Source organism: Glandiceps talaboti, chromosome 20 (assembly GCF_964340395.1).
Source record: "Glandiceps talaboti chromosome 20, keGlaTala1.1, whole genome shotgun sequence".
In the NCBI taxonomy this organism is placed as follows: Eukaryota; Metazoa; Hemichordata; class Enteropneusta; family Spengelidae; genus Glandiceps; species Glandiceps talaboti.
Genome location: NC_135568.1, coordinates 9,487,914 through 9,590,090, shown reverse-complemented (window position 1 = coordinate 9,590,090; position 102,177 = coordinate 9,487,914). Strand labels below are relative to the sequence as shown.

Here is a 102,177-nt window from a genome sequence, read left to right as displayed (position 1 = left end):
TGTTTATATTTTTTAAATGTAATTCGTAACAAAAAATGTTGTCAGACGTAAAGATATTGTGCTGCCTACTGAAAGTCTAAAGTCTCTCTAGTTTGGTAGTAAAACTCCATGTACCTCATTTTATCAAATTTACAACATCGTCATTCAAAGCAATACATAGGTGTATTGCTGTATAAGGGAACCTTCAGCAATTACAGGTGGGGGTTCAAGTGTCGTCTGTCACATAAAATCTGAAACTCCCCATTTCCTTTTTCCAATTGCAAATCCTAGCTCTTCCCCAATTTCCTTTCTCTAAAACATGACCCTTTCCCAGGTTCATCTAAAAAATAGCATTAAATGCCGTTGAGACTCCTCAATACTAACTGGTGCTCCAGTTGCTGACATTGTCTGGATCACGATCAACGTCCCCACTCCAACTCCAATATCTTATAACACTATTCTCCCTTCACTCCTGTGATGCCAACACTTCTCCTAAACTACAACTTACAATCACCGATTCATCACATGGTAAATAAGCACTTTCACTGATATGTTCTGATACAATGGTGGCAGTGGTTAGATGTAGCTGTGGTGTCAATGAATGACTGCCATAACAAAGCAGTGCAAATTTAGCTAATGAAATTATTCATAATGAAAGGTAACTCTATCTAACTTAATTTTTTTAATATGGCCGCCTCAAGACCAACTTGTAAAATCTGACCCATCGGCCAATTCCCTGACCCTCCCCACTTGTAATTACTGAAGGCTCCCTAAATTGTATTTGTAAAATTACTGTTGTATCATTGTATGATCCTCGCTGCTTTAGAAATAACCAATTTTGCGATCCCAGGGAAAAAGTTCACGTGAATCAATTTGATCCTTACGGTTAGCGGCTAAAGGTTAATGAGTTGGTTTCTCATTTGCCAATGGAAAGAAATATGCATATCACGACGAGGCGTATAATCTATCAGTTGATGCATTAGCTTAGCTAAAGGTTAAGCAGTTGCCTTCTCATATTGCACAGGTAACCATCAACATAATGATTACAATTCTAGTTCACAAACATGGGAATACAACTACACTCTCTATTATTTTACATCAGCTCTATGGGTACAACACCCTTCATATTCACGCCTACCCTATGGGTACAACACCCTCCATATTCACACCTAACATATGGGTACAACACCCTTCATATCCATATCTGCCCTAAGGGTACAACATCCTTCATATTCCTATCTACCCTAAGGGTACAACACCCTCCATATTCACACCTACACTATGGTACAACACCCTTCATATTCATATCTGCCCAAAGGGGACAATATGCCATCCATATTCACACCTACACTATGGTACAACACCCTTCATATTCACACCCAACCTATGGGTACAACACCCTCCATATTCACACCTACACTATGGTACAACACCCTTCATATTCACACCTAACATATGGGTACAACACCCTTCATATTCATATCTACCCTAAGGGTACAACACCCTCCATATTCACACCTACACTATGGTACAACACCCTTCATATTCATATCTGCCCAAAGGGGACAATATGCCATCCATATTCACACCTACACTATGGTACAATACCCTTCATATTCACACCTAACCTATGGGTACAACACCCTCCAGATTCACACCTACACTGTGGTACAACATCCTTCATATTCACACCTAACATATGGGTACAGCACCCTTCATATTCACACCTAAGCTATGGGTACAACACCCTCCATATTCACACCTAACCTATGGGTACAACACCCACCATATTCACACCTATAATATGGGTACAACACCCTTCATATGCACACCTAACCTATGGGTACAACACCCTTCATATTCACACCTAACCTATGGGTACAACACCCTTCATATTCCTATCTACCCTAAGGGTATAACACCCTCCATATTCACACCTAACCTATGGGTACAACACCCTCCACATTCACGCCTATAATATGGGTACAACACCCTTCATATTCACACCTAACCTATGGGTACAGCACCCTTCATATTCACACCTAACCTATGGGTACAACACCCTTCATATTCCTATCTACCCTATGGGCACAACACCCTCCATATTCACACCTACACTATGGTACAACTCTTTCCATATTCACTCTTAATCTTTTGAGAGCAATTTTTTTAAATATTGACTCATACTGTATTGTACATATTCCTCCATATTCTCCCCTTAACTATAGTACAACACCCTCGATATTGACACCTACCCTGTGGTTTAACAGTCTTTGTATTCACACCTACCTTGTAGGTACAAAAAACCCTCCCGAGTCTCACATATCCCATGATGCAACATCCTCTAACCTAATATGGAACGATGTATTGGAACTCATATCATTATTACACAACCACAATCTGAATTACAAATCTTCCACAAGTTAGGTGAACTAGGTGAGTTATTGTGTTCAGCTTTGATGTTTCTGGATTTAATGATACTCCATGATGGACCTTGTATTAATATATTTCCCGCGGTTGTAAAATGGCGATATCTAATTGCAAGGAAATAGTTCACACCTATACTATAGGGCTTAGAACCACTAGGCAATGTTTACTTTTTAACACATACAATGTTCAAAGAGTTGATTTTAAGCCAATCTGATTAAAATCGATGTAGATGTCGGCTAATCGTTCATTGTTATTTTACTTCGGTATTTTTGCTTGAATTGACCTTCGTAATACATGTTTACGTTTTCGTCTTGATTGCCTGACGAAAACGTAAACATGTATCGCGAAGGTCATATGATTTTAATCAGATTGATTTTAAGCGTACTATGCCCACATGTTTACGATTACCATCTTAAAAAGATTATTTCAAAATGTTGATGTAGTTCTCCGTGTGTGTGTGTGTGTGTGTGTGTGTGTGTGTGTGTGTGTGTGTGTGTGTGTGTGTGTGTGTGTGTGTGTGTGTGCGTGCGCTCGTATGCATTCGTATGCGCATGATTATCGCAGGTGTAGCTGTCAGAAAATTCATTTATACCAATAATAGCAGTGAGATTGTTCAGATATATAACCTACCTTTGGTTCTGCTACCAGTTGCCTAGGTATTGATAAAGATGAACATCACAGAGGAAAATTAAGACAGTTACATATAAGAACAGGGGAGATCAAATAACAGATAAAATCGTTCTATCAGTGAAAAGAAGATGTAACCGAATCACCTCTGAAACTTAATCTTGTAGAGTCCTTGTCAACCAAGCTGGCCGTTACATGTTTGTTTCTTTATTTTCAGACAAAAAATATCCATATGCAGAATGCTACACCGTTGTGTAATTTGTCTTTGCAAAAATATTTGTTTTAAGTGGACCCTATATGACCTAGTGCGCAGCAGATCCATATATGAATGTGTGCTGTCCCCACAATTTATCTTTGCCTAGTAGATAATTTAATTAACTGAAAAAAGGGAGAGTATTAAACGAGACGGGCAGCAATCTTTATTACATACAAATATTCATAGTTAAGATCTAGAAAAACCTCACAAATCTCAGCTTCGAGCAGACAAGTAAATATAAAACGCATTGAAATTGTCTTTCGTTTTAATTTCCGTTCTCTAACACACACTGCATTTAGCCTCAAACCACTGATATCGCCACGGGTTGCTGCGGTTTTGTTTTCGCGAAACAGGGACGTACACAAGAGATATCCAAACAATGTGCCTCTGAAGACAGCCGATAATTTTGAAGTCGTCAAAATACACGTGCACATCATTCATGTGTGTATACCATGAAGTGTTTGTCTTTCTCTTATTGATGTATGTTCTAATCTGATACGTCTAACTTCGACCTCGGCCATGCGTTATGCTACATTAGTCATACCGTCTTTACGTTTAACGCCCTCAGTCGGCTGAGTAAAAATCTTATAATCATCGAATTGCCATACACGATACAGCCATTAGAACGATGACTCGGATAAAATGAAGTTCATACAATTTCATGGCAGAAATCAAAGGAATTTTATGAAAGTGATGAAGTTTCAATTCCTGTCTCATATAATTGAGTTTGAAACAGTGACCTTCACCCCCCCCCCCACCTCACCAAAAATCTAAAACATGTCAATAATTTAATTAAAAAACCCATCCATTTTAAGAATTCACGCACCGTTGATCCGCCATCTATCCATCGCAAGCATGCTTTGAGTTGGACTGTGGGCAGAAATATAGTTATCGCCCCTGACATGTCTGTCTGTCCCCCCCCCCTACCCCCCCTCCCATGCATCAAGGTATTTCCCGGGAAATAAAAATGACAATATATTGTACAGCAAGTCTACATATTCATTCTACTTGGTACCTACCTTGTTACATAATCAAGCCACACATGTTGAGGCTGGCAAGTCATCATGAATGATAACTAAGGGACAAAAGTTCTGCGATGTTGGTATTAAAAATCCGACCCTGTTTTTCATTGCAGTGCGGTATGTGCGCCCTCTCAGCCGACATATGAAATCGAAGCATTTTTCAGCTGTTCTAGAATTACAACATTCACATTTGAATCCCTAATGGAAGTCTACCAGTGTCAGTGTGGTCAAATTGTATCCACTTGTTACAGCACTCCACAATACACGAGTGGAAATAATCCTTGTGCAATACAATGGTTCATACTCGAGCCCAAGGCCGTAGCCTGACCAAATTGCCGGGGGGGGGGGGGGGCAGAACTTTGTCTTGTGCAATCATGCATTTAAAATTTAGAAAGGTGGGTAATTTACATAAATTTGCATGCAGTTTACATAATATCTATTTTATTAATTAAATATCATATGTAAGGCCAGAAAAAATAAAAACGCTGGTCAACGGGCAACCTAACCCATCACATTGGGTAGGTAGGTTCATTTTCATTTTTTCTCAATGCTTGACGAGGGTAAAATTAAACAAACCATATATAATGATAGCAAAATATTTCAGGTCAAGTTTATTCAGTCACCTTGATACTATCTCTTGCAATTTGTCTGCATAGCTACAGTTAGGAAATGTACACAATTTACGATTAAACAAATGTTGTAGCTTCTCTCACCCTCTCTTCTCAAAAAATGTTAAGCCCCACCAAATGAAACTCAAGCATTATTTTAGCCACCCATTCAGTCACCTACACTACAGTGGAGATATACAATTATATGGTACAATGATGCATTAAAATAATAGTGATAGCCAACTACAATAATACTCCGAACGAGATTACTTTACACAGGATGTGGATTTCACATGCATAAGGAGATGTCTCTAATTAGCTATAACCTTTACATGGAGGTACTTAGCCAGCCACCTTCCATCTTCTTGTCTTAGGAGAAAGACAATTATCACCTTGATTACTACTGGTTGGGAGGCGACAACTCCAAAGGTGAAAAAGAATTGAAAATAAGAGTGTAGGAGGCCATTTAGAGGTATAAAATATCAAACCATAGACATAATTTTAATTGACTGTCTTACAATGCTTGAATATGGTAATAAAATACCAGAATTGAAACAATTATGCTATGTATTACATATTATCTGGAAGTGTATTTTGTTGCGGTAAAGCTAAAAGATATTTTGCGGATGTGCACTTGGTAAATGATTTCTCCTGAAGTTTAATTTGGTTCCAAACAATTCCGAATTAAGAGCGAAACATTTCAAGACTTTCATACTTTTGATGACCCAATGACTGCTCAGCCCACTCCCATGGTCGTAAACCTTTTAGTGCACATTGGATTTGCAACAATCTCAATTCATGCTTAGTCATCAGCGCCAAGTAAACCACTGTATAAGATATTATATGATTTGGAATAGACTCAAATGTATATTGTTACATGTACTATTCAGGAAATATGAAGAAATATCCTTAATTGTGAAACAAAATGTGCATTTTATTGACATGCGAAGCCCGCATAAGGATATATTGGCCATCACCAAAAAATATATATGGGTAGGTTGAACAGTTTTTTATTTTTTCTGGCCTAATGACGTACAGTACTGGTGATAGTCGACAGCGTAAAGTGTGCCTGCCGTAAAAGAAGGTGTGGTTTACGACGATACACTATCACCCACTAGTACTCTTGCAATCTACCATGTACGGTCCCACTTAGACCACGCGATTTTGTGAGGGACATCGTTAGCACACAGGCTATGACGAGCGTCGTCAACAGGTGAATAAAACTCAACAGCGTTGTGAAAAAAATCATTGCTGATGGTTGTAATAGACATCAGTAAACAAAAACTACACTGTTCTTGTCTTATTAACCAACATTTACTGGTATTTACTCACACTATCTGACTAATTGTCAGTGTCTGTGGGTATAAATGCAAAAATATTATGTCCCCCAAATTATGGCAAAATAAATAAAAACGACTAGACTAGATATACACAAACACTTGTAATGTCGGGTGTTTCACATTCAATGACTTTTATTTATCTGATTGTTTATCATTTGCCGACAAGAAACATTACAATACCGCCGTGACGCGTCGACGGCATCCAGGGGACGCATGGCATATTTTAGCCCACTCATACTCGCTAAATGTCGCCTTTTGAACGACGTATTTAGCAACAAAGTAAACGTATTTCATCTCGAATGAATACATTAGCTATTAGAATACCCATGGGAAACTTCAAGAAAGCGTATCAGGACATGCACTACCACGATATATGTGTTGGTCCCATAATACACTAACTGATTCGATTTGCTCCAAGCATATGAAAGCACGCTCCGATTCGTTTGCATGTAAATACCACTGTGTACCACTCAAAAAGCCGAGGTTCATTTAAGTTACTTGTTAGATTTCGATGAAAATTTGAAGAAGGTTTATTAACAAATTGTAAAGAATTACGAAAGTTAATGGTTTCCCTTGTCGAGATATCACTTTATCGTTAGAAGAATTTTGTAACGAATCGTTTGTGCATGTGTGGTGTACGTACTCGGGGGCGGTGGCCACTCGGGAGAAAGTCATATTTTGAATGCTTGTGGGCTTGTTTGAATCTTTTATAATTTTAGTGACAGTCTTGACCACTTTGTCTTAATACAATACAGAGTAATTCAAATTTTCAAAAGGGGTGGGTGGCCAGAGTTCTAAACATCTATATATAAGATACCGGCAAGCTGTGTAATGCGCATGCACACAGAATCAAGTCCAATCCAGACTTCCTCCGTCCGAAAACAAGACTAGCTTGTAAGCTACGGATAGACAATATGCTAAGGCCCAAAAAAATAATAGTGTGTTTCCGATGACATGGTCTCAGAGAATAGGGTAGGTAGGGCGGGATTTTCTATTACTTTACTATCTGTTTAATTGTTTTTGTTTTGGAAAAATATTGCTTCGACCCAAGACCAAACGAAATATTGGTCAGAATACCCCTTCTGTGATAGTTTGATGAAATATGTACAAACATCGCTGGGGAAAGAAAAGAGACGTGCATGCAGGTCGGGAAGACAAACGAAGGTGTGCAAAATTTGGAAGTGGTCATTGAAAGGTGGAAAAAATATAGATGTTGAAATGGAACAAAGTAAGTTGCCATGGAAATGTGTTAAAAATATATATGTTAATATGTTAATTAAAATTGGAACAAAGAGGTTGGCATTGAAAAGTACTTTTAAAAATATGAAAATGGGACAAAGGAACTGAACATTAAATGGTGGAAAATGTATAGATATAGATGTTAAAATGGAACAAAGGAAGGAGCTAAGGGAAGGTGCTAAAATATATATGTTAAAATGGAATGAACAAGTTGCCTTGAAAGATGTTGAAAAATATGGAAACGGAACAAAGGAAGTGTCCTTCGGAAAGGTAGAAAAACATACCGTTGTTGAAATGGAACAAAGGAAGTGAACATGGAAAGGTGTAAACCAAGCCGTCATGATGCACGTAAACATGTACTGTATTAGGAACAGCTAGCGTAGACATTGGTACTGATATACTACGAGTAACACTGATGAAGTAAAGCACTTTCTCTATAACATACACTCAGGTATAGCATTCACATTGAGTGTAAAAGTATATTGTTTCAATTGGTTTATTTACAAGCTTAGCATGTTTCCTTTCTAATGTGGTCAATTAATAAATGAAACAGTATACTTTTACAGATATAAATGCTATAAATGATTGTAGTACACACAGAAAACACTTAACTTTAGTGTTATGGGTTGTACTTGATATGGATGCTCTAAACAAATGTAGTACATACGGAAAACGCTTTACTTTGGTGTTATGAGTTGTACAAGTATCTTAAACTACAAAAAAGGTTATCTATATGCTAGCTGTGAATACACATTTAGAAAGGTGATTCAAAATGCTCACATTCACTATTGCTATCTTGCTAGACGACATGTTTGTGAAACGCATTCTGGTTTTAAAACTTTTTTTTTTTTTTTTTTTTTTTTTTTTAAAGCGTCTGCAAACACCTTAAAATGATCTTTTTTCAGTCAGTTCCCTTCGGATATACTTCGAGAGTTTTCAGGTGTTTCCGGTCCCACTTAGACCACGCGATTTTGTGAGGGACATCGTTAGCACACAGGCTATGACGAGCGTCGTCAACAGGTGAATAAAACTCAACAGCGTTGTGAAAAAAATCATTGCTGATGGTTGTAATAGACATCAGTAAACAAAAACTACACTGTTCTTGTCTTATTAACCAACATTTACTGGTATTTACTCACACTATCTGACTAATTGTCAGTGTCTGTGGGTATAAATGCAAAAATATTATGTCCCCCAAATTATGGCAAAATAAATAAAAACGACTAGACTAGATATACACAAACACTTGTAATGTCGGGTGTTTCACGTTCAATGACTTTTATTTATCTGATTGTTTATCATTTGCCGACAAGAAGCATTACAATACCGCCGTGACGCGTCGACGGCATCCAGGGGACGCATGGCATATTTTAGCCCACTCATACTCGCTAAATGTCGCCTTTTGAACGACGTATTTAGCAACAAAGTAAACGTATTTCATCTCGAATAAATACACTAGCTATTAGAATACCCATGGGAAACTTCAAGAAAGCGTATCAGGACATGCACTACCACGATATATGTGTTGGTCCCATAATACACTAATTGATTCGATTTGTTCCGAGCATATGGAAGCACGCTCCGATTCGTTTGCATATAAGTAGCACTGTGTACCACTCAAAAAGCCGAGGTTCATTTAAGTTACTTGTTAGATTTCGATGAAAATTTGAAGAAGGTTTATTAACAAATTGTAAAGAATTACGAAAGTTAATGGGTTTCATTTTGTCATTTAATGACTTTAGCAACTCGTCTGGAAGAAAACTTGTATGGTTTCCCTTGTTGCGATATCACTTTATCATTAGAAGAATTTTGTAACGAATCGTTTGTGCATGTGTGGTACGTACTCGGGGGCGGTGGCCACTCAGGAGAAAGTCATATTTTGAATGCTTGTGGGCGTGTTTGAATCTTTTATAATTTTAGTGACAGTCTTGACCACTTTGCCTTTAATACAGTACAGAATTATCAGAGAGTTCATATTTTCAAACGGGGTGGGCGGCCCGAGTTTTAAACATCTATCTATACATGTATAAGATACAGGCAAGCTATGTAATGCGCATGCACACACAATCAAGTCCAGTCCAGTCTTCCTCCGTCCGAAAACAAGACTAGATTGTAAGCTACGGATAGACAATATGCTAAGGCCAAAAAAATAATACGTGTGTTTCCGATAACAAGGTCTCAGAGAATAGGGTAGGTAGGGCGGGATTTTATATTATTTTACTTTATCTTTTTAATTTTTTTTTAATTTTTGAAAAATATTGCTTCGACCCAAGACCAAACGAAATATTGGTCAGAATACCCCTTCTGTGATAGTTTGATGAAATATGTTCAAACATCGCTGGGGAAAGAAAACAGACGTGCATGCAGGTCAGGAAGACAAAGGAAGGTGTGGAAAATTTGGAAGTGGTCATTGAAAGGTGGAAAAAATATAGATGTTGAAATGGAACAAAGTAAGTTGCCATGGAAATGTGTTAAAAATATATATGTTAATATGTTAATTAAAATTGGAACAAAGAAGTTGGCATTGAAAAGTACTTTTAAAAATATGAAAATGGGACAAAGGAACTATACATTAAATGGTGGAAAATGTATAGATATAGATGTTAAAATGGGACAAAGGAAGGAGCTAAGGGAAGGTGCTAAAATATATATGTTAAAATGGAATGAACAGGTTGCCTTGAAAGATGTTGAAAAATATGGAAACGGAACAAAGGAAGTGTCCTTTGAAAGGTAGAAAAACATACCGTTGTTGAAATGGAACAAAGGAAGTGAACATGGAAAGGTGTAAACCAAGCCGTCATGATGCACGTATACATGTACTGTGTTTGGAACAGCTAGCGTAGACATTGGTACTGATATACTACGAGTAACACTGATGAAGTAAAGCACTTTCTCTATAACATACACTCAGTTATAGCATTCATATCAAGTGTAAAAGTATACTGTTTCAATTTGTTTATTTACAAGCTTAGCATGTTCCCTTTCTAATGTGGTCAATTAATAAATGAAACAGTAAATGTGTACACTTGATATGGATGCTATATTGAAACGATTGTGGTATATACAGCAATGCTGTACCTGGGTGTTATGGGTTGTACTTGATATGGATGCTATAAACAATTGTGATACATTGTATAGAAATACATATTTTAAGGAACAACTATATTATTGTTTCATTACTTTTCACATCATTTCTTTCTTGACTGCAACCATAGACCGTGGTGAGAATGAATTATACACTTATTGCCCAGCTTTGAAAACACTCAGATGTCTTTTACCCTGAGGGCTGTTATACAACTATTTCTACAACCCATAACACCAAAGTAAACCATTTTCTGTATGTACCATAATCATTTATAGCATCCATATCAAGTACAACCCATAATACCAAAGTAAAGCGTTTTGTGTATGTACTACAATCGTTTATAGCATCTATATCAAGTACAACCCATAACACCAAAGTAAAGCGTTTTGTGTATGTACCACAATCATTTATAGCATCCATATCAAGTGTAAAAGTATACTGTTTCATTTGGTAATGGACCACATGAGAAAGGCCACAAGCTAGGCTTGTAAATAAACCAATTGAAACAGTATACTTTTACACTTGATATGGATGCTATAAACGAGTGTAGCACCTAGAGAAAGTGCTTTATTTCATCAGTGTTACTCTTTGTAAAATAGTCGGCTATCTTTGATGATATTCAAAAAATACCGTCACTGGCGTCTGCATCGGACTAGAGTAAATATTCGTAAATACCTATAATAACGTCATTATTTTGTATTATGGATATCCTAGAATAGAAGTATTAGCTCACAAGTGCCTGTGGTGATTCTGACGAGATACTCTAGTGGCCATTTAGATGGACCTTGCGGAGTTCTAGTTTCTATATACCGGGAGCATAGGGGCGCTTAATATTACTTGAATTGTTGTTTTCCTTGTCTACAAGCTAAAATATAACAGCTTTTTGACTTGAAGAGTCTCCCTACTTTTACGGAAATAACACAATATTTTATAAAAGAATACCCCACGAATCCTGCTACTACGAATGTATCAATATGTCATGATACACTCTTAAAGTACTCGAAGATAAAAACGTGTTCTTTTCATAAATAGATTCAAGTCAAAACGTTGTTAGCATAGCCTATAGACAAGGAAAACAACAATCTAAGAAATATTAAGCGCCTGTATCTCGCGAGAGTTCGGATTTGGCACCACCATGTGTCCACCAAATTTCATGCATGGATTTGGGTTTCTCTCAGACCACTATAAAGAATAGATTAGTGGTTCCAGGAACCGTGTGACAAACAAAACAAAAAAACACAAAAAAAAGCAAAACAAAACAAAACAAAACAAACAGACAGACAGACAGATAGACAGACAAACAAACAAACAAACAAACAAACAAACAAACAAACAAACAAAGAGACAAACAGACAAATAAATAAATAAACTGTCAAATAAATGACAAATTAACAAGCAAATGAACGACAAGTATAGGGATAAATAAAATAATTAAATAAACCAGCAAATAAACAGATATACCTAGATACGTTTTTTGTACCCATCACTATACAAAAACGTATCTAGGTATACCCCCACGAGTATCTGTTTATTTGCTGGTTTATTTAATTATTTTATTTGTCCCTTTACTTGTCGTTCGTTCGTTTGCTTGTTAATTTGTCATTTATTTGATAGTTTATTTATTTATTTTGTTTTATTTTGTTCTGTTTTGTTTGTCACACGTTCCTGGGTGCCCTGTGATATGTACAGTCAGTTTACGCGGTGCGCGTGCGCGAGATCGTTTCTTAGCGTGGTCACATGACCTGTCAGCTGATGAGGGGTATTCCCCGAAAAGACGCTAGAGCCAGGTAGCGTCAGGTAGCGTGTGGAAGTTTTGTACGTTTTTCAAACAACGAAGGTCAAAATACATGTACACAGCCGAGGAATTTACTGATATAAGGTGAGATTTTTGTTATATGATGTTGACTTACAATCCTAGTCCTGCCTTCAGACGGTAGAAATCGGGACTCCGGCCCACTTCAGAGAAGTCAGACCCAAGTCCACACTCACTCACATCATGCTAGCTCCGTCTGTTATAGCTGTAATAATTGTAGCGTTTTGCTGCGATTTTGAGGGTTTTTCGTCTGTTTTGGCGACTTTTTAAGTTTTGGTGTTTACTTGAACCGTACCTTAGGTGCGGGTTAAACACCAATACTTAAAAAGTCGCCAAAACAGACAAAAAAACCCCTCAAAATTGCAACTACGTCTGGCAGTGGTAGTCCTGCTTGTATACGGAGTAAGGTGTTGAGCGAAACGCGTGCACCGTCTGCAAGCAGGGCTACTAGTCCGGATGCCAACAGTGTGAGTGTGAAGGTATAAATCGTAACGATACTGTATAGGAACTAGACTATCCGTCTGCAAGCAGAACGACGCCATATATCATTACGATGACAAGTTGTTAACTGTGGGTGCTTGAATTTACTAGCACTGGAAATATGTGTTCTTCAACTAGAACTCTAATACGGTCACGATCACGTCTCCGTTCACCCCAGGAGTTCTCGAAGTGCAAGTTTACGGTTTTTACCGTTTCTGATAGCACTTCAAGTATAGACAGTGGCGTTTCCCCCGGACTGTCTATATAATGCTTTGACAATCAATCAATCCGAGTGTATTATATTGAAAGTTTACAATGAAAAGTAAATTCATGCACATGCGCAGTACAGGGCTTACGCTTACATTAACATACTAAACGATGATGTCATACCAAAGAGGTCAATACTGAGGTCATCCCTAGACAGACGGCAATTACAATAAATGACACATTTACACCCTATTATATTCAACATATGAATCTACTAGATTGAGAGTATGGTACGGCACACTTCATGAAAAGACCATGTAAAATACAAGACCCACAATTGAGCAACATACAATACAAGCAATTTCCATCAGCTCCCTGGGGGGGGGGGGGGGGGGGGGCTACCCGCCTTATTTGAGTATACGTTATATGTGCCGCCCTTTGGGGTGTGTTTTCTAGTCTTTTAGTCTAAGGGGTCTGTTTTTTATCGAGCTGAAGAGTCTAAAATGGGGTCCACTTTGCATTATTTTCGATTTCGCTTGGTCTAAAATGTGGTCCATGGCCCGGTCCTTTACTAAATCATAACTGCCATTAATTGCCCCAAAATGTTGCCTCCTGAGGAAAGTGCATTAATAGGGCTTAACTTTAATCTTTTAAAAATCTGAAATGGTCTAAAATGAGGTATTGATTTCTGGTCGAAGTGAGTATAAAATGGGTCCTGGGGTTTCCAGCGCAATGCCAGACACTCCTACCAGAGCTGGCCACTGGTATACCACCCCCGGGTCTGCTGCATGAAGCTTAGCTGGAGGGTACAGCACAAGTGATAAAGATGTGAAACGCCTCACCCACCTTGTTACCACTGTAAATGATTAACTCAAAATTTAAAAACTAACATCTTGATATCATAAAATATATCAAAGTAACTTTCTTTCAGATAACAAACTGTAGTAGTGTTGGAGTGTATGTACTGGTGACGAATGATGGGAAAATCTTAAAAAGTTACAAGGTAGCCTGAATTGGATGTAGCACGTCCTCCAGAATCGTAGACGCTGTTTGCAACCATGGAAGAATTCAACCCATTTGTACCATACTTGATGGACTTGGCAGATGATATTGGCAAAGGTAATAACCATTTCAATCCTGTTATACTCAACTTGTAGGGTTTTTTGCACAAAAAAATAACCCCCCCCCCCCCCCCCCACACACACACATCAAGTTGATCATGTGATTTATATGGCATCTTTGCTGTGGGCCATTGCATGGTAGGGGTCAGAAATAATATAATCTTGTTTGCACAATGAATATTCATGAGAAATGTTTCACACTGAAGGGAATAACCATAATCCCATAGTCCTTTGCATCTGCAGAGTATATGCTTGGTCTGGATTGTAAGTTCCCTATTTTAAGGTAAAAATGAAGTTGTCTCACTTCAACTCATGTGAAGTGACATTTTTTGCAACACCTAGACAATTACAAATGCAGAATAAACAATTTATACAGGTGCTGTGCAAAGTGGAATGTAGAAGCAAACAAGTAACCATGCTGATTATCAGTAGGAACGTCCAATTGTTACCTTTTCACCAGAAGCATGTTTCTGCTGTTCATATAGCTAAAATGATGTAGGCTTGGTGTTTCACTCATGGAACATTACATGTTTGACACAGAGGTAGACATATTTCAACTCTAGACTGACAATCACAGAGAAACGACAAACACAGCAGGATCCATTGCCCGATCACATTGAACAGTGATAAACATTGCTATTCTTTCACAGTGCAGTAAAAACAGGTTTCTAATGAAAACATTACACATTAATTAACCCTAATCCTGCCACAGCCATTGTCTTTTACATGGACCTGACCTGAAGAGGGATATGGGATAATGCTGTACTGTGTGTGGTGTCTTTGTTATTGTTAATGTGGAATTCTCGCTATCTGCAATACAATTCTATGCATCGCTAAGGAGTCAAATGGAACGCAGTCTCGCGACCGCGCTTGCATTTGTCAACACCTACACTTCTGGTCGCCTATGTCAATACACGTGAATGTTTCTTCCAAACAGTTTAATTTGTAACAAATAAGATAAACGCAAGTTTTAAGCTCATATAATTATGGAGGTGGGAAATTTAAATATGTACAGTATCTTTCCAGAGCAAAATTACAAGAGATGTCTACAACTGAAAATGGGAAAGAAACATTCCTATGTATTAGCATAGCCGACCGGAAGTGTAGTTGTCGACATTAGAACGCGTTGTCGTGCGACTTCATTCCATTTGACTCCACAGTGATGTGTAGAATTGTATTGCAGGTAGCGAGAATTGAAATGCATCTACATGTATGTTTATACAAAAAACATTGCGTCCCATGAGTTAAGTGCCAAGGCAACTTGAATTTCCCTGTAGTTCACAACGCATTCAATCCAATACTATATACGAATCATACATGACGTTTACTCTTTCTTATAATTTGTTCTTACAGATGAGTGTGCAAAATTGATTCAATTATCTGCTGCACTGCCTTATCCAAGCATTCCAAAACGAGTCAGAAATGAATTGATGAAAGACAAGAATGCCTACGATCTGTTCATGGTGTTAAAAGAAGCCGGCCATCTATCCAAATATAAGGACGATAGTCTCTATGATCTTCTCACAAAAGCCAAGCTACTTGAATTAGCAGAACAAGTTAAACTTCGCTTTAAGATAGGTTTCAATATCGAATATTCATATGTAAAACTCAAGGAAGAAGTTCAGTTGAAGTTTCAAAATGCAAACAAGGCTCATGCACTTGCACTGCAGACAGCTCCACAGCACCAGCAGCAGCAGCAACATCAAAATCAACAAACACAACGAGGAGAAGCAAAGGACAAAGTTCAAATACAAACACCAGCAGCTCAAGAAGATGGTAAGACTGTATTAAATTAATATCCATATTGAAGGCACTTAATCATGTTAATGATGGGCAATGTTGTAATTTGACATATGATGTTCTATAAATTATTTGAAAATCAGAAATAGTTGCTCTACAGTTTTACACGCCAAAGTAGTGATATAGTAATTTACATTGATTTAATTGTCACTGTCTGCAATATCATTTCACCCAGTGTTTTTGCTACAGTTTGGGAACCCTGGTAACAAAAAGGGAGAAAGGGGTAAAAATGGCAGTGTTTGCCCATAGAGTCTATGGTACTAATTTTGTTTGGGAACTCAGGTAAAATGACATGGGAACCCTGGTAGATTTTACCTACTAACCGCCATTAGCAAAAACACTGTCACCACATACTAGAGGGTCAAAATAGAACAAGGAGGTTGACTTATTCTCATGCATGCCTACAGTAATGCATGTATAGCACTTGGAGCAGAAGTTATGATGTGAATAAGAAATTGAATAGTCATTATTACTCCCAGTTGGTAGAATTCTACTGCAGGTACTTAGGATAATACATTCACAATAGTGTGTCATTTCTGATGGCAAGTTTTCCTTGCACATTCAACCCATTCAGCGTTTATATATTCTTTATTACATGGTGATTATATCTATGTAACCAAGGCAATGCTGTCACCCACTTTTGGCTAATCTATCACATACATGTACAACAACAGAAGTTTGTATTTTTCTTAGTAAGCTGATAACACAATGTCCATAGTACATGTACCAGTATATATGTTGTATGAAACTACATTTTAAATAAAATATTTATTCCATTCAAGGTCCAGCTGGTTTAATTGTGAACAGTAAATGGTCTGACGATGTCAACAGACTTCAAGTCATCAACAAAATAGTCGCATCGGAACTGACACACGCTGGTTTGTCGATCTACATAACAGCACTGGGAGTGTCTGATGAGGATTTTGTTCATGATGACACAGGTGTTAAAATTATATATGCTGACAAAAGTCAAATAGACCAACTGATCAACAAAACGCCAACACTTGATTGGATAACCTCTCACACCAGCAACTATCCATATTTGCAGAAACTGAAAGGTATTCTTGATGTTGTGGTCGGACACATAACGATGGAGGAAGATGGAAGACTGGCTGCTATTGGTTTGCATATTAAGAAGGACATCGCACCTGAATCACTGATGGTATTCTTCATTCATGACATTCCAGAACATTTAGGAAATAACGATTATGAGAGGCAAATCTTAGACTTTGCCAAAGCTGCCGATGTCGTCTTTTCCGTTGGTCCATACGTTTATCATCATTTTATTACGAAATTTGGTGGTATTCCAGAACACCAAAGACCAGAACATGTGTGTTACTATCCACCCCCAATTAAGCCATTCACAGACATGACTCCATCCCCTCAATTTGGTAAACGACAGATTCTTACCATTTGTAATGTGCAAACCGAAGATGATTTTCCCCAATATGACGTCATTGCAGTTGCTATCGGAAAGGTCATCAAGAAGTTTACGGATACGTTTGAAAAGATTCTTCCGGTATGGAATCTGTACGGCGTTAATACAGCAATAGGGGAAAACTTCAAAAGATATCTTGAAAACAAAGCAGAGTCTGGAGATCTTCAAATAAACATAGCAAAATCATTTTGTGTTAATGACATGGAAACTTGGATGCAACAGAGTGTGTTACTTGTGGCCCCTGAGAAGCAAAATCCTTTCAATTTTGCAGCATACTTTGCAATTCAGGCAGGATTTCCAGTACTGGTGCCAAGTTGTTCCGGGATTGCACACTTCCTTACAAGTCTATTCCCAGATGATGACTATCATTTCCATTGTACTGTTGATACAGCGGTCACATCAGAAAGCACGGAGGCTGACAGTGAGGAGTGGATGAAACGCATCTTGCAGAAACTAATTAAAGACAAAATTAACACAGCTTTCACAATAGCAAGTAATCTCAGAAGAGATTTGGACACCCATGCACAATTGAAGCAGTCTCAAGATGATCTTGTACGCTTGTGTGCTGTTCGCTATGCATCAAGAGGTAAGAAGCAACCTGGAAGGCCTTGAGACTTGGCTCTCTGACTTGAGAACATTCTTCAGAATGAAGCAGTTCTGTCAATAGCCAAGAATCCAGTCATATTGGGATTTTTGCCTCTCACCTTTCTCCTACCACGCCTGATATTTTTCGAGTAGCTGTTATGTCCAAAGCCATAGCTCAGACATGCTTGAACGGGTCCCCTGGTCCCCCCCCCCCCCCGACACATCCTCTATTGTTGAATGGTTTATTCCATGACATCATCTCGAAGAGTAGGCATGTCCCATGTCCAACAAGGAGACACAACATGAGTAGTGATGTTCCATGTCCAATGAACAGACACAACATATCTGTTTGATTTAGGTTCACAAGTGTTGTTGTGTGATCAGAGTAGTCATATCAAAAACAACCATATGAGGCCACACAACATTAACCAGGTTTGAAAATGACAACATAAACTGCCAGTTCCTTAAAACCCAATCATAGCGGGGACTATGTCATTTTCAATGACTTGTTCAAACCTAAAATTAGATTATGATTTCTTGCAGTAACATTCAACCCCCCCTCCCCCCATTGAATATGGTAATTACCGGCATTGTACAACTGAACCCTCCAAGTTCATTCTAATCAGGTGGGGAGACTATTGATTTCTGGCCTAACATTCATTAAAGTAAGTGGCTGCTAGCAAAATGTCAGGCATGGTAGGGGAAAGGTAAGCGCCAAAAATCCCCACAGGTCTGATTCTAGGTTAATATTCACCCAGACTCTTCAATCAGATAGCTAATTCTGTTAATTGGCTCCAATCATTGCTAGTATTAGAAACTGACATTGTACGTAGCCGGAAAAAAAATAATTGTGTGTTTCCGATAACATGGCCTCAGAAAATAGGGTAGGTAGAGTGGAAATTTATTTTATTTTATTTTATCTTTTAAACTTTTTGTTCTTGAAAAATATTGCTTCAACCCAAAAACAAACAAATATGTGGGTCAGAATACCCCTTCTGTGATACATTGTAGTGTTGGCCAGGTCATGAGAACATGGCTTTAAGTTTAAAGCCAATCTATTCTTATCAACACATATGAGTCAAATCACAAGAGTGATACTTTCATTTGGGGAAAAAATATGTAGAGATTATATACGTTGCAGTACTGGCCAATGAAAAATACAAATGATTTCTTATTGCATATTCTATTTATTGAGCATACAAAAGTTTTCAATGCCAGATACAGAAATGAAATTTCCCTGTAGAAAGCGACAATGTTGAGGTTCCTATGGACATTGACTGTGAAGTAGATGGCAACATGGAAGATGTACATACAGTGGCACCAGAAGACCATATGGACATTGGTCCAGTACCTGTACTACCCAATCAGTTACCCAGTACACCTGGTGAGTCAGGGAACACTTCGGGTGAAACACCTGTAAGTACATGTGGTCAATCACTAATCCTATCAAGTTAGTAGACATATACCATACCAACATGTAGACAGTACGTCATTTGGAAATGACAACACATGCAAATGGTATATCTGGCATGAGATTTAAAAGAACTGAAAAATAATTGAGTTATTCATGATTGAAAAAATCAGTACTGTAAATTTGAGGACTTGTTTATGTTGTTATTTGAATTAATTGATATGTATATCTTCACATCACAATTGTTAGGTATGAATTAGTCTACAACATACATGACTTACATATACATGTGTGTGTGTGTGCGTGCGTGCATGCCCATATGTATGCATGTATGTATGTATGTATGTACATATGTATGAAATACATATCTGTGTTGTACTATGTGTCTGTGTACAGAGTTAGCCTTTGGAGTTTTAGTACAATACTTGTACTAAATCAACACACTTTATTCCTCCACATGTATGTCTTATGTAGGCATCCCTCAGTTCTCCAAGTTGGAAGTCAAGGCATGGAGTCTGGCGTGAAAAGTTGACAAATTTGATGGCCTTACCAGACGACCAATGTAGACAAGTTGGAAACATCAGATTATGTGAAACTGATGATGAATATAGTATAGCTACTGGGTAAGAGTGTGCTGCTGTTAGAATTTGTGAAATTAGTGACATTCAATGATTATTTACGTGTACATAATGTATGCTCTCTCTATACTGTACATTCTACCAATTTAAAATAGAGAGGGTATAGAGTTTCTGTTAGGTTGCACAATGTTTTTAATGGATCACACAACATTTGTTGTCAGTATTTTGTTGTATGTAATGTTTAACTTTAAACCTTATGCGAGATATAAAAAAGTCATTGTGAAACTCGGTAGTCTCCTTAGTTTGGTAGTACCACAGAGACTGCCAATGTGTTGTCCTTAACGAACAAGAACAAAAAACATTGTGGAGCCTCATTGAAACTCTGTAGTGTCCCTTGTTTGGTAGTATCACAGAGACTGCCAATGTGTTGTCCTTATGAACAAGAACAAAAAGCATTGTGTAGCCTCATTGAAACTCTGTAGTCTCCTTAGTTTGGTAGTATCACAGAGACTGCCAATCTGTTTACAGCAATATATGCAGTGAGCCACATCCACAATAAAAACTCTTTTTACAGAGATCTATGCAGTGAGTCACAACCACAATAAAACTCTCTTTTACAGCAATATATGCAGTGAACCACAAGGACAGGTTTTGCCATTCACTTTATGTCCTTCGTTGCTTCTACACTATGTTGTAGATTCACAATAGTGGCATTACTTTGTATACTTATCAACGCCTTCAATGTATCCAAAACAGATGCACAGTCATGATTCTAGACAACATACTTGGCTATTCGGTTTGACAATATCTGTCATAATAAAGCAGTACATGTCAAGCCATACAGGGAAGTCTCCTGGAATACTAAGTCTGTGTACCAAATTACTGTGAGCAGATAACCTACAACAGTATTTGGTTAAGCCCTTTTCAGTTTACAGTTTACTGTATTTGCAGCAAATTTAGCATGAAAATGGAATCACTTTCATAGATAAATTCTTAGAATTCTTTTAACATTTGTACATTTTCAGATGTGAAGGAACCAAGGTGTTGCTTGGTATTGACTTGTCAAGTGGACAAGAAGTGGCTGTTAAAAGAATCTTCAAAAGTGACAAAACATCACCTTTCATCCACAAAGAACTAGAAATCGTCAATAACCCTTCTCTTGCGTCTGATAATATTGTGAAATATCATGTAAGTTGTATTCATAATTATTGTAAATTATAAAGGAGAGGAATTACAACACTGGATATAAATGTATATTCATGGTTGCACATTGACTATTCATGAGAGATGTTTTACACTATAGGGAGTGAGCACTCAGGAGTCATGAATATTCAATGTGCAACAATGACTTATGTTATTTCTGCTGACTCCCATGATGCAATAGCTCACAGCAACGATACCCTATAAAGGCACAAGGTCAACTTGATGTTTCTCTGAAATTGCAAGTAATTGTAGGTGATGTAAAATGATTCTCCAGAAGCCATTGTTTATCAAAATGTCTGTATTTGCTGGAGTGGTGTTTCCCTTTAAAGTTATCTTATCAGTGGCGCCTTACGATTACATACAATGTTGTTCTGTGCCAACTTTTTGTACAGCTCTCTTCCCAACAACTGTGTTTCTCTCCAAAATGATAATTCTAATGTTAATTCTAATCCTTAAAAACCATCAACAAAGCTAGTAATTCATGTTTGTCATAAAAGAAGCTTCAAAATATTCAAAAAGCATGAAGTTGAAAGTTATAAGAATTATCAATATTGTATTTCTTATTTTGGTTGTAGGATGTAGTTGAACATAGTGAGTATGTGTACATCATAATGGAACTATGTGAGAAGACATTAGGTACATACATCGGTGAACTAAAGACAGACAAAACCAACCTGGATGAAAAGTCAAAGTCGTTGGTGTTAGCTCTATTTAGAGGACTGAGAACTCTCCACAACTGTGACCCAAGGATTATACACAGAGATCTCAAGGTAGGGATTCTTGACAGCTAGTGTATTTTATTATGTGTGTCATATGCGTCATTGCAGCAGTGATAGACAAAGCACGGCATATTTGCTTTGAACTACAGTAGATGTTACCCGTTAGCAACTTCTATCTTTTCATAGACAAAGAAACCACAGTTGCCTCAATGGATATTTATATTGTGAGTAGACATTTCTGATGATGTCATGAACGTTAAGTGAATTGTACGACACCAATTAACATCACATTTAGTGGGAGAATGAATTTTCCCCTGATGATGCTGACGAGATGTCAGTGAAAATTTGAGAAATGTTTTGACTCTGAGAGGAGAAATTTTCAATAATAATTACATTTAGTTACTAAATACTTAAGTATTTGGAACTATGTCTTCAGCAATGACTTGTAGAAAGAAACCTAATGAGGTATGTATTTGATGTTAATTACACAAGATTACTTTATAGGCAATACAACATTTACCCTTTAGATGATTACTGAGAGACAACAAACTTCACTAATGTGTCTTTTTGGTCCTGTTCTTGTAGCCTGAAAACATACTGATTGACTGTAATGGTGTTGCAAAATTAGCTGATTTTGGAATCAGTCGTTCCATTGCCCACAATCAGAGTACTTTCTTAACAGGTGCTCAAGGTATGTCATTTTATGTTTCGATCACAAATTGCTTCCAGCTAAACTGATGTAGGCTTGGTGTTTCACTCATGCAACATGACAGTTATTACCCTCGGACAACTTTTAATTCAAAAGAAACAATTACATAGGTGCCGTGCACATTGTAGAAGCAGTCAAGTTTAAATGTTGATTAACAGTTAGCAAATAAACAATTGCAGCCATTAAAATCATCAAGTCCATGTGCTAATGCTTCATGAGAAGCCCATTTAACCACACTTTGAAAGAATAGCAATGCATATCACAGCTCAGTATGGGTATTGGGAAAAGGATCCTGCTGTTTATTGTGTCTTTGTTATTTGTTAGTCTAGAGTCGACATGTGTCTACCTTTTTTTTTTTTCAAAAATGTAATGTTCCATGAGTGAAACAGTGGGCCAAGCCTACATGATTTTAGCTATAAAATAAATTGCCCTATGGATGAGAAGTGAATATTTTGACTTTCTTAATTGATAAAATCACTCAACTATGTTTTTTTTTATTTGAAAAAACTAACATATACAAAGTCATCTATTTTGAATCTCAATAATTGCAACACATTAAAACATATCCACTTTAAAAAATGTGTGAAAATTATATCTAAGTGCTTGACAAGTAAACCTTTATTGTGAAAAGACAAATGGCACACTTTTGCAACTTGTGAAATGATCTCCAAACATTTGGAAAATAACACCTGTTGACCTCTGTGAAGGTGACTTTATTATGAAGAGTTTCACAACAAGAGATTAGTGTGTTCATGATGTCATCACCAGAATCTACCCCCCCTCCCCACAAACCTTTGCAACACCTCCGCAATTGGATGTATACGTCAAGTGCAGTAGGTCTTTTTTCCCTCAAAATTTCAAAGCTGAATAAGTTACTGAGGTGCTATTTTATCACCCACAATCATATGTAAGTTGATAGCAGTAATCAGTACAAGTGTACTTTAGTTAGAAATGAGTCTGACTGGACTTTTCCTTTATGTTGATAGTAGTAATCAATACAAGTGTACTAAAGGTAGAAATAAGTCTGACTGGACTTTTCCTTTGAGTTGATAGCAGTAATCAATACAAGTGTACTAAAAAGATAGAAATAAGTCGGACTGGAATTTTCCTTTAAGTTGATCGCAGTAATAAATGCAAGTGTACTGAAAGTTGAAATAAGTCTGACTGGACTTTGCCTTTAACGTTTCAATGTATTATCTACAGGAACCATTTGTTGGCAAGCTAGAGAAGTTTTAGTACCAATGTTTGATGACGAGGAAGAGGATGAAGAAGATAATGAGCAGGACTCAAGGTTCGAGACTGACAAAAGAAAGCAATCAGCCGTAGAGTACAGCCATCGAACTGACATACAGGTTAGATATCTTTATTGTTTCATCAACACAAGCTAATGTTTCAGCAATAATTAATGTTTTAGGGTGCTTAACACATGTTAAACATGAAGTATTGTTACTCACAGAATCAGAATATTATTCCAATTTTCACCGATATCGGATCTTTTGACATGAGAGATCAAGAAAAACAATTTCACGATTTTTCTGTTAACTTTGGTAGATAAAAAAACCTGATTGCCTAATCTTGATTTACCTATTCACTTGGTTGGATAAATTTCAATTGTTTGCATCTCTAGAACTTTTTGCAACAATTAATAAAACATTGAGGTCCCCTGCCTGAAATGATTTACTCCTTCAAATGACGTTACACTTGGAATTGTGCTTTGGTTACAGTGATCATCAAGGAGAAATAATATGAACATCACACTGTGAAATAATCCAGCTATTTTTAATTACAATGAAGTTCATGAAATTTTGACTAGGAGTGGATTCAAATAAAACTTTCTTACATGCATGTTTCTCAAGAATGGCCACAAGTAGTGCGACTTAGTCTTTACATACTGTGAACTCTGTGGTATGTAAGCCCCAGATAGCACACCTGTGGTGGGCCAACGTTGGCCCAACGAAAGTAGATCAGTTGGGCCAACGTCAGGAACTGAGGTTGGCCCAACGTCGTTTTGTCCGTCGGCCCAACGTTGGTTCACTGGTGGCAAGAAATAGGTTGGCACAACGTTGGCCCAACAGTGGCAAGAAATAGGTAGGCACAACGTTGGCCCAACATTGCTAATTGGTGGTAAGGTTGGCCCAACGTTGGGCCACTGTTGGCCCAATGGTGCTTCACTGCATAATGGCAAGCTGCCCACAGATCTATCAGAGATTCCATACAGGGCTGAATGTGATTCAAATACACTAAACAAGACACAAAATATTGGATTTTATCAAATATTTATTGCTAGTGTACAAGTAATGATATTACACAGTTCCCGCTTTTTTTTTCTTTTCTTTTTTTGAATATTTGGAAATATCTAAAACTTATCTTAAATGTAATTGTGTGTGGAATGTATGACATCTTGCTAACAGAGTTCAAAGTAATAAAGGCTGTAGACATGGCAGAATTTATAATAAAATGGTTGCCCTATGGACAATGTCTCCTCACACCAACTTTGAAAGCTAAAAATACCACCAATGGTGTTGTAGCACAACTGTACAATGTACTGTTTTGAAAATATTTATTCGCATGGTGAGCATGCTAGGTATACATGTTCATTTGGTGAATCACACTTTCTTGACCCCAAAGACTGTATTATGTATGTAGCACAGAATGAACCTGTTTAATCATAGAGAGTATTTTTAAAACAGTGTTTCCAAGCAACCTTAAACAGAGGGTAATCTTCATGCAATTGACATTGACATGTGAAGTAGCCCATAAAAGATTTTAATGATTTTATTGCATCTATAAAACTATAACTTTTCATTTTGCATGAGTTTCAAACCCAGAATCACATTTGTTGATGCAAAATGCACATATGTGATGCAATCATTTTGATTTTGTCCAAATGTTTTTGAAGAAAATCTGCAAGAATAACACTTTCAGAAACATCTCCCCAAGTTTCAGTCTCATTGACCAAGTTCTTTTTGAGATATAAGTTTTTGACCAAAAATGAACATTTTTCCACCTAATTTGCATATCACTCATGAAATCATAGTATGCTTAGTATTTCTTTGTCTATACACCCACAGATGCATCCCTGTTAAATTTCAGCCCAATCTGCTGAGTAGTTTTGGAATTATAGCGTTTTGACCAAAAAGACACATTTTTAGCCCTAATTTGCATATTACTGAGGGAATCATCATGTCATGAACAAATCTTAATTTACTCACCCCTAAGAATGTCCCCACCAAATTTCATGCCAATCTGCCTTGTAGTTTTGGAGTTTAAGTTTTTTGACCAAAAATCACATTTTTTGACCCAAAACCCATATCTGTGATACTATCATTTTCATTTGAACAATTTCCCAACTAGATACCAGAAGTAACATGACCACCAAATATCAAAGCCATCGGTCCAGCAGTTTTTGACTTTAAGTTGTTTACACACACACACACACATACAGACAGACAGACACTTTGCCATCCCTATAGCACTACTGAACCTCAGTTCAGTTGTGCTAAAAATCACTCTTGTTCATCATCACTTGAGTCAAGGTTCAGGTTAAGAGCCTTGAACTTCCTTGCTTGCTCTCTATCTCTTTCTGCAAATAAAGAAGTAAAATTTTAGGCAGTCATGTTTTGTTGATTTTAAATCATAGGTGTTTTCTCAGACTCCAGCATGTGAGTCAAAATTAAGTCATTTATACATGTAAACTGCCAGATACTGAAAAAAGATAAAATTATTACCAATATTTTTAACTGTTACAGCATATCTTCATGGCTGACAAGGTAAAAATTAAATGTTTCTATGTCAAACACTTCACGAGACCTTCAATTATAGTTTCAATAGTAAAACATGAATTTCCTGAAAGCAGGGACAACATTTTGGAGGCTGGTTTCAACACACTTCCTCTTTCACAGTTACAACTTACAAAGTAACAAGTCAACTGATTGGAAAAATATATATGCACCATAAAGAAATGAGTATTTTGAAGTCAGGCTGACATCTGTGATCTTGATTTAGTTCACTGAGGTCATGAATATTTGATATGACACTATAATTGTACCTTTTTGCTTTTCTGCCCTCTTTTTTCAACCCCCATCCCGGTCGCTGGCATACTTCAGCCAGTTCTTGATGGCTGCCTCACAGTCAGCCTCCTTTACATTAGACTGTTTGGCTGCATCTGGAATGGCAAATGTTGCATGAGATTTCGATTCATTACTGATTTTTTTTTTTTTTTTATTTCTTTGATCCCTGGCTAGTGCCACTTTTTTGAGACATATCATAATTTGGATGGTATAATTTTTATGAATATCACTCTAAAAGCTTTTGTCAAATTATTTGGCACCATGAGAGAATATAGAAGTCCATCACTTGTGCCTCTTACAATCCTGGGGTTAATTAGGATTATTTATAATGTACTGCATTACTCTGGTATACTCATTTCATTACCTTGGTTAATAAACTAATAAAGTAAAACTGAATATCAATGTGAGCAGCACTGAAAAATAAATAATAATACAGAATTCGCCTTGCAGAGACATTATCCCTCTGTTAGGATACATGCAAAATCTTAATTGAGAAATTACCTTTGATAATTGTTGCAATACTCAGTTGTGAAAGGGCATGATTTTTTAGTTTCCCTTTTCCCAGCCAGTTGTAGATCGTGGATAATGATTGAGAGAACATGGCCACCATTATCCTCTCCACCACATCCTTGGAAGAAACACCTCCCAAGGTACTGAGATGGCGTACCTGGAATATATAATTGAAAGAGTGTACAGGAAACATAAGTAGCAGAAGACTTTAACCATGTTATCATAACATTGCAGGGTTAAGTTTTATGTTGGAAATACCCCAGTATATAATTTTTTTTCATTTATTTGTTGATTTATATATTTATTTTTATAGCAGTACGGTGATAAAGAGGTCCATTCATTTATTCAAAAAATGCAAGACAATATATATATATATATATATATATAAATATATATACTTCATTTAGTCCCAGACAAGAGGGGGGGGGGGGCCCGGGGGGGTTTAGGGCTGGGGTAAAAGATAAGCCGACATAAACTATTTTGAATGTGAATGGTTCAACCGACTTTAGGACGTCCTCGGTGTTTGACTTCAGCATAGAAGCACTGAATACGCACACACAACCCATTCTGTATCATTCAATTTCTACGTCCCTAAAGTAACCCCTTCCTACCATACCCTACGGTGTTGTCCACTCCAAAGGGCACTTTCATGAACATCGATATTAAGTATGTGTTCTTTTCGACTGTTCTCCCTGGTCGTCTTGATCTATTCTGTATAATTTGTTCATTATTTTCTTCACTTGAGTTTCTAAGTTTATTAAAATGGCCCTGGTTTACAAAGTTCAACCTTCTTGAGCAACAAATGTAGGAATGGTAGAAAGAGAGAGAATATGGCTTGTTTGATGGTTTGAGTGGAGTGAGAGCACTTTGGCTTTGGATCAAAAGCCTTACCACCTTTCGTGTATGAACCCGAACTAACTCCAAGCCGTGATTTGTTTTGGCTTAACAGATTAATCCTTATTTCGGCCCTGGGCCACTTTGGTTTTGAGTGTGAACGAGGTATAAGTAAAAAACAAAAACCCAGAGTACGACTACGTTCACACTCAAATCCAAAAGTGGCCCAGGGCCGACATAAGGATTAGCCTGATAAGCCAAAAAATGTTACGACTCGACTTACATTCATGAAAGGTTTTTGCGTTTGACCCGACCTAACATTCCAAAGTCATAGCACCCTCATTCCAACGTAATGGTGGCCGTCGGACAACCACAAGCAAGGTTGTTCTCTCTCTTTCTTTTATTCTTACGCTTTTTACACTCAAGAAGGTCGAACTCTGTTAAACAGGTCATTGAATACATGGTATTTTTTTAATTATTTCATAAATACAGCCATATTCTCCACAGTGTGACGTAATACAGGACAAAAAGAAACACCCGTATACCCCCTGTTCTACAGGAACTACTTTGAGAGTGCATATATTTCGCCGGGATATTTCGTAATACATGTACTCAAATCACTGCCGGTACAGTGTAGTTTATGTTTTTCTTGCAAAAAGTGGCATGTCGGCAATATTTTATTTAGATTGGGTAGAACATTATCAATGTTATAAAATTTTATTGAGTCTAGAAGTGCATATGACATTCGTTTCGGCTGCCGGATTCAGTTGACGGTACGGAACCCAGCTGACGCAGTGACAGCACTGCACTGTAAAGTTCTGATATGCGCTGTCGTTTAGATGTCAATATCTAATAATTTAGACCGAGAGTAATGATTCTACGAACTATCAATGTAAATATCTCAAGAAATTTTCTTGTGACGTACTTGCGATGATTTGTTTGTAATCAAAACATCGGAAGTCGGAGACCAAACGAAAAGTGAGCAGCTGTATCAGCGCGAGACGGTCAGGTCATCACACTAATTTGCATATGACCTCATAATGTTTTTGTTTTTTCGCTGACACAAATATAGTTCGATAAAACATCCCAATTATAATTTGTGATCTAGTTTCAAAAAAATATTGTTATATTTATCGCTTTGTTTATGAGATAAATATATAATCCCATGGTACCCACGTTAGTGTTACGTCATAATTCTACTCGTAGGATGGGCAGACTTTTATAAATTCTCGCCTACTGCTCGAGTTTATATCAGTCCGCCCATCCTAATCGTAGAATTATGACGTAACACTAACTTGGATATCATGGGATTATATATAAATAGGTGTGCAAATACTGGGTTGATTTTACTTGTTTCCTGACACCTTGAACAGCTTTTGTTTTTTTCTTTCCTCCAAGTCTTTCCTACCGTCTTCATCGTCACCCCCGTCACTGGAGTCGTGATCACTGGGAAAATGCTTTGGTCATTTACGCCTGTTGAAACAAAAGTTTTGTATGTGAAAAGTAAATTATCATTCACTAGGCTTGCGAAATCTGGATAAGATGAGGTCTTGTGGTGCAGGATGCCTATGTATTTGATTTTAAAAAAAGGCCAACCCAACTTTTCATTAGTAGAAATGTGTAGAGGAAATTTTTCAAGGATTTTTTTTTCATGCTTGCATCGATCTCTTTTATTTACTGGATCTATGATTCAACAAAGAAATCAAATTGACATGGCCCTAGTCAACACTTCATTTCAATTATTGTATATGATGCTCAACCTGTGCATCATTTTGTTTTCCCCTATGGGCATCACCTAATAATACTGTAACAATGTACACATGTTGGTTGACTGACACTGAGAGCAATACGGTACGTTTGTTCCCTCAGGACTAGCCAGTCACACCAAAACAGTCTCGTTTCCTCCGAGGGCATAGCCCAAGGGGAAACAAGACTGTTTTGGTGTGACTGGCTAGTCCTGAGGGGAACAAACATACAACGTTGCATTAATAATGTCAGTCGACATGTGTTTTATAACACACCAAACAAGAATCAGAAGTTTCGCTGCCAATACTGGTTGCGGCTGCAGACAAGAAAGCCATTGTTTACAAACAATTGTTGGGCTATGCAAATGTCGTCTGCATGCACACGCATGAGATGACGTTGTTACCAGGCAACAACCGATGGTCATGTTTCCCTTGGGGAACATTACCACATACTTTTTGACTGGTACGTCATTGATCGTGGAACAGCGCGATATGATTCTGATCACGTGGTGTGTCATTGACCAATAGCAATGCATATTAGATATGATCATGAGGTCTGGATAGGATGACATCTTGTGTTATAAGATAAGTTGTAGACTGCCTAAGATTCCTATGTTTGTGATAAGGCCCAGCTAAAAATTCATGATTGACATTTTTTGTACAATACATAAAGTTGGCTTTACAGCTCTATACCTCCGTCATTGGTCCTCTTCAGAGGTGGCAAGGTCACTGAGGCCATCTTCTGCCTTTTTACAGGCCTTGCGTGCCCGCTCAAAGCTCTCTATATTGACAGGAAAGATACATATCATGTCTCAAAGAAGTCACAAAAAGGGTACTTCAGGAATATATTTCATAAATGTATATTATCAGTCTAAGAGTAAAATCTCCACACCAATTAAGATATGTCTCTTTCCTAATTTTTAGGGTTTTAATGTTTTCTCACATTATTGATTTAAAGATAACTTCTAACAGATAAAATGACAGAATAATCTTGGGATGGTCCAGTCATTGTCAGAGGGAGCACAGAAGACACCATCAACTTGAGAATAAACAGTTAGTTACTGCTGTCCTTCAGATGATTAAATACATAGCTAGTAATACATCCTTTACCTCTAACTCTAAATGTTCCAAATTTCAATAAAATACTGCAACTACTTATAACACACACCAACCTGTTTCTTTTAAGAGCTGCACGTCATAGCTTTCCCAGCCTGGTTGGGAGGGTTCCAAGTTCATGATCATATTGGTAAACTTCAGGCCTTTGTGTGGTGGCCACCAACACTGTTTGAGGTCCTTGCCATAAAGCCAGGATCTTGGCACAACATCAACTGTGTTGTCAGTTGGAAAAAGGACGACTGCGTCGGATAAGAATGAATAACAAAGATAAACCAATGTGACCATGGCTTTTGTCTTACCTTGGAGGAATTATACTGACAGTATAATTCCTTCAAGGTCTTACACTATCCATTACTGATAATACTTCAACAGCAAACACAGGCAAAGAGTTGGGTTATCAGCCACTGCACAAACCACAGGGGCCATAGCGAGCATGTAATCGATCGATCGATCGATTGATTCATTATTTGGTCGAATGATTGATTGATTGTTTTTTCCTTCTATCCCTGGCTACTTTTCGGGCTACAGATGGTGTAGCCGATAATGACATGCAAATCATATGCAAGTCTACCAAGTTCCAACTCCCTAATGTGGAGTTATGAACCTGTATCACCCATGTTGTCTCTCAGCACACAGTCTCTATACAGAGGGACTGTGCTCAGCAGAACTACTTCTGAAACATTGAATGGGTCAATCAGAACAAGTTACTGCCTTCTAGCCCAAGGCCTAACTTGGTAACTAAGTAAGTTGGTAACTTAATTTGGAATGGGCCACCTTCTACCTTAGATTAGAGATCAAACCCTAACTTGGTAACTAAGTAAGTTGGTAACTTGGAATGGGCCACCTTCTACCTTAGAGATCAAACCCTAACTTGGTAACTAAGTAAGTTGGTAACTTGGAATGGGCCACCTTCTACCTTAGATTAGAGATCAAACCCTAACTTGGTAACTAAGTAAGTTGGTAACTTGGAATGGGCCACCTTCTACCTTAGAGATCAAACCCTAACTTGGTAACTAAGTAAGTTGGTAACTTGGAATAGGCCATGGCACCCCTACCTTAGATGCCAAGCCCTAACTTGGTAACTCCAGAAGTAAGTTGATAACTTGGAATGGGCCACCCCCTACCTTACAGCCCACGCAGTAAGTTCATCATACCCCCCCCCCCCCATGATTTTTTTCTTTTTTTCGTGTACCCTATTTTCGTGTCGGCTACACTGTCTATATGCCTACTTTTCTCTCTTTCAACTGTATCTTTACTATATAAATAAAGACACCTTGTCAATTGTTCTCTTCTTATCTAAATTAAAACACCCCTAATCCCATGATTGGTTACAGTGAAAATGTTCATTATGCCTAATCTTTTGGCGGATAACACCCTATACAAACAATCAATCATGCATAAACTAGTATCATATACTAGTTGAAAGAGAGAAAAGTAGCCAGGGAGAGAAGGAAAAAATAATCAATCAATCATTCGACCAAATAATCAATCAATCAATCGATTACATGCTCGCTGTCCCCTGTGCACAAACTTTACTATTAGCTCCAGTAGCGGACTGCTAATCCTGCACATCTCAAACACTGAGCATAAAAGAAGGGTTATACTTCCATGAACTTAGTCAACATTTTGACAGTTAATAAAGGGCATAATTAGAGTTATCTAGTGGAATACACAATGTATATACATCTATCAATGTTCTCATGACTAAGTTACTAACTGTTCCCATGACTATACAATAGACATGTATGGAGTACAGGAATTCTGTAGATTTAAAATGTAATGTTGCCTAGGAGAAAACAAACTTTTCCTCTCTGACTGAACTTGGTGGAGTTGTGAGGAACACATACTAGTATAGAATGGTTATGCAGAAAGTTTGAATCATGCAGCATTTACAATAAACCCAGGATGAATTTATACCAGTACCTCATAAATATGGTACAACATAATAGCGCGAGATCTATATATTTTGGAACCAGTGTCTGAAAATTAATGTTTCAATGTATGTGCAATTATTGCAGGAAATTTGTCTTGCTTGTAGAACAGATGCATGTAACTGAATCAAATATATATCACACACAAAAACAAACTGCAATGTCAAATTGCAGATCCAGAAAATATAGCCTGGTACTAGCGGTAGCCTGAATCCATCACACACAAAAACAAACTGCAATGTCAAATTGCAGATCCAGAAAATATAGCCCAGTAGCCTGAATCCATATTACATTAATCAACAGACAGAGGAAGTGACTACATACACTCTCAAACCACTATAAACCACTAGTCTGAGATACAGCGTGTCTTTTTTGGATCTATAAATCCCAAACTCAGTTTATATTGGGTAAAACAGGGTACAAAATTGTCAGCACAAAGACTATTAAATTCAACTATCATTGGGAAATTTCAGGAATATCCACAGAGTACATTTTTTATCTAAACACAAATTATCATTATTTTTATGCCGATGCACCTATTTGTAGGTAAAAATAATGATGTAAGATAAAAAAATGTAACTGTTTTTGTTAATTTGAGATGGGATTGACCAAAATGAAATTTACCTTTCTTTTTAGGAACAATAATATTTTTGTGTAAAAACTCTGATTGTCATATGCACTATGTATGTGCCGACTCTGCAACTCAGACCTTGTTTGGTTCTTGCTACATGTGTACATCTGTATCACTGGGCAGTGTGCATACTTTGTACAAACACAAAACACATATAATATTGTGTCACTGTTTTGTATACTACATAACAATGAGCATGCATGCTTATTGGTTGAAAGAGTGGAAAGGCCAGAGGTCAACTTTAGCATAATTCTGCTGAAGTTGTACCACATACAACAACTGGTAAAAGTACGGTGCCACACATTGATACATAGTTTTAGCCAAGTTTTCACTTATTTTCACATTGGCATGTAGCAAGTTACCTAGCTATAGCAGCCTTTGCAAAGGAGATCTCTTTTCTGCCATTTTTGGTGTAATTTTAACCGAAGATGATCTCATGTCTACGTCTACTGATGGTTCCACAATAGTGGTTTCTCTGTTTGACCATGGCTGATATTACTTCCATGATCTGATCAACTTTTGGTCAAAATCAAGTTCACTGGAACAACAAAGGTAAGAGTGACAATTTTTATCATTATTCTTGACATGTGGCAGATTGTGCTAGGGCTATATTTCTAGTTCAAGTACTGTTTTTTGAAACTTTTCAAACTCTTTAATATATGCAGCAAATCCATGCATTTCTTCAATAGTGACTAAATACTTGGTGGTAGAACTGATTCCAAACTTTCCATATGTGACCCCAGTATGTCTGTGATGTTACAAATGTTTATTAAGATCTTGGCATTGCCATGTGTTGTTTCAGGATATTTTGAATAGACCATGGTAATTTATCCCAAAAACAGTGGAGAGGTCTACTAGCTATTGTCTATGTTTATCTTTAGATAGATGTTGTCACACATTGCCTGAATAGACAATGAGATACTTATTACTTCAGTGCATCTTTTGTCCTTGCAACTTGACTGTACAAGAGAAACAAAAGAAAAGGTGTAAAATACTAAATATGCATTTTATAGTTGAGAAGACAGACAGAACAGCTGTTACTGGTATCTTTCTTGATGCTGTAATGAACCCGTTTTTCCATGAGTCCCAGCTGACTTGAGATCCTCATGTAAATATTAGATAAACAATTAGGTTGTTTGCTGAAAACAAATCTTTTAGTATGACCATATCGAAATCACACTTGTAAATTTTATCCATTATCAGATACTCATCTGGTTGATCAATACATTTGATGCAATTGTTGTAATGTTCAATAACAAACTTTTTACACCATTCATTTTTTGTAATTTTTGCAGTCACTGAGTTACAAACACAGACTTAGTCAAATTGTTTTGCATTGATTTTCCAAATAGGAAGCAATGATAAAAATGTTTTATAAATGAAAAATCCAATATAAATGCCCGGTCCTCATTCATATGGCCACTTTTAATTAATTGACCATTTATTTGAATATTCATTATGAAGACTTGGGGTTTCAAATGATATTCTTGAGTTAGAATTGAAATCAATCCAGGATTACTTACAGTGCTACAAAACTTTATTGCAATAAATTAATGAATTGAAGCAGTTCATCAATTGTCATTTTTACCTTTGCTCCTAACATGGCAGTATTACTTCAATGCTCATACATATGAAATCTTACGTATCACTACAAACACCATTTATTTGTAGAGATGCTGTAACTTATATAGCTTATATATCTGCTAAGACAGTGCTCTATACCGCAGTGGCAGAGCGCAATAGTTTTGGTAGTACTGGAACTCTTTCTTGGTTGTAACTCGGAGTTTCACGCATAGTGCGTGATGATAGTGTTGTCTGATGATCGCACTATGCGTGAAACTCCGAGTTACAACCAAGAAAGAGTACCAGTACTACCAAAACTATATATATATATTTATATATATGTATATAATGAAATGAACCAGTACATCTATGAAACTGAGTAATCCCATTTTTCACATGAATATTTCAATACTTCAATAATCTGAAGAGAGTATCATCCCTCCCCTTCTTACCAATCATTTAGTGTTAATGTAGTTAGCATATTGAGATATCAGCACTGGCTCTAAATACATGTCCTATCAATTTATTTAATAACATACCCTTCAAGAGTCAAACATCATGTGGAGGAAGCTCAAAGCTATCCGTAACGTTATAACACAACAACACAAGTCAGATGCATCTTTAAAATATTTGTATTCTTATGGATATTCTTTGGCCTTCAACAGAAGTAAAATAACCTTTAAAGATTTTTAAGTTTTAACCAATCATTTCCTTTACTGCAGTTGAAGAAGCAAAATGAGAAAGAGAGAAAATCCACTGAAGAGTTTTAAGCACAGTTGCACTGATATGATGTCGGAGAAGAAACCATGGTGTGTGTAATTAAGAACCCATGAGTTCAGTCATTTATCCAAGACTTGAAATGGAAAATCTAATCAAGAGCAATATGAAGAGCACAACTTTTGGAAAGAGATCACAGGACTATTAGTCTAGAAGAACATTGGAGGAACATTACTCCCTCCCTGTGGATATTCAGTCATCATAATGGATATAATTCTTAATTAGTAAATTAATTATTAAAAACTGGAATTTACTAATATTCAATTTTCAGCATTAGTAAATTTTACATAAGAATATAAAAGAAAATGTCAAATGTTGGCATATTTTTACAGAGTTTGCTGTTTTACTAATAAATTTTAAAACCCAGAGAAAACCCAGCAAATCTCTTGATTTATCACACTAAAGTGACCGGTGGTTTATGGAACCTTCCCATATATATCATGGCATTTGGAGGATAGCCTTTTTGTGGAAAAAAAAACCAACCTCTCCCCTACCCCTCCAAATAAAATAAAATAAATACAGGATCCACCATACTAATAAATAATGATTGTCCCCTTATAGTTTTAACAACAACCACACTCAATGATTACTTGACCCCATACTGCCCACACACAGGTATGCAAAATATACAACATAAATTGTTCCATTACACATATTTATACCACCAATCATACATATACTTCAAGTACAAAAACTTCACAAGTGCAAAAAACATACATTTTTCTGAACACCAGTCGTTCAGGTGCAAACGTCCATGCCTTCACATCGAAAATGCCATGTTATGTTATTGTTCCGAGTATAGAATTGCAGCTCACAATCTGGTGCAAATGATGGCAACAATGTTACATTTGTATGACCTAAAGGATCGCGCGGAAACAAAATTTAAACACGAGGAGGGTGAATGGAAAAGACACGGTTATTTCGTGTCCATTTCCATGGTGACCCCAATACGCGTTCCGAGACAGCGGGATCACATACAATCGGCTCTGTAAGACGAACGCATGAAGTTATACCTTACCCAATCACATAGAAATTTAGTTTATTGTATTGGTATTACTATTTGGTATGTTTTTGTTTCGTGATAATTGAAAATATTTATGAAAAAGGCATTAATATTGTGTATTGTACGCTACTGATCACAGTGCGATCATTCTCGCGCCCATGCTATCAAATGTGCACGTTGAACTATACATACCATGTTTCGCAATTTCTGTCGTCTTATTTAACAATCTAGACAATAAAACATATTCATGGTCATTTTGACAGTAATTATGTAAGATAAATATACTCACCAAGATGAAAACAAATCCTAAAACGCTTAGTAAACGAGATGACGAGTTGGCGGCAGTCAACCAGAAGACACTTCTTATCTTGAGGGCGTGCTATACATTCGCATCGTAACAATCACGTGATCACCCAGTCGACAGCGCAGGTTTGTAGCTCCATGATATAGTTGAGCTGACGGTGGCATTCGGCAAGTTAAAACGATTGTTTTAGTCGTTATTCTTGTGAAATAAAGCCTCATTGATGCTTCCCAAGTACGGCAAGTATTGAAAAATGACAACACAACGCATTTTATATGCTTTCAATTATCAACGTCATGCATGTGCCGACGTCGGGAAAACGTTGACACACCGACCCAATATTCACACATTCATATCGTGACAATCACGTGAGCACCAAGTCGCAGGGTATGTTGCATGGTTCAGCCAACGTTGGCCCGACGGTGGCATTCGGCAAGTTAACACGGTTGTTTTAGTCGTTATTCTTGTGAAATAAAGCCTCATTGATGCTTCCCAAGTACGGCAAGTATTGAAAAATGACAACACAACACATTTTATATGCTTTCAATTATCAACGTCATGCATGTGCCGACCTTCTGCCGACGTCGGGAAAACGTTGACACACCGACCCAATTTTGCCGACGTCGGGCCGTCAGTGTGGTGTTATCTGGGGCCTACATTATCAGTCGTAAATATTGGCAGCAAACACAGAACAGTGATAAGGAAGTGCTCCAAATCGCATTTGCTGGCTAACAGAGATTCTGTCATTTTGAGTAGCACAGAGAACGAATGATATAGAAGAATGTTGCTGTGATGTAGGGAGTAAATTTCATATTCTTTGTTCTAATACATTCAACTTGGCTTTCCTATGGCATAAAATATCTTGACTATGTTCAATTTTGTATGCCAATAGGTTGCAGGGATGATAGCAGCTTACATACTATCTGGTGGTTTTCATCCATTTGGAAATATGGAAAGGCCTTTGCAATTAGCGAGCAACATTTCTAACGGGTTATTAAAGAACATGAAAAAAGTGAAAGATAAGAGAGCATGTCACATGTTAACATGGATGCTACAAATGGAACGACAACATAGACCGTCTATCAATCAAGTACTTAGGTACAACATCACTTTGTATTTTTATATATTATTAGACAAAAGATGCCTTATTCATTTGTATAGTGTTATTATACATACTCCGGTTCAACAGGTTCCATTGGGAGAACAGTGCTAATGCACTGAAATGGTGTCTGTACATGTATATGAAAGATTAATAAATAAAAAAAAAATACATACATAAATGCATGCATGCATGCGTACGTACGTACGTACGTACGTACGTACATACATACGTATGTACGTACGTACATACATACATACATACATACATACATACATACATACATACAGACATACATACATACATACAGAGACACATACTGTGCACACACACACACACACACACGCACTCAAATACAGGGTGAATTAGATTATCATAGACTTACCCAGCTACCCAATCAAATCATAAAAACCATGAGATACCTAGATCTTTCTTCAAACTTTGCAAAGAAACCATTCTTCTCAGAATTCCCACCATTTTGCATTGGATTAATTTGAATATCAAATATATTTTTCCCCAAAATATTACATGATGAGAAATTTATGAACAAATAATTCTTAGATGGTCTTTATAATGACAATAGATGATAAAATGATCATTATTTTGTGTTCCTTTTCTCAATAATGTTATCAGCTCATGCATTTTCATGTAAATATGGTTTACAACTCAGCAGTATTATCCTTATGACTGGTCATGGATGGAAAATTTTACTTAATTGCTACTTATATATTTTTTCAATATGATTCTTTTCACTGGTATTTCCAGACATCCTTATTTTTGGGAACCTACAAGATGCAGTGCTTTCCTTAATGCAGTAGCAGAGGAATCAGAGAAAGGGTAAGTTGCTGTATTCATTATAAAAGAAATACTTTATTAATTACTTCATGCAGTACATGCAAACTTTGTGGAATAAAGAACTAGTTGAGTCTACTATCGGTACATGTACAATATACAGAACAGAACAAAGCTGGAGAAAGTACAACGGTCTGCAGCCAGATTCGTTTGTGGTGACTATAATCGACATAGCAGTGTAACAACTATGCTTGAAAATCTTGAGTGGCCTACAAAGGTGTAGAAAAGCGTACAAATCTATACAAAATCAGAAAAGGTGAACTGTGTGTCACCGCACCAACTAAGAGTACACGACTCCATCCAGCTAGATATAAACACGTTGATTCAAAAAACTGAAATTTTCAAGAACTCATTTTTCACCAGACTTGACCTGAATGCACGACCCTCTTCTGTCATTGAATTGCCTTCAACATATTCATTCAAGACAAGACTTAGAATTCACTAAGTTAAATCAGTAGTATTCATATCTTAACCTTTGACCCCCATTGGCGTGATACTCCTAAGGAGGCGATGCCAATTATTTATCCAGATCCAATACAGTAATGTTACTACCAAACCAGAGTGACTACAGAGTTGCAAATAGGTAGCACAATGTTTTTTATGTCCCACATAATTAATTTTTTTAATGAATTACATAAAACAAAATGCCAATAGTGATAGCAAGCAAGCATATAAAATAACACATTTTATCTCACTGTGAACACAAAGCAACATAACTGTCAGGTGAAACAAGGAAGATTCAAACACAGCTGCACTGTTTACTGGAGTTCACAATGAAATAAAATGTAATTATGTTTCATGTGTGTGTGTGCTATTACAGGTAAAACAGTGAGGGATCGCCGAACGACTATGCGTATCATGCACATTTTATGTTCCCTAAGAACAATTTAGAGAGATAAGAAACAGGCTTCCCACAGACCACTCATTACAAATATAAACAACACCACATTCCTGCCAACAAGCAGGCACTGTATGTGTACACACATATCACTTGTAACTTTGAATTAATACACATATACGGTATGTGTCAAATCTAAGCCTGCAATGTGATGACTTTCAATAGTTTGTTTGTTCCAAGGACGATGTGTGTGTGTCTGTGTATCAGTAGGGGTTGGATGATGTTGTTTATATTTGTATTGAGTGATCTGTGTTAAGCCAGTTTCTTATCTATCTAAATTGTTCTTAGGGAACATAAAATGTGTATGATACGTACAGTCGTTTGGCAATCCCTCGATGTTTTAGTTGTACCAGGGTAGTGTCTGTATTTTGTTTATATAATTCGAAGCAAAAATCGTTGTTTGAGATGCAAAAATCCTAATGTCTACTAATTGAAACTTAATAGTCTTTCTGGTTTGAGAGTAAATTATTGTTCACATTTTACATTTATCACTGCATATGTTTTAGTCTTATTATTTTGTTAGAGTTGTGCTAGATATAGTATCTTCATCTGGTGAAAATATTCTCACTGTCTGTTTTCAGGGACTCCGACAATGCAGTTAGGAAGAAATTACTTGAAGAAACAGACAAGATAGACTGCCATGACTGGGTGGGTAAAAGTTTTAAGAAACCCCAAAAGGTTGAATACTACATGTATGTATAGGGCTTTGATTTCATTGGGAGGAGAAATAAGCTATTTTGCACATACCTAATTTTCACTGGTTAATGAAGGTATATGTATGTCTCTAAGTACTGTACTCCAGATTCGCATTGGCAATCATGCTCTTCCACACTTCATGGTTTACTCGTGGGTGTTAGTGATGGGTATTAGTGATCACAGTCTGTCATCTGCATGTATCGTTGACCCGTATAGTATCTATTTTGAACAATACAGTTGGTCTGAGAAGGGTCTCCATTTTTGGGGTGTGTGGTATGACAACAGGTTGGGTTTCGAGGGCTCAATGGCACCTCCCAAATCATTTTATACAGAAATGCCCCCCCCCCCTCACCCCATGATTTATAACTGAAATTTTGTGTCTATCATGGGTTTGATATACCGTAAGATAAGACAACACATGTCACATTATTAATCTAACTAATCTACATAATTCTAACATCCATATTTTTACTACACAGATTGCTGTTCTTAGAAGTAATCCAAGTTCGGATGTGTTTCTCCAGTATCCCGAACTGTTCCTGTGCACCTATAAGGTCATACTGGACAGTCAGAGGAAATCAGACAATCATGTCAATGCAGACCCAGCCTTAAACTGGACAATCAGAGACAGCCTGAACCCGTATTTTGACGAAGACGTGGTGTAGTTAAAATGAAGTTTTATGGAATTCACGCAACTCTCACTCATTGTGCACTAGCTATAACTGCATGTAGTATAATTATGAGTGGTTACATAAGCAGAAATAATGACAGATCTTTCAGTCTAAACTGTGCTCCAGTACCGAAAATATTTTTACATACCTGTATGCAAATATAAGTACATACCTGTATGCAAATATTAGTACATACCTGTATAAGCAAATGGACATGTGCGTGTTCCATGTTACATGTATACTGAGCTAAAATTATGTGAATACAGCAATATTGTATGTTATGAATTTCATTATAAACCTAGCAGTAATTTGCACCACGGCACATGCATACCATTGGTACTACACTGTGTATATCTGTATGTGAGTGTTAAAGTGACCATAAGGAAATGTGAAAACAGTTATATTTTATGAAATTTGTTGTTTCGGTTAAAGCTATGTAATAGTATTTTAAACCCAAAACGTTACCATGGATACTCAGTTATTTTAAAATTGGGTTTTACAGTGTTTTCTGCTGCACTTCCAGTCATTTGCTCATGAAGGTACAGCTGTAGAAAACTCACAACCTCATGTGCAAATACGCAGAGTATGTTACATTGATTGTCACGCATAACAGCACTGTCATGTAAGGTCAGAATACTTGACAACTTATAAAATAAATGAAATTTAGATTGTCGTGCAAATGTATGTAAATATGTAATGTGTTTAAGAAATAGTTATTTTAAACTGGTGTTTTTAGTATATATTTCAATGTGATGGAATTTTCCTTTTTTTAAACTTGTTTTATTTTTGGACAAACTAGTCACAGAGGTCACGTCAGACGCTGGAATATGTCCAGTAAATGTTATCAATTTTAGTGCTTACAGCAAACAAATCAAATTTTGTTAGGATAATTGCAGTTATATGTACATGTACATGTTTTGATTTTTTAAAAGCAGTCACTTAAAAGTGTCATCACTTAGTAGTACTTTAATCATGTAATTTGTTTGTTCATTGTTATTCTGTAGCACACATAGTAAAATGAATGCCTAAGTGACGTGATGTCACAAAAAATAAAAATGATATCTGATTGTGATATTTTTGATAAATATGATGATTTTTATAATAAGAATATTATCAATTTTCATATCTACAAATTTGAGACCTTTTCTAGAATTAGAGTATTTTGTACTAAATTTTATCAATATTTTAGGGATTTAGAAATATTAAAATTCAATCTTTTACTTCAAGTATGGTTTGTCTTTGTTTAAAGTGTGTTTTGCTGTTTTTAAAGAGTGGCTGGAACTATCATAAATTCATCAAGGATGTTTCACAGGAGAAATGAAGATAGCTGTGGGTTTGAGTCATGAAACATTATGTGTTTACACACACCCAGACATCATTTATTTGTAAGGATTTTGTTTATTTTTTTAGTGGAACAAAGAGGGATGATGAAGTCTGAGTGTTTGTGCACACCCGTGTGTGTGTGTCTATGTGTCTGTGTCTGTATGTGTACATATTGAGGAGGCCCATTCAAAACACCACCTACACAAAGGTGAGGGATCACGACCAATTGACCTATAACCCTTTAAATCATTTATGATTCTTGGACCCGTTATCAAAGGAGGGAGAGAGACAGGAGGAGACTGATTACGTGGAGAGATCTACTGATTGGGCCATGTTGATGTTTATGTTGCAAATGCTAAATTATTCAACCTTTACATATAAATCAGTTACATGTGGACACACTGGACAGTCTGTGGTAGTGTGTAGGGCGATATTGATTTATCGTCCAACTAAAAAAATCCTTAGATGTCTCAATGAATTTAATCTTCATTCCTTGATTCCCAGAGATCATTATGAGCGTATAGGAAAAATATACTGCTCATAGTAAGCCATTTGGCAGCATACATTCACCGTTCTTACTCTGTGTGTGTGTGTGTGTGTGTGTGTGTGTGTGTACGTATGAATGCATGTATGTGTGTGTGTGTGTGTGTATATGTGTACGCGAACGGGGAGGGTCACCGTGTTTTAGAATAAGGGGTAGGTCAACCTATTTTGGGTTTTAAAGGAGGAGGGGGTCGGGGTGACGGTACTTAGTGGCCAGCTTTGGTAGGGGGTTGTGGCCAGTGCTGGAAACCCCAGGCCCCATTTAAATTTCAGAGCCACTTTGACCAAAAACCAATACCCCATTATACAGGTTTTTAAAAGATGAAAGTTTAGACCCAAATACATTTTCCTTAGGAGGTAACGTTTTGGGGAAATTACATGCAGTTATGATTTGGTTAAGGATAATGGACGACATTTTAGACTATCGAAGCAAAATCGAAAATAATGCAAAGTGGGGCCCGTTTTAGACTCTTCAGCTCGAAAAAAAAACAGGCTCTATTTAGACCAAAGGGATACATCCTGGGTTCCAGCACGTGAACACCGATATCATATAGCCTGAAACGTCACGGACAGTCGTGAAAGATGCAGTCGTTGTTTCCGCTTATGCTTGGGTCAGAATTTACGGCAGGCGGGAAGGGGGGGGGAGAGAAATTATGTTGGTCAAATTTTTTGGCAGCCCCCTCTGCGCTCTCAAAAACATTCAAGCCCCCCCCCCCTCTCCCCGAAATGAATCCAAGAATTTTCGAAGTCCTCCCGCCTTTCCGGCTGGATGTCCAATGAGTGACCATCATGTCCCATGAGTCAGCTTCATTCCTCCTGTAAAGCATATGATTAATAATTGTTTGCATCAAAAATTTACATCACACGCCTTTCCTAACAGGAGAAATGAAATCGTTTTTTTCTAAAAGTCGACATACATCAGTAATGTCATGGGGCTCTGCATGGACGGGAACGAATTGAACCCTGGGAAATGTCCTCTTTCTGACTTGCTATCTTGGTACTTTCAAGGGACTGCTTTTGTGAGATTTCAAGTTGAGCGACCCAGTTTATTTGTAATAAGAGCCCCTTTCAAAACACCACCTATACAAGGGTGAGAGATCACGACTCAATAGCCCTTTAAACCATTTGATATCAAGACTCGTTATAAAGCAGGGACAGGGACAGGAGACTGGTTACATGGAGAGATCTACTGATTGAATTGGAGAAAAGTTTATGGTAAGTGATACACATCCTTAATTATAATAATTAGGTAATTCTAAATCAGTCTTGCTACAATCTTGGACCATATTTATGTTTATGTTGTATGTTTGAAGCAATTACTCAATTAGTCAATCTTTACATAATCAGGTATATGCATGTGGACACACCTGTGTACTATACTTAACTTCAATTATCTGTACTTAAAATAGTGCCTGTTAATGAGGTAATTATTCGTCACATTCATTGAAAGGTTTTATCATCCACATCCCAAATATTCATCACAAAAGATTCACGATAACGAAGCAATGACAACAATTATAATAGACATTTATATACTTCCGGGCCATTGTTTATGAAAGTTTGTCTACTCGATGACATGTCCCTCCACAGACAATCCTTGGTATTACCTAGGGCGATAGTGATTTATTGTGCAACTAAAAATATAACCTTTGTCTCAAATGAATGTAATCTTCTTTCTTTGATTAACGTTTATTAGTAGACGATATGGGCGGCATACATCCGCCATTATTACACTTATGGTAGACGTGTCTGAGGGTAATCCTACACCGCTGGTATATTATAATAGTCCCTGGGATTTTGCCCTGGATCTGTGTGCTGCTTCATCACGTGAGAGTTGCTCACGAACATGCGAGCAAGCCGTGAACCGCGAACCAGAAACATTTAGGCTTATGCGTAGCACGTACCTGTTACCCTCTTGCATTTTGATTGGTCGAAAGCCCAACTATGGCAGACCGATGAGGACAACAACCGCGACTTTAAAAAGTGCGATATTTTACCTGAGGATATTGTAGAGCCGCAGCGCCTTCAAGATACAACCCGTTAGCAATCCGTTAGGTAGCACTTTCTGTGAATCCGGCGAACGGTTCCCGTTTTAAAATTATAACGTAATGCCTTTCATACCCTGCAAACATGCCGGTGTTTATTGTCACGAACAGTTGTATTACTTGTTTGCAAAATGTCATCACTGTCATGATGTGGAAAGATATTGGGCAAATAACATACATATATGTCACCTGCGACTACTCGAATCAAGTTAATTATTGTCCAAAATACTGGGTTGTAGAAATTAAAACCACTTGTCCAGCGTAGTATCACATACACATCTCTCTGTTGACTGTATCACCCAATCAAAGTGCGCGTTGGCTCTGTAAGTAATGACGTAATGCTGTACGAGTTGCCTATCACTATGCGGTCAAACAAATATCCTTCTGCAGAAAAAATATTATTATAATTTATTTATTGGTCGTCAAGGATATGTAGTATATAACTCACAAAAGTCCAGGCGACACAAATACAAATACAAATACAAATACAAATACAAATACAAATACAAATACAAATGCAAATACAAATACAAATACAAATACAAATACACTTAGTACACGAACATTGCATACTCGGTGGCAATAATTTTAAATTGATACTGTATCTTCATTATCAAATCATGTGTATGAATTAATGTTTACTATCGCGTGACGACCGTTCCGTGGGTGAATTTTTAACGATTTCCCTCCTTCATGAAACGTAACTATAAGGCTTAGGGACGCTGTCGATTGAAACAGTGTTATTTTACTCCTAGTCATGACTGGCTATTAGCACCTATAGCCACTACGGAAAACTGAGATAATGAGGTGTATCTATAGTTCATTATAGTGGACAATAGACAACCCATTTACAACTATATACCTAGTCCTATTGTCGGCATTCAATCAAAGACAATGGACCCTCCATTATGAACTACGACCTACGTTCGACTTTGAATTTGAATTTGAATTCGCTTTAATCTATGTACTAGTATTACGAAGAAGAATTAGTCCAATTAACCTGTTACAACGATGATGTTTTGTACGGTTTAAAATTTATAAATTTGGCATTCGCAATATTAGTTGTAGGTGGATTAAAGAGAGAGAGAGAGAGAGAGAGAGAGAGAGAGAGAGAGAGAGAGAGAGAGAGAGAGAGAGAGAGAGAGAGAGAGAGAGAGAGAGAGAGAGAGGGAGAGACAGACAGACAGACAGACAGACAGACAGACAGACAGACAGAGGGAGCTGTAACATATTTTACTTTCTTGTGTTTTTATAGAAAGGAGTAATATGGCTGTTGAAATTAAAAGTCTTATCCACTACCCTGACGTGTATTTCAAGAAGTACACTGCGATAGTGAACAATGGGTTTGAAATCATGGATGAAGAACGTAAACAGCATATGATTGGAACATTTCAAGGCTTTGATGCTAGTAATGTTTCTGAACTTCGTGTACTGGCTATTGGTACAGCGAATGGTAAGCATTAGGTTTAATCCTATTAAATACTGCAATTTCCATCCATCTATCAATTGCAACTCATAGAGAATGAGCGTAAGAGAAAACAGAGACACAGGGCAGCGACAGAGGCAACGAAAGAGAGACAGCAATAGACATACAGCTACATAGATTAGAAATACATATGTATGTACATACATACATACATACATACAGACAGACAGACAGACAGACAGACCTTTAAACAAAGAAAACACAAAGGAGGCTGCTGATTGCTATTTGATTCTCGCATGGTCTAATAAGTTGGGTAGAATGTTGAACTTTTTATTTCGTTTTGTCACTGTAATATATATATATATATATAGTAGGTTCGTAGTCGTATCAGACTCATTTATCATTGTTCTATAATTGTCTTTCTGACAAGGAGGATTTTGTACTTAATTCACTCATTCCAAACCAGAGTTTTGCTTAAGGGTATAAAAGTTTATTTGTTCCGGTTCATAAAGGAGGTCAAGATACCAAATTGAAAATTGTATTATACTGTGAATAATAAATATTCAAGACAATTTATCTAAAGCTTGTGGTAATGTTGAGAATCGTAAATGAGTATTTAATGTTCATCACATACATATGCATGTAGGTTAACTCCCTTTAGGCAACACTAAATCTGCATGAGTCATTGCTGGGCAGTCACAGAAAAATGAACACAGGTGAAATAAGACTCAATTTGCCGTTTTCCTAGCAATCGGGCAAAGAATTATCTGGTATATACGACATCATGAAATGACCCTCCGGCAAAAAAAATGTACGATTGCCTTTATTTCCTGGTGTTCCTCTTTAACCAACGATATTTGTATCAACAGGTTGGGTTGATGAGATAATCATTGATGTATTATCAAAAAAGTTCCCAAAAATTTCCTATGTTGTTGTCGAACCGGACAAAGATGAACTCCAGAAATTCAAAGACCGGGAAACATCTAAGACAACCCAGGGTCAATGGCAGAATGTGAATATCGAGTTTAATCTCTCAACAATTGAGGAATATCTGGAGAAAAGAAACAGCGCCGATACGAAAGAGTTCTTCCACATAATCCATGCGATACAGTGTCCATACTATTTCACTGATCCACACAAATCTTTATATGATCTGTATCAAGTTTTGGAGAGAGGTGGATTATTGCTTATTGTAATGCTGAAAGGTAATTATAAAAATAAGGAACGCATATAACATTCTGTCAATACATGTAAATCCATGTAACTCTCTGTCGGGTCGAATTAAGACTAAGATCTCCTAACTCAACCATCCCGGTATGTTAACGTTGTGGCAGTGTTGTACACGTGCTTATTTTACTTTACTCGACTCAGATTCCTAATTTCATAGTCTTGATCGGTTACCCAGACCGTGACTCTCAGACTTCAGCCACCCCACCATTTAAACGAGCCATTAGCGATGAGGCTGGGTAATTGTAACTATATTTATTCACAGTATATTGCCATTATTCGCTTTCTTTTGATTAGGTCCATGGGAGAAAACCCTCGAAAAAATTGGAGAGTATTACTATGACAAGAAGTTTCACTTCATAGGTGTGACTGCCGTGCGCAAAAATCTGGAAGAGCGTATCCCAAACATGAAAATTGAGACCAAGTACAGAAAGAAGAATATCGTTGTCACTGAGTGCTTCAAAGAAGATTCTGCGGATGGTAACGACATCCTTGATTGTATCACTCAGATTCTCGATTTTAGGAAGACCGTTCCAAAACACGTCTATGATGATATTATGCAGGTATTCAATGAGCACTGTCACCAGTCTGGTGATGATATCCTTTTTGGTGCTGATGAGGAAGATTTGATCATTTTAAAAGAGTAGTTCCGGTGCGCTTACATCATATGGCAACATTTTCAACACGTAATTGTAGAATAAAGCAATAATCCTTATAGGTAGAGATGTAATCTTGATGAAATCTACTAGACTGAAAGTTCGTCGTTGATGGCGCTCTGTAAACCAAAAACGTGACATGACGATGATTGTACAAGAACTCGCACAGGATTTGCATATCCGAGGTAAAAGCCTTGAAAGTGGAAACCCTGAAACACGGAATAAATGATCGAGACAAGATTTTAATCAGCGTTTACTACTTTCGTAATTGTATGTATGTATGTATGTATGTATGTATGTATGTATGTATGTATGTATGGGATAGGTGAGTGTCATTCAGATCGTGTTTTAGAATAAGGGTTAGGTCAACCTGTATTAGGGTTTCAAATGGGGAGGGGTCCTGGGCGACACAAGTCGCCAGCTTTGGTAGGGTTGTGTGGTCAGTGCCGAAACCCCAGGCTCCACTTTAGACCAAAAATGAATACCCCTATTTAGACCATTATAGGTTTTTAAGAGATGAAAGTTTAGACCCAAATACATTTTCTTTAGGAGGCAACATTTTGGGGCAGTTATGATTTGGTTAAAAATGACAATGGACCACAAATCGAAAATAATGCAAAGTGGGCCCGTTTTAGACTCTACAGCTCGAAATAAAACATATCCTATTTCAGAACAAAGGACTAGAAAACACATCCCAAAGGGCGGTACATATAGAGCAGCCCCCCCCCCCCCAGTTCACAGTGCCATCTGCAAGCAGTCTATAGGCTATTCAATGGGTTTGAATCTTAATAAAGACCCGATGTATCACTTTGGCATCTAAATTACAGCAAGCAGGACTCAAATTTGCTGTGAACATGCATGGGGAATGAAAACAAAACAAAATACATCCTGGGTTCCATCACCACTAGTCCTGCTTCCATGACGGTGCACGAGTCTGTATTACTGACTTGACTCTAAGGACAATTGTCAGAATCGAGTCCCGAATTCCTCCGTATGCAAGCAGGACTACATCACCACGTGAATACCGATATGTAGCTGAAACCATGGATGTATAGTGAGAAACGCAGTCGTTGTTTCCACTAATGTAATGTCCAACGACTGGACCTTCTTCGTTGTTGTAATGTCATCTTGACTTGTATATTAAATAACTGTACCACGGTGCCACCACTCCCTATATCGATGTGGTATGGTGTAAGCCCGGGGCCGCTGCCGGCCTGTTGTGTGCCGACTGCACTGGGGGTGACTCGTGACTGGATGTGAAATATGTATATTGAAGTCCGCCCTAAGCGGTCGGAATGTGAGGTACTAGTATTCTATTCTAAAATATAGCGCCCTCTATTCTTAATTTTGATTGGACGATTGGTCAGTTGACACCATTTTCAAAGTGCAGTGTATACTGTTGACTGGAGCATACTTTTTTTGTGTACACGTTGTGTTGTGTACTTGAAAAAATTATCTAGAAACTGTTATTGTTTTGGCGAATTTGACAATCGTAAGTAGTTCCAGAAGTATAATGACGTCTCTACACAAGCCAGGAAAACTATCGAAGTCTGAAAAGCCACGAGAAACGAACGTTCAAGTTGCCGTTCGATGTCGGTAAGTGTAAATGACAAAGCTGCGCAATAATATTGTAGTGTTAGTTTTGAATTTGAGTTATTGGCTTTTCATATTGTTTTTAAGCTATCTTAGAATAGTTCTGGGGTTTATAAACTCAAGACGCTAAAAATGTTGAATTTAATTTAAGTATCAGCGCATTTCAGGGAGAAATTCCATACGTTTATCTTGACCTTTTCACCGGAGTAGATCGTCTTCACTGTGGTACTAGTAAAAGTAATGAATGCAACAACATTCTATCGGACCATGGATGTATCTCCCCTAATAGTACATCCATGATCGGGTGTAAGATAACAAGATCATTAGACTAGTCGATTCGATTCTGACAATTCCCTTTCTTGTAAGGGTCTGTCAGAACAGGGCTCGAAATTAACATTACAACTTAGTTACATGTAGTCCCGTGTCCACAGACTACTAATTCTTGTCATGGGGCTACCATGATAATTGCTACCATAATCTGATGTAGTGAAAGCAGCTAGATGTCTTTATTTACCTCTAGTATTTCTATCGTTTTGTGTCAGTTTTTTTGCTCCGGGTGATTGCCACCTTCCCGCAATCACTCGGAGCAAAACGAATGACACAAAATGAAATAAGAGGTAATTAAAGACATCAGATTGTGCTGGTATATACTGCAGTGGTAGTTTGCCCAGGTTACCATAATGATTATGGAGTGATTTAAAGGATGGAAGATTTACAGACATACAGTATTTTAATAACACATATATTTCAAATAGAAGAACTCTGTTTTCAGTTCAGGAATATAGGACTATATAGTATTGGTCACCATCCTTGGGCTACCACTTTCTAAAATTGGTAGCCCACTTGGAGTACCAAAGAAAAAGGTTAATTTCAAACCCTGTGAGACTTGAGTCCCTTATTCTCAGCAGGCAAGAGCAATGGAGTACAATTCTGACAATGTCCCTATAAAACACCCTTAACCCACTGACAAAATCAAGTCCAGACTTACTCCTTCTGCAAGCCGGACTGATTTTAAATCAGATCACTGTTGTCCATGTGATGTGATTATGATTTTGTCAAATGTCAGAAGGTGGACAGATGTTGTTTTAACTTTTAGAATATCACATGAATTATGATTCTTTCTATAGGCCAATAAGTGAACTGGAAAGAAAACAGCACTCCCATTCGGTGGTGACAGTAAGTGAACAAAAAAAGGAAATAAGTGTTGGTGTTGACTTAGCAGGAAAATCTTCAAAGAAGACCTTCTGTTTTGACAAAGTAAGTACTGATGTTACTTCATACATCTCTAAAATGGCAGCAAATCAATTCACAGTCAGGTCTAACCAAAACCTTGACATGTTTTACCTTGATTCTAGCCTACTCTAGTCTGTGTAAACTCTGACTTGTGTACAGAGTCAGATTTATTTTGTCATACTCAAGACAGCTGCTTTGGATTTAGCTAACACTGCGATTACTGTTGTTTCGGTACCTGACTGTTTCAGCCTTACCCCTAAAGTTTTTGCACCGCTACCCAATACATTAATGATTTCAGCACTGTTCCAAAGATGGTTGGGGTTAGGGATAGATTAATTATGAAGAAGGACCACATTATCAGACATTTAAGTAATGCTGATCTGTCTTAGCCCATAGTGGTGCTGAAACATCTTGGGTAGTGGTGCCGAATTCTGGTTAGGTGCCGAAATGTCTAGAAAGATTTTGTCCATTGAACTTGCATTTCATTCATACAAGTTACACATTGGTTTTGTTAAAGTTTGTCAATCTTTGGAAACCTCAGCAACATACAACTGCTTACATCGGACCGTAGACAAATGGAACCTGTTAGGTTACAAACGGGAAAGTAAACAAATGAATTGGATTAATAACACTTAGCACAGCATGTTGGAAGTACAGAGACTTGTATTACACACCATGCTTTGATATGAACAATTTTAGGGTCTTTATGTGTACATGAAATGCCAGGGGAACTGAATCTGTTTGTGAACGTGCACTATTATGTAAAGTGGCCATCCAACTGTTCATATCGAATGATGGAATGTAAATTGTAATACAAGTGTCTGTACTTCCAACATGCTGTGCCAAGTGTTGTTGATCAAATTCGGTTGTTTACTTTCCATGTTTGTAACAGGTTCTGTTCGTCCATGGTCTGATGTCGGCAGTTGTACAAACACAGAGAAAGGGGGATTCTGTGGTTTGCCATATAACAGTGGTGAACAATTACAACTGATATTGCAGGTTTCCTTATCACACTCTCAAACTACCATAAAATTGCTCGCAGGTACACATCATGGCCCAAGCAGACAACAGAATGCAAAGTAGAGAAATGCACACATGCGTCTTTGCGAAAGATCTGTCTCCTTGTTTCAACCTATGTAATATGCTTCAGCTGAGTATCCAGTGGTTACATAAGTGAACCCATCACTGTAACTTTCAGACTAATCTTTGTCTTGAAGTCCTACACATTAGTCAGTGCAGACTGATTATGTAGTGTGCGTGTATGTTGTACATTCACTGGGGTCGTGCGTGTCCAGTGCTAGAAATTCATTAATCGTAGTCATACTTCTACCAATTCTAGTAATGGGACTACCATGGATGATAATTTATAGATTAAAGTTACCTTGGCCCATCGTGGTCCTGGAGTGTGCGAGGGTTGACAGAAAACAGAAAAATTTGGTGTAACAAATATGTGCCATTCAGGGTTCTCTGATTCTGTTCAGGAATATTGGGAATCCTGGTTTCTGTCACTGGCCCATCAATTTAGAAAATTGGTAGGCCACCAAGATTGGCAAAGACATACATTAATAAATTCAAGTCCTGGTGTCAGTGAGCAAATTTGTGGTAGTTTGACAGTGAGATAAGGAGACAGCCTGTTTGGCACCTTCAACACTAGTTTACTTTTCTTTTTTCATCCCTGATAAAAAGAAATAGTGTGTGATCATCAGCATCTCTCCCTACTCGAAATGAGCCTTTCCACAATGCGACTGGGAGTAGAGAATATAGCGCCCTCTACTGTTGTAACATCTGCATGACATAATATTTTTCTTCAGGTGTTCGGTCCAGATGCAAAACAGATCGATGTATACAAATCAGTAGTTGTGCCTACCATTGATGAAGTCCTGCAGGGCTATAACTGTACAATATTTGCGTAAGTTTATCCTTGGATATTTTATTTTGGGAAAGTTTGATATCACAAATTATGGCTAAGAATCTGTGTTTAATTTAACAATGCTAGTACATGTATATACTGTATAGACGTGAAGGCAAACATGGTTGATAAAATGAATTGTGACATTGAAAGCCTTGAGCGACTAAAAAATTTATCATGGGCATCTAGCTGTGGACCATCAAAGTTATCTAAAACGTGGTTCAGATTGACCATTTATTTAATTAATACATTTCAAACCCTAACATGTGTGAGACTGCATCAAACTGAAAAAGGACCGACCTACAAGTTCACATTTTCATTCTTTTTTTTTCAGTTATGGACAGACAGGTACTGGAAAAACATTCACTATGGAGGGAGAGAGAACGCAGGATCTTCAAGTAGAATGGGATGAGGTAACAACACTACTATATATATCAGATTTACAGCGCCAACAAGCTAAGCATGGACTTTGATTGCTCAGTAGTTGTAGTCAACTTTTACGTCACTCTTCATAAGGGTGGCAGTACTTAAATTGGTGAAGTAATAAATAAAATTGATGCCCTCTGTGGTAGGATTGGAAAAAAATGTCATGTCACCGATGGTGACCCTATCAGAACATTTCGGAGTGAAAGTTATTGTTGCTGAAATTTTGGAACTTTATTAAAAACATATGGTTCAAATTTTCCTTTTGACTTTACCTGTCATTCCTAGCTTGTTCGACCTGTTAAATTATGATTATGAATTGAAGTGTCATTGTGTACATGTGGAGTCATGATGGGTGAATGGTTAGTGTGACCGGCTTGGAATCTACAGGTTGCAGATACGAGCCCCGTCGCTGCCTGCTGTTTGTTTCTGAGTGGCTAAAGTCCTTGGGCAAGATTTGAACCACGACTGTGCCTCAGTCAACCCAGCTGTATAACTGGGGACCTGGTAGGATGTAGGTTGCAATGTGAAGGCTTTAATCCTATGCACTTAAACGGCTGCAATGGATTGTATGCTCCCCGGGGAGTTGAGGAAGACTTAAGGGCCATTGTGCCGTTCTGATCTGAGCCAGGGATAATAATTGTAAAGCGCTTTGAGCACAGAGTGGGAAAGCGCTATATAAGAACCCAATATTATTATTATTATTATTATTACATATTACCCCGAAATTTACCTGAACTCAACCTGGTATTATGTAGTCTCGGTTACCCAGACTCTCATTGCTGGGGACTCTTCTACGAAACTACCCAGACAATGGTCTGGGAAAATCATGTTTCAAATACCCCACCCCGGGAGTTTCACAGTACATTTCTACCAAGTCATAAAAAATGGGCTTACAAGGCCTGTTTGTTGTAATTTGAATGTATCACTCACTTGAGAAGTGATAACTTGTCACAAAAGTACTTAAATCATTTAGCCTACAATGTTGGACATGAAGTATTCCCCAGCATGCACTAGCTACTTCCTGCATGGGCGAGTTGGAATCTTGTTTTCTCAGACTCGTTTGGGGAGTCCTAAAAATGTATAGGAACTCCCTACTATGCAATCAACAATTCTAAAAATGGCAGAATACAAATTGTCTTTTTAAATTTTTTTCGCTTGGGTTAAAAAAAAAACTTATAAAGTCAGCTTGTGTCACTTAAGGTTATAGTCCACGATAAAGCAAGAAAAAATTACAAAATTAACTTTTTGGGGGGAAATGACTACCAACCATCTGAGCTATCATTGTATGCAACCCAAATGAATGTAGCACTTCTCAATCTTGAGATATGGGGAGAAATAAAAAAACAATTTCCAGTAAATTTATCGTCGGTTGTCTGATCGAAATAATACATGATTAGAGCAGCCTGAAATCTGAGTTTGGAACTTGGAGCTCTCTGAATGACTATAAAGATTTCTTGAGTTCTACCATTTTTGTTTTTTTTCTCATCATAGGACCCCCTAGCTGGTATCATTCCCAGAGCCCTCCATCAACTATTCCAGACTCTCCAAGGCATGGAAGTGGAGTTCTCTGTCCGAGTGTCTTTCCTGGAGATCTACCAGGAAGAGTTGTTTGACTTGCTTGGTGGCAATGATGCCAGATTACGAATGTATGAAGATGCTGCTAAAAAGGTATTTGAACTTTGGACCTTGTATTTTCTAGAACTGGATTTTTTTCTAAAGTACACCGTCACCTAATCTGGATACCAACTGTGGTTTCTAACCCTAACCACAGCCTGGTCAAAGTCCCTCAACCAGCACACATTCTTGTGCTCCCTTCTACAGCGTTCATATAAACATGATTTTGTTGTTGCATCCCCACATGATTTAGTTTAAATGGACTGGCGGTGGAGTCCTGGTTGAAAATTGGACATCGTCAAAACAGCTGTACCAAATAAATGTTAAATGAGTGGTGACGACAGTCTGTTATTACTAGTGACATGTGCTGTTTCGCGTTTTGCTCACTATGAGGTTGAACCATAATTAACATGTTTCATCATGGCCTTGACTAGACTGAATCATAGCGATACTGTATAGGAACTAGACTAACCGTCACCCATCTGAAAAGTTTCTCATGACTATTTAGCTTCTACATTTTGGCCCTGCATTTCCTAATTTTCATAGTCGTCTCCTTGGGCATACTTTCAGTGAAAAGTTTCTAGTAGTTTTAAAGATGCATCAAATTTAGGCTTGAGACACTTGCAAATGGCATATCTCAAAGGAGATATTCAGTACTCCACTATTGCGACACTCACTTCCTTAGCTTTGGAATAGCACTCCTAGTGGCCAAAATATAAAATCTTTTGTTTTCATTCATAATTATTGTTTTTATAAAGTATTCTACCCGCCAAATTGTATGGTTTTGTGATATTTGAATAGCACTGCCAGTCTCAAAAATATGCAATCTTTTGTTTTTCTTTATTCACGCTTGTATTATTTTATGATTCTACCCTTTGTGAATTGTAGGGCTCTGTTGTGATATCTGGTCTTGAAGAACGACCTGTCCATGATAAGAATGAAGTGTTCCAGATACTAGAAGCTGGCTGGAAAAAACGGCAAACTGCAGCCACTAAGATGAATGATCAATCCAGGTAAGATTCTTTAAAGGCGAGACAGGGTTATAAAAGGCCCCCTAACTTTGTGGGCATTATTGTCAAACTTGAATACACACAGTGAACAATGCATCAATTCCTCTATGAAAATCCATGACAACAATGAACAGCTGGTTATTTTTGGTAATAAATTTGGTATAAGTGGTCAGACGCGGGAATGCGAGTGTTGTTACAGAAAGTTGATATTTATACATGGTAGATGCAATTTTGGACAAAACATGATCGAGATGGGCCTTGTTTGTTAGTCATATCTTAGACGACCAAACAATAGTTTGGTGGTCTGAGCTCATACTGAAAAGCCTTTACTAATCATTTCTTGTAGTTACTCAACACTAGGACATCAAGGTTTGAATCGATGACCACATGGATGGCCATCTCTGCCTATAAAGTGGCCATATGAATGAGAAATGGGTATTTTTGGGGAATTTTTAATTCATAAAACAACTTTATCATGGCTCCCTACTTGAAAAAATCAATGTGAAACAATACATGCAAAGTCTGTATTTGTAATAAATTGTGAAGGACTAATAAATGTGTAAAATGTTTGTTATTGTACATATAATTACAAAACATTTTACAGATTTATTTTAGCTTTTTGCACTGTATTGAGTTACAAACACAGACTTGGTCTATGTTGTTTCACATTGATTTTTGAAGTAGGACGTCATAATAAAATTGTTTTATAAATTAAAAATCAAAACTAAATACCCAATCCTCATCCATATGACCACTTACATACAAATAAAAACATGTCCCATCAGTGAAACTCTACACCAACCCTGTTTCCACTGTAATCCAACAATTACTGCCAAGAGTACCACCTTGATTGTTTTTGGCTTTATTTTGTTTTTCATAGCCGATCCCATGCAGTGTTCACAATCCTAGTTCACATTAAGGAGACTGCTGTCGATGGTGAAGAGATGGTGAAATGTGGCAAACTGTACTTAGTTGACTTAGCAGGTTCTGAAAACATCGGTAGATCTGGAGCTGTTGACAGAAGAGCTAAAGAAGCTGGTGAGTTTGATTCTTGTATTTTGTTTCGTCCCTTGGGACCAACCTGGATACAAACCTTAATATGTTGTGTGTATATGTGAACTGACTCAGCAAAAATTTTCAATTGAATTGTATTGGTCTAACCATAGACAGTGTAGGGTCTAACAGACTACCACATGATTAAATCTGGTTGTCTAGATATGAAGTTTAGTAGTCTATGTGCCACGGACTACTGCTAATTTAGTAGTCTGGTAGTCTATGTGTCCTCAATCTGATAAAAATCTGATGTAGTGAAAGCGGCTAGATGCTTTTAATTATCTCTATTTCCATCATTTTGTGTTGTTTATTTGGTCTGAGTGATTGCCGCCTTCCCACATCTGAACCTGTGTAATAGACAATCCCATTGAATCTCAACAATATTGTAAGGTTTTCACAACCAATCAGCACGCTTCAATTTCTCCTGTGTGATTGCCTAATTGAAAGCGCGAGATTCAAACGCGATTGTCTATTACACTGTACAGTAGTCGAGAGTTCTAAACTCAGTGTTTTATTTAAGGGCGGTAAGTAGGTAAAATCTACCGGGGTTCCCACATCATTTTACCGGGGTTCCCCACCTAAACTATGATACATTGCATGGGAAGCACTACCAGTTTTACCTCTTTCCCCCTTTCTGTTACCGGGGTTCCCAAACCTTAGCAAAAACACTGTAAACTGGTACAGTATTACGTATTAAAAACTTCATTACTAATACCAGGCAAATAAAGGCATCTAGCTGCTTTCACCACATCAGATTTTAATCAGATTGATGTGTCCTGCATTACTACACGTACTAATTTAGTAGTCTAGATACAATGTTTTTAGTAGTCTACCCGGTGTGTGTCCTGCACTATTGCTGATTTGGCAATCTAGATACAATTTTTAGTACTAGTAGTCGATGTGTCCGAGACTACTACTAATTTGGTAGTCCAGATATGATATTTAGTAGTTCATGTACCCGAGTAGACTACTTCTAAGTTAGTCCAGATGTTCTGAACTATGGCTAAATTCAAGCCCTGATTTATGATGTGAGATAAGTTAGTAATTTCAACTGTCAATTTTTTTACTCAATAGGCAACATTAATCAAAGTTTGCTTACCCTGGGACGTGTTATCAAATCCTTGGTAGAACATGCCCCCCACATTCCATACAGGTAGGTAAATCAAAATTACCTTTGTACATGTACATGACGTTAACGTGAAATAGCAACATGTACAATGTCTAATTATTGGTTTTTTGTAACAATTTTCAGGGAATATGTTGTGGTTGTCTAATCGAAAAACGATACTCCAGTTACACCATGGTGACAGATTCAAAATTCAAATGTCTTACCTCATGCAAATGTGTAGCTTCCTAGAACAAATATTTTGTTCAAACTTTAATTACTTGAATGTTGGTACTATATTTGAAAGGACCATATGACAATATATTGTTTACTCTTAATTACGTCTTTATCCTCAGAGAAAGCAAGTTAACCAGGCTCTTGCAGGACTCTCTAGGTGGCAGCACAAAAACTTCCATAATTGCTACTGTGTCTCCGGCACACTGCAACATAGAGGTAAGTTACTGTCATTTCAATATCAACATTTTAATATTTCAACTCTAGAGGGCTTAGAACGTGCGAAGTATGGCGGAGCAAGGGTGCATTCAGGAACCAAACATTCAATGGACATTTTGAACGTTCTGTTCCTGAACACACATTTGTCATAGTTTTTAACTGAATGAAATAGGCTCTCAGAGTCATGAATATCCAGTGTGCAATGACTAAATATTCATGTCTACTAATACCCATAATGCAATGGTGCACCACTAAAAGAACAATAGATAGTGAAAGAGATTCAATTTGGTGTTTCTAGGCAGCTGAGTGAAACAAACAATTCCTGTAAAAATGACACTATGTGATCAAACTCTTTTGTGAAGAATGAACAATTGCATTCTCATTTGCCTATTATTTGCATGCAGGTATGCAATAATGTTTTCGGTATAGCACTGCAGTGCAAATACAACTAGTGTGTGCGCACACCAGTGCAAGTAATCTCTGGTACATATGTAACAATGTGTGCATCTTTCCTTAACCATAGGAGAGTTTGAGTACGTTGGACTATGCACACAGAGCCAGGAATATCACCAATAGGCCTGAAGTCAACCAAAGGATGACCAAGAGAGCTCTGATTAAGGTAAGTGTTACAACCAACAGCGGGCAAGCATCAACAAGTGAAACATGTTACAAACATGGAAAGTTAAACATACAACTGGCGGTGCCTGGGACCCTATTTTGCATATGACTGACTGTATGTTTGGAGGTGGAGAACTTGTGATGACTCACTGACAACTTGGCAAGTAATCACCAAAATATAAACATTCCCTATATCTGGGGTTTTCACATGCAAATGCCGCATATTTTAATAATCCTGAATGACACACAATCTAAGCAGCTGTTTGAAGGGGAATTTGTCTCATTTGGAAAGGTTTTTTCATTCTATGAAACAAACAGACTGATTTTCAACTAATTTGTGTATCAAGTTACCATCCTACGACATTCACAAACAATTTGTACATGATACATGACCTGTGTATTTCTCGGAGCACAGAAAAAATGCTGAAAACAAGACCCATAAGCTAGTGCTCTGTACAGCAGTTTGAATTTCCCGCATTTGCATAGATTAGCCATAATCTATAAGGAATGAATTGGATTAATATAACGTTTGGCACATCTTGTTGGAACTAAGAGACTTTCATTCCATCAGTTGATAAGACGTTTTATGGCCACGTTGCATAATAGCTCACATTCATAACATAGTTTCAAGTTCCCCTGTCACTTCATGTATATGTAAAGAGTTATTATTAATCTAATAATTCATGATTAATTTATTACAGTGCAGCAAAAAGTATCTAAAAAAAGGTATAAAGTTAATCCCTTTAAAAAGAAAACAGGATATTTACTATAAACGCGACAATAAAAAGTATTTTTTTTTTATCTTCCTGGTTTATGGTTGTTTACAATATACATGGCATTAATGATTATATTTTCTCCTTTTCATCAGCAATATACAGAAGAAATTGAAAGACTACGACAGGATTTACATGCAGCCAGAGAAAAGGATGGTTTCTTTGTATCTCGTGAAACATATATGTAAGTCTCTCTCTCTCTCTCTCTCTCTCTCTCTCTCTCTCTCTCTCTCTCTCTCTCTCTCTCTCTCTCTCTCTCTCTCTCTCTCTCTCCCCACCACCACTCACCTTTAAAAGAAACTATTTAGGAAAATCAGAACAATTCCGTTTGAAACATCAGTTATACATATAATATTATATATTAAACATATAATCCCCTAATTTAGGAGATAATAACACTTTGTGATTGATTCCAGAACCACATACAGGTTGTCATTGGCACAAAATGCCATATATATTAAACTTCTGCGCTCTAACCTGTTTATTTTCTTCCTTTCCAGGGGTATGGAAGGTAAAATAAATACACAGGACCATGAAATGGAAGACTTACATAACAGAATTACTGGAATGGAGGAAGAAATCAAGAAAGTATGTGTTTTAATTGGCAAAAAGAAATGTTTGTTTATAAATTAATGATGTGAATACATTGTACATGTGTAGGTAGTACAAAAAATGTATGCTTCATCCCCCTGCGATGATCACACTATGTCACACATTCTCAATTTGTTTCTTTAGAGGGAAGGGTTTTGGCATCAATGCGATTGCTGAACTTCATTTTCCCAATTCTATCCAAATTTTGAAAACTTTCATGCCTTCAGTGATAACAGGTTTTGTATTTGCTACTGAGATGTTGATAAGTTGATTAAAATTTACATTCTAATGTGATATACAGTGCTGGGTTCCCGGTTACTGGGTAGTATTTTAGTGTTCACCATCATGTTTTTATATTGCATCAATTCTGAATTGGTGTGACCACTACAATCTTCGTCACAGTTTACATCATATGTAATATGTAATGTGTTGATGTTATTGCTAAAATGCTATTTGATCAGTGTAAAATCAAGTTGTATGGAGAATTTTGGCTCTCGCCTTTCCCCTACCACCTAGGCACCATAAACCATGATCAAGTTTCTTTTAAAAACAATTTTCCAAAATACAATAAATTGTATTTTCTGACGACTCATTGACTTGACTGCATTCTTATACCTAGATAAATGATCTATTCCACGACACAAAGGAGACACTAGAACACACAACTGAAAAACTGGCCACCACTCAGCTGGACCTTGAAGACACTTCAGCCAAGTTGCAACAAACTAAACAGGTACTTACTGAAGTTTTGTACTCTATACTATTATGTGATAGTTCACTCAACAGGCATGCATATAGAGCATTGTGGGTAATCTAATCTACGCAAATGTTGGAAATTCAAAACGCTATATACTGGGTTTGTATTCCATGGCCACTTTGGATTCTAAACTGGCTTAATTTTGAAAATATGTTTACTTCTATGTAAAAAAAATTGAATGGTGACCCCATCGTTGCAAACCACAGCCTCTTTTACGGCACCGCCCAAAACGCGCCGTCATTTTGCAGTGTCACAGAAGAAATAACAGCTCTGGTTTGCGAGAATGGGTGACCCCTAATTTGTTTTCTTCATTTTAACTGAGAACGGGCTTATGTTTTCTTGAGCAGTAACTGCAAAGGTGTTAAGACTTTCATTTCAGAGGTACATGCCTGTACTATGTTGATTGTAACATGCTTGAATGCTTTTGAGCAATACATTGTTTACAATGTAGGGAGAAATATATCTTAGATGTCCCTGTAATTTGTCCTGGCAATTTCCATTAGCCTTCGGTTTTCTAAGATAGATACAAACTAAAACTACTGTGCACCTCGCTCCAGCAAAAACCTCAAATTTTCCATTATCAACAAATGCTTTCTACAATTGCAACCATTTGAAAACAATTATGAAGTGTCAGGATTGTGGTAACTCGAGAGCTAAGCTGTCCCAGGGCGACCTGCATCTCTGCAAGTCGTGTAAACTTCATCGCTTTCCAACAACAAGTTCAAGTGCAGTCAAGATGGCCGATGCTACTACTGACAATGACAATCACGTGCCTGAGAAATCACAACTTGACACTATACAGGCGACATTGCTTACGCTCACCGCTAAAGTCGACAAGCTTACTGCAATGGAAAACAACATACGTGAACTCCAGAAGTCCATTACCTATGTGAGTAACTCTTTTGATGACTTCGCAAAGCAACTGCAAAGTCTACGAAATGAAAACAAAGATTTGAAAGACAAACTAGCTAACACAACAAAGGAAGTCAACGAACTACATCAATACACCAGAAGAAACACCTTAGAAATATCAGGTATACCTGAGGATGGAAATGAAGACACAGATAATATCGTGGTTAAAGTAGCTGAGATCGTCGGTGTCAATGTTTCGCCTGATGATATTGATATATCACATCGTCTTCCTCAAAGACCTAGCCGGCAAAGTAATGGCCAGCGTAAACCAGCCACAATCATCGTCAAGTTCGTTCGTCGTTCCCTCCGAAATAAGCTGTATTCATCAAGAAAAAACCTTAAAGGCAAGACTACCCGTAACATTGGCGTCACAAGCAACAATCGTATTTACATCAACGAGAACTTAACACCAACTAATAAGCAACTCTTCTTCCAGGTAAATCAGCTACGCAACGAAAAACACTGGAAATTCATTTGGACGCACAATGGCAAAATCTACGTGCGGAAAAATGTCGGCGACCCAGCAATCATCGTAGCAACTATAAGAGATCTCGATCGTATCGTCTAACTAAATATACTCGTATTACATGTATTTCTTTATTGAATACAATATCATCAGACTTGTCTCATTGAAGATATTCAAAGTAGTGGGTAACTATTTTTCGATTACTTATTCTCTAAGTATGTCAGCCATTTCATGATGAACGAAGAACTCATAGTTAAATACAGCTGCAAGTCTTGCACAGTCAACCAGTTCAATTCTGATAGAAATCTTTTACACAGTTCATGTTCTTTCCTACATTGCAATGTCAGATCCCTTACAAAAAACTTCGATAGCTTTGTTAACTTTTTAAGCATGTTAGATCAAAATTTTCCTTTTATAGCTCTAACGGAAACATGGTTACATCCCGATTCAAATTGCTGTCTTTATGATTTGCCTTCCTATACTTTCGTTACTTGTAATCGTGAAGCCTCACAAGGTGGTGGAGTCGCTCTGTATTTTCACAACTCGTTGTCCTTCTCTCGCATTAACACATGTAAAATTAATCACTGCGAATCCATCTTTGGGGAAACTATGATCAACAACAAAAAGATTGTTATAGGCGTTATCTACAGAAGACCCAACACACCTTTTAATGAATTCATTGACAGTTTAGAAGCATGCCTTGATCAGGTGTCAGTGAACGGGCGTGATTGTATTCTCCTTGGCGATATGAATATTGACACATCTTTAGACAGCCCACCCGTTACTCATTACAATTCTCTCCTGAATACATACAATATGACACAATTAATTAACACCCCTACCAGAGTTACTAACACCTCACACACGGTAATAGATCACCTGGTGACAAATATTACTGACCACTTTATTGAGTCCGGTACAATTGAAACAGACATTTCAGACCACTATCCAATTTTCGGCATTATTAAAAGTCTGCATCACGTTTTTGAAAACGTTACCAAAACACACACCTACGATTTCAGGAATTACAACAAAGAGGCCTTTTTAGCTGACCTAAGCAATGTATCCTGGCAACCAGTCCACATGTGCGAAGACCCGTCTGAAGCATACAATATTTTTAATGATTTATTTCATACTGTTATCAGAAGACATCTTCGAATAAAAACATCTACAAGAACACACAAGTCAATTAAAAGACCCTGGATCACAAAGGGCTTATTTGCATCCATACATACAAAACATAAACTTTTCTCGAAAATGAAAAATCACCCAAGGAATAACCAAATTAAAAATAAGTATACTAGGTACAGGAATACATTGACGAAGCTCCTTAGGTTGGCTAAGAAAAACTACTACACCAATAAAATTTCAAATGCCTCTGGCAACACCAACAAAACTTGGCTTATTATTAAAGAGATGTTGAACAAAACACATACCAAATATACTCCCGATAAATTAACTACAAACAACCCTGGAAACACATGCTTAACAGATACAAGAGATATTGCTCAAGAATTCAATAATTATTTCACTAGTATTGGGCCCAATCTTGCTCAAAAGATTACAAGCAACAAAGACTTTAGACAATACCTGGATGGGAACTACCTCAACTCCTTTTTCTTTCACCCCGTGTCTGAAGAAGACGTCCTGGGAGAAATATTCAAGCTTGATCCCCGCAAAGCTACCGGTCAGGACACAATTAATCCCCTCTTAGTTATACACGCTGCTCACATTATTGCATGCCCTCTCACACATATAATTAACTGTTCTCTCAACAATGGTATTTTTCCAAGTCTTCTTAAGATTGCCAAGGTAATACCTATTTATAAAAAAGGTTCGCCATGCGATGTTGGCAATTATCGCCCCATTTCAATTTTGCCCGTAATCAGTAAAGTGTTTGAATCTATTGTCAATCATCAACTTGTTAAATATCTTGAAAAATACAACATCCTCATCAAAACTCAGTTTGGTTTCAGGAAAAAACACAGTACTAAGCTTGCCCTGGTTGACCTGATCACTGGTATTGCTAATAAGCTGGACAATGGTTATCTGACATGTGGTATTTTCATTGATTTGCGGAAAGCCTTTGACACAATAGACCATAGTATTCTTCTTCAGAAACTGAGCCACTATGGTGTCAGAGGCTTGCCTTTACTTTGGTTTAAAAGTTATCTCTCCCAACGTAAGCAGTGTGTCTGTATAAATAATGTTACCTCGCCATATAGCGAAATACAATGTGGAGTACCACAAGGCTCAATTTTAGGCCCCCTTCTCTTTCTGATTTACATCAATGATATTGTGAACGCTACTGATGCATTTGAATTTCGATTATTTGCCGACGACACAAACTTGTTTCAATTTATCAACAATCCCTCAAATATAATTCAGCTTGATCAACTCCATTTCGACTTCAGGAAAGTATGTGACTGGTGCGACGCCAATAGGCTCACTATCAATGTAGAAAAAACTAATTTCATGATTATTAAGACTTCGCAAAGATTGGTGAAAATGGAGGGAAGTCTGGGCATCAATGGCTCACAAATTTCACAAGTAACGTCAACCAATTATCTTGGCGTGTGTTTAGATCAAAATATGCTTTGGACATCACACATTGAAAAAGTTAGGAAAGCAATTTCTCCAATTATTGGCATAATTTCCAAAATTCGTTATTACGTACCTAAATCTACTCTTCTTCTGTTGTATAACTCTATGATCTTGCCCCATATCTCATATTGTATAGAGATATGGGGCAATACATACAATACATTTCTCAAGCCTATCTTAAACCTTCAAAAGAAAGTTATTCGCTTTATAACTTTTTCAAATATTGATGCTCCCTCCTCCCCTCTTTTTCAGCAACTAGGAATTCTAAATGTCCACCAGCAATGCAAATTTAATACTTCTTTATTTATTTTTGATTTGAGGGCCGGTCACTTCCCGCAAACAGTTAACGACTACTTTAACACACCACCAAATACGTATCACACTCGGAATACAGCGAGAGATAACTTTTACATTCCCAAAGTAAATCTTACTTTGACGCAACACAATTTTCAGTATGCAGCTGCAAAACATTGGAACTCCTTACCTGAAGAATTGAAAAAAATACAATCCAGGACTACTTTTAAATCTCAGTTAAAACAGTATTTGTTACAAAATTAATTCAGCTTTTTCTACCTTACATTGCATTTAATGCCAGTTATATATTTTTTGATGAACGCGTTTTGTTTGTTTTTTGTTTGTTTTTGTTTTAATTTCAAATTTGTTTTTGTTTTTGCTTTGATTATTTTGTTTAATCAATTGTAGTATGGGCCACAAACTTGACTAGTTTGTTTCAAACTATTTTTGTGGTCCAGCCATAAACTCTGTATTCATCCATCAGTTTATGTGTAATATTTATTCCACTGTCTTTTTTACTTTTTCTCTTTTGTTATATTGATATGATTTTGAGTTTGTGGCAAATAAAATACTATATATACATAGTAAATGTTATTAACAGTAAAAAACTATGGAATGGATATTGGTTTAATTATAGTCTCAGTAGGGATGCGTCTCTGAACACTAGTGCATTTAGAGTTCCATGAACTTGCAGTGCTGTTTTGGGACTTCCAATGTTTACACTATGTTGATCACAGGGTGATTAGAATCACACAATAGAGGAACTGCTATCATCCATTTGTGTAATCTACCACATTGAAGAACAATAGATTTAGTTTGCGTCTATCTTAGTAACTTAGTAAACTGAAGGCTGGATTACCAGTGTTGTATGAGAAATACATTTGTTTATCTTGCTGTTTATTGTCAGAACCTTAAAGAGACTGTGATAGAAAGAGACCAGCAGACTCATTTGGTTGGAGAACATGTCACAGTCGAAACTGAACTGTACAGTCAGGCCACCGAGGTAAGTGTAACACCACCACCCTTCCATATCATACCTGTGAGAAATTCACTTTGATGTACCTTGGTAATCACACACAATTTATGTGATAGGAAATCCTGAAGATAAAATGACCCAAAATTTATGAAAATAAACCTGCTGCACTTGTCCTTTTTTCTTGTATATTCATTTTGTGATGGTCAGAGTCTTGTTTAGTTCAGACCGAATTATTTCTGTGGTTGTATTATCCTGATAACATCTTTGAAATGTTCATACCTGTATTAGTTTTATATATCAAGTGAATACATCAATTCAGTTTTTAAAAATGGCACATATTATATTGGGAAAATTTTGTTCAGCTGTTTTTCATTGACAGTGCACAAAATATAGAAGAACTTCAGCTTCATAGTAATAATACATTCGTGTACCACAACCAAGGGTTCTTAACCTTATTACTTATGAGTTACATTTCACCTGTTCAGGTTGACAGACTTTGTAAAACTGTCCATTTGCTGCCTAGCTGTAAAGCTAACAAATGGATAGTTTTTGACATTGCATGTTGACCGAACATGTGAACTGTTACTTGTAAGTAATAAGAACTGTTGGTCATGGCACAAGAACATATTACATGTTATCAGATTTACTGACCTGATGAACATGTTTAAAAACTTTAGCTTCAGAGTTTCAGAAACAGTGCTGGGCAGAGTGAATTATGTATCCTGAACTTATTGTGGCTGTCATTAATTCAATGCCATAAACTTCTCTATTGTTGCACTTTAGCTGTTGACTACCACCGAATCCAGTTTAGGTGATCTTGACGGTGTTCACAGTAAACTAGATAGAAAGAAAGCTGTTGAGAAACACAATATGACCCAGCAGGAGAAATTCAAGCAAACCATTTCAACTAATCTTGGGAAGATGAAGAAGAATATATCACAGAATTGTAAGAAACAAATCGAACACTTTGCCAAAGAACAAGAAAGTTGTGGTAAGTAAGAATTGCTCTTCTGTGGTCTTCTTTTTTTCATCAAAGTTGTGATTCAAAGATTTTTGGTGTTATTAATGCAACTCAAAGACTTCTTTTAGAGATGCACTAGCTATAAGGCCTAAAAAAAATAATTGCTTGGTTTCCCCCCCCCCCCCCCTAGTTTTTAGACTGCCAACTCTAAACCTTTTTACGTATTTGAGAGAAAAAATAATAAAATCGCAAAAATTGTGGTCTCACAAGAAATAGTGGATGCAGAAACTGGCATCAACTTAAAAAGACAATATAATATAACTGTTCTTCCAATCTGAAATAGCTGTATATATCTGATAGGAAGAAATAAACAACACAGAGACCATTTGGAAAACAATGGAAAACCTGAAGTAGACACTCACACATGAAAAAAAATATAAAATAAAATAAAAAATCTACCAACAACACCTATTTTGAAAATCAATCAATCAAAAATTGTTAAAATACCAATAGTTGGACACTGCATCATGTTAATTAGAGGTCGTTTTTATTCATAACTAGTGCAGCAATAAGTTACCTACATACTAATTTGAACAAATTTGTCAATTCTTTCTCTTTTTTTTATATTCCTTTTTGCAGATATATTTTTCACAGAGCAGTGTTCAGCCATGGAGTCAGTGGTTGGACAAATGAAACTCTTGAGTAGTGGAGTAAAGAATCAAACTAACCAACTAATTGGCAGTGAGCCAAACAATCAAAATGTAAGTTTCATATTCAGAAAATTGAAATTGCCCAGGAATTTCATTCATGGAACACAATGTTGTTGTTTTTTACATAAACATAGAATGCATTTTACTATCATTTCAACCCAGCCCCAAACAAAAATACTTAATTAAAGTGGTCATATGGACGAGGATTTGTTATTTATTTACGATTTTAAATTTATATAACAATTTTATCATGGCTTCCTACTTGAAAAATTAATGTCAATCAATGTATGCCAAGTCCTTGTTTGTAACTCAATAAATTGCAGTCATTGTACATACAATAACAAACTTTTTACACATTTTTAAGGTTTTTGCAATGTATTGAGTGACAAACACAGACTTTATCAATGTTGTTTCACATTGATTTGTAAAGTAAGAAGCCATGATAACATTTTTATAAATGAAAAATATAATAATAATAATAATAATAATAATAATAATAATTTATTCTTTAAAGACCACTACACAAACATGTCTCACTAAAAATATAATTGGATTTAAAAATTAGCAATCAATTTAAAAACATCAGCAATAGCATTGTCGGAAAATATACGTTTTAAGACTCTTCTTGAAAGGAGCAAATTTCTCAAGTAGTCGAGGCTCAAGCGGTAAACTATTCCACAGTTTAGGAGCATACACACTGAAAGCCCTGTCACCATATGTTTAAAAATGTTAAATAAATATCCAATCCTCATCCATATGACCACTTTGATATATTGATGTCACTAGAGTACATGTATTGGTTACATTGTTTGTCTCTACGTTTACTATAACAAGTCACATACAGTGTTGAATTTGCAGTAAATATCAAATAGACAATATCACCAGGTTGCACACAGCTAATTTGCTATTGTCTGTAAACAGCAATATGTGTTAGCTTTCCTTCCACTTTCATGTTCAATGGTAGAGATGTGTGTTGTAATTTTTTTACTAAATATAATGACAGTGACAATGGTAAATAGATGATACCATGTTTTTTGAAAACTGCAAATTTTTTTGAAGTGGCGATATAGATGAGTATTAGGTATTTATCTTGGATTTTTCATTTATAAAATAATTTTATCATGGCGTCCTATTTTGATAATCAGTGTGAAACAACATTGACAAGTCTGTGTTTGTAACTCAATACATTGCCAAAAGCTTTTAAAAATGTGTAGAAAGTTTATTATTGTATGTACAATGACAAACATTTTACACATTTACAACATTAATCTGCTGCAATTTATTGAGTTGCATAAGGACTTAGCATATGTTGTTTTAAGTATGAAGCCATAAAATAATATAGTTTAATAAAATGAAAATCCAAAATAGATACCCAATCCTCATCCTTTTGGCCACTTAACAACGAGTAACACTGAAGTAAAGCACTTTCTCAATGTGCTACATCTGTTTATAGCATTCATATCAAGTATGAAAGTATACTTTTTCAATTAGTTTAATTACAAGCCGGGTATATGACCTTCATAATGCGGTCAATTAGCAAATGAAACAGTATACTTTTACACTTGATATGGATGCTATAAACGATTGTGGTACATACAGAAACTGCTTTACTTTGGTGTTATGGGTTGTAAAAACATAATTTTACAGTGACTTCTTTGCATTGATGAGATTTTTTTACAATCTGTTCATCTCCAGGGTAATCATTCAATGCATGGTTTATTGACGTTTGTAACTGACTCAATGAACCTTTTAGGGAAGACGCTGAACGACATGACGTGTACCATGAAACAAAGGCAGACACAGAGCCGACAACAGGTAGATACTCCTAAACTACCCCATTGTATGTATGTTTATGGTACATTCCTATTGTTTTGGGTGGAATGGCAGCTTCCATTTTATGTAGGAAAGGGGTGGACGGGAATATTTTTATGGATTAATTCATCTTTAATTGGGAAACTCAAGAAGTGTAGTAACTTAAAGTCCCAGGTTTTGATTCCAGGTTCTCGCATTAATGGTTACTCCGCCCAATAAACATTTCCTTATCTATCATCGATACCGCTATATTCTGTACACGGATAAATTACAACAGCGTTCAAAATTATTAAAATTTCATCTCTAGCAAAGATTAGGTAAAATGATTATGATTACCATTGTGTTTTAAGGTTAGGCCTAATAAAAAAAATTGTTTGGTTCCAGTTACCCGACCCCCATCTAGTTTTTCACGCCGACCCTAAACTTTTTTTTTTACATATTCCAGAAAAAAGAAAAGAAAACCACGAAAATTGTGAAGTCTCACAAGAAATAGTGGATGTTGAAATAAACATCAACTGAAAAAAGACAATATAAAACATTCTTCCAATCTGTAATGGCTGTACATCTGATAAGAAGTAGCCAATAACACAGAGACCATATAGAAATCAACAGAAAACATAACTACCTGAACTACACAATCACATATGAAAAAAAATAAAAAATTTAAAAAATAAAATAAAATATCTACCTACCCCACCTATTTTAAAATTGAATGTAATCGAAACCACACAATTTATTTTTTTTACACCTGATCTAATGGTTTTGTTACTACTCGTCTAGAGACTCATTGGGACAAAGCCCACTTAGGTCACTCATAATTTTCCTTGGCTGAACAAAGAACAATATTGGGGATAACATGTAATTATCTGTTTCAGCTATCACAACACATAGAAGAGACACAACAGTTTGAACAGCAGTGTCTAAGTCAGCTACAGGAATTGATGACTGAACAGTGTAAAGCCACTGAATATCTACAATCCATCATACACAAGAGTCAGCAAGGGGAAACTCATCAACACGTTCAACGAAACCAATTTCATTCAGTAAGCTATGTTTATATTTGCATTCTAATCCTGCTGATGCATTTGTGCATGCAGAAAAAAAAAAGGATGGATGAAATGTACGTTGAGGGCGCCTGTCCATATGCGCAATGCATATTAAGTGATATATTTGCAGCAAACATGATCAATGACACATTGGTGCATCTGTCTATGGGTGCTCAGGAAATGTGAAGCATATTGAGCAGTGCTGATATTGATGGAGCGACAACAGTCAGATTGTCATCTCAGTCTTCCGAAAGTACTTTCGCTGGATCACGTACCATCATGCGCTATCGCGATTGCCATCAATTATAACCACAAAACGGAATTTCGGAAATGACTGACCTACCTAGAATGAGCGCACTGTCAGCATCACATCATTTTGAAATAGCACTATTGTAACTATAGTCTTTCTTGTTTAGTAGTATATCCCTTTACTCTTCTTTTCTTAACTTTACTTTACTTTACAGTCGCTTTTGCAGCAGATTGAAGCTTTAAAGGTGATGGTAGATGAACAGCAAACAATATCACAGACGGGTCATGAGCAGGTATGAACATTTACAACAAGACATGTCATTTCTTAGCCTGTTTGTGTATTGTGTGGGTGAGTTTGGATTACGTTTCCCCCAGACTCTTATCTGGGTGTACACTGCATGATGCACCTTGTTGTACTGGCCTCCTCTCAGGGTCCGACAATGCGAGGGCACCCCGTCATGGCATACCTTACAGGCTACTCTGGGTGGTCTCATTGTAAAGCCCCAAGCAGTGAGAGTCTGGGTAACTGAGACTATCAGTGCAGTTGTTACTAATTACTGCAATAGTTAGGATGAACAACCAGATCTGTGCATACACGTTGGACAAGTATTCACTCACCCCTCTTCATTTTGTATGCCATATTTGGTTTTTTAATTGTTTCTCTTTTTCTTTGTATGCAGTTAAAAAGTGAAATGGTGGAAGCAAAGGAATGTGTTCAGTCCATGCAAACCAATACAAAACAGTAAGTGTAAAGTGGTAATTCTGTCATCAATCTGCCATAATCCGATTATCAGAAAAACAAAAGATTACATTGTTTGGCCACTAGGAGTGCTGTTCAAATGAGTGTTAATAATGAAGTGAATGATTTGATTGACAATCTATAACTGACTTTATATCTATTACAGTATTAGACTGAGCATATGACAGCGTTATTAATGGACTGACTCACTAATCAATTGATTGATTGATTGATTGACAGTCTTATAAGCTGGCTTTCTGTTTGCCTAAGTACCTGACTGTGGACTGGTGGACTGACTTTTCTGTCTCTGAATAATCAACGAACAATTGGTGATGGACTGACTGACTGAAGAAAGAACACTGACAATGTTACTAATGGACTGAGTCACAAATTGACTGATAAACTGACTTTCTGTCTGTTTGCTGTGTCTGACTGATTAGAATGACTGAGTCACTAACTTTAATACTGACCAACTACATTTGTATTTTTGTTTGTTTGGTAGGTATGTTGACGTAATACAGTCTACAGTTGGTAATTACTCATCAGAACATGTAAATTCATTGAAAGCTACATCTCAGGAATTGGATGAAGGCTTTGAACAAGTAAGTTTACTTTGTTTTTCTGTCAAATGTTCATTATAATAATGTGTCACTTTTTAACAAGATAAAGAGGGACAATTTTTGTGTAAAAGTTTCTCCGATGAACAGAGCTAAAATACAGTACAAGCAGTAATAATTTGAGAATTGAACAGTAAAAATAGCTTACGCAGCGGCCACGTAGTGGCTTAATGACAAGTACGCATGTCCGTCTTATATACTAAGCGATGGTTTTTTGGTGGTTTTACCCAAGAATGCATTGCGGTGCAATGACTACGTATGTGCATTCTATATACTATGCGCATTCACAATGCTGAGGGCGCTGTCTACAATATCATGAGGCGGTCGGTTGTAGTCACAAATGATTGTATGTATGCTTCACAGGGAGTTGAAGTAGTTATAAAGAGCCAATTATGCCATTTTTGGCATACGCCATAGGTAATAATTGTACAGCACTTTGAGAGAAAATGCTCTATAAGAATCACATTGTGAATCCTGTTTTTCTCAGCTTGTAGTATTTTGTGTATAAACAAATACCCCACCCCCACCTCTGGTAGAAAGACGATATATTGTTATTAATATATTACTCTTTGTGTTTACTCACTACAGTTCTTCATTTGTCAAACATTTTCTTTCTTTCTTTCTTTGCCTTTTTTGCTAGGAAATCAAGACTACAGACAATGTATCTACCCAGTGTGTTGAAATGGCAGAAAAGACCAAAAATTCTATACACATGCAAATCAAGTCCTTAGAGGTAAACTACTACCAAATCAGTGTAACTCTAGAGTTTCAATTAGTATGGTGTTAATTTACTACCAAATCAGAGTAACTCTAGCATTTCAATTAAGCAGCATGATATTTTTTACTACCAAATCAGAGTAACTCTAGAGTTTCAATTAGCATGATGTTTTTTACTACCAAATCAGAGTAACACTAGAGTTTCATTAAGCAGTATATTTTTTACTACCAAATCAGAGTAACTCTAGAGTTTCAATTAGCATGATGTTTTTTACTACCAAATCAGAGTAACTCTATAGTTTCATTAAGCAGTATATTTTTTACTACCAAATCAGAGTAACTCTAGAGTTTCAATTAGCATGATGTTTTTTTTACATCTCATGCAAATTTGTTTTCACGAATTATACAGACATTGATAGTATGTACTGACATAAAATGTTACACTTTATCTCACTGTCAAGACAAACAGTTTTGTATTTGAATCTTCCTCGTCTCACCCAACCATTATGTTGATTTATGTTCAAAGTAAGGTAAAATTTATAATTGCATATGTTTGCATGCTATGAGTGCCTGTATTGTCTTTATGACTTACCCCACCTTAAAGTCACTTTAGATGTCTGAACATAGCATATAAGCCTAGAGAGTATGTGGCTTGTCTATAATAGTCAATTTGTAAAAAGTGCTTTCAGCTAAAGAACTGTCGACAATTACAATGAATGATAGCATCCCAACCATGATTATGTTTAGCTCTCAATACAAAATTGTATGACATCTACACTGTTTACACTGTAGCAGTGTGCCCTCTAAGCCAATTTGACGTGCCACTGACGCGCACAATTTCTAGTGACACCAAAATTTTACTATGTGGTGACTCAAGAAATCCCAGTTTTCATCATTTTGACTCACAACAACAAAATTTGGCTATCATTAGAGGGCACACTGCCTGTAGTATCAACTGTTTAACTTGCTTTGCACTCCTAACAGCGAGTTTATTCGTTATTAGTTAGTTTGCCTCCATGTTTTCCCTACTTCTGTTATTCTTTCCAATTCCACGTAGTTAAACACCTTTGCTTATCCCGATACTTTCTTCAATCACTGTATGGACCCCACTGGAAACAAGTCTTTGACTTTGTGGGGTATCCAAGTAATTCAACAATTTGTACCAGTTTTTATGTGTATATCTGTGCTGTCAATCTTCTTGTTTTACTGAAATAAACTAAACTTAAACTAACATTAGCTGCAATAATTGTAACATAATTTTTTGTTATAGACATTGCATTGTGATGTAGATACGCAAACACAAGAACAAGTTGCTGCAGCAACAGTCATGAATGAGAAAAATGAAGCCAAGAGGAATGAGACGGTGACATCCATGAGCTACCAGTCATCAGGCACTAAACTATGGAGTGATTTTATGGAAGGTCAAATACAAAACAGAGTGACAGAGTGCCAGGCGTTTATAGATGAAGAATTGAAAGAAGATGTTCCAACAGGTACTGGAAAACATTTTGAAAGGTTCTCAAAGTGTTCTAAAGTAATCAATGCCAAATGATTCTATGAAATTCCCACCTCCTCCCAGAATTTACATTTCAATACACATGAAATAAGATTTATTGAGTTACAGACACAGACTTGGTCTATGTTACTTCTCATTTATTTTTCAAGTCAAAAAACACACTAAGGTGTTTTATGAATTAAAAATTAAAAATAAATACCCCAACTTGTCATCCATACGGCCACTTCCAACAAACTTGCGTATTGTATTCAGTTATCACACTGTCGTCACCGTTCTACCATAGACCCCCCCCCCATCCCCATTGGTGGAAGGTCTATGGTTCTACTCACTAATTGCTTGCCTTACACATTGCTTGTCGTTGAATTTGAAGGAACCACTCCAGTAAGACGCCAGTTCAACTATCCACGTGACTTGCAGAAAACAGCCCCACATGAAATTTTGATCAACAAGTTTATGGAAGTGTATCAACCAAAGTTTGACGATGAAGAGGAAATACCTGAAGAACAAGAAGAAAATACTCAGGTATGTTACTGGTCAATTATCACTACGGTAGTTACACTGGTTGAGTGATCTCCCCTGTTAAGATATCACTCAAGAGTAGCTAATTTGCATACATTTTGTATAATGATGCTTATAATTAACATGTATTTTGCATATGTTGTTGGGGGCAATTGGGAGTCTAACCATTAGAATCTTACATAGTGTATTCTGAAATACGACTGATTGTATTCTAGTAATACATGGTGTGTATTCTGAAATACCACTGACTGTATTCTAGTATTACATGGTGTGTATTCTGAAATACCACTGATTGTATTCTAGTAATACATGGTGTGTATTCTGAAATACCACTGATTGTATTCTAGTATTACATGGTGTGTATTCTGAAATACCACTGATTGTATTCTAGTATTACATGGTGTGTATTCTGAAATACCACTGATTGTATTCTAGTATTACATGGTGTGTATTCTGAAATACCACTGATTGTATTCTAGTAATACATAGTGTATATTCTGAAATACCACTGATTGTATTCTAGTATTACATGGTGTGTATTCTGAAATACCACTGATTGTATTCTAGTAATACATGGTGTGTATTCTGAAATACCACTGATTGTATTCTAGTATTACATGGTGTGTATTCTGAAATACCACTGATTGTATTCTAGTATTACATGGTGTGTATTCTGAAATACCACTGATTGTATTCTAGTAATACATGGTGTGTATTCTGAAATACCACTGACTGTATTCTAGTATCACATGGTGTGTATTCTGAAATACCACTGACTGTATTCTAGTATTACATGGTGTGTATTCTGAAATACCACTGATTGTATTCTAGTAATACATGGTGTGTATTCTGAAATACCACTGACTGTATTCTAGTATTACATGGTGTGTATTCTGAAATACCACTGATTGTATTCTAGTAATACATGGTGTGTATTCTGAAATACCACTGACTGTATTCTAGTATTACATGGTGTGTATTCTGAAATACGACATTGTATTCTAGTATTACATGGTGTGTATTCTGAAATACCACTGATTGTATTCTAGTATTACATGGTGTGTATTCTGAAATACCACTGATTGTATTCTAGTATTACATGGTGTGTATTCTGAAATACCACTGATTGTATTCTAGTATTACATGGTGTGTATTCTGAAATACCACTGATTGTATTCTAGTATTACATGGTGTGTATTCTGAAATACCACTGATTGTATTCTAGTATTACATGGTGTGTATTCTGAAATACCACTGATTGTATTCTAGTAATACATGGTGTGTATTCTGAAATACCACTGATTGTATTCTAGTATTACATGGTGTGTATTCTGAAATACCACTGATTGTATTCTAGTATTACATGGTGTGTATTCTGAAATACCACTGATTGTATTCTAGTATTACATGGTGTGTATTCTGAAATACGACATTGTATTCTAGTATTACATGGTGTGTATTCTGAAATACCACTGACTGTATTCTAGTATTACATAGTGTATATTCTGAAATACCAATGAGTATTTGAATAGCTTGCATAGTGTGTGTTTTAAAATACCACTGAATGTATCGAGTATCTTGCATAGTGTATATTCTGGAATCTCAAATACCACTGACTATTCTAGAGTCAACTGTATTTCATAGTGTGTATTCTTGTTACCTTACAGCCAACTGTACAGGCACCTGACAAGATTGTGACCGCAGATTCTACAGTTTCAGAGAAGGAAGTTTCTGACATTGAAAATGAGATTTCGGATACAGAGTCAGTGGATAGTAATAGAGGTATTGTTAATAGGCAAACACGAAAAGTTCGAGACAGTAAACTACCAACACCAAACAGGTCCCGTCTACCACTACGAGCTCCAAATGCAGTGACCGGAAATGTTAGAAGTTGAAGTAGCAGTAGTACTTGTGGATTTTAGAATGTGAGATACTCTCCAGTTATCTCTAGTGTGAAAGGTCAGCACAAAGACATGATTGCAATGTAAAACACTCTCAAGTGCTCTCCAGTGGCAAAGGCTTGCACTAAGACAGACTACTTAATTAAAGGAGTAGAATAAGTACATAGAAGTAACAGAACTTAAACTTGGTATTCAGACATAACACGTGAACAATTTGATGACATAATACAGTATGTCATAAAAATGTTGACTAATAATCTATTACATCTTCAACAATACTAACAACACCGGAAGTTGATTTTCATTCTATTAAAACATGTATTGAGATTAACATTACAACAATACAATACTTTTATGTAGATAGACAAAAGTTTATACAAGTTGGCCATTTTGAGTATAGACTGTCTATGCTTAGAGTGGTGTTTTGAAGCAGCATGTAGACCAAAATCTAGGGCGATGATAGTTGACTGCTGTAGCCTCCTTTAAGAAAATCAAAATTCCTCTGTTGTATGGCAAAATTTGCTGGCATCCTCAACCAGTCAAAAGAATCGACTAACTTGATTCCAGGAACTCGCATTCTTTTAGTCACATTTGTTGACTGCTTCATGCCCTGCCACATAATTTAGTCTTCATTTTTGCTCATCTGGGACGCCTACTTCATTTAAAAGTGACAGCAATATGGGTAACTGGAATATCATGTCCTTTGCCGGTGTCTTTATGGTCTATCTGGTTTTGAATCTGAAGATCTCACAAATCATGTCTGGTGATGTATGTAGAACGATAGTCTGTACTAAATTTTAAATTACCACCACCACCAACAGCTGTATTTAAATCATATTGCAGCTGATGGCGTTATCCGTTATCACATCCACGCATAACTTACATTCAAACTTGAAGGTGGCATTATGATGGAAACATAATGTGCATATCACGATCATGTTTTTCTGTTGAATGAATTACCCAATTACATGCAAGCACCAGTCAATGTGTGATGGATTACTACTGATTACTACTGTTCACACTTTAGCAAGCATTAGGTGAAGCTAGCTTTTCTCTTGATTAGAACCATTTGACTAGATGTGAAAGGCAAGATCTTCAAATTCGAAACAAATGGATAGCCTCTAGACTAGTGATTGTAATTTACAGCCCAGGTAAGAAGACAGGAAAATTATCTGACAACACTTGTATAGTGTTTTACGTTTGAATTCAAATTACAACAATATTTTCTCTTTCTGACCTGTTTTATCCCCTTTTTTCCCATTGTATATTTCTACTATATATATTTTATTTAGTGTAGTCAATGTAGAGTCAGCAGATTTGATGTTCTAATTATTGTATTTTGCGAGATTGTATATAGAATGGTGTATCAACTTTGCAAGTTTTACATATATCACTCTGGTAATTGAGCATTCAGGTTCCTAAGACAGACACAAACTAAAACTAAAAAACATGTCGATACAACACTGATAAGCTTTTGAATGGACGTTGGTTTAATTATAGTTTCAGTATGGAGGTGTCCACTGAGATTTATTGACAGAGTTCAATGAACTTGCAGTGTTTCTGATATTTACACCATGCTGATCACAGGATGAGTAGAATCACACAACAGACGAGCTACTATCACCCAATTGTGTCATCTATCACATCGAAGAACAAAATATCTAGTTTGTGCCTATCTTTAGTAAAACCGAAGGCTTGATTACCTGATGTAAATCCAGCCTTACATACATTTCTGAATTACCTTATCATCACTGGTATTTCATTTCTTTTTTGTCTTTGCTCTTTCTTTGCTCTTTTCTTGAAAACCATTCTTCTTTTTGTGTTTTATCTGAAAATATATAAAAGTATGTTATTACTGAATGAGTTCTTTTAAAGGAGCAAAACTGGCAGGAGATTTTGTTTGTATAAATTCGTGCTTGTGTACTTACTCAAGTAACTTGCATTATTACATTTAAGTTCTTACTGACTTCTGAAAATGTTAGTTCTTAAAACTTCCACAATAGGTAGATGGATGTACATAACTATTCTAATATTTTAGTGTATGTGGACAAAGTGTGATGCATATTAGAATTAACCATATTTTTCAGTGCCTATCAACTTGCCAAGTTGCTGGCACTGTAAAAAAACAAAAACATTTCACTGCCAACCACTGATAAACGTTTTGTTAAAAAAAAACACATTTCGTTTTATCAATAAAATGACGTGCAATGAAGTAGCACAGAATTCATATAACTCTTTCATTTTTAAGTGAAAATCATGAAAATGATGCCCCTTACAACTAAAACATCGAGAGATCACCGAACGAAAGTGCATATCGTACACATTTTATGTTCCCCAAGAACAATTTAGTTAGATAAGAAACAGGCTTCCCACAGATCACTCATTACAAATATAAACAACACCACATTCCTGCCAACAAGCTGGTATTGTATGTGTACACACATATCACTTGTAACTTTGAATCAATACACTTGTATGTGTCAAAATCTAAGCCTGCATTGTGATGACTTTCAATAGCTTGTTTGTTCAAAGAAAGATGTCTGTGTGTCTGTGTATCAGTAGGGGTCGGATGATGTTGTTTATAATTGTGATCTATCTAAACTGTTAGGGAACGTAAAATGTGTATGATATGAACAGTCATTCGGCAATCCCTTGATGCTTTAGTTGTAATACTAGTGACCACTGATTTGACACAATGATGCAGAAACCAATGATAACTGTTCATTCCACACTTTGCAGCTAAATTTTGTGTAGACTTGGTGTTTCACTCATGTGACATGACATTTAATAAACATCCTCTGACAACTTCTGGTGCAAAAGAAACAATTACATAGGTGCCATGCACAGTGGGGATGTAGAAGTAGTCAAGTTGAAATATTGATTATCAGTTAGAAAATAAACAACTGCAGCCATTAAAATCAAGTCCATGTGTAATGTTTTCATAAGAAGCCTGTTTTTACTGCACTGTGGAAGAATAGCAATGCTTATTAGTGTTAAATGTGATTGGGTAAAGGATCCTGCTGTGTTTATTATGTCTTTGTTATTGTTTGTAGTATAGCATTGTGCCGTTTCTTATTGGTTTGTGTGTGGTTATAGCAAAGAGAGCTAGTAAACACTAACATGAAATGGGCAGTATGTACTTCAGACATCAATATTTTTGTTATTTGTGTGATTGATGTGGATTCACTTACTGGTAAAATGAATGTCACCCCCCCCCCCCCCCCCCCCATCCCATGATACAACCACAGGCTTGTTTGTACCAATAATCTTTCTTAAAGAACAAGGGTTAGTAAGCCTACCATCAAATATTTTTATCTTGTATATTTACAATATATCTTTGATCATTCCTGTATTGTACTCTTTGTCTTTGGCATTTATTGGTTGTTTTTTGAGATTGGCATGCGAATACAATTTTCACATCTGCTACCTTGCACACTCCAGTAACATTCACATACCTAGGACAGGGTTGTGAACATAGCTGTACCAGCTCAATGGAGTCATGTGGACCGTACCCGCTATGTGTGCAATATCCCTGCAACTGCTATGGCCAACACACTAGGTGTACATGTAACATACCTAGATCTGATTAAACTCCGATGTAGATGACGATGTGGCTAATCGTTCATTGTTATTTTACCTCGGTCTTTTTGCATGAATTGACCTTTGTGATACATGTTTACGTTTTCTTCTTGATGGCCGCTAGTCGGCGCGGCAGATTGTGTAACTGGTGTGCCAACATCAATGTAACATGGATGTGAAAATAGCAATGCAACACATGATTTTTTTGCAACATAACATCCACATACACAAGCTTTTTCCCACAGCCGTGTACCAGCAATATGAGCATGCATAGCTGTAATGTAGGTATGTCCCATAGCCATGCAACAACCATGTCAAATATCGACATGTAGTCAACATTCACTGAGCAGGTGGAATTTCATCTTGATCTGGAACAACCGTTTGTCAGAATTGCCAAAATAATGAATTTGTGAAAAGTGAAGATATTTTCTGAATTCAATTTGATGAACAGCACACGTGTATGGTGAAATTGTTCAAACTAGTTTTAGATGTCAAAAGACGATTATCGCTAATTCCTTTATCAACCACCTCCATAATAATGAGTGCGCGCATATACACTCCTTACTCGGAGACGTGTAACTACGATATAGCTAGGTAACGACATGAAAAAGGTCAAAGTTGACTAGACTGCGGGACTTTTTGTAGTATCATCATACCTGATTGGCTGATTGCCACGATATGCTCCAGCAAAGGTCAGGATAACCTGGATTAGGAAAACTGGACAAATTATTTAGTGATGGATTTGTTTTTATCAATGGAAAGATGTCATATTTCCCTCCCATCATGAATTATTCAAGATGGCGGATTTGCAGCTTGCAGTCCCACAAGCACCTGGATGTTACCTTTTCAGCACCAATGCTTTTTCGTACCCATAAAACTGTCAACGTTTCTGTGCACGTAGCTACTGTAACAGTAAAACCATAGACAGTGGAGGGGACTCTGTCTATGCATGGATGTATTAGTCACTAATACATACATGGTCTATGGTAAACACCATCGTGAATGCTAGCTGCAGTCCGGCTGCAGTATACATTCATCAACCTTGTCTTTGCATTTATATGTTGTTGTTTTTATTGTAAATTACAATTAAAGTGGATTTCCCCTTTTCCTTGTGTATTTTTTCATATCGCCCTCCATACAAAAGCTTGGGAAAAATTTTTGCGCCCCCCCCCCCTGCAAGATCTTGATTTTTTCCATGCCCCCGGCCCCATAGACTTACACACATACACAAACACACTACACATACACAATGTACCAATGTGTGTGTGTGTGTGTGTGTATGTATGTATGTATGTATGTATGTATGTATGTATGCATGCATGCATGCATGCATGCATGCATGCATACAATTACAAAAGAGAACAAACCTCACAATGAACAAGAACACTTTACTGTAAAGCGCCAATTCTTCTCTACCAATGGATACTTCAAAAATTTAATACTCATAAAAAAAATTTCAAAGTTTCTATGTATAAAACTTACAAATAGCACCAATGGTTCTGCACAACTGTATGAAATGTATTGATATGAAGAAAGGTAAAATGAAAATATCTCTTTTGAACAATTATCCTGTTCAGGCTTTTAGGCATACGGGATAAGTTGACCCTTCCTTCTCCGTCACGGTGTTGAGTGAAACGCGGGCACCTGCAAGCAGGACTAGTATAGTATCCTGTTGGAACAACAGTCGACAGACGATCGACGCGCACGTGGTTGCCTTTCTATTAGAGTGGCATTGATCCGGTTCTTCTGAAATACTCAGATGACTTCTGTCGTTTAGATTTCAAAATCCGTTCAAGAGATTTCGAAAAGGACCGTACACAAAAATACAAACTCCACGATCACATCTGTTGTAAGTATTCATTGCCGACTTGAATGCCGTGTATATGTTTTGTTGTATATATTGTCACATGTGTCGGCGATTTTTCGCCCAAAAGTCAACATATAATCTATACACTGAAAGTTTATTTTTAGGACCAGACAGACTATTACGTTGCATTATATAAGCTCGTTATCTTATGTTACAACATTAGAAACTTTCACACACACAGACAAACTGATAAAAGAGTCACGTGAACCACAGACAGGTACATGTATGTGCATGAACCTACATCAAAGGGGCCCGGTGTTGTGTTTGTATCAATGTTTGTCAGTTTGATAGTGATAAGAAGTAGACATTTTCGCTCTATTCACAGGTGTTTCTATATAACTCCTGCAATGGTAGTATATCTACAAATATTGCTTTCTAATACGGTCAAAATCATTTAATTTGTATGTGTACATATAATGGGAGTATTGATTAACGATCAGTATATGCAAATGTCATAGGGAGGGTCATGTTTTACGAATGGAGAATGGGGGAGGGTCATGCGTTTCTTAACAGACCATGTGTGATTTCCTCCGCCCCCCCCGTAAATACTGAAGGCTCCCTTAGCGTTCAGGGTTTGTTATCTGCGCGAACGTACGTTGCAATCGATCTGCTCAGTCTGCAGTGATTGTGAGCTCTGCGGATTGTCAGAGGAAGAATTTCTCAGTGACACGCAATTGTTTATGGGAAATTAAAAAGGAATTCGAAAACAGCCGAGTTAACGCGCATTTGTACAAATAATCGCCTACTACTGTAAGGTCAACAAGGCGTGCACGGTTCTCGACTCGGCAGTTGCAGAAGTGGAAAGGAAACAGGTATGTACGTACGCGCGCGTGTGTGTGTGTGTGTGTGTACTATGTCAATTTAAACAGAAGTAAGTTTAAGAGCTTACACTAACCGACTTACTAATATTCAAATAACAAATTTGTCTGGAAACATGTCCTAGAGTATCAGTCATCAATCCTAGTGGGAAATCCCCAAACCAGCAGAATAACGCAGAATTAAGTCTAAAGACGTAACCCCTATGATGTAATCAACCTGCTGTCATGTCTATCCATATGTATCTTCTCACGCGTCACGCCACCGAGATGCCAAATGTAAACCATTTTTTTCTTAGGTAAGGAAGAGATGTATTTAGTTGGTGGAAGTCTGTGTGTGTGTGTGTGTGTGTGTCTGTCTGTATGTCTGTATGTATGTATGTCTGTCTGTCTGTGTCATCGTTTTCTCCATAACGGCTTGGTCAATTCAAATGAAGTTTTGAAGACGTATTTTGTAGGGTTATGGCAAGACTTGATTAGGTTTTGGTAAAACTCCCGTGAATATTAATGAGCAATTAACGTAATTAAAAATTACATTTTCCTTTCTTGCGAGACTTCGCAATTTTCGTGGTTTATTTTTTTTTCTCGAATACATAAGATACAGTTTAAGGGCAGCAGGTAGGGTCGGGTAACCGGAACCAAACAATGATTTTTAGACCTTACAGTGCAGGGGCATATGGGTTTCGTGTGAAATGCATGTTAATTTTATGAAACATGCATGGTTATGTTTAATATAGGACCAAATATAAAAAAAATACATGTTGGCAAAAAGTAACATGGATTTCACATGTCTGCCATGTGCCCCTGTACTAGTAGTGCAAATATACATTGTATGCTCATTATCCCACCTCACTGAAACACAAACCAAGAGCATAACATGGAAACTTATCGAGCTAGCCCAGGTGTAAGTACACACCTGTACCACAGGGAAAAGGACGAATAATGTATTTTGCTCACGATTTTCCGGATTTCTAATATTATTTTTCTATATTTCAAATACAATTGTAAATATTGTTCCTCTCACTTTTTTCTTCCTATTTCCAACCTGTTATCGATGTCTTATCACATTTTGTCATCTTTGCATTAATTAGTAGCTTGCTAATCCGAGAATAATTAAACTGACTGGTTATTTGTCAAATTAATGCATTACGCAGTGAGTGTAAACATCCACAGATCTAACTAATGGCAGTCCGTGTACTGCCATTAGTTCAGTAGATGTTTACACTCATTGTGCAATATGTTAATTTGGCAATTTACCTTATGTCGTAACCGTACCAGGCTACCATACAAGTGCGTGGTTCAAAAGTTCAAAGTTTGCAATATAAACCAACATTGACAAATGTAGTGTGGCGAGCAGCAAACTGTTATTGAAACTTGCCATTGAAATAGTTAGTGTTTCTTGGCATACTTTTCAGAATGTTCGATTTACTGGTTGTGGCAGTCTTGGTCCTGGTTATTTCTTTTGCTTATTATTACTTGAAGTCAGGTGATGATCCGAAAAAGGTAAGCATAGTCTAAATTCCATCATTTTGTCGTTTGATGTGATGTCTAAATGAGTCAAAGCAATGGTACCTGGGTGTGACCATTTTCACCGGTACCGGTGATAAAGCGGGTTATTACTACATTTGTATATGTTGACAAGACCATAGCCCTACATATAGGGTCTATGACAAGACCCACAAATTCACAATCGCCCAAATCTAAAACACTGGTAACCCAGCCTTCGGTTTACTAAGATAGACCAAACTCATAAGACACTAATAAATAGTGCTCCGAAAAAGCTAATTTATGAAACCGGACTCTCTTGTGTCCCAGTTCAAGTAGTGAGCACAGTTTTGTATTTATTATCTTTAAAAAAATCGATGATCACAAGCGTAAGATGTAGGTTAAGTGTACTACGTGATTTTAATAAAAATGTCAAATGTCACGAATTTATTGTGTACTTGCGCACCATGATACTGCCACATTTGACTATTGTAGAGGGGGGATCAAGTGTAGCCTTATCCCTCCCATATTCCATTATCTGAAAATTGTCCCTGCCTCCACGTACCTTCTAAAAACATGAACTTCAACGTGTTTAATTATTTCAATAATATGTGACACAATTTTATCAAAAATGGAAAAAGACCCGAGTCTGAGACTCAATGGTAACAACTCGAGCCCATCACTGCTACTGCGGCGATAATTGTAATGGCAGTGGCTGTTTAATTTCCTGTTGCTACCAACACTTTAGAAAAGTTGTGTGAAGGCACTGCATTGATTAAAACCGGTCATCGGATCAAAGTTGACATACATGCTGAAATGACATGACATTTTTGTTACACACATCGGATCAAAGCTGACATACATGCTGAAATGACATGACATTTTTGTTACACACACTCAGACAACTTCTATTGCAAAGGAAACAGTTACAAAAGTGTCATGCAGTAGGGATGTTGAAGTGTAGTCAATTTGATTATATTGATAGATATCAATAAGAATATAAACAATTAAAGCTGTTAAAACCATCAAATCCATGTGTAATGTTTTCCTTAAAGGCCTGTTTTACTACACTAGGAAAAAAATAGCAATGCTTATCACTGTTCAATGTGATTGGTTAAAGGATCCTGGTGTGTTGTTTTGTGTCTCTGTTATTGTATAGTCTAGAGTTGAAATATGTCTATCTTTTGTGTATAAAACACAATCACCCATATAAAGTGAAACACCAAACTAATGGCATTTTAACTGTACGTTCTCGGGAAAACTAGGTGGGTACGTACCGGTGCTCGATTGACATTGCCTAGAGTGAGATCAAAATGGCAACTCCATGACATTATCCCTGCTGTACCGCACTTTTACCTCTGTTTCTTATCAAACCAATTCTTTCACTTGCAACACGACCTACAATTTATTCAGTGCATGGTTATTGCCATCAATCTCATTAATATGTTCTTAAAATATTATGCTACAGTGCTGGCAATGGTGGTATGCTAACATTACAAAACAATGCACGTATACTAAATTAGTCATAGTAAAAAGTGACCATACCTCGACCTCATTTTCGTAAATTAATGTGTAAAATCTGACCTAGTCCACAGTCCCTCTCCCAGAAGACTCTTAAAATACGGAGCAGTGATATATGATAATTATATACGTTGATGTTGCCAAAAATGTATGAGCCCTGGGCATATTATCTTACATGTTCTACTGTGTCAAGTAGACTGTGGAAAACCATCATGTCGACATACACAGGTTGACAATTGTAAGGTTCAAACAGTCTTTGAGGGGCAGGTATATAGGTTAAAATGGTGGACATAACTACTCGGAACATTTAACTAAAGTATGATGTAACCTCATTGTTGTTGCCAGAAGCCAAAAGTCAATGTAAACAAAATAGGGTCTACATTTGTCGTGTCCAAAAAATTGAAAGGTGACCATTAGAAGACGCATACGTTCTATAAGTTTGTTGATGAACCATACAGTTTTAATGAATAATTTGCATTGAATTTCGGTAGTTAGGTTGTATCTTAACTTAAAGTGTACATGCAAAGGTACATACTTTTTTTCGTAATTATGTTTATTTTGCCATAAAGATAAAGGAAATCGGGTTTGTAATAGTACAATATAATTCTAACACGAGAAATTGCGCGAAAAATGGGGCACTCTCGGCTCAGCCACAGAGCACCTTCAGGTAAGTACCTCTCATTTGCATATGGATAGGACAGGATTTGGAACTTTATGACGTCAATGCAGGAACACAAACGCATTCGTCAGTGTATCTTTACATGTAAAGCCATTATGGTTGAACCAGAAGGTCAACTTCAAAACCCGTTTTCGCCAGAACCCGACGTTGAATATTGGTCAGATTCCTCAAGCGTAGAGCAATACACTCCAGCATTAACATCTGATGGTGTGATTTAGCCAAATTCATTCGAACCGACCGCTAGCAGTAACGATAGTTCCTCTGGTAGTGAATGAGTAAGGAAGGTGTGGTCCGAACCACAGAGACTGAATGACACTGCTTTAAAAGTTTTTTTTCCGATGTAAATTTCACAGACAAATGTCGTCATGGCTAGTACACATTATATGTAATAGTATACCTGTGTTTAAATATCCCCCCATGCAAGTTTAGTGCTTGTTTTCTGACTATGCCTTGCTGTCTTATACTGCGTATGTCCTAGTGAAGCCTTGTTGTTTACATAAAGAGAAGGCTGTTATCAGCGTCATTTGTTGACATAACTATTCAATGGATGGAAAACAGCTCCTGCAGACAATGTAATCGAAACGAAAATTATCAAACATACAGAGATCGAATGAGAATGGCTTCAAGAGTTCCCCATAATATTCTTTCAAGTTGTTCAAATGTAGCATGTGACGTAACAGTACATTCGATCTATGACCATTCAAAATCTTCGCGAAAGTAGACCCACAAATTCGTTAGAGCAGAACGTTTTGTTGGATAACCATCCCTCTTGAAAGCTATGTGTACATGTACTTTATGTTTATGGCAAAATAAACATAATTACGAATAAAATTATCAACCTTTGCATGTACACTTTAAGACTGTATCCTTCAATTTCAATATACTTTATTACATACGTTAAACATAACAAAGTGCATATGTCCTATAAAATTAGTTGATTTCGCTTAAAGATTCAGCGAATAATTTGCATAATTAACCCTATATTTTCATAGATTTAAAGTCTATCAAATGGTACTTGTATTGAACATCCAGTGTATTTTCTTACTTCTGAATTATGAAGTATATTTATTTCTTAGGTTATGGATGATACCACCAACAGCATCCAAAGGAAAGCCTTAGCGAAAATACCAGGAATGACAAAATCTGATCCCGAGTAAGTTATTCCTCTTGTTTACGTTTTTATTGTTGTTGTTGTTGTTGTTGTTGTTGTTGATGTTGATGTTGTTGTTGTTGTTGTTGTTGTTGTTGTTGTTGTTGCTGCTGCTGCTGCTGTGGTGGTGGTGGTGGTGGTGGTGGTGGTGGTGGTGGTGGTGGTGGTGGTGAAATCCAAATGTGTTTTACCCATGTGCTTACAACCCAAATAGCATATTGTCATGACTAGAATCTGTCAGCGTTTTATGACATACTGAATGATTTCATCTGCTAAACAGTGACTCAGAAGGCAAATTCAGGGTCAACCATAAAGATACTAACTGAAAGGTTACACCAGTAGAAAGGTAACATCTTATACTATAGAAGTTGACATTTGAATGGAGTCTCTATGTCTAAGTTCTTCAAGGTCTTCAAAGAAATCGTGCACCTGATAATATAGGGGTAGACACTTGCATGGAGTATCTGTGTAGTAGGGGTTTTGAGTTATGCAGTAAGTCCTGATTTTGTACTACATATACAGCTAGTAAAAAATTATATGAACCTACAAAGTAATGCTTGAGTGTAATCTCTTCTATATTACCTGTGTGCATTATGAAACGAAATTGGCATTATTTAAATACTACAAAGTGTCTGTGATATGCACGAAATTGTTTAATTTTGGTAGCTTACCCTGAAAGTCAAGTCGAGGTCAAATATCCGCAAATCTGAAAAAATAACGTATTACGGACGGACGCACAGACGTATAAAAACTTGCATGAGCAGAACTCATTATGACATTGTATTAGTTCCCCTTCGGAGGGCAACAAGTACTCCCTTAAAATTAAAATGCACTGCACAACACGTCTTCTTTGATCTCGTCTTTCACCCGGGGCAATGCGTAAGTGGGTTGAGTATTTATTAGACAAAGTTCCACCCTTTAACCCTTCTTTACAAATGAATATCTTCCTTCGGGGCTTCAGACAGCACGTCATCTCGTACGAGTTACCGCTGGATAGAGTGTACGGTTAGGTGGGCCACAGGTCGGGTACTGGTTGTTCAATTGTACTTTTCACATGATAACGTAAATCTGACGAACAGCATCTTCTTGGCCAGCATTATTCTTTTAAACTAAACTCTTAGCAACATTGCTGCATTTTATTGTCTGGCTGACAGATATCTTAGTAATATTGTTGCATTTTATTGTCTGGCTGACAAATATCTTAGTAATATTGTTACATTTTATTGTCTGGCTGACAAATATCTTAGTAACATTGCTACATTTTATTGTCTGGCTGACAAATATCTTAGTAACATTGTTACATTTTATTGTCTGGCTGACAAATATCTTAGTAACATTGCTAGTAACATTGTTACATTTTATTGTTTGGCTGACAAATATCTTAGTAATATTGTTGCATTTTATTGTCTGGCTGAAACACATCTTAGTAATATTGTTACATATTGCTGCCTGGCTGAAAATTATCTTAGTAACGTTGTTAAATTTTATTGTTTGGCTGAAAAATATCTTAGTAATATTGCAACACTGTGACGGTAATCTGTTAAAAGTTTAATGCGTGGCAGCTCACACGATGAATTAACGCATATATGGTACCATAGAGTTATGCTAGGCATTGAAAAGAAGCACGGTCAGTCAGAGATTTTTGAGCTAAGCAATAAACTATGGCAAAATTAGAACGATTTTTTATCAAATCAGGAAACTTTATATTTCCAATTGTGTATGACATATTGCAGAGCAGGAAACATGCCTGATGTAACTGCAGCGGGAAGTATGCACGAATTTCTGAAGATCCTGCATTCCAAATATGGCCCTGTTGCCACATTTTGGTTTGGCAATCGTCAGTATGTCAGTCTGGGATCACCCGAGGCCTTAGAAGATGACATCACTGCGTATGATAGACCCCGTAAGTCACGGTTGTTTATGTGAATACCTGTATGAAAGAATTCGAAATGCAGAAAGAGAAGAACTAGCATCCTTGGGGTGGCATACCCCAAATTACTTGGAACAGCTAGACAAGTGTAACAGAGCGATATTTATATACTATGCCGAGATCAATTGATTTTGATGACGTTTAACACGAAATATCACTTCTGATATGGGACGTTAAACGTCATGATATTCATGCCATGTTTAGACACACACAGTTACACCTGTGCTGCATCGGTCCCGGAGTAACGTTACAATTTAACAATTCAAGTTTGCTTGTTTTATGCTTTGCCAAACTGTGTACAGCGTTTGACTGCCAAGCTTGGTAGCTTGTAAGGATTCAAACACATCGATTCTAAACATAAACAAAACATAAAAAATGGCTGCCGATCTTCGACTTCGAAGTTAGGGATTAAAAAATCGCGTATGCAACAATACTGTGGAATTTTTAAGATAAAGAAAGTTTGACTAAAATATCCATACCTAAATGATACTATTTGTGATCGTAAATTCATAACAACATTGTGTACAGGTATATACATTTTCACTATGGTATCGCGCGCAGGCGTACGACTGTGTGCATAATTAGCCATCCACTGGCACTGTGTACGCTACCCATACCACACTGTATCACACTTCAGTAGTTTCATTGACTCTCCAGAACTGAATTTTTTCTTGCGTGGGGTTTCCCTTTAAAGGAAATTTCTCATTGTTTTGTTGGCAGTGGAGCTGTTTGACTTCATGCTACCTGTGTTTGGGAAAATGAGCATAACCATTAATAATGGACCACGTGTAAAACGACTGCGAAAGCATTTTGACGTACCACTTGGATATGCAGCCATTAAGAGCAAGTATTGCCATTTCCAGCAGGTAATAAGAAAATCAGTTAAATAAAGTTCACTTTTGTATTATGAGAGGCAGGATTTTTTTATGGCACTGTTCTCTCAGAAATAAAAAAAGTTCCAGTTACATATACAAACTGATTTTCTGCTTTGTGTTTTGAAGATGAAATATGTTGCCTGCATATCATGAATATATTGTTTTCTTTAAATGTGCACACTTCAAAATCTTGTTTATGATTATATTATGATTCACAATAAAGTTTTTTTAGATGTAAGTTTATGACCAATCTTGAGATTTTTAGACTTAATTTGCACTGATGGGATCATTATGTTGTGACAACTTCACCTTATACACGTCCCCAGATGCACCACCATTAGATTTAAGCCAAATCAATATTTTTGTATCAAACTTATTCAGCTTGTCTTGCTTGTGCTTTCAATACTCTACTGTGAGGACTTTCACTTACCTTTCTTATAATTGTATAGGCCAGTGACGAGATGATGGCTAAAATCTCTGCTCTACCAGCTAGAGAACATATCCCCCTCTCAGAATACATGTCAATTTTGATTCTGAAAGGATTCAGTCGTGCTGCATACGGAGATGTCTTCAAGGAAGAAAAGGAAGCAGTGGCCTTTCTACATGATTATGATATTGTAAGCTATGTTTGCTTGATTATTTTCCTCAGAACAAATTAACGAAAGCCATTTGTTAATGTATTATGCCTTGTTTAGACACACACAGTTACACCTGTGCTGCACCGGTCCCGGAGTAACGTTACAATTTAACAATTCAAGTTTGCTTGTTTTATGCTTTGCCAAACTGTGTACAGCGTTTGACTGCCAAGCTTGGTAGCTTGTAAGGATTCAGTTGGAACTTTACGACGGTGCTTCTGCTCGTGTCTGAACACGGTTTTGAAACATAACCCAAACTACAATATGCTTATACATGTATTTAAGGTTTGAAAGGAAACCATGGAAACCGACAATATATGCTCGATTCTCCTCTCAATCAATTAATTAACTAACAAAGAATAACGACATCTTGGTGAAAAGGGGAATTATAGCAGAAACACGTAAACGCAGGTAAACAGAACAAAAATGATTTGTTTGAAAAAATCTCACAATTCATCGAAAGCTTTGATATATAAAGGAATTGTTCTAGTCATGTTGAAAACATTACGAATATTTATCATTTACCATCTTCTTTTCAAGGAACTCATGGACCTCGTCATGGTCTTTCCCACAGTATTTCGTGGCCATTGTAAAGGATAACATTAACGAGTATTCTATTAGATAAATATTGCGCTGCGATACTTTAAAAGAGTACCAGGAATGTTTATTAATTTAAAAATTCTCTGCGGTGCATACTGCATTTAATGTATGAGTAGATATTCTAATAGCGTTGATGGCGCTCCATCCAAGTGGCATATGTTAAACACATGTCCTTATAATTTATGCCAACCAGCAATTGTTAGACCAAAAATGTTCATCAGCTTGGTGAAACAATTCAAAGTTTCAACTGAACTTTCCACCTGTCCTGGTCGAAGATCTCTGAATCATCAGAATGACAAATTACATTGTTACACCTGACCACTAGGTGGCGGTATGATCAGCCAATTGTAGTATAGGTAGTTCTATGCCCCCCGTCTCTGTTGATCTTGGATTGTAGCTTCTGATGTTGATAGCCTCCCTGATCTTCCTCGGGAAATCACGTGGGGTTGTATCAATAATGGAAACGGAGTCTCAGTCCATGGTTATGATTGCAGCTACGGGAATATTCAGCTGAAGCCGGTGATACAGTTCATCCCTCACAGATTTGCGATGTTCCTCAATCCTGGTTTCCATTGTCTTCCTGATTCGCCAACATACACCTGATCACAGTCCTTACAAGGTATCTTGTATACCACCTCGCAAGGAAGATCAAGGAGGCTTATCAACATACCAGACGCTGCAGTATATATTCCAAGATCAACAGACGGAGTGGCATCGAACTACCATGATGGAAGTATTATTTTTAACGACATCACGCCAGTAATACTTCCATGGAACTACCTACCATCTACAATATTAGGCCCATATCCGACCCCAACTATTTTTTCACGCCAGCCTAAACATTGTTTTTACGTATTCGAGAAAACAATTCGCGAAAATTGTGAAGTCTCGCAAGAAATAGTGAATGCGGAAACTAAGAATATAAAGGTGTTCTTCCAATCTGTAATGTCTGTACATCTGATGAGAAGAAACCAATAACAGCGACCATATGGAAAACAACGGAAAACATAACTACCTGAATTCTACACTCACATATGAAAAAAAATCTACCTACCCCACCTATTCTAAAATTGAATATAATCGGAACCACACAATTTATTTATGCCTAATGACCATTTCGCCACCTAGTGGTCAGTTGTAGCTATGGAATTTGTCATTCCGATGAGATCATACAGATCGAAAGCGCAGTGGTGCTTAAAAGTTTGAACTGCTTGTGCGTTGTAACCTTAGTAAATCAAAAAAAGGTATTAGCTTAAAAGCCCCAATTGTTTGAAGGTTGTAAAATGGGAGAGATAAACTAGGATCTCTTTGACTTTTCAAATTTTGACCTATACTGGTCCAAAGTTCTTTCTCAAAGTTGACGAAATGCACTACTGACTTTCAATCATATACTAATTTTATTGCAAATAAAACAAAATGGAATGGACCAATTACCTTTTTATCTAGACATGGGAGATATTGAATAAGACAATCGCTGCTGATGAAGAAAAGAATGAGGAATTTAAACGGGGTAAGTTGACTGTCAATATGCCCATCTTTGTCTGTGGGGAAATGAGAATAACTAACATTACTTATTAACTCGGGTTGATTAAATTTAGCATAACGGTATTGTTCGCCTTTTGGCTAACACCTGAAAAAGCTTAAGACATGGAAGTTTGTCGTTGACAAGATCTTACCTGATATTTATGGTATATAGTATGCTAATGCGACATTTGAAAATTTCGAACTAAAATATAAAAAATGTGCACATATTATTTTATATTTACAAAAAATATATTTTTTTTACTTTCTTTTGCTCGAAATCGACATTTTTGACAATGGTATTGAAGTCTACAAGATCTTAGTTCTATTATTTATGCATTTTTTGCTCATGGACCTTGTCGAAAACATTAATTTTTTTATTTGAAAGGTCGCAAAATGGCATTTTGGCCAATTCTAGCAAATAAGTTGATTAGTTTTGTTACAGAAATGAATGTGGTGGATGTATACTGTGAGCACGAAATATTAACTAAAGTCTTGCAGATCTCAATATCCTTGCCAAAAAAAATCAATTTTAGTTCAAAAAGTCATGGAATGGACATTTATGGAATCTTTACAATTTAGAATTCTAGACGAGAATTGAAACACATCACATAACATTGGTATCCCAAAGTCAGATTTTTACTCTTTACTCGTCTTTTTCCTCAAAAGCTTTGAAAGGATGGAAGGGATTTGTGAGTCGTGTAATTGAACAAAGACGTAATAATCCACCTGGTGAAGGAGAGTGGTCTATGCTTGACGTTTTAATGAAACACAGTGAATCGGAAGAACACCTTTTTGATGAGGCATCTACTTACCTTGTCAATGGTTTCCACACCACTGTATTTAGTAAGTCAGCAACTGTGGCAATATTACACACAAACTACCATGCACGGGAATAGGTTATCTCAGCAATAATAACACTTGGAAATTAGTATACTTCTTATCCAGGAATTAATAGTTAAAATGTTTGAATATATGTGAACACATTTTTATAGTCAAAGATACATACATACATACATACATACATACATACATACATACATACATACATATATACATACATGCATGCATGCATACATGCATACATGCATGCATGCATGCATGTAGGCAGGCAGGCAGGCAGGCAGGCAGACAGAAAGACATACATACATACATACATACATACATACATACATACATGCATACATACACACATACATACATACATACATACATACATACATACATACATACATACATACATACACAGACAGACAGACAGACATACATACATACATACATACATACATACATACATACATACACAGACAGACCAACAGACATACATACATATATACAGATAGACAGACAAACAGACAGACATATATATATATATTTACACAATTAAAGTAACATTGAATGAGTATAATGTCAATATAGTAATGTGCCAGTGATGTTAAACCACCACTGTTCCAACTATTTGTTTTAAAGGAATTCTCATTAAGGTTTTGTTTGATAAGATAAGTTTACTAACATGTAAGATACCAAAGTGATCATGGTCATGATCATTTTGATATTACGTTGTAATTTGGTTCTGTAGTGCTGGTATTTACAATATACTTTCTGGCTGAACAACCGAAACTCCAGGATAAAATGTACGAAGAACTAATCGACGTACTTGGTGAAGACGGCAAGGTCGACCACAACACTCTCTCAAAACTGGTGTAAGTAAAGCAAATCACCTAACCCATGGAAAACACATACATGCATACATACATACATACATACATACGTACGTACACACATACATACATACATACATACATACATACATACATACATACATACATACATACATGTACATACATACATACATACATACATACATACATACATACACACACACAAACACACATACATATATACATACATACATACATACATACATACATACACACATACATACATACATACATACATACATACATACATACATGCATGCATACATGCATACATGCATACATACATACATATATACATATATACATACATACATACATACATACATATCATTTAGTAATGTTGTCGAAATTGATGTTATGTTTTACTTCTAGATATGTGAGACAAGTGATAGATGAATCCCTTAGAATTCAGCCAATCGCTCCATTTACTATTCGTACTGACTTTGAAAGTGATGTCGAAATTCAAGGTTACACTATTCCAAAAGGGGTAAGAAAAATTAATTGACACTAATTGGCTGGCCACGAGGGCACTAGAAGACATTTATGACCCAGAGGACTCATATGAAATAGTGTGGATACCAACTGTGGTTTCTAACCCTAACCACAGTCTGGTCAAAGTCCCTCAACCAGCACACATTCCTGTGCTACCTCCTACAGCGTTCATATAAACATGATTATGTTGTTGCGTCCCCACCTGATTTAGTTTAAATGGACTGGCGATGGAGTCCTGGTTGGACATTGGACATCGCCAAAACAGCTCTACCAAATGAATGTTAAATGAGTGGTGACCACAGCTGTGACATACGCTGTTTCACAGTTTTGCTCACTATGGGGTTGGACCATAATTAACACCTTTCGTTATGGTCTTGACTAGATTATGAGTCGTAGCGATACTGTATAGGAACTAGACTACTTATGAAGCAACTACTTCCCAGATCTTTCCAAAGTTGAAAGCAATAGTTACTATGAACACCACTAGTCACAAAATGACGTTTTATAGTGTCCGATTACAGTCAAGACGGTTATAAGGTTCAGGTTGTGTTTATAAGGTTTTATAACACATTACACTCTCACAACTTACCAGAGTTTATTCCAGCTTTATGTCCGCTCCATATTTATCATACTGTGACTCCATTGGTATTATTTAACCTTGTCAATGACCTTTTAGATCTCATATTTGTGTGTATCTGTCTGTAATTCACTTATAGGTTGGTTGTGTACATGCCCTGGGAGTAGTGTTAACTGACAGCAAGATATGGCCAGAGCCTGAAAGGTACATATGGATGTCTAAAGTAACATTGCTGCACGCTAGAACATTAACGAATCTCTTTGTTATTCCGTTGGGTATGTCTTTAATTGTACAGAACCCAAGAAATACATAAAGACTTGACTTGACATTGTATGTATGTATGTATGTATGTATGTATGTATGTATGTATGTATGTATTTATTTATTTGCTTTGTGTGTGTGTATGTATGTATGTATGTATGTATGTATGTATGTATGTATGTATGTGTGTGTGTGTGTGTGTGTGTACAAATGTACCTACATTTATTGTGTATTTTTGTCTTCTTTAGATTCGACCCTGACCGTTTCTCTAGGGAAGAAGTCTCAAAACGTCATAAGTTGGCCTTTGCACCCTTTGGAACTGGAAAGAGAATTTGCCCTGGATATCGTATAACCTACGCTGAGACTGTGGTATTCTTGGCCGATTTCTTTAGAAAATTCACACTAGAGCTAGTAGAGGGTCAAACCTCGCGTCCAAAGTGGGGTCTTGTAACTCAACCAAGAGAAGAAATCTGGGTGATAGCTACAAAACGGGAAGCAGAGTGAATTGATACTGCAAAACACGAATCTGCGATAACGCCTGTAGTTTCATGCTTACAAACATAGACGACATAGATCCGACCATATTACCATACTTCTGACGTCACAAGTATATAGTAATGTGAAATGTTTCAATTTCATATTACTTTACCTAAACGACACACCATGGGAATATGAAGGTTTATATATATAAAGTCAGTTATAATCATTTGAATAGATATTGATTTAACAATGTGTATATCACATGTGTTTTACGTTACTTTTGTTAGCACAACTGAACTGATAAGATTCAGTAGTGCTATAGGGATGGCAAAGTGTCTGTCTGTCTGTCTGTTGTTTGTCTGTGTTGATGTGTGTGTGTGTGTGTGTGTGTGTGTGTGTGTGTGTGTGTGTGTGTGTAAACAACTTTAAAAGAAAATATCCACTGGACCGATTGCCATGATATTTGGTACATGCTGGGTATATTACCTTGGGTGTGTAGTTGGGAAATTGTTCAGACAAAATGATCTTACGACCCGTGTGGGATTTAGGCCAAAACATTTGATTTTTGGTCAGAAATTTAAACTCGAAAACTACTCTGCAGATCGATCTGAAATTTATTTGGAACGTTCTTAAAGGTGTTAAGATTAAGAATTGTTCATGACATGATGATCCCATCAGTGATATGCAAAGTAGGTATCTAAATGTGTCTTTTTGGACAAAAATCTTTAATTCCAAAACTGCAGAGTAGATTAGGCAGAAATATGGTTGGAACGTTCTCGAGGGTGTTTATATTAAGAATTGTTCATAACATGATGATCCCTTCAATGATATGCAAATTGGGGCTAAAAATGTGTCTTTGTTGTCAAAAATCTAAAATTCCAAAATTATTGAACAGATTGAATTGAAATATAAGGGGAACATTTAGTGGAGTTTAGATTAAGAATTGTTCATAACATGACGTTCCCATCAGTGATATGCAAATTAGGGCTAAGTGTATCTTTTTGGGCAAAAATCTATAATTCCAAAACTACTGAGCAGATTTGGCTGAAATTCGGTGGGAGCGTTCTTAGGGGTGTTTCGATTAAGAATTGTTCATGACATGGTGATCCCATCTGTGATTTGCAAATTAGGTCTAAAAATGGGGTCTTTTTGGTCTAAAATATAAAATTCCAAAACTAATTAGCAGATTGGGCAGGAATTTAATGGGGATGTGCTTGGGGATGGGTGGATGAAGCAGTATTCACAACATGTTGATCCCATCAACAGTAAGTAAATTAGGTCTAAAAACTCAATTTTGGTCAAGAACCTATATCTTGAAACTGCATGGTGGGGTGGAAACTTGTTGGGAATGTTTCTGAAGGTGTTATTCTGCAGTTATTGTTGAAAACATTTTGACAAAATTAGTCCTAGCAACCATGACCACGCCCTTAGCAACAGTGAAATGATTTAATGCATATTACAAAATAACAACAGGGGTGGGTAGCTAAGGGTTGCCTTGCAACATGAACACGCCCATAAAAACGGCAAAATGGTTTATATTGGAAAGAAGAAAACTGAAAAGGGTAAGAAAATTAATAAAGATTCCAAAAATGTATGCATACATGTATATGCCTTGCAACAAGACCATGCTCATAGCAACAGTCAACTACAGTTGTGCTACAGTGTCATTGGCAGTATATTTTAGCGTGGGTGTAGATGTGTTTCGGACAAATGTGAAATAACTGAATTAAAACATTTTATCATGTATGATTATAGCAAGAACTAAACATAAGCTTGCCATTAAAGGGGAACAATGACAGGGCTGAGTTTCTCCTATGCTTTCCAGTAAGTCGCGAAAAGTCACTTACTTTCATCTTCCAAGATCTGCATCGAGCCATATCTCGAAAACTAGCAAGTATGATGATATTCAAATAAACCATGAACAGACCCACATTGCACTGGGTATAAAAACAAATATAGGCACTTCATTACATATGCCTATGACATTAAGAACTGCATATATCTACGTCTTCTATCTTACAGTCAGCCAGTTGTCCTAATCCTCATTATCATATGGCACATGTCGAATTAGAAGCAATTGAAAGACTGGTAGATACAGGCATTGGTGGCGTAAACATATGTAATGAAGAACCCCGTTGCATACCCAGAATTCCCCCCCCCCCCAGTAAATATCGAGTCTGTTCATCGTCATAGCTGAGTTGCATAATACTAATTTCTAGAGATGTACATGTGGTGCAAGACAGAGGTGGTATAAATTACTCTCCTGACTTGCTGTCAACTAAAGCAATCAGATCAAATCAGTCTCCACCTTTGTTCCCATTTAAGACTAGACTGGCACCAGTCCCTTGGGAGATTTTTAACTGTGTTATAATCTTCAAATGTTTGTGAATTTGTTATTAATTTCAAATTTCGGGAAGCCGGTGTCAGTCAACAGTGCTCCGATGTTATCGACGACCTGCATTGTTGATGTTCTCACATTTATAGTTGATTTTATTACATTTATGGTTGATGTTATCACATTTATGGTTGATGTTATTACATTTATGGTTGGTCTTATCACATTTATGGTTGATGTTATTACATTTATGGTTGGTCTTATCACATTTGTGGTTGATGTTATTACATTTATGGTTGGTCTTATCACATTTGTGGTTGATGTTATTACATTTATGGTTGGTCTTATCACATTTGTGGTTGATGTTATTACATTTATGGTTGATTTTATTACATTTATAGTTGATGTTATTACATTTATGGTTGGTCTTATCACATTTGTGGTTGATGTTATTACATTTATGGTTGATTTTATTACATTTATGGTTGATGTTATTACATTTATGGTTGGTCGTATCACATTTGTGGTTGATGTTATTACATTTATGGTTGATTTTATTACATTTATGGTTGATTTTATCACATTTGTGGTTGATGTTATTACATTTATGGTTGGTCTTATCACATTTGTGGTTGATGTTATTACATTTATGGTTGATTTTATTACATTTATGGTTGGTGTTATTACATTTATGGTTGATGTTATTACATTAATGGTTGATCTAATCACATTTGTGGTTGGTCTTATCACATTTATGGTTGATTTTATAACATTTATGGTTAATTTTATTACATTTATGGTTGATATAACATTTATGGTTGGTGTTCTAACATTTATGGCTGATTTTCTCACATTTATGGTTGATTTTATCACATGTATGGATGATGTTATAACATTTCTGGATGTTATAACATTTATGGATGATGTTATAACATTTATGGTTCATTTTATCACATTTATGATTGATGCTATTACTTTAGTTGATGTTACTTCATTTAATGTTGATGTTAATGCATTTATGGCTGGTTTTATTACATATTATGTTAAGTTATTTTAGAGTCGTATGTTAAGGTGAATATGGCTAATAAATATTGAGAATCAGACTAGGAGAGTGGGAGAGTAGTATGCGGAGATCTGTCCTGGATTTTAGTCTTGTGTTGAACCGAGCATAGACTCTTGCAATACTACAGCGATCACTCTTCTATGCACTGATCCATGGTTTCAAAAACTGTGTACTTTGTACTCTGTATCGTCTATGAGTATCAGCACACTACTCTCCATATATACTGAAGATGGGGTAAGTGCAATTCAATAGGCTGGGCTGACAAGGATATATGTATTATCAAGAAGGTTTCTTTTATATATTTTCAAAAAGGGCTCAGTACCAAGTTCGATGGCAGTATTAACATATGTTAATGAACACTAACTCATGTTGAATTATTTTGACTAGTTTTCCTTTCTTAACATAACACAATACAATACAATACAATACAATACAATATACAATACAACACAAAGCAAACCAATCATGAGAATAGTAACCTGCTAATAATTGCCGTACGGAGTCAACAGTTGTGACAAACAAACCGTATTCAATAAAATACAACTTTTGCTCTAAATAAACTATTATCATTTTTATTTCAAATTATATCTCACAGTCTCAGATGGATGTGAAAACACAAGTTCAGCCATCGAAAAGTAGTCTGGTAATTTCTAGAATTACGTCATCTTACATGAAGTTATTTTAATATCAAAATGCAAATAATAACAGATACAATGTAGTTAGTATAACACTGCAAGCTTACAAATAACCTATCTGTGTGAAATACATAATTCAAAAATAATATCATTCATAACACGTGGCTCTACGCTATAGGTTATTTTATATATAAAAATGTAGTATACTACTAATT

The 102,177-nt window shown here is 36.7% G+C and overlaps 5 protein-coding genes across 5 annotated transcripts; all 5 read left to right on the top strand.

The window, feature by feature from the left end:
* The first annotated feature begins 12,343 nt into the window (after nucleotides 1-12,343).
* Nucleotides 12,344-17,363, top strand: LOC144450533 (uncharacterized). The gene is made up of 5 exons (XM_078141178.1): nucleotides 12,344-12,465; nucleotides 14,018-14,205; nucleotides 15,561-15,983; nucleotides 16,790-17,265; nucleotides 17,328-17,363. The coding sequence occupies exons 2-5, from the start codon at nucleotides 14,145-14,147 to the stop codon at nucleotides 17,361-17,363; spliced, it is 996 nt and encodes a 331-aa protein (XP_077997304.1). The 5' UTR covers nucleotides 12,344-12,465; nucleotides 14,018-14,144.
* On the top strand, nucleotides 17,256-42,481 carry LOC144450509 (uncharacterized). The gene is made up of 11 exons (XM_078141149.1): nucleotides 17,256-18,031; nucleotides 19,274-19,446; nucleotides 19,916-20,064; nucleotides 21,045-21,207; nucleotides 21,798-21,992; nucleotides 22,527-22,632; nucleotides 23,854-24,002; nucleotides 38,024-38,229; nucleotides 38,996-39,067; nucleotides 40,562-40,628; nucleotides 41,156-42,481. The coding sequence occupies exons 1-11, from the start codon at nucleotides 17,377-17,379 to the stop codon at nucleotides 41,339-41,341; spliced, it is 2,121 nt and encodes a 706-aa protein (XP_077997275.1). The 5' UTR covers nucleotides 17,256-17,376; the 3' UTR covers nucleotides 41,342-42,481.
* A 1,728-nt stretch (nucleotides 42,482-44,209) lies between these two features.
* LOC144450828 (histamine N-methyltransferase-like) lies at nucleotides 44,210-48,801 on the top strand. Its single transcript, XM_078141567.1, has 4 exons — nucleotides 44,210-44,428; nucleotides 46,514-46,711; nucleotides 47,554-47,889; nucleotides 48,209-48,801. Exons 2-4 carry the CDS (start codon nucleotides 46,525-46,527, stop codon nucleotides 48,556-48,558), a joined length of 873 nt encoding a protein of 290 aa, XP_077997693.1. The 5' UTR covers nucleotides 44,210-44,428; nucleotides 46,514-46,524; the 3' UTR covers nucleotides 48,559-48,801.
* A 1,279-nt stretch (nucleotides 48,802-50,080) lies between these two features.
* On the top strand, nucleotides 50,081-90,763 carry LOC144450532 (kinesin-like protein KIF11). Its single transcript, XM_078141176.1, has 27 exons — nucleotides 50,081-50,163; nucleotides 51,288-51,417; nucleotides 53,205-53,302; nucleotides 53,637-53,715; nucleotides 55,220-55,396; nucleotides 56,231-56,355; nucleotides 57,233-57,390; nucleotides 58,480-58,558; nucleotides 58,867-58,963; nucleotides 59,487-59,582; nucleotides 60,450-60,538; nucleotides 60,855-60,942; nucleotides 61,565-61,678; nucleotides 66,886-66,981; nucleotides 67,738-67,945; nucleotides 68,555-68,676; nucleotides 70,321-70,440; nucleotides 71,313-71,480; nucleotides 71,948-72,025; nucleotides 72,413-72,474; nucleotides 72,974-73,073; nucleotides 73,729-73,821; nucleotides 75,076-75,298; nucleotides 75,692-75,843; nucleotides 77,508-77,723; nucleotides 88,764-88,840; nucleotides 90,571-90,763. Exons 1-27 carry the CDS (start codon nucleotides 50,081-50,083, stop codon nucleotides 90,761-90,763), a joined length of 3,321 nt encoding a protein of 1,106 aa, XP_077997302.1.
* Nucleotides 90,764-91,142: 379 nt separating this feature from the next.
* LOC144450531 (cytochrome P450 20A1-like) lies at nucleotides 91,143-97,953 on the top strand. Its single transcript, XM_078141175.1, has 9 exons — nucleotides 91,143-91,167; nucleotides 91,488-91,633; nucleotides 92,092-92,259; nucleotides 94,324-94,387; nucleotides 95,068-95,244; nucleotides 95,978-96,101; nucleotides 96,492-96,606; nucleotides 97,328-97,392; nucleotides 97,698-97,953. Exons 1-9 carry the CDS (start codon nucleotides 91,143-91,145, stop codon nucleotides 97,951-97,953), a joined length of 1,140 nt encoding a protein of 379 aa, XP_077997301.1.
* Nucleotides 97,954-102,177: the final 4,224 nt, after the last annotated feature.

Excerpts from the sequence above, each read along its gene's own strand:
- LOC144450509 (XM_078141149.1), top strand. The coding sequence starts at position 17,377 with ATGACTCCATCCCCTCAATTTGGTAAACGACAGATTCTTACCATTTGT. Across the intron at positions 18,032-19,273 it reads TGTTCGCTATGCATCAAGAG|AAAGCGACAATGTTGAGGTT; the intron begins GTAAGAAGCAAC and ends ATTTCCCTGTAG. Across the intron at positions 21,208-21,797 it reads ATAATATTGTGAAATATCAT|GATGTAGTTGAACATAGTGA; the intron begins GTAAGTTGTATT and ends TTTTGGTTGTAG.
- LOC144450828 (XM_078141567.1), top strand. The coding sequence starts at position 46,525 with ATGGCTGTTGAAATTAAAAGTCTTATCCACTACCCTGACGTGTATTTC. Across the intron at positions 46,712-47,553 it reads GGCTATTGGTACAGCGAATG|GTTGGGTTGATGAGATAATC; the intron begins GTAAGCATTAGG and ends TTGTATCAACAG. Across the intron at positions 47,890-48,208 it reads GCTTATTGTAATGCTGAAAG|GTCCATGGGAGAAAACCCTC; the intron begins GTAATTATAAAA and ends TCTTTTGATTAG.
- LOC144450531 (XM_078141175.1), top strand. The coding sequence starts at position 91,143 with ATGGCTGCCGATCTTCGACTTCGAA. Across the intron at positions 95,245-95,977 it reads TTTCCACACCACTGTATTTA|TGCTGGTATTTACAATATAC; the intron begins GTAAGTCAGCAA and ends TTGGTTCTGTAG. Across the intron at positions 96,102-96,491 it reads AACACTCTCTCAAAACTGGT|ATATGTGAGACAAGTGATAG; the intron begins GTAAGTAAAGCA and ends TTTTACTTCTAG.
- LOC144450533 (XM_078141178.1), top strand. The coding sequence starts at position 14,145 with ATGGAAGAATTCAACCCATTTGTACCATACTTGATGGACTTGGCAGAT. Across the intron at positions 15,984-16,789 it reads ACCAGCAGCTCAAGAAGATG|GTCCAGCTGGTTTAATTGTG; the intron begins GTAAGACTGTAT and ends ATTCCATTCAAG. Across the intron at positions 17,266-17,327 it reads CTGCCGATGTCGTCTTTTCC|ACCAGAACATGTGTGTTACT; the intron begins GTTGGTCCATAC and ends AGAACACCAAAG.
- LOC144450532 (XM_078141176.1), top strand. The coding sequence starts at position 50,081 with ATGACGTCTCTACACAAGCCAGGAAAACTATCGAAGTCTGAAAAGCCA. Across the intron at positions 51,418-53,204 it reads AGACCTTCTGTTTTGACAAA|GTGTTCGGTCCAGATGCAAA; the intron begins GTAAGTACTGAT and ends ATTTTTCTTCAG. Across the intron at positions 88,841-90,570 it reads ATGACAAAATCTGATCCCGA|AGCAGGAAACATGCCTGATG; the intron begins GTAAGTTATTCC and ends GACATATTGCAG.